This window comes from Saccoglossus kowalevskii, chromosome 13 (genome assembly GCF_978046115.1).
Source record: "Saccoglossus kowalevskii chromosome 13, keSacKowa6.1, whole genome shotgun sequence".
NCBI classification, from domain to species: Eukaryota; Metazoa; Hemichordata; class Enteropneusta; family Harrimaniidae; genus Saccoglossus; species Saccoglossus kowalevskii.
In genome coordinates, this window is record NC_140653.1 from 3,795,371 (window position 1) to 3,939,549 (window position 144,179).

A 144,179-nucleotide genomic window follows, 5' to 3' on the forward strand; every position below is an offset into this window, starting at 1 on the left:
ATTACAATAATTAGCATACTATAGCTTTTGCATACAGTTGGGTGAGTGGATATTATTCAATTACTCCCAAGACGTGATATTAAGAGGCCGGTATTACAATAATTAGCATACTATAGCTTTTGCATTCAGTTGGGTGAGTGAATATTATCCAGTTACTCGCAGGACGTGATATTAAGAGACCAGTATTACAATAATTAGCATACTATAGCTTTTGCATTCAGTTGGGTGCGTGAATATTATCCAGTTACTCCCATGACGTGATATTAAGAGGCCGGTATTACAATAATTAGCATACTATAGCTTTTGCATTCAGTTGGGTGAGTGGATATTATCCAGTTACTCACCAAGACGTGATATTAAGAGGCCAGTGTTACAAAAATTGGCATACTATAGCTTTTGAATTCTGTTGGGTGGGTGGATAATATTCAGTTACTTCCAAGACGTGATATTAAGAGGCCAGTGTTACAAAAATTGGCATACTACAGGTTTTGCATTCAGTTGGGTGAGTGGATAATATCCAGTTACTCCCATAACGTAATATTAAGAGGACAGTATTACAAAAATTGGCATACTATAGCTTTTGCATTCAGTTGGGTGAGTGGATATTATCCAGTTACTCCCATAACATAATATTAAGAGGCCAGTATTACAAAAATTGGCATACTATAGCTTTTGCATTCAGTTGGGTTCGTGGATATTATCAAGTTACTCCCAAAACGTGATATTAAGAGACCAGTGTTACAATAATTAGCATACTATAGCTTTTGTATTCAGTTGGGTGAGTGGATATTATCCAGTTACTCCCAAGACGAGATATTAAGTGGCCAGTATTACAAAAATTGGCATACTATAGCTTTTGCATTCAGTTGGGATCGTGGATATTATCCAGTTACTCCCAAGACGTGATATTAAGAGGCCAATATTACGAAAATTAGCATACTATAGCTTTTGCATTCTGTTGGGTGAGTGGATATTATCCAGTTACTCCCAAGACGTGATATTAAGAGAACTGTATTACAAAAATTGGCATACAATAGATTTTGCATTCAGTTGGGTTCGTGGATAGTATCCAGTTACTCCCAAGACCTGATATTAAGAGACCAGTGTTACAATAATTAGCATACTATAGCTTTTGCATTCAGTTGGGTGAGTGGATATTATCCAGTTACTCCCAAGACGCGATATTAAGAGGCCAGTATTACAGAAATTTGCATACTATAGCTTTTGCATTCAGTTGGGTGAGTGGATATTATCCAGTTACTCCCAAGACGTGATATTAAGAGGCCAGTATTACAATAATTGGCATACTATAGCTTTTGCATTCAGTTGGATGAGTGGATATTATCAAGTTACTCCCAAGACGTGATATTAAGAGGCTAGTATTACAATAATTGGCATACTATAGCTTTTGCATTCAGTTGGGTGCGTGGATATTATTCAGTTACTCCCAAGACGTGATATTAAGAGAGCAGTATTACAATAATTAGCATACTATAGCTTTTGTATTCAGTTGGGTGAGTGGATATTATCCAGTTATTCCCAAGACGAGATATTTAGACGCCAGTATTACAAAAATTGGCATACTATAGCTTTTGCATTCAGTTGGGTTCGTGGATATTATCCAGTTACTCCCAAGACGTGATATTAAGAGGCCAATATTACGAAAATTAGCATACTATAGCTTTTGCATTCTGTTGGGTGAGTGGATATTATCCAGTTACTCCCATAACGTAATATTAAGAGGCCAGTATTACAAAAATTGGCATACTATAGCTTTTGCATTCAGTTGGGTTCGTGGATATTATCAAGTTACTCCCAAAACGTGATATTAAGAGACCAGTGTTACAATAATTAGCATACTATAGCTTTTGCATTCAGTTGGGTGCGTGAATATTATCCAATTACTCCCAAGACGTGATATTAAGAGGCCGGTATTACAATAATTAGCATACTATAGCTTTTGCATTCAGTTGGGTGCGTGAATATTATCCAGTTACTCCCAAGACGTGATATTAAGAGGCCGGTATTACAATAATTAGCATACTATAGCTTTTGCATACAGTTGGGTGAGTGGATATTATTCAATTACTCCCAAGACGTGATATCAAGAGGCCGGTATTACAATAATTAGCATACTATAGCTTTTGCATTCAGTTGGGTGAGTGAATATTATCCAGTTACTCGCAGGACGTGATATTAAGAGACCAGTATTACAATAATTAGCATACTATAGCTTTTGCATTCAGTTGGGTGCGTGAATATTATCCAGTTACTCCCATGACGTGATATTAAGAGGCCGGTATTACAATAATTAGCATACTATAGCTTTTGCATTCAGTTGGGTGAGTGGATATTATCAAGTTACTCACCAAGACGTGATATTAAAAGGCCAGTGTTACAAAAATTGGCATACTACAGCTTTTGCATTCTGTTGGGTGGGTGGATATTATTCAGTTACTTCCAAGACGTGATATTAAGAGGCCGGTATTACAATAATTAGCATACTATAGCTTTTGCATTCAGTTGGGTGAGTGGATATTATCCAGTTACTCACCAAGACGTGATATTAAGAGGCCAGTGTTACAAAAATTGGCATACTATAGCTTTTGAATTCTGTTGGGTGGGTGGATAATATTCAGTTACTTCCAAGACGTGATATTAAGAGGCCAGTGTTACAAAAATTGGCATACTACAGGTTTTGCATTCAGTTGGGTGAGTGGATAATATCCAGTTACTCCCATAACGTAATATTAAGAGGACAGTATTACAAAAAATTGGCATACTATAGCTTTTGCATTCAGTTGGGTTCGTGGATATTATCAAGTTACTCCCAAGACGTGATATTAAGAGACCAGTGTTACAATAATTATCATACTATAGCTTTTGCATTCAGTTGGGTGAGTGGATATTATCCAGTTACTCCCAAGACGTGATATTAAGAGGCCAATATTACAATAATTAGCATACTATAGATTTTGCATTCCGTTGGGTGAGTGGATATTATCCAGTTACTCCCAAGACGTGATATCAAGTGGCCAGTGTTACAAAAATTGGCATACTATAGCTTTTGCATTCAGTTGGGTGCGTGGATATTATTCAGTTACTCCCAAGACGTGATATTAAGAGAGCAGTATTACAATAATTAGCATACTATAGCTTTTGTATTCAGTTGGGTGAGTGGATATAATCCAGTTATTCCCAAGACGAGATATTTAGACGCCAGTATTACAAAAATTGGCATACTATAGCTTTTGCATTCAGTTGGGTTCGTGGATATTATCCAGTTACTCCCAAGACGTGATATTAAGAGGCCAATATTACGAAAATTAGCATACTATAGCTTTTGCATTCTGTTGGGTGAGTGGATATTATCCAGTTACTCCCATAACATAATATTAAGAGGCCAGTATTACAAAAATTGGCATACTATAGCTTTTGCATTCAGTTGGGTTCGTGGATATTATCAAGTTACTCCCAAAACGTGATATTAAGAGACCAGTGTTACAATAATTAGCATACTATAGCTTTTGTATTCAGTTGGGTGAGTGGATATTATCCAGTTACTCCCAAGACGAGATATTAAGTGGCCAGTATTACAAAAATTGGCATACTATAGCTTTTGCATTCAGTTGGGATCGTGGATATTATCCAGTTACTCCCAAGACGTGATATTAAGAGGCCAATATTACGAAAATTAGCATACTATAGCTTTTGCATTCTGTTGGGTGAGTGGATATTATCCAGTTACTCCCATAACGTAATATTAAGAGGCCAGTATTACAAAAATTGGCATACTATAGCTTTTGCATTCAGTTGGGTTCGTGGATATTATCAAGTTACTCCCAAAACGTGATATTAAGAGACCAGTGTTACAATAATTAGCATACTATAGCTTTTGCATTCAGTTGGGTGCGTGAATATTATCCAATTACTCCCAAGACGTGATATTAAGAGGCCGGTATTACAATAATTAGCATACTATAGCTTTTGCATTCAGTTGGGTGCGTGAATATTATCCAGTTACTCCCAAGACGTGATATTAAGAGGCCGGTATTACAATAATTAGCATACTATAGCTTTTGCATACAGTTGGGTGAGTGGATATTATTCAATTACTCCCAAGACGTGATATCAAGAGGCCGGTATTACAATAATTAGCATACTATAGCTTTTGCATTCAGTTGGGTGAGTGAATATTATCCAGTTACTCGCAGGACGTGATATTAAGAGACCAGTATTACAATAATTAGCATACTATAGCTTTTGCATTCAGTTGGGTGCGTGAATATTATCCAGTTACTCCCATGACGTGATATTAAGAGGCCGGTATTACAATAATTAGCATACTATAGCTTTTGCATTCAGTTGGGTGAGTGGATATTATCAAGTTACTCACCAAGACGTGATATTAAAAGGCCAGTGTTACAAAAATTGGCATACTACAGCTTTTGCATTCTGTTGGGTGGGTGGATATTATTCAGTTACTTCCAAGACGTGATATTAAGAGGCCGGTATTACAATAATTAGCATACTATAGCTTTTGCATTCAGTTGGGTGAGTGGATATTATCCAGTTACTCACCAAGACGTGATATTAAGAGGCCAGTGTTACAAAAATTGGCATACTATAGCTTTTGAATTCTGTTGGGTGGGTGGATAATATTCAGTTACTTCCAAGACGTGATATTAAGAGGCCAGTGTTACAAAAATTGGCATACTACAGGTTTTGCATTCAGTTGGGTGAGTGGATAATATCCAGTTACTCCCATAACGTAATATTAAGAGGACAGTATTACAAAAAATTGGCATACTATAGCTTTTGCATTCAGTTGGGTTCGTGGATATTATCAAGTTACTCCCAAGACGTGATATTAAGAGACCAGTGTTACAATAATTATCATACTATAGCTTTTGCATTCAGTTGGGTGAGTGGATATTATCCAGTTACTCCCAAGACGTGATATTAAGAGGCCAATATTACAATAATTAGCATACTATAGATTTTGCATTCCGTTGGGTGAGTGGATATTATCCAGTTACTCCCAAGACGTGATATCAAGTGGCCAGTGTTACAAAAATTGGCATACTATAGCTTTTGCATTCAGTTGGGTGCGTGGATATTATTCAGTTACTCCCAAGACGTGATATTAAGAGAGCAGTATTACAATAATTAGCATACTACAGCTTTTGTATTCAGTTGGGTGAGTGGATATAATCCAGTTATTCCCAAGACGAGATATTTAGACGCCAGTATTACAAAAATTGGCATACTATAGCTTTTGCATTCAGTTGGGTTCGTGGATATTATCCAGTTACTCCCAAGACGTGATATTAAGAGGCCAATATTACGAAAATTAGCATACTATAGCTTTTGCATTCTGTTGGGTGAGTGGATATTATCCAGTTACTCCCATAACATAATATTAAGAGGCCAGTATTACAAAAATTGGCATACTATAGCTTTTGCATTCAGTTGGGTTCGTGGATATTATCAAGTTACTCCCAAAACGTGATATTAAGAGACCAGTGTTACAATAATTAGCATACTATAGCTTTTGTATTCAGTTGGGTGAGTGGATATTATCCAGTTACTCCCAAGACGAGATATTAAGTGGCCAGTATTACAAAAATTGGCATACTATAGCTTTTGCATTCAGTTGGGATCGTGGATATTATCCAGTTACTCCCAAGACGTGATATTAAGAGGCCAATATTACGAAAATTAGCATACTATAGCTTTTGCATTCTGTTGGGTGAGTGGATATTATCCAGTTACTCCCAAGACGTGATATTAAGAGAACTGTATTACAAAAATTGGCATACAATAGATTTTGCATTCAGTTGGGTTCGTGGATAGTATCCAGTTACTCCCAAGACCTGATATTAAGAGACCAGTGTTACAATAATTAGCATACTATAGCTTTTGCATTCAGTTGGGTGAGTGGATATTATCCAGTTACTCCCAAGACGCGATATTAAGAGGCCAGTATTACAGAAATTTGCATACTATAGCTTTTGCATTCAGTTGGGTGAGTGGATATTATCCAGTTACTCCCAAGACGTGATATTAAGAGGCCAGTATTACAATAATTGGCATACTATAGCTTTTGCATTCAGTTGGATGAGTGGATATTATCAAGTTGCTCCCAAGACGTGATATTAAGAGGCTAGTATTACAATAATTGGCATACTATAGCTTTTGCATTCAGTTGGGTGCGTGGATATTATTCAGTTACTCCCAAGACGTGATATTAAGAGAGCAGTATTACAATAATTAGCATACTATAGCTTTTGTATTCAGTTGGGTGAGTGGATATTATCCAGTTATTCCCAAGACGAGATATTTAGACGCCAGTATTACAAAAATTGACATACTATAGCTTTTGCATTCAGTTGGGTTCGTGGATATTATCCAGTTACTCCCAAGACGTGATATTAAGAGGCCAATATTACGAAAATTAGCATACTATAGCTTTTGCATTCTGTTGGGTGAGTGGATATTATCCAGTTACTCCCATAACGTAATATTAAGAGGCCAGTATTACAAAAATTGGCATACTATAGCTTTTGCATTCAGTTGGGTTCGTGGATATTATCAAGTTACTCCCAAAACGTGATATTAAGAGACCAGTGTTACAATAATTAGCATACTATAGCTTTTGCATTCAGTTGGGTGCGTGAATATTATCCAATTACTCCCAAGACGTGATATTAAGAAGGCCGGTATTACAATAATTAGCATACTATAGCTTTTGCATTCAGTTGGGTGCGTGAATATTATCCAGTTACTCCCATGACGTGATATTAAGAGGCCGGTATTACAATAATTAGCATACTATAGCTTTTGCATTCAGTTGGGTGAGTGGATATTATCCAATTACTCACCAAGACGTGATATTAAGAGGCCAGTGTTACAAAAATTGGCATACTACAGCTTTTGCATTCTGTTGGGTGGGTGGATATTATTCAGTTACTTCCAAGACGTGATATTAAGAGGCCAGTGTTACAAAAATTGGCATACTACAGGTTTTGCATTCAGTTGGGTGAGTGGATAATATCCAGTTACTCCCATAACGTAATATTAAGAGGACAGTATTACAAAAATTGGCATACTATAGCTTTTGCATTCAGTTGGGTTCGTGGATATTATCAAGTTACTCCCAAGACGTGATATTAAGAGACCAGTGTTACAATAATTATCATACTATAGCTTTTGCAGTCAGTTGGATGAGTGGATATTGTCCAGTTACTCCCAAGACGTGATATCAAGTGGCCAGTGTTACAAAAATTGGCATACTATAGCTTTTGCATTCAGTTGGGTGCGTGGATATTATTCAGTTACTCCCAAGACGTGATATTAAGAGAGCAGTATTACAATAATTAGCATACTATAGCTTTTGTATTCAGTTGGGTGAGTGGATATTATCCAGTTACTCCCAAGACGTGATATTAAGAGGCCAGTGTTACAATAATTAGCATACTATAACTTTTGCATTCAGTTGGGTGAGTGAATATTATCCAGTTATTCCCATAACGTAATATTAAGAGGACAGTATTACAAAAATTGGCATACTATAGCTTTTGCATTCAGTTGGGTTCGTGGATATTATCAAGTTACTCCCAAAACGTGATATTAAGAGACCAGTGTTACAATAATTAGCATACTATAGCTTTTGCATTCAGTTGGGTGCGTGAATATTATCCAATTACTCCCAAGACGTGATATTAAGAGGCCGGTATTACAATAATTAGCATACTATAGCTTTTGCATTCAGTTGGGTGCGTGAATATTATCCAGTTACTCCCAAGACGTGATATTAAGAGGCCGGTATTACAATAATTAGCATACTATAGCTTTTGCATACAGTTGGGTGAGTGGATATTATTCAATTACTCCCAAGACGTGATATCAAGAGGCCGGTATTACAATAATTAGCATACTATAGCTTTTGCATTCAGTTGGGTGAGTGAATATTATCCAGTTACTCGCAGGACGTGATATTAAGAGACCAGTATTACAATAATTAGCATACTATAGCTTTTGCATTCAGTTGGGTGCGTGAATATTATCCAGTTACTCCCATGACGTGATATTAAGAGGCCGGTATTACAATAATTAGCATACTATAGCTTTTGCATTCAGTTGGGTGAGTGGATATTATCCAGTTACTCACCAAGACGTGATATTAAAAGGCCAGTGTTACAAAAATTGGCATACTACAGCTTTTGCATTCTGTTGGGTGGGTGGATATTATTCAGTTACTTCCAAGACGTGATATTAAGAGGCCGGTATTACAATAATTAGCATACTATAGCTTTTGCATTCAGTTGGGTGAGTGGATATTATCCAGTTACTCACCAAGACGTGATATTAAGAGGCCAGTGTTACAAAAATTGGCATACTATAGCTTTTGAATTCTGTTGGGTGGGTGGATAATATTCAGTTACTTCCAAGACGTGATATTAAGAGGCCAGTGTTACAAAAATTGGCATACTACAGGTTTTGCATTCAGTTGGGTGAGTGGATAATATCCAGTTACTCCCATAACGTAATATTAAGAGGACAGTATTACAAAAAATTGGCATACTATAGCTTTTGCATTCAGTTGGGTTCGTGGATATTATCAAGTTACTCCCAAGACGTGATATTAAGAGACCAGTGTTACAATAATTATCATACTATAGCTTTTGCATTCAGTTGGGTGAGTGGATATTATCCAGTTACTCCCAAGACGTGATATTAAGAGGCCAATATTACAATAATTAGCATACTATAGATTTTGCATTCCGTTGGGTGAGTGGATATTATCCAGTTACTCCCAAGACGTGATATCAAGTGGCCAGTGTTACAAAAATTGGCATACTATAGCTTTTGCATTCAGTTGGGTGCGTGGATATTATTCAGTTACTCCCAAGACGTGATATTAAGAGAGCAGTATTACAATAATTAGCATACTATAGCTTTTGTATTCAGTTGGGTGAGTGGATATAATCCAGTTATTCCCAAGACGAGATATTTAGACGCCAGTATTACAAAAATTGGCATACTATAGCTTTTGCATTCAGTTGGGTTCGTGGATATTATCCAGTTACTCCCAAGACGTGATATTAAGAGGCCAATATTACGAAAATTAGCATACTATAGCTTTTGCATTCTGTTGGGTGAGTGGATATTATCCAGTTACTCCCATAACATAATATTAAGAGGCCAGTATTACAAAAATTGGCATACTATAGCTTTTGCATTCAGTTGGGTTCGTGGATATTATCAAGTTACTCCCAAAACGTGATATTAAGAGACCAGTGTTACAATAATTAGCATACTATAGCTTTTGTATTCAGTTGGGTGAGTGGATATTATCCAGTTACTCCCAAGACGAGATATTAAGTGGCCAGTATTACAAAAATTGGCATACTATAGCTTTTGCATTCAGTTGGGATCGTGGATATTATCCAGTTACTCCCAAGACGTGATATTAAGAGGCCAATATTACGAAAATTAGCATACTATAGCTTTTGCATTCTGTTGGGTGAGTGGATATTATCCAGTTACTCCCAAGACGTGATATTAAGAGAACTGTATTACAAAAATTGGCATACAATAGATTTTGCATTCAGTTGGGTTCGTGGATAGTATCCAGTTACTCCCAAGACCTGATATTAAGAGACCAGTGTTACAATAATTAGCATACTATAGCTTTTGCATTCAGTTGGGTGAGTGGATATTATCCAGTTACTCCCAAGACGCGATATTAAGAGGCCAGTATTACAGAAATTTGCATACTATAGCTTTTTGCATTCAGTTGGGTGAGTGGATATTATCCAGTTACTCCCAAGACGTGATATTAAGAGGCCAGTATTACAATAATTGGCATACTATAGCTTTTGCATTCAGTTGGATGAGTGGATATTATCAAGTTACTCCCAAGACGTGATATTAAGAGGCTAGTATTACAATAATTGGCATACTATAGCTTTTGCATTCAGTTGGGTGCGTGGATATTATTCAGTTACTCCCAAGACGTGATATTAAGAGAGCAGTATTACAATAATTAGCATACTATAGCTTTTGTATTCAGTTGGGTGAGTGGATATTATCCAGTTATTCCCAAGACGAGATATTTAGACGCCAGTATTACAAAAATTGACATACTATAGCTTTTGCATTCAGTTGGGTTCGTGGATATTATCCAGTTACTCCCAAGACGTGATATTAAGAGGCCAATATTACGAAAATTAGCATACTATAGCTTTTGCATTCTGTTGGGTGAGTGGATATTATCCAGTTACTCCCATAACGTAATATTAAGAGGCCAGTATTACAAAAATTGGCATACTATAGCTTTTGCATTCAGTTGGGTTCGTGGATATTATCAAGTTACTCCCAAAACGTGATATTAAGAGACCAGTGTTACAATAATTAGCATACTATAGCTTTTGCATTCAGTTGGGTGCGTGAATATTATCCAATTACTCCCAAGACGTGATATTAAGAGGCCGGTATTACAATAATTAGCATACTATAGCTTTTGCATTCAGTTGGGTGCGTGAATATTATCCAGTTACTCCCAAGACGTGATATTAAGAGGCCGGTATTACAATAATTAGCATACTATAGCTTTTGCATACAGTTGGGTGAGTGGATATTATTCAATTACTCCCAAGACGTGATATCAAGAGGCCGGTATTACAATAATTAGCATACTATAGCTTTTGCATTCAGTTGGGTGAGTGAATATTATCCAGTTACTCGCAGGACGTGATATTAAGAGACCAGTATTACAATAATTAGCATACTATAGCTTTTGCATTCAGTTGGGTGCGTGAATATTATCCAGTTACTCCCATGACGTGATATTAAGAGGCCGGTATTACAATAATTAGCATACTATAGCTTTTGCATTCAGTTGGGTGAGTGGATATTATCCAATTACTCACCAAGACGTGATATTAAGAGGCCAGTGTTACAAAAATTGGCATACTACAGCTTTTGCATTCTGTTGGGTGGGTGGATATTATTCAGTTACTTCCAAGACGTGATATTAAGAGGCCAGTGTTACAAAAATTGGCATACTACAGGTTTTGCATTCAGTTGGGTGAGTGGATAATATCCAGTTACTCCCATAACGTAATATTAAGAGGACAGTATTACAAAAATTGGCATACTATAGCTTTTGCATTCAGTTGGGTTCGTGGATATTATCAAGTTACTCCCAAGACGTGATATTAAGAGACCAGTGTTACAATAATTATCATACTATAGCTTTTGCAGTCAGTTGGATGAGTGGATATTGTCCAGTTACTCCCAAGACGTGATATCAAGTGGCCAGTGTTACAAAAATTGGCATACTATAGCTTTTGCATTCAGTTGGGTGCGTGGATATTATTCAGTTACTCCCAAGACGTGATATTAAGAGGCCAGTGTTACAAAAATTGGCATACTACAGGTTTTGCATTCAGTTGGGTGAGTGAATATTATCCAGTTATTCCCATAACGTAATATTAAGAGGACAGTATTACAAAAATTGGCATACTATAGCTTTTGCCTTCAGTTGGGTTCGTGGATATTATCAAGTTACTCCCAAGACGTGATATTAAGAGACCAGTGTTACAATAATTAGCATACTATAGCTTTTGCATTCAGTTGGGTGAGTGGATATTATCCAGTTACTCCCAAGACGTGATATTAAGAGAGCAGTATTACAATAATTAGCATACTATAGCGTTTGCATTCAGTTGGGTGAGTGGATATTATCCAGTTACTCCTAAGACGTGATATTAAGAGGCCAATATTACAATAATTAGCATACTATAGATTTTGCATTCAGTTGGGTGCGTGGATATTATCCAGTTACTCGTGATATTAAGAGAGCAGTATTACAATAATTAGCATACTATAGCTTTTGCATTCAGTTGGGTGAGTGGATATTATCCAGTTACTCCCAAGACGTGATATTAAGAGGCCAGTATTACAGAAATTTGCATACTATAGCGTTTGCATTCAGTTGGGTTCGTGGATATTATCCAGTTACTCCCAAGACGTGATATTAAGAGGCCAGTATTACAATAATTGGCATACTATAGCTTTTGCATTCAGTTGGATGAGTGGATATTATCAAGTTACTCCCAAGACGTGATATTAAGAGGCTAGTATTACAATAATTGGCATACTATAGCTTTTGCATTCAGTTGGGTGCGTGGATATTATTCAGTTACTCCCAAGACGTGATATTAAGAGAGCAGTATTACAATAATTAGCATACTATAGCTTTTGTATTCAGTTGGGTGAGTGGATATTATCCAGTTATTCCCAAGACGAGATATTTAGACGCCAGTATTACAAAAATTGGCATACTATAGCTTTTGCATTCAGTTGGGTTCGTGGATATTATCCAGTTACTCCCAAGACGTGATATTAAGAGGCCAATATTACGAAAATTAGCATACTATAGCTTTTGCATTCTGTTGGGTGAGTGGATATTATCCAGTTACTCCCATAACGTAATACTAAGAGGCCAGTATTACAAAAATTGGCATACTATAGCTTTTGCATTCAGTTGGGTTCGTGGATATTATCAAGTTACTCCCAAAACGTGATATTAAGAGACCAGTGTTACAATAATTAGCATACTATAGCTTTTGCATTCAGTTGGGTGCGTGAATATTATCCAATTACTCCCAAGACGTGATATTAAGAGGCCGGTATTACAATAATTAGCATACTATAGCTTTTGCATACAGTTGGGTGAGTGGATATTATTCAATTACTCCCAAGACGTGATATCAAGAGGCCGGTATTACAATAATTAGCATACTATAGCTTTTGCATTCAGTTGGGTGAGTGAATATTATCCAGTTACTCGCAGGACGTGATATTAAGAGACCAGTATTACAATAATTAGCATACTATAGCTTTTGCATTCAGTTGGGTGCGTGAATATTATCCAGTTACTCCCATGACGTGATATTAAGAGGCCGGTATTACAATAATTAGCATACTATAGCTTTTGCATTCAGTTGGGTGAGTGGATATTATCCAGTTACTCACCAAGACGTGATATTAAGAGGCCAGTGTTACAAAAATTGGCATACGACAGCTTTTGCATTCTGTTGGGTGGGTGGATATTATTCAGTTACTTCCAAGACGTGATATTAAGAGGCCAGTGTTACAAAAATTGGCATACTACAGGTTTTGCATTCAGTTGGGTGAGTGGATAATATCCAGTTACTCCCATAACGTAATATTAAGAGGACAGTATTACAAAAATTGGCATACTATAGCTTTTGCATTCAGTTGGGTTCGTGGATATTATCAAGTTACTCCCAAGACGTGATATTAAGAGACCAGTGTTACAATAATTATCATACTATAGCTTTTGCAGTCAGTTGGATGAGTGGATATTATCCAGTTACTCCCAAGACGTGATATCAAGTGGCCAGTGTTACAAAAATTGGCATACTATAGCTTTTGCATTCAGTTGGGTGCGTGGATATTATTCAGTTACTCCCAAGACGTGATATTAAGAGAGCAGTATTACAATAATTAGCATACTATAGCTTTTGTATTCAGTTGGGTGAGTGGATATTATCCAGTTACTCCCAAGACGTGATATTAAGAGGCCAGTATTACAATAATTAGCATACTATAGCTTTTGCATTCAGTTGGGTGAGTGAATATTATCCAGTTATTCCCATAACGTAATATTAAGAGGACAGTATTACAAAAATTGGCATACTATAGCTTTTGCATTCAGTTGGGTTCGTGGATATTATCAAGTTACTCCCAAGACGTGATATTAAGAGACCAGTGTTACAATAATTAGCATACTATAGCTTTTGCATTCAGTTGGGTGAGTGGATATTATCCAGTTACTCCCAAGACGTGATATTAAGAGAGCAGTATTACAATAATTAGCATACTATAGCGTTTGCATTCAGTTGGGTGAGTGGATATTATCCAGTTACTCCGAAGACGTGATATTAAGAGGCCAATATTACAATAATTAGCATACTATAGATTTTGCATTCAGTTGGGTGAGTGGATATTATCCAGTTACTCCCAAGACGTGATATTAAGAGGCCAGTATTACAAAAAGTGGCATACTATAGCTTTTGCATTCAGTTGGGTGCGTGGATATTATCCAGTTACTCCCAAGACGTGATATTAAGAGAGCAGTATTACAATAATTAGCATACTATAGCTTTTGTATTCAGTTGGGTGAGTGGATATTATCCAGTTACTCCCAAGACGAGATATTAAGTGGCCAGTATTACAAAAATTGGCATACTATAGCGTTTGCATTCAGTTGGGTTCGTGGATATTAACCAGTTACTCCCAAGACGTGATATTAAGAGGCCAATATTACGAAAATTAACATACTATAGCTTTTGCATTCTGTTGGGTGAGTGGATATTATCCAGTTACTCCCAAGACGTGATATTAAGAGACCAGTGTTACAATAATTAGCATACTATAGCTTTTGCATTCAGTTGGGTGAGTGGATATTATCCAGTTACTCCCAAGACGTGATATTAAGAGGCCAGTATTACAGAAATTTGCATACTATAGCTTTTGCATTCAGTTGGGTGAGTGGATATTATCCAGTTACTCCCAAGACGTGATATTAAGAGGCCAGTATTACAATAATTGGCATACTATAGCTTTTGCATTCAGTTGGATGAGTGGATATTATCAAGTTACTCCCAAGACGTGATATTAAGAGACCAGTGTTACAATAATTAGTATACTATAGCTTTTGCATTCAGCTGGGTGAGTGGATATTATCCAGTTACTCCCAAGACGTGATATTAAGAGGCCAGTATTACAATAATTAGCACACTATAGCTTTTGCATTCAGCTGGGTGAGTGGATATTATCCAGTTACTCCCAAGACGTGATATTAAGAGGCTAGTATTACAACACTATTAATAGCCATACCATAGCTCTCACGTAGACTTTCAGTGTAAACTGGTGCAATTGAAAACAATTGCCTCTGCAAACAATTGTTATTTCCGAACTGTTTTACTTTGCAATCGGCTTTGTGTCACATTTAGAGTGACAATAGTGCATTTATTTTTAATTCGGTAATCCGTATGTCATTGTTTTTTGTTGACTGCAATGGATATATGCACAATCAATCTCCATATACTACTTTTGATTTACAACACACAATGACCCGATTGATACACGCCTCTTGTGACGCAGAAATATCGTTTAAAAGAATCAGTATTTTACAACATCGCAATGGCTATGAAAGGGATTCTGGATCGACTAGCCACGTTGGTTAAAGAAAACCAAACGAGTTTACAAAATATCGCGATGATACTGGCAATATTTGGCGGTGAGGCGGTTTTTGAGATAGCTATATTTCGCTGTCCATGTATTCAAATATATCGGCGTTTTTACTCATGGATGTTTATAATTGGGCCATCTGTTTCATTGTTTACCATAGGTAAGTAGTCAACTCATTTGTTCATTGGACAAAAATACCATGGATATTGAGTTGATGGTCAGTGTACACTGCCCGCATAAATGTGCGTTAATTATTACCAACAGTTTATAACAACAAAAAGCGCTCAACTGTAGCAACAAAACTATTCCAAGGTCACGTGATAGTTTGTATTCATCGAAGTGTCGTACAGCTATATATCTAATTATGGAAATCGTCAGGAAAGTTTTTCGTTGTAATTAATATCGAAATAAATTTCTTTAGATACGCTCTTGATCATATGTTTATAAACAATTATTATGAATATTTAAACAATAGTGACGTCAAATAAAACTAACTTGATTATAGGGGTAGCTATCTCAAATAAAACATGGAAACTTGTTTCTGGATGTTGCCGTGCACCAGGAGGGATTCTGGATTTTTGCAGACCACGTTATACTTGCTACGGAGGATGTTGCGGTCTAGTCCAAGTCACTGCACAAGCCACTGTAGCTGCATTAGTATGGATATTCATTGCATTAATGAACGGCAGGTAATAAACTATTTATTTAATATATTAGTTTATTGTAATGGAATAACAATACGATCTGAATTGTTTTATATTTGTGTGTGTATTTTTAATCCTCAGTTACTTTGCGTGTGGAATATCAACTATAGAATGCAAAAACAATGAAACAACTCCGGTGTTGAACGACAACGACAGGGCAATGTCACAGACCATTGGATTGGCCATGCTGTCAGTCACCAGTGGTTTAATTCTTATTTTGATGTTTATTTGGAGGATGTGTTCGACGTTCACATTCGAACATAAACGATATGCTAATATTTACAATGACATAGAAAAAGAAGAGTTTGTCAAGAAATCAAAGGTAATATATTGTTACGATAGCTATTTCACGATCGCATATTCGGTTCACAAGACGTTAGACTATAGTTTAGAATCAACAACTTGCATGTTTAGGGTGGAGATTATAAAAATATACGACAGGAATTTTATAAATAGATTGTTTACTTATTGTATTTAGTAGTGCCAACTTTGCAAGGCTTTAACCGTGAGACACATTCCTGGTAATCACGTGATTGTGCCAACGACTGCAGCGATTGGCCAATCGCATGTTTACTCTGCCGCGCCTTAGTGTTTTGACTTTTAATATAGCGAGTTTGTAACCTTTGTAAGAGGAGGAGAACGAGAGAACGGTGCAGCGAGGGGTTACATCAGCTGACTGCTTGGGGTATTAAAGCTGGACTACCCTAAGGAACCAATGTGTATTCATTTGGGTCGAATCTGGTACCTCGTCGGCTAAGTGACATCAGCCAAGCGAGACGAGTACATTTTGTATTATTATACAGAATAAATCTTAAAACAGAAATTGTGGCACTGAATCATGGCAAACTTAAGTTTACGCTTGTAGATCTGAATGCATGTATGAACACAAATTATGCAAATTGAAAGAGTTCAAGAGCAGTGAGTTTTATCATAGACGCCTTTTCACTTTCATGGTTGTTTTGATAAACTTAATTTCAACAGCTTCAGCCTGACGAAGAATAGATTTTTTGAACAACATCCGGCGCCATCCTGTGCGCAGCTATGCGCTATATTGGGTTCCAGTTCGCATTACATGTAGAACACTGAAACGAGCTGCACACGGAGCTGCAAACTGCTTGAATCGCAGATCGAATGTCTCAAAGCGCGTAGCTGAGCGCGCTGGCGAACACACGACAAGCTTGACTAAAAATCCTAGTTTATCTCTCCAATAAATTAGTCAAATAGTGAACGTAAACCAGGCAAACCAATCAGTTCACGAATATTGCCGCGTATCGTGTTCCCCTGACAAGTTACCGGCGTCAATAAATTGAGGAGAAAGGTACCCGGATGGAGGTTGACATACAATTTTGGCAAGAGGTAGACATACAAAAAAGTTAACCTCTAATACGGTAATCTGATTGGCTGTCATGGTCATGCGGTATAATAAAATGTGGTTTTGTGATTTGTAAACCGATTTTACAAATGTTCAAAATACATAGCTTAAGATTATATATTTGTTTAGTTTAATTTATTGAAACTATCATATTAACTTGTTTGATATTCATTGTTGACACTATCTATATTACGAACTATTTCTTCTCTTAGGAAATTGCTAGGGTGAATATACAGAAAACTCTCGATAAATTTTTCGGCCAAGAGAAACTGAAATGTAACGATGCAAGGTCATGGGGCCAGGTGCAGAACGCGTGGTCCAAAATATCATTTGTTGGTTCAGAATATGCAGCTGATTATGGATATACGCCCCTACATGAATGGGCTATCGACGAGCAAGAGAACAATAATACGGAAAATCAAGAAGAACCGGCGCAATTTAATTTAGGTTATGGCAATTCAACAATGGATACCACAGAGAATAAAGAGGAGACTTTTGAGATGAGAGTCGTTCCTAATGTGTCAACCTAATGAATGAAATAGTAACAACTAACAACAAACAAGAGGCAAACGGACAAACCAATAAATGAATAAATAAATTCACATCTGGAACTTTTAAAAAAGGGATCCTGTTGAATAAACTAACACCGATAAAATGAAATTATAATTCCACGTTTGGAGGCACCTACTGATATTTTTCGCAGAAAACGCCTTGGACATACACTCATGATCGGTTGAAGCACTCATGAAAAAAAATCTCATTCAATCCAAAATGGCGGCCTGATTATGTGACTGACCCGATTTGTTTGTTTGCCGTCCGAGGTATAATTATGCCTGTAGCGCCTGTAAAAAATACTTCCTGTTTTGCAGAAATCAAAGATGACAGCCAAATCCCATCAAGCTTCGCAAACATTGTATTTTACAAACGTTGCATACATTGCTATGCGTCGAACAGGACGCGGTGCGACGACCATCGCCCTGTATATATGCTAAGAAACCCATTTGAGATCAATGTGTTCAGTGGTTCTGAAGAAAATTTTCAAATCATGTGACCACTTGCTAACGTGAAACAGGAAGCACATATATCGAAAATACGACTACGAACAATCAGAAGGTCGATACCCTCAGATACCCTCAGGTCGATGCCCAAAATGTTCACTTCCGATTTAGCTTAAATCCAGAACTGCCAAAAAACAGTTCTTACAATCCTCAAAGTGCTTGAGAAGAACCCTAATCACAGACACATCACATTTATATAGAAATATAAATTTGCAACCATCCATATTGGAAATCACGACCACGCAAAATGATTCTGGCCATTGTAAGCAGACTCGCATTCCGTGACATTCCCCAAACCAAGTTTAGAGATAGCTTTGAATCTAGAACAGAAGTGAAATTAATATTTAATGTTGTTGTGGTCTTGTTTTGGAGAGTTCGAATGTTCCCCGTTTTCAAATGCGTAATTTGCCGTGAAAATGCCGATAGTTATTACAGTGACAAATCTTATTATTACATACACTTACATAATATTATGTAATATTAAATAAGTTCGTTATACTGTTTTTTAATTACAAAAATTGTGAACGCAACGCCGTCCAATGTAATTTATTCTTGCTATTGTATAGTACATATTTTGACATACAACACCACTTCATATTAAAAGTTGTATATGTCTGTATCTTCACACAATTGTGTTCTTTCTTACTGTGTGGGTGGGAATGGTTGGTGCGTGGATCTGGTTGGTTGGTGTTCCAAACACCACACAAAACAACAGCGCATTTTAAGTACTGACTTAGATGAATCATCGCGTCATCAATGCAATAAACATTATATTTATTACCCTGAGTGTTATAACTCAATACTAGTTTTCACATTGAAGAATTCAAACTATCAAACAGTACCATGGACGTTACACGACTTCTCAACCATATGTCACACGTGCTAAAATACCATCAGACGACGTTACAAAACGTTGCTATTATGCTTAGCATAATCGCCGGTGAAATTGTTTTTGAGATTGCTGTCTTCAAATGTCCATGTGAGCAAACCGATCGCTGTTTCTACTCCTGGATGTTTATTATTGGCCCAGCAATAATCATGTTTATATTTGGTTAGTATTAAATGTTTTTATTAAGATTATTGATTTTGAAACGCAGCAGAATGGGGAGTTTTTTGGAGCAGTAATTGTGTTTTCTTTTTAAATCAATACCATAGCTGTGTAATATTCAATTGGTTAAATAACACTGACCCTCAGGAAATGTAGGCCACTACGAACAATGCTTTTAAGCGTAGACTATTTTATGGCTTTAGCAAACACATAGGGCGGTGGTCATAGCGACGTATACAACGCGTGTTAAATACATGTTTTGTTTACATGAAATTCGAACACGCGCGACGACCACCTCCCTTTAAAAATGTAAATACTTAAGAGGTTATTTGCGTATGCTAACTAATTGATCTCTAAGCCTTGTATGAAGTTTTAAATTTTATTGCGAAAAACGTCGAAGTGCGCTGATTCTGTTCTAAACTTTTTGTATTTTGGCATTCCCATGATGTATCCTTGGAAGGAAAAGATGTTTAATAATAAGTTTATTACGATGATACCTCAAAGTATGGACTCAGAGAGTACAGCGGGAGTATCGACCGACGCGCAGCGTAGAGAAAAAATATTTCGTAATTTTGTCAGTATTAATGAAATTGTGTTTATGTACGTGACGTTGACAGCAGTTGACATGGTTTCTACAAATGAAATTCAGTAATATGATTTTTGTTTCAAATTTCAAATGAATAATAATATTCGTTCTTAGGAGTGACTATCTCCAGCACAACCTGGCGGATAGTGAGCGGACGATGTCGTACACCAGGTGGTACTGTGGCATTGTGTGTGTCATGTGATACATGTGTAAAAAGCCTTTACGCTCTTATAAATACGATCATTCAAGCTATGGTGGCAGCTCTAGTGTGGCTATTCATTGCTTTCATGGACGGCAGGTTAGAACCTTTTTTTTCCTAAATATCTCTGAGGTCAATTTGAAGTCAACTAACAAACCATTGTTCAAATGTTAAACATACACGGAATGTTATCTAGAAGGTCACGTGAGTTATGATAGACTGGTATCATATCTACATGTAGCAACGAAGGTCACTTGGTAATACCCATGGTTTATTGACAGAAAAAATATGTCAGAATCCCCTTCTTAGCAAAAACATATTGTCAGGCTATTTCTAATTTTCCCTTAAAGACTTGGGATTTCTTTGACTTTGCCTCCACTAACTGGTGTATTCCTTGTCTGTGTCTTAATAAATATTACTATTATTGGTTTATTGGGCCCCGTGTGGTGAATGATTAGGAGAGAAAGAAATAAACTACATTCAGGAGCAAGCTATTTACAAAAAAAGTAGCATATTCATTGACACACAACTACATTAAACAGCAAAACAAATTATTATTCCGTTTCACTTTACTGACATCCTTTGTACACACTAGTAACAGGTAATTTTCTGAGTATTACTTTGGCTAGAAAGTTCTTTATTTATTTGCTTTTTCTACACACCTAGAGTATATATATATGCATTGTGTCCTATATTGTACAACAACCCTGATATTTGTTTTATATATAATTTAGTTTGTTGTTTGATTAAAAGGGGTTTTACATCTCCCCGAAACGTCATGAAATAAACCATTGTTTGAAGTTAGAGACGTTTTGAGCTTCGTGTGTTAGATGCAACTACTTTAATTGACCTTAAATGTTATCTGGCTCTCTATGAGATATTTATGAATTTATTTATGAATTTATGACACAGTCAAAATATTTCCCGTGTCACATGACGATACGGACGATACCTTGATAACACGAATAACAAAATACTAATATTAATTACCATATGCCCACATTCTGCGAGGCCTAATTTATACCTAGTTGCTATGGATACTCATGTCATTTAAGAAGCTCGGTATCATAAACGAATATCCATACTGATTTACGACTGTCGTAAATTATTTATATTTAGGGGCCATATTTTAAAAGGCATGATGTTTATTTATTTTAAACTGCCTTTCATATGATATGATCCAATCACTTCGCTGGTTCCGGCGTCCTTTGCGAATGGCAAGTAGGACGCAAGTAACTAGGTAGATAAGTATTATTATCTCTACACTTAGTAATAATTTCATAAAATTGTTTGTTTGCTTCACAGAATCAGCATGAAACCACTATTATTGTTAATGAATTAGGCCAGAGCTTGAACTAATTATTGTGAAATCAGACTTATTGATGCCCCGACATCAAGGGACAACGTCGTTTGCATTTGTCATAGTAGACTAGTCAGCACTATGTTGATATATTATGTAGCCAGATATGAGTGTTTTTGCTGACTGACCGTTTCGTTGGCTGACGTACTAGCCTTAGAAAAAAAAAATCAAATTATGCTTTCTTTTTCCGGGAACAGCCACAGATGGCGCAGTATAGTTTTAAAATCTGTAGTGGATCGCAAAGATAAACTTATAATGCAAGACGCAGCAACACTAAACCTGGTGACTAGTTAAGTATGCATATGGTAGAAAGTGTGTACAGTCTTCTAAGAATCACAATAGATAGGGTGGAGGCGGCATTTCATAATATAATTTTTTATTAGTAATTAAACCTTAAAATAAGATTAATGAAATGTTTGTGTATACGTTATTAGCATATTCTGTACGCAGTGCACATGCTTTAGGCCCGTTCTTAAGTTTTTTACAACGCATGCGTGGCAGAGCAGTGGTATAGTTGGTACAACGTATTTGGTGATCTGGGAACGGTGATGTCAAATGTCCAGTGTGAACGGTGATGTCAAATGTCCAGTGTGAACTGTGATGTCAAATGTCCAGTGTGGACGGTGATGTCAAATGTCCAGTGTGAACGGTGATGTCAAATGTCCAGTGTGAACGGTGATGTCAAATGTCCAGTGTGAACGGTGATGTCAAATGTCCAGTGTGAACGGTGATGTCAAATGTCCAGTGTGAACGGTGATGTCAAATGTCCAGTGCGAACGGTGATGTCAAATGTCCAGTGTGAACGGTGATGTCAAATGTCCAGTGTGAACGGTGATGTCAAATGTCCAGTGTGAACGGTGATGTCAAATGTCCAGTGCGAACGGTGATGTCAAATGTCCAGTGTGAACGGTGATGTCAAATGTCCAGTGTGAACTGTGAGCCACTTTCCCAGTGAGATCTGTTGAAATTAACAAGTCAAGTTTGGCCATGTTTTAGGCCCTACATCTACATCTACAAACACTTCCACATATTGAGAGTATTCTTTGAATGTCCAACCTCCTACATCTGTCTTTAACACCAAGGCACAAACATTTTCCACTTCAAAACAATGAAAATATATTATATAATGCATGTGAATTTTTCTAGTTTTGGTTGCCTTACCTCTAATTTCTATGATCATTTTCAAACAAACAATGTGTGATCAAAGTTCTGCTTCATGCGCTTCTTTCAAAAATAAATATAAGAATATTGTTATGCCCTCAAATAATGAGATTTGTGCAATGCTCCCAAAAATATGGCTCTGATATTTGTGCTGTTCTTAAGTCAAAGAGTATGTTATCTGTGAGCTGCTCTCAAGCCAAAGAGTATGAGATCTGTGAGCTGCTCTCAAGCCAAAGAGTATGTGATCTATGAGCTGCTCTCAGGCCAAAGAGTATGTGATATGTCAGGTGCTCTCAGGCCAAAGAGTATGTGATATGTGAGCTGCTCTCTAGCTAAAGAGTATGTGACATGTGATCTCCGCTCAAGCCAAAGAGTATGTGATCTGTGAGCTGCTCACAAACCAAAGAGTATGTGATCTGTAAGCTTCTCTCAAGCCAAAGAGTATGTGATCTGTGAGCTGCTCTCAAGCTAAAGGGTATGTGATCTGTGAGCTGCTCTCAAGCTTAAGAGTATGTGATATGTGAGCTGCACTCAAGCTAACGAGTATGTGATCTGTGAGCTGCTCTCAAGCTAAAGAGTATGTGATATGTGAGCTGCACTCAAGCTAAAGAGTATGTGACATGTGAGCTGCACTCAAGCTAAAAGGTATGTAATATGTGAGCTGCTCTCAAGCTAAAGAGTATGTGATATGTGAGCTGCTCTCAAGCTAAAGAGTATGTGATATGTGAGCTGCTCTCTAGCTAAAGAGTATGTGATATGTGAGCTGCTCTCAAGCTAAAGAGGATGTGATATGTGAGGTGCTCTCAAGCTAAAGAGTATGTGATATGTGAGCTCCTCTCAAACCAAAGAGTATGTGATCTGTGAGCTGCACTCAAGCTTAAGAGTATGTGATATGTGAGCTGCACTCAAGCTAACGAGAATGTGATATGTGAGCTGCACTCAAGCTTAAGAGTATGTGATATGTGAGCTGCACTCAACGCAAAAGAGTATGTGACATGTGAGCTGCTCTCAAGCTTAAGAGTATGTGATATGTGAGCTGCTCTCAAGCTTAAGAGTATGTGATATGTGAGCTGCTCTCAAGCTTAAGAGTATGTGATATGTGAGCTGCACTCGACGCAAAAGAGTATGTGACATGTGAGCTGCTCTCAAGCTAAAGAGTATGTGACATGTGAGCTGCTCTCAAGCTTAAGAGTATGTGATATGTGAGCTGCTCTCAAGCTTAAGAGTATGTGATATGTGAGCTGCTCTCAAGCTAAAGAGTATGTGATATGTGAGCTGCACTCAAGCTAAAAAGTATGTGATATGTGAGCTGCTCTCTAGCTAAAGAGTATGTGATATGTGAGCTGCTCTCAAGCTTAAGAGTATGTGATATGTGAGCTGCTCTCTAGCTAAAGAGTATGTGATATGTGAGCTGCACTCAAGCTAAAGAGTATGTGATATGTGAGCTGCTCTCTAGCTAAAGAGTATGTGATATGTGAGCTGCTCTCAAGCTTAAGAGTATGTGATATGTGAGCTGCTCTCTAGCTAAAGAGTATGTGATATATGAGCTGCTCTCAAGCTTAAGAATATGTGATATGTGAGCTGCTCCCAGGCCAAAGAGTATGTGATATGTGAGCTCCTCTCAAACCAAAGAGTATGTGACATGTGAGCTGCACTCAAGCTTAAGAGTATGTGATATGTGAGCTGCTCTTAAGCTAAAGAGTATGTGATATGTGAGCTGCTCTCAAGCTTAAGAGTATGTGACATGTGAGCTGCACTCAAGCTAAAGGGTATATGATATGTGAGCTGCTCTCAAGCTTAAGAGTATGTGATATGTGAGCTGCTCTCAGGCCAAAGAGTATGTGATATGTGAGCTGGTCTCAAGCTAAAGAGTATGTGATATGTGAGCTGCTCTCTAGCTAAAGAGTATGTGATATATGAGCTGCACTCAAGCTTAAGAGTATGTGATATGTGAGCTGCACTCAACGCAAAAGAGTATGTGACATGTGAGCTCCTCTCAAGCTTAAGAGTATGTGATATGTGAGCTGCTCTCAAGCTTAAGAGTATGTGATATGTGAGCTGCTCTCAAGCTTAAGAGTATGTGATATGTGAGCTGCACTCGACGCAAAAGAGTATGTGACATGTGAGCTGCTCTCAAGCTAAAGAGTATGTGACATGTGAGCTGCTCTCAAGCTTAAGAGTATGTGATATGTGAGCTGCTCTCAAGCTTAAGAGTATGTGATATGTGAGCTGCTCTCAAGCTAAAGAGTATGTGATATGTGAGCTGCACTCAAGCTAAAAAGTATGTGATATGTGAGCTGCTCTCTAGCTAAAGAGTATGTGATATGTGAGCTGCTCTCAAGCTTAAGAGTATGTGATATGTGAGCTGCTCTCTAGCTAAAGAGTATGTGATATGTGAGCTGCACTCAAGCTAAAGAGTATGTGATATGTGAGCTGCTGTCTAGCTAAAGAGTATGTGATATGTGAGCTGCTCTCAAGCTTAAGAGTATGTGATATGTGAGCTGCTCTCTAGCTAAAGAGTATGTGATATATGAGCTGCTCTCAAGCTTAAGAATATGTGATATGTGAGCTGCTCCCAGGCCAAAGAGTATGTGATATGTGAGCTCCTCTCAAACCAAAGAGTATGTGACATGTGAGCTGCACTCAAGCTTAAGAGTATGTGATATGTGAGCTGCTCTTAAGCTAAAGAGTATGTGATATGTGAGCTGCTCTCAAGCTTAAGAGTATGTGACATGTGAGCTGCACTCAAGCTAAAGGGTATATGATATGTGAGCTGCTCTCAAGCTTAAGAGTATGTGATATGTGAGCTGCTCTCAGGCCAAAGAGTATGTGATATGTGAGCTGGTCTCAAGCTAAAGAGTATGTGATATGTGAGCTGCTCTCTAGCTAAAGAGTATGTGACATGTGAGCTGCACTCAAGCTAAAGGGTATATGATATGTGAGCTGCTCTCAAGCTTAAGAGTATGTGATATGTGAGCTGCTCCCAGGCCAAAGAGTATGTGATATGTGAGCTGCTCTCAAGCTAAAGGGTATGTGATATGTGAGCTGCTCTCTAGCTAAAGAGTATGTGATATGTGAGCTGCACTCAAGCTAAAGAGTATATGATCTGTGAGCTGCACTCAAGCTAAAGAGTATGTGATATGTGAGCTGCACTCAAGCTAAAGAGTATGTGATATGTGAGCTGCTCTCAAGCTTAAGAGTATATGATCTGTGAGCTGCACTCAAGCTTAAGAGTATGTGATATGTGAGCTGCTCTCTAGCTAAAGAGTATGTGATATGTGAGCTGCTCTCAAGCTAAAGGGTATGTGATATGTGAGCTGCTCTCTAGCTAAAGAGTATGTGATATGTGAGCTGCTCTCAAGCTAAAGAGTATGTGATATGTGAGCTGCTCTCAAGCTAAAGAGTATGTGATATGTGAGCTGCTCTCTAGCTAAAGAGTATGTGATATGTGAGCTGCTCTCAAGCTAAAGGGTATGTGATATGTGAGCTGCTCTCTAGCTAAAGAGTATGTGATATGTGAGCTGCTCTCACGCTAAAGGGTATGTGATATGTGAGCTGCTCTCTAGCTAAAGAGTATGTGATATGTGAGCTGCTCTCAAGCTAAAGGGTATGTGATATGTGAGCTGCTCTCTAGCTAAAGAGTATGTGATATGTGAGCTGCTCTCACGCTAAAGGGTATGTGATATGTGAGCTGCTCTCTAGCTAAAGAGTATGTGATATGTGAGCTGCTCTCAAGCTAAAGGGTATGTGATATGTGAGCTGCTCTCTAGCTAAAGAGTATGTGATATGTGAGCTGCTCTCAAGCTAAAGGGTATGTGATATGTGAGCTGCTTACTAGCTAAAGAGTATGTGATATGTGAGCTGCTCTCAAGCTAAAGAGTATGTGATATGTGAGCTGCTCTCTAGCTAAAGAGTATGTGATATGTGAGCTGCTCTCAAGCTAAAGGGTATGTGATATGTGAGCTGCTCTCAAGCTTAAGAGTATGTGATCTGTGAGCTGCTCTCAAGCTTAAGAGTATGTGATCTGTGAGCTGCTCTCGAGCTTAAGTGTATGTGATATGTGAGCTGCTCCCGAGCTTAAGAGTATGTGATCTGTGAGCTCCACTCAAGCTAAAGGGTATGTAATATGTGAGCTCCTCTCAAGCTAAAGGGTATGTGACATGTGATCTCCGCTCAAGCCAAAGAGTATGTGATCTGTGAGCTGCTCACAAACCAAAGAGTATGTGATCTGTAAGCTTCTCTCAAGCCAAAGAGTATGTGATCTGTGAGCTGCTCTCAAGCTAAAGGGTATGTGATATGTGAGCTGCTCTCAAGCTTAAGAGTATGTGATATGTGAGCTGCTCCCAGGCTAAAGGGTATGTGATATGCGAGCTGCACTCAAGCCAAAGAGTATGCGATCTGTGAGCTGCTCTCAAACCAAAGACTATGTGATCTGTGAGCTGCTCTCAAGCTAAAGGGTATGTGACATGTGATCTCCGCTCAAGCCAAAGAGTATGTGATCTGTGAGCTGCTCTCAGGCCAAAGAGTATGTGATCTGTGAGCTGCTCTCAAACCAAAGAGTATGTGATCTGTGAGCTGCTCTCAAGCCAAAGAGTAAGTGATCTGTGAGCTGCTCTCAAGCCAAAGAGTATGTGATATGTGTGTTGCTCTTAGGCCAAAAGGTATGTGATATGCGAGCTGCTCTCAAGCCAAAGAGTATGCGATCTGTGAGCTGCTCTCAAACCAAAGAGTATGTGTTCTGTGAGCTTCTCTCAAGCTAAAGAGTATGTGATATGTGAGCTGCTCTCAAGTTAAAGTGTATGTGATATGTGAGCTGCTCTCAAGTTAAAGTGTATGTGATATGTGAGCTGCACTCAAGCTTAAGAGTATGTGATCTGTGCGCTCCTCTCAGGCCAAAGAGTATGCGATCTGGTGGTTACTCTCAGTCAAAATTGTTATAGAAACACAAATTTGCAAAAACACAAAAACAGAACACGACAAACATAATACATATAATGACACTATTGAATACTTTATTTCCAGTTATTTGGCATGTTGTATGTCTATCACTGAGTGTAAAGTTAATGACTCTAGTCTTGCTTTGAATAACAACCACAAAGCAATATCACAGATTATTGGGTTGGCTCTGTTGATAGTAGTCAGTCTTTCACTGCTTGCAATTATGTTCATCCGGAGAATGTCTAACAAATATACCTATGAACATATACAGTACTACCATATTTATCGTGACATGGAAGAGAAAGAATTTGGCAAACAATCTAAGGTAAACAACTTAAAATCATGTACAGATTTGATTTCTCAATATTGTTCCAATTGTTACCCTCATAACGCAACTTAAACCCTACAGCTAGTCAAAAGTTTCAATTTATTATTAATCGTAGATTTGCACTCAATACATTATGCTGACTATGCTGTTTACCACAATTTTGTGGTGATTGTTTAGCATGTCCAATATTACATATCAGTATAGACATCTACACCGTCACGTACTAGATCATCTTATCATGCATAATATATATGTATAAAAGTATTGAAGACATCACATATTCTATCTTCAAACGTTCTCCAAATGTTCTTTATCATCATCCCAATTTTCAGTACATGTTGTGCAATGAAATTAACATTATAAACATTAGTATAATTTGTTTCAGCAAATCGCAAGGCAACATGCAAAGGAAAATATAAACAAGTTTTTCAGCCAAGATGAACTAAAGAACAATTATATTCTCAAATCTTGGAACAAGATTGTTGACGTATGGCGGAAATTACCTTCTGTTGGTTTGTGGTATGGTTCGGATCATACTTATTTAGATGACTGTGTTATCAATGAAGAGTTGTGTGTGACGTCAGAAGATACATACCTCTAAACACAGGACAGTTTATATGATGGATTTCATAACGGTTCAACATTATACAAATGTTCACCCCTATAAAGGTGAACATACAGTTGTAGCGACCCGAACAGCTCTGAGGTCTCTAAAACTGTATGTTGGGGTAAGCATTTGTATTATTATACCGAATAAATCTAATACCCATATGTAGGTAGACATGCAAATATGTCTACCTGTAATGCGCAAATCTGTTTGGCTGTCATGGTCATGAGGTATAATAATATACCAGACGCTCGCTTGTTTTCAAAACAAATACATCATTTAAGCATCATTATGTTACATTTACACCTTTCTTTTACTTCTTTGATGCATATTGATAAATAGTGACCCCAACCTGGGTCGATATACTGTTTGTTGTCGCGACTATGGGTAAACCGATGCCAACATGTATGACGACCGCGACTGATGTTATATATTGCTTTAGTTTCCATGACAACATCCCGAATGATCTCCATTTACACATCGTAAAAATTCTAGTGGTTCGTATGTATTTATATGTCAAAATCCTTTTCAAAGTTACTGTCACTGTCACAAATTACAGACGTAAAATAAAAAGCTACAATTGTAGGTGTGATATCAAAAAAAGATGGTGCACATTATGTATTACAATACAAGAACATATACGATCGCAAGGAATCAAGGTCACGTGACTAAGTTCTCCCTACTTGAACATTGCTATAACAATTGAGCCAGTCTATCGATACAATATCCGCAAAATAGGTATATGTGGGTCATTACCATACCCCTCTGTGTCAGTGTATGAATTGTAATCAAGCAGAAACAGGTGAATACAAAAATCAAAAAAACACTATAGAAAATGCATATGCGTAGTCACGACTAAACCACGTGCTGAATAGTTTCCATAATTCGATACATTTTAAACACTATTCGGTAATGGCGCTTTAGAATATTCAGGTATATATACACTATTGTTGGATATAAAAAAAGTTTAGTATAGGTAACTGTACGGGGTCGAGTAGGTTTACCCTACGAAAACCCGTTCAATTACCGACTTATACCACGAAATAAGAGGAAATGGGAATACAAATAAAAATATCCACGGTTTTGCGATGTTACTCGGTGGTCGACCAATACGGATCTGCTTATGAATTAACCAACGCCCTACATCTGAGTATGCATTAATTTCTTCTGATTGGTAATGCGTGATGTAATACAATGATCTGATTGGTCGACATCATGACTACACATACCCAGGTAGATCAGTCTGTAATTTGTGTGGCAAAACACGAGCGTGTCATTCATTCCCACTCTGGCCTTACTTCAGCATGGAAACCAAATTGGACGTCTTCGAGTCTGAGTATAATCCCAAAATTGAAAGTTTCTGTTCTCAGTTTGATATCGAAACGCCCCTGGACGATAAAGAAGATTTCACGCTGACGAAGAAACAATAGCGTGATAGATTTGCACTTCCGGTTGGTAACGAACAATTGACTGCATTATAAGAATCGCGCATTCCTGCAAACACACACAAGTCAACCAACTGGAGCGTCTCTGTTTGGGATGCATGGGGACGTGGCAGAAATGAGCGTGTTGAAAAGTATGGCGTTTCCAGTAGCGAATCATTTATTACCGTACCAAGCTTGTGCCACGAGACACATGCAAAAGAGCTAATCTGTTGGTTGTGTCGTTTCGTCGTAAAGGTGCGCAGACAAGACGGCACCGAATACCCGTCCAGTAGTCTCCGCGTGCTGTGTAGTGCTATACAGCGATATTTACACGATGAATGTTAGACTGGCACAGTCTGGGAAATTTATTTCTTTTTAAATTTAAAATTAAATAAAAAAAATAGCGAAATAAAGGTGTTAACGCGAAATCCCCTGTAACCGCGAAATCACCCAGACTGGACGTTTTTGCCGCGCCCTCTGTAGTGAAAGCAGGAACTAGTGCAGAATGGCAGGCAAGAACGTCATCCAATCAGAGTAATTTAACCTTTAAACTCTATCTAGTTAACCTTTCTGCCTGAAAACTTCACTTTTCTGCAAGTTTCTCGATCGTCAATCATAACAAACGAGTTACTATTTATAGATGATGATATTTTATTGAAAATTACTATTTATTGATTTTCAGCCCCCAAGTGACTGTGCCTGGGTTACAGTGAAGTGCCATCTGCACAGAAGACCCACAATGTTACCTCATTATGCAGCGCACACGCCCCCACTCCATTTTTGTATCCGTTCAGTGATGTCACTGCATATCATGAATAACAGGTTCGCTGCAAATAAGTCCAGACTGTGGTGGTTTTTTTTTTAACTGAAAAAAATCACCACAGCTGGGCAAGTCTAGATGAATGTCCTGATCTACGTTTCATGGTTACACGATGTTTAGAATTCATCGAATTCCATAAAACGCTCGATGACGTTTTGAAGAAAATCGACGAACGCGGGATAGGCTCGCAGAAGCGACAGGCAGCATCATACACTGACGATGATGAAGATAAGTTGTGGCAGAAGATATTTTCCCCGGATACAACAACTAGTTTGCGCTATGCTGCATATTTCTATGTGTGTAAAATATTTGCACTAAGAGCAGTCGATGAACATTCGAATCACGCAGTTGAACAGTTTGTTAAAGGGACGGACAAGGATGGGGAATATATTGAGTTTCGTGGCCGGCCATGTAAGAACAATCAAGGTGGGCTGTACAATGCAAGAAAAATGCCATACAAAGACGTTCGTCAGTATAGTAATCCAAAAAATCCGCGTTGTGTGATAAAATTTGTAAACCAAGTACTTGAATTGTCTACCCCATCTGGTCCAAAACCTACGCCACTGGGTCAGCAAGGGTGGGACATTGAAATATTCTAAGCAAACGATCGGGATTAATACTCTACGCCAATATTCGTTGCGAATGTGTGATCTGGTCATTCTGGCAAGGTTAGTATGTGTTACAATTGCAATCACGTTCATTAGTAAGTTAATACACAATCCCTCTATCCCCGGTCTGGAAACGACTAGCGTTCTTTTGTCTCGAACCGCGGTGCGGATAAACAAACCGTTCACACCCGGGCCGAGGGAGTCAGAAAGTCAGACAGATTACAATACCGTCAAAATATTTATTAAAATCGGAAAATTTACCGTCATGCAAAGCGATACCTCATTGTATGACTTCACTTTGACTTCAAATTCGGGCAACCACAACGTAAACAAACATGTAAACAAAATTATCACTATGAAATTTGGGTTTTTTGAATCCTGATACGCACCACAACCAGCCTACCAACTCATAAACATCCAGTTCCTGCAATGCAAAGATTAATATTGGGAATTATGTTCATTTTCTAGTTTTAATAGGGAAAAAACTTCGCGTGCCAACATGCTGACATCGCTAAACAAATCTTGTCAAAATGGCGTCGTAGTCGATCGAAAAACCTGTGATATTTCTGATTCTTGGGAGGTTCATAACAGATTCAAGTCGACTATACAACAACTAATGACTTTATTATATGCAAACGTATATAACAATGCTTCAATATTTGTATATAAATGATTTTTTTAGCACAGAATTGAGTACATTTGCATTTACGATCTAAAATAAAAGCATCCATAAAAGTCGCTCAATTTAACATTAATAAAATGCGGTGTGACAAATAACAAATCAGCCTACCAATTTTTAATGATGTTTCGGTCATAAAATGTCAAAATCGAAGACAAATATTGAGTTCATTTCAATCACCCCAAAATCAAAAACGACAAATATCTGACTAAAGGTATGAAAAATTGTTGCGAAAATGTGTCGCTGCTGGTGAAATAGATGAATTAAAGATCTACTCGCCGGCTAAAATATGACCTTATACATTTATCCTGATTAAAATATTATGTGAAAAAGCACGAATTTTGGAATGCTTTGCCCCCGCAATGCGCCTTTGCCAGGGAAGGAGGCCAATTCACACCTAATACAATGACCGTTCCCAGACCGGGGATAGAAGGACTATGGTTAATAATACACGCTTAATTGTCTTTTTTGTTGTACGAGGCAATAGAATATTAAGTTTTGGTAATTATGCACGTGGATTGCGAGCTTGAAATGCGGACTTCTTTATTATTTGTTAATGTATAACTGAGTCAGATTAAATGTTATTATTTCGAGTTTACAGCAGTGAGAACGGCTTCGATGAGCAACTTATCAAAGAACGCACCGGGCACCGCTCTGATGATGGTCTACAAGCAAACCAGCACTTCACTGCAGAAAACAGTGTCTGATGCTCTGCAACCGCCAAATCCAGTGGTTGAACTTGGCATCAAGGACCAAAAAAAACGCGTGTCATCACCTCATCGTACGCAACCAATAGCGACCACCATTCAAAGTGAATCTAGAGGTTCCTTTCAAGGCATTTCTATTCAAATTCAAATATTGTGTTATAATGTTGTACTGATGAATTCATTGAAAGCAGGTGCTTTAAAGCGCCTTCCATCTGTCTTGAATATTTCATTGAGTGACGTGGTGTTACGTATCATATGTAAATTAGTGAACTTCACAGTTTTATTCATATGTTAATTAAGTCTATTCATAAATTTAAGGTTTACTAATTTGAATATCAATGTAACCGTGAAGAACAATAGGTGTTACAGTAATAAATGTACGCTTAGAACAATGTTACACGTGACCTAGAGTGGTATTAATTTATTTACATGCTGTAGATGGCGCCTCTATATCCACTATATATTACTTTAACTATTTTAAATGTACAAATATAGATATCCAATTGTTGGATATAAACAACGTTAATTAGTTACGCGGCCATAGATGGCAACTTTAGACCCACTACATATTAGGATTTTACGTTTACGTATAAATGAGCAATTGTTAATTGCTTTCAATGCCATAGATGGTTACTATAGACCCGCGAATGATAACTATGGTTTACCTTTTCCCCCTGCGAACTTTATCTATGGGACGTCCCTTATTTCCGGAGCTTTCCGAAGACGTTCGGGTCGGACTCGAGTCGTTATGTTAGTATGTGGCGCCATATTTGTTTTTGGTGAGTTGCGTTATATTTCCGTGTTCTCGGTATTAATGACTTATTAAATGGTAGCAGAGCATAAGCATGGCAAATAATTACAAGAATCCACCCGTGTTTGCTTCCGATGCGGTTTACGAAACATGGAAAAATGAAGTTAAAATATGGAGACTGATGACCGACATCGAGAAAAAGAAACAGGCGTTAGCGGTAACTCTGTCACTCACTGGCCTAGCCCTGCGTACAGTGCTGTGTGTACGGAGACGCGTTCGATTGATAGATGTCCCCACCACAGCCCTGCGTACCTCCATAGACAAAATCCGGGAGCGCACCGTAATTGGTGCGCAAGTTAAAAATAAGTAGTTTCTCAGCCGAAATCGGTTGAAATTACGATAGTTATCCGTAACAACCATTACAGAGTTATCTGAAACTGAAATGTCTTAAAAAAACGACTAGCAAAGACGGACAAATTGTAAACGCGCAGGTACGGGAGGAATTATCCACCAAACGCCGCCATTTTTAATTTCATTCACGCGAGAGAATGCGTTTGTTTTTAGGGCAAAGTAGCCGATTTCATCCACAATTGGACTCCGAACTGGGAGTTCTGGATATATCTGGCATGTTATTTCATTAAAAAAGTTATATTTTTCAAAGTCCCGGACTTCGTCTATGGAAGTTCGCAGGGCTGTGGTGGGGACATCTATCAACCGAACGCGTCCCCGTACACACAGAGCTGTACGCAGGGCTATCACTGGCCAAGCCAAAGCGAAGGCGCTTGATATAGAAGTAAGTGAGCTTAATAAGGAAGATGGTTTGGATATTTTGCTTAGAGAACTGGATTCTTTATTTATGAAAGAAACAGTCGATCTTGCGTACGATGCCTATTCAAAATGTGAGTCTTACTGAAGAAAGGAAAACATGCCGATGGCGGAATTTATTGTTGAGTACGAACGACTGTATACCCAATGTCAAAAGTACCAAATGACCCTTCCCGATGCTGTTCTTGCCTTCAAGCTGTTGGATAAAGCCCAATTAGATAAGACCGAGAGGCAAATGGTGTTAACAGCGGCGTCTGATTTAAAGTTTGCATCAATGAAATCGGCCTTGAAGAGAATTTTTTCCGGGGATCACGTGACTGGGGAAAGTGATTTGAGCGGGAATTGCGCCTCTGGCATCACGATAAAACAGGAATCGGCATATGTCACTGAAAGATTTAATAATTCCAAGTTCTCAGGTGGCAAAAAGGCCTTTCCATCATATAAGCAACCCAAAAAGTACAGAAATTCGGATAACTCTGAAACCCCTAGAGGTACAAATCCATTGGATAGATATGGGAAGAGAACCAGATGCATGGTCTGCCAGTCAGTATTCCACTGGGCTAAGAATTGCCCAGACAAAGATGAACAAAAGGCATGCATGGTTCAAGAGAATGATCCGATTAATGAGACATGTAATATAACTTTACTTACTAAAGAACAGCCTGATAATGAGATTTTAATGACTGAGTAATTTGGGTGTGCTATAATTGCCACTGCATGTACACACACTGTGTGTGGAAGAAAATGGCTGGAAAATTATGTGGATGATCTCGACACCATACAGAAAAAGGCGGTTATCAGGAAATGCAGTAATAAAGCCTTCAAATTTGGTGATGGTAAGAAGATGATTTCAAAGGAAAATGTCATACTACCGGCAAAGATAGGAAACAATATTTGCAAGATTGATACAGAAGTGGTAGATGTAGATATACCTCTGTTGCTGAGTAAAACATCATTAAAGAGAGCTGAGACAAAATTAGATATTTGCAACGACAAAGCAGAAATGTTCAAAGAGCCTGTTAAACTAGAATTCACATCTAGCGGACATTATTGTGTTGACATCAGGAAATTCCAAGAGAACAAAATTACTGATCAACAAGCTATGGCCTTGATGGCTGATGATACAGAGCCTGAGGTGACTGAAAGTGAAATGATACTGATTGGTGAGAATATAAACAGAGTGGATCAAAAGAAAATCCTGGTAAAACTGCACCGCCAATTTGGGCATGCCTCGGCAGAACGATTAAGAAAATTATTGGAGAATGCTGGCACAAAAGATAAAAATGTCTTTCAGAATCTGGTGGAAGTGGTTGACAACTGTGAAGTGTGCTTCAAATGTAAAAAACAATCTCCCAAACCTGCAGTTGGTTTTCCATTACCATCTGATTTTAACGAGACTGTAGCTGTCGATTTGCAAGAGTTGGAAAGTAACCTATGGCATTTACACATCATAGATGAGTTTTTTAGATTTAGTGCTGGATCCATAATTACCAGTAAGAAACCGTCTGTTTTTGTACAGAACTTTATCCAGCATTGAATTAGCATTCATGGGGCACCAAGGAGATTGTTCAGCGACAATGGTGGTGAGTTTAACAATAAGGAGGTAATGGACATGTGTGAGAATTTTAACATTGAGTTCAAAACTACTGCAGCTTACAGTCCATGGAGCAATGGGCTTCTGGAGAGACACAACCAATCGTTAACAGAAATTCTGAGAAAAGTTAAGTCAGAAAAAAGTTTGGACTGGGAGACGGCGCTTAGCTGGGCTTTGTCAGCAAAGAATAGTTTGTGTAATGTACACGGATATATTTCATATCAACTTGTTTATGGAAAATACCTCCCAGATGGTGGCAGTCAAGCGGGGTATCTTATTTTCTTACGGGGACAATCAGGAAAGTTCTCACCAATATGTTGGAACTCTCGTAAAATCCGCCGGGTTGTCCGAAGCACATTAGCAGGAGAGATGTTGGCAATGGCTGATGCCATTGATGCAGGCGTATTCATTGCCACTCTGTATGCTGAACTGACTACAGGAGTACCTGATCCAGAAACTTTATAACTTACCTGCATAACAGATTGCAAATCTCTATATGAGGCAATTAGGTCTACCAAATTAGTCAGTGAGAAAAGACTAAGAATTGAGATAAGTGGTATAAAAGAATTGGTAGAAAGTAAACAGGTGAAAGAAGTGATCTGGTCAGACACTACTAAACAGTTGGCAGACTGTTTAACTAAGAAATGAGCATCTCCTCTACAATTGATGAAGACGCTGGAAGAAGGAGTTTTGGACATTTAAGAAACTATAATTTCAACTATGTTCCTGTGTTGTGTTGTGTTACTGTTCAAGTTTCGGGTTAACGATTTTCTATTGAACATTTGAAGACTTTGTGTTATTCAATTTATAAACTGTTACCTCGCTTTATAAAAGAAACAGATAGAGTGGAGTTTGATAACTATGGTTTACCTTTTCCCCCTGCGAACTTTATCTATGGGACGTCCCTTATTTCCGGAGCTTTCCGAAGACGTTCGGGTCGGACTCGAGTCGTTATGTTAGTGTGTGGCGCCATATTTGTTTTTGGTGAGTTGCGTTATATTTCCGTGTTGTTCTCGGTATTAATGACTTATTACGAAAACCATTATTTATATGTTAAATGTTGAACCAGAGTTTAAATTCAAGAACTGAAGGCTAGTGCGCAATTAAATTCAAGTTACTCCCCGTGAAAGAGGAACGCTTTACTTAAGTTTCTGGTGAAAACTGCTAAAACTGTTACATATATAACATTGAGCAGTAGGTAATCAGCGTCACTGGTAATTCAAGTTATTCAATATTTTGGTTGGTCAAGTTGCTCACGGTGATCTCACCCATGTTTTATATTAGAATTTCAGTAACATTTTGTAAAATCGACATTCAGCGCCTATTCAGCAGAAAAATAAAAAAAACACTACTACACAAATACGTTTGTCAAGATTAGTAAGCGCATGGTGGCGCTCTTTGATAAAGAAAATGACATGCCAGTATTGACGATTACAGATTTAAGAGATATTCACGATACGCACTAATGTTGTTGTAAACAATATGAGACAACACATTTTAGCAGCTATTGGATATTCAAAAATAGAAACATCAATTGTATCTAATCGTTTAAGATACAAACAAATATGTGGCTGTTATTGGTAGCTTAAGGCTGCTAAAAAATTGTATATGGGATTTAATTAGAGGGTGGTTGTCGTCGCACCGAGCATGTGCGATATTTGTGTTGATAAACATTGATTTTCCAACAATCCAGTGCGTTCTTATTAGGAAAATGCGAATACGAGTTTTGACCTGGGAGCAACTTGCACTAATTACCGCCGTTGAATCCTTCGATACTTTCAATCACCTACAAACATACTTAATTAAAGTTTGATAACGTCTCAGTTTGTACTCGCCGGTCTTCGCAACAGTCACAGTCGCCATCTTTGTTTATATGAGACCAATATCCCGCACCACCCTTTAAATATCGGGCCTTCTATTTTTATTATTCTTCATTAGTATTTATTAGGCAGATAAACAGACTAAGTACAAACGTAAGCACCAGACTTCCCGAGGTATTGTGCTGCTTGTTACCGTAAATTTGGTGTAGTTTTTGGCGTGCGTTGATGACAGGAACAGCGCACCGGTCGACAATTTTACAGCCAGAATGTATTTATCATGACAGTTCATCATGAGCAGCGTGCAGCATTTTGTTTTTGGTGCTTTTAATAAAGGGTATAGAGCTGTGGTAGTTTTAAACGTTTTTGTAAATATATATTTTAGAAATCAAAATGGATGTTAAAATTCAAATTAAGCAATCCGGAAATGGTTTTGAAACATCAGCGTTAATGCTAGTTATTATTAATGAGATACTTCAACATCATGCAATCAGCCAACGCCAATTTGCGGGCGGAAGCAGTTGTCATGTCACGTGAAGGCATGTGCGCGCATTGTAGGCGTAGACAATCTTGAGCCAATCTCATTTTTTGTTGGGAATTCGTTTGTAAGTAAAGCATTAGCTTAATGGCATTCACTGTACTCATGAACAAATAATTGGGTGACGCGTGTTTATCAACATGCATGAATTATATTTTGGGTTTTGTGCATTCATTCATAGTTTAAAAGCTTCCCAGTCCAATAAATATGGCTGGAAAATGTTATTAATGAAAATAATTCTTTGTTGTTATGGCTTTCTAAATTCAACAAGACAATAATTAACAAAGCACATCACCAAAAATAAATGCACAAATGTTTAGATAAATACAAACTGTGTCACTATCCAATTGTCGAACTACGCTGATTTGCACTGTACGATCCCCTCGACAGGATGTCCAATTTCTCCACCCTTAATGCTTAGTGGGCAGTACTGTTTTAACTGCCGAATGAACAGCTAACCACATGTGTAAAATCAGTATTTCTCTTGATGCTTAACTGTCACTCTAACCATTAAAAACTGATGTGTTTATATTTACATTTCTAAACAATCATGAATTCTAAAATATATAAATTATATATAATTATATAACACATAACTGATACACGGTAGTGTTAGATAATGAAAACGATTACAATATGAAGAAATTTATTTCCCTTTATTAGTCGGAAATATACAAAAAATAGCATATCCATTATATTAAGTTGTACCTAAATGGTTTCAAAACCATTTACTTCGACTAATCAATGTAAGAGAAACAAATCAAATACAATGTACTGTCTATAGTTGTCACATTCAGATCCAACCTGTGCGTCTGGCACACTAATATTTTGTTTACATAACTTAACTTGACGAAATTTAGAACTTTCGAGAATATCATTTTTACATGAAAAAACTGTATACCCCATTGTAATTGTTGGCACAAGCGTGGCCATACAGCCTTGCACTAAACAGCAGAACATTCAGCCTGAAAAAATATCTGAATTCATTAGTAAGTTCTAGACATGGCGTAAAAGCCGATGAACGCCGTGACGCACATGCGCGTGATATTATTTTACATATTCATAAAAATATCGACTTTGATTATGGGTAAATCAACGCGTACACAAATGAGTTTCTACCAAAGCATCAGGTGATGAGGTGTCAAAATCGGTAATTGGTTTGGATGCTTAAAACGCACCGAATGAATCTAAAGAAGTAAAAGTTGATATTCAGTGAACATTGCGGCCAGATCAAAACAACTCGCTTTCATGATTGTCACTGGGAGAGAGCTGGATCACGGACAAGTAGCTGTTTATCAAGAAAATTCTTGCACACTGTGGCACGACAAGCACCACCTTCTAATCTTGTTGCAAGGAGACAGCGTCCACTAACGCTGGAATCAATGTATTCGACAAGGACATCCTACAACCACCATTATGAATTTAAGATAATCAATAGGCTGTCGTCTCTGGCTTTTGTTCGTTTTTTAATTGCTAAATTTCATGAAACTTTCGTCAAATCAATCTCTGCCCTCCAAAATCTAGTTGAAAAAACCCTAAGATGATTCCAGCAGTTATTCACAATTCGCTAACCTACCAATCCAACTCAACAGTACAATACAAATTACTAGAAACTCCAGATATCCCAAATGTCGCATTTCTTTTAAGTGTTGATGTCACAACACAAAACAAAAGAACACCTTTTTGACTACATATACACGGCTATAACACTATTTAACTAATATAACTATAGGTTCAATACATTTTGCGTTTGTTTGTTTCCAACCGTGACATCAAAGAGCGATAGTCAAGATCAACTATCGCTTACGCACCCATTGTAACGTTAACGATTATAATTAGGTAACTTTTATCACTTATACATATAGATATATTGTCCACAAAACAGTCACTACACCAACTTGGTCCATTACAATAACTCGATTTTGAAGATTGTAATTTTATAACAACAATAACTGTTTTACAGAAACGGTTCACAATAATCAAATCACTGCATTGTACTAATCTACTACAGAACACCTGGCAACGAGATCCACACACAGTGCCACAGTATTCTACTGCTATATATTTAATTATTTCTTGTTTTGCCTAGCTTATAATTACTAAATATGCTGGCAGTTATTGTTAACATCAGTATTTATTACACAATTTTAATCTATTAGTTCATGTTTAAAACGCCAGAATGATTTTCAAAATATATACAGTAATAATATATTGAAATGACTATGCTATATTAAGTCAATAGGAACTGTATGTTGAATTTGTTAACAGAAGAGTCTGAAGCATTTTGAAGCGACATATAAGCCCATAACCAGCATAAAATATTGCCGACAAAGAATATTTTAACTTTAGAGAACGAATTGAAAAAATAACACAATTAAGATTCTGACTGAGTTCTCTGATGACGCCGAGGAGTAAGCTGACCTTCACAGGTATCCATTGAGCTGAGTTCAAAAGTGTTTGCCAAGTCCGGCCTACGCAGGTTTGATGGGGAATACAAGTGTCCATTAGAGTTATACAGATATTCTTGAAAAGTAGGTGTTCTCTTTCGCCGTAGTATAGCGTATAATCGCGTACGATAATTTCTCCCTGCAAAGGCATACACAAAGGGATTGAAGCAGGAGTTAGCATAGGCAAGACACAGACAAAATGTACGGATATAAACCGTAACTTTGGTTGTATCGTCGGAACGTATTCCTACCCATAGGTTCATAGCGTGTAAGGGTGCCCAGCAAATGGCAAACAGACTGACCATAATCAATACCATTCGTATCAGTTTCCTTCGCTGTTGACGCTTCCGTTTAGCTTTAAAATCCTGGGCCTGCGTGGCGCACTGAGGCTCGTTGCTTGTATTGTTCCACATTTTATGTAGTATCCGGCAGTAGCAGGTACTGATGATGGCCAGTGGTATTACGTAAGTTACGATGACAACGTACATGTAATTGAAGACGTAAGCTGTCTTTGTCGGTGAATCGAAGGCACAATACTTTCCAGGTAACTTGAAAAAGGTTTTACCGTCGACTACTCTGTAGTATATTATAGCCGGTATATGGAGCAATAGAGACACTGTGGGATAAACAAAAGTAAAACGTACAAAAATTACCACCTGTTAGACCAACAAGACAAAAAAAAATATGTTCTGGTCCAAAGTATGCAGGATTGTTTCTCTTATATAAAAAAGTAAATAAAATCACTCTGCGCATGCGTGAACAATATCTACAACACAACTACTGTTGCGACATATCAACTAATTTGGCCAATCTAAACTACTGTTGTGACATATCAACTAACATTGCCAATTTAAACTACTGTTGTGACATGTCAACTAACATTGTCAATCTAAACTACTGCTGTGACATGTCAACTAACATTGCCAATCTAAACTACTATTGTGACATGTCAACTAACATTGTCAATCTAAACTCTTGTTGCGACATATCAACTAATTTGGCCAATCTAAACTACTATTGTGACATATCAACTAACAATGCCAATCTAAACTAATGTTGTGACATATCAACTAACATTGCCAATCTAAACTACTGTTGTGACATGTCAACTAACATTGTCAATCTAAACTACTGCTGTGACATGTCAACTAACATTGCCAATCTAAACTACTGTTGTGACATGTCAACTAACATTGTCAATCTAAACTATTGTTGCGACATATCAACTAATTTGGCCAATCTAAACTACTATTGTGACATATCAACTAACATTGCCAATCTAAACTAATGTTGTGACATATCAACTAACATTGCCAGTATAAACTACTGTTGTGACATATCAACTAATTTGGCCAATCTAAACTACTGTTGTGACATATCAACTAATTTGGCCAATCTAAATTACTGCTGTGACATATCAACTAACATTGTTAATCTAAACTACTGTTGTGACATGTCAACTAACATTGCCAATCCAAACTACCGTAGTGACATGTCAACTAACACTGCCAATCTAAACCACTGTTGTGGCATGTCATCTAACATTGCTAATCTAAACTACTGTTGTGACATTGCAAATAACATTGCCAATTTAAACTATCGTAGTGACATATTAACTAACATTGTCAATCTAAACTACCTTAGTGACATATCAACTAACATTGCCAATCTAAACAACTGTTGTGACATGTCAACTAACATTGCCATTCTAAACTACTGTTGTGAAATATCAACTAATTTGGCCAATCTAAACTACTGCTGTGAAATGTCAACTAACATTGCCAATCTAAACTACTGTTGTGATATGTCAACTAACATTGTCAATCTAAACTACTGTTGTGACATATCAACTAATTTGGCCAATCTAAACTACTATTGTGACATATCAACTAACAATGCCAATCTAAACTACTAATGTGACATATCAACTGACATTGCCAATCTAAACTACTGTTGTGACATATCAACTAATTTGGACAATCTGAACTACTGTTGTGACATGTCAACTAATTTGGTCAATCTAAACTACTGTTGTGACATATCGACTAATTTTGCCAATCTAAACTACTGTCGTTACATGTCAACTACGTTGCCAATCTAAACAACTGTTGTGACATATCAACTAACATTGTCAATCTCAACTACTGTTGTGACATATCAACTAATTTGGTCAATCTAAACTACTGCTGTGAAATGTCAACTAACATTGCCAATCTAAACTACTGTTGTGACATGTCAACTAACATTGTCAATCTAAACTACTGTTGTGACATATCAACTAATTTGGCCAATCAAAACTACTATTGTGACATATCAACTGACATTGCCAATCTAAACAACTGTTGTGACATATCAACTAATTTGGACAATCTAAACTACTGTTGTGACATATCAACTAACATTGCAAATCTGAACTACTGTTGTGACATGTCAACTAATTTGGCCAATCTAAACTATTGTTGTTACATATCAACTAATTTGGCCAATCTAAACAACTGTTGTGACATGTCAACTAACATTGCCATTCTAAACAACTGTTGTGACATATCAACTAATTTGGACAATCTGAACTACTGTTGTGACATATCAACTAATTTGGACAATCTAAACTACTGTTGTGACATATCAACTAACATTGCAAATCTGAACTACTGTTGTGACATGTAAACTAATTTGGCCAATCTAAACTATTGTTGTTACATATCAACTAATTTGGCCAATCTAAACAACTGTTGTGACATGTCAACTAACATTGCCATTCTAAACAACTGTTGTGACATATCAACTAATGCAACCCAATATCCCATAACGAATATTGCATTACAAAGTGACATGAAATTGAAGACGATAATGGGAATATGTGGTGAACTGACATACCTAACCATATACTGCAATTGACAATAACAACTCTCCATTTTGTCCTGGATACAATTGAGCGTATGGGATTCATCAACACATAGCACCTGTCCACTGTTAACGCTGTTAATGTACCACTTGTCGCTTGCATAGAAACCTGATAGAAACATAAAGAGCAAACATTAGAAATGTCGGATTTGTTTTTAATTACGTTATACGTTGCCTTGAGTCTAGGCTCTGAATTGGTCTATCGTGGATAGCAATCGTCATGGGAACGGCCAATCACGCATTTGTTATTGACTGGCTCTGTTTAAGGATATGCTATTGGGTTACGTGAATGTAATAAAGCTACATAGTACGACAAGCAGCATTATTAAGTTTCAATCTTTGCCTTTAGCTTTTATAGTGCTTGTAGTTTGTACTTATAATATTCCCTCAGTTCATAGAAATTAAAGTTCTGGTTATTGAAGACTGAGACTATCGACTTGATTTGATTTCCATATTTAACACGTGCATCCTGTCATATTTTCTTCATTATTTCTCAATTATATTATATTATTTAGATGAATTGAGAATGTCTGATAAATGAGCGAATCCCCACTGCAACAGATTGATAACAATCCGTGTTGTTGTCATAGTAACCATTTTCAAATGTACGATCTCGCCATCACTATTATCACTGCATTGAAAGTGGTTCTTCTGATGTATTTTCAATATAACAGAATAATGTAACAATCTTTTCATTCTCCTTCAATTTACTGACTTATATTACTTTTAGGTCTTTACATGGGGCGCGTCGCTATAGGATACTGCAACATTATAACACCAGTGACCGTGTTGTCGTGTTCTTATTAAAATCCATCTGTATCGAAAACTGCTTTAGGACAAATGTCTATAAAACAGTTAGTTTTGAAGATGTTCTTGGAATAATGTAAGGGAAATCATGCTCTATATAACTCATAAAGAATATATTATACAAGTTCATTTTTACTTTAATTTTAACCATCTGAACACAACGGATTATTATTTACTTGGCGTCATGCCCCTGTTACCAGTGTTAAGTAGCATTAATGTTAGAATTGCACGTAACAAAACAATGTATTTCACACGCGTTGTATACGTCGCCATGAGTCCCATGTCGAACAGGACGCAATGCGACGACCATTGCGCTTTAGAAATATAACATGCTATTATACACTCAAATCAAAACAACTGTTTTCGCTCATTCAAATTCAAACGAGGCAACGTACGCAGATGTATGATTGGTCGACACTTTCCCACATTCTACAGTACTAATCTACCGACAAATTTGTGACGTCACTGCAGGAGCTCATATAACTTTTATAGTCAGTTTGAGTTCACAAATCTGCATGTTTCTAAATAATACCGTACATGGCTTTGATGGCCACCTGTTTCCATTCTCATTAATATATATTCACGTACATTGTATTAGAGGTCAAACAGTCACAGTTATCAATGACATGAAATCGGTAAACACATTGTTTAACTGACTCTGACTTATTCTGTCGATTCATTATTGCTTCATTCTCCCGTAATTCTGACAGCTGCATGTAAATCACATGTGACACGTAAAATTGAATGATATTAATCCAAATTAGATACACTACATAACCTGGTATAGTTTACATTGACCACATAACATGATTCGACGGATGAGATGGGGTTGCAGCTACCACGGAATTCTACGCGTTAAGAACAAATGCGACAGATTTTGAAACACAAATCTGCGTGTAATAATATTACTGAGTCCTTTGATCGACCGTAGCGATATATATATATTGCCGATTCCCGTAACCAATGCACTGCCGATTCCGTAACCGACGCACTGCCGCTTCCGTAACCAATACACTGCCGATTCCGTAACCGACGCACTGCCGCTTCCGTAACCAATGCACTGCCGATTCCCGTAACCGATGCACTGCCGCTTCCCGTAACCAATGCACTGCCGATTCCGTAACCGATGCACTGCCTCTTCCGTAACCAATGCACTGCCGATTCCCGGAACCAAATGCACTGCCAATTCCGTAACCGACGCACTGCCGCTTCCGTAACAATACACTGCCGATTCCGTAACCGATGCACTGCCGCTTCCGTAACCAATACACTGCCGATTCCGTAACCGATGCACTGCCGCTTCCCGTAACCATTGCACTGCCGATTCCCGTAACAATGCACTGCCGATTCCGTAACCGACGCACTGCCGCTTCCGTAACCAATACACTGCCGATTCCGTAACCGATGCACTGCCGCTTCCGTAACCACTACACTGCCGATTCCGTAACCGATGCACTGCCGCTTCCCGTAACCAATACACTGCCGATTCCGTAACCGATGCACTGCCGCTTCTCGTAACCAATGCACTGCCGATTCCCGTAATTAATTTGTTCACTGTAGTTGATTTAAAACATCAAAAGTATTTACAATTTCGTTTAAGTGAAAAATTTGACATTTTCATCAATTAGATGCAGTCTGCTGTTTACTGAGTGCACAACCTCATCTTAAACTGGTGTTTCAAACATATTCGACCTTTTTGACAGATTGTAAAGGTCGTGAAATCTGCATAAAATTACTTTTAATCTAGTGTAGATTTAGTCATAGAATTGCTATTCATTGTGTAACGCACGCATGCAAAATTACCGAGGCAACTGCACATTGCATTCCCACCATCGTTCCCACATTTCAATTCATTGTCTGATTATTTTGTGAAAAAATAGATTAAATATATGATAATATTTGTTTCCACCAAATTTCAAATTTAAGATCTCAGTTAAATAACACACAATTTTCCCTTCAGTCACCCATTGCAATGTAAATGTTTGCCTTTTTAAATTATAATAGCCCCAAACAATATGCAAAAGTGTTCTAGGTGGCAGGATGCACCATGCTTTAAACAGTCTGCCCATTGAAGCGGAGTCGCCGAGTAGACGGGTTCTACAGTTGCTGGGTTATCGTGCGCGCGACAGTGTCAATCACGCAGAGCTTTCAGTGTTGCAGATTAAGTTGCAATGCGGAACATGCTGTGTTTGTACAGTAGCCACACTCGTTGTTACAAAATATGGTAAACGTATGTTGTCATATATTGGTCTGCATTGTAATGCAAGGCCTGTGGTCCAAACATATACATTACATTAACAAATATTTTTTTAGAGTAATTAGAAGAACAAAGACAGATTTGTTCACTTCTTTCAATATTATTTGTTCGTGTTAGTTCTATTCTCCGTCGGACACTGAGGTGAGCAACGAAAATGCAATAACGCACACATTTGAGTAGAGACAAGAAGAAGTTTGAATTTTACCCATAGTAGAGATAACACAATGACAATCCAACATTTAATATTTAAACATTAACACACGTAGACCAGTTAGTTTTGTCTTGTTCTTGACTGAGAATTGTCTAAGTGGTATAGTATAAAATAATAATTACAAGGTCTTGAAATCTTTACGTAGACTACAAGACATCTTTGGTGATTGCGGAATCAGCGAAACCCTTAAATGAACAGCAAGCAAATGAATAATGAAATTTAAATACGTATTTTAAAAACAATGACAAAAAATAAATAATGTCTAGAACTAGGATCTTATTTTAACTGATACGAATTATTTTGCCTGTGATTTTTCAAATGCATATGAATGTATGAAAATTGCGTATACTAACATTTCAGGCTTCGGAGCAATTATATCCCAGCTTCTCAAATATCTATACGTAATTTCGGTTTTTTTAAGTCCGAGATCAAAAAAATACACATCGCATTTTGAAATAATTTTAATACAAATTCTACACCTCTCTGACTGTTTGACTGATTTTCTCAAATGGTGTTTACTACCAATGTTTAACCTATATTAAACTCAATGCGCTCGGTAGGAGATTAAACCCATTTCTATGGTGGTCGATATTACTCGTATAATGATTATATATTTTGTATCTGAAACATTCTCTTTTAAGATGTCAGTTTGGTTTGTTTTTGTTCTATGTAACAAACATACATGTGGTATCCCTGTTTAGAACATATCACACCCTCAAGGTAGTGAAAGCAGTTGTTTTATGACGTCAGCTCTCCCAGTGATGGTACTTGTATCAATGTGATTCAGTGGTGAATATCGTGTTTATCTTAGGGTACATGTGTTGAGATATTTACTTTTCGTTAATTTCAATAATTAAAACAATACGTGTTGTATTAAAGTTGCTTAGTAGACAAAATTGAATGAAACCACAGTCCCTCTATCTATCGAGGCGTTTCAACATAGGGATAGAGGGAATGTGGGAAACCCTAGTAAAAATTCAAATATTGTCTTCATCACGATAATGCCCGTCATGCATTGCTGTATTCTAACTGCTTCTTATGAGCGCTAAATATAACTAAGCTAGGGAGTACGTAACGTTGAATGTTTACTCGGACGCACTGGTAACATGAAAAAATAGTCGCACTATAAATTCAAAAGAGGTGAACCTAATGGATATACGGAAACCTGACATTTCAAAAGCTCAAACAGAATTTTGCCGACAACTTCAATTCTGTGACATGATTAGACTCGATAGTTTGAACCAGGGTAATAATGTTTTGTACAATTTAATGTAACCATGTTACAATAATCATGATGGTGTTGCCATAGTAATGATCTATATGTGTTATAATAACACTAAAAATTAACTAATTAATTTTTTTTGTAATACATGTTGAGTTACAACGCACTGCAACGCTGGGTCGTAACCGTTGAAGGGGGAATGACAATGATTGAGTCTTGCACAGCATGTACCGACGTTGAAATGTCAAAAAATATCTAACTTTTTATCATATTTTATCGTAGTAGTCGTCAATCCAACCGAGAACAAATCACGTGGTAGACCTTTTTTTTTAGGATTAGTAGTGTGGGTAATTCATATTTATACATGTGATTCTTTATTTAAATTGAAGTACATTTTTGCAATTGAGAATTTCTCTGTCTGTAATAAAACAATCCACTCAAAGGTTTTCCTGTAACTGTTATTAGCTCATAAACATTTACTTCCGGAATTTTTGGTACCATTAATTAGTTTGATTTGCTTCCACGTTTTAGAACAAACTAATATACAGTGACACATACAATTTCTTGCAGGATCATTACTATAATATTATAGGAATGATAATGCATTAGTTAACTGTAAGTGATGTGTTACAAACAAGATACAAGAATTGTGCACATTTATATTTTATATATGTTTCATTTGAAAACTAAACAAAAACAATATGGAACAAATGACCGTCCTTTAGTAATTGTGTTCAATGTTGCATCGTGATAAAATATACTGAATTTGAATTGTCATAACATATACAAAATGTCCGTTAAAAAATAAAAGGTTTTCATTCATTAAAATAAAAAAAAATGAATGCGCGTGCCATCACTCTGCGCACAGGTAGTTTTATAAAACAAGTTATCATTTTATCTAACACAAATTTTCATGTGTACGTCAAAAACATTTTTAACATAATGATGTTTTTATAAAATGATTATCAGACAAACGTTTTAAAAATATAATTTATTCTAATAGTTCTAATTATTAAGTAATAGTTCTCGTGGTATGATACACTTCTATATATTACTGCTTGTCAAAGTATGCATTTCATTGGAATGTTTATCGTGAGAAATGTGTGAATACAACTAACAATATAATTCTATACAAACGATCAGACTAAAGTACAAATGCCGAAGAGGGACATTTCTTGTTTGAATTCATAATGATTCATTTGTCCCTCCAGTGTCTTTGAGTAGCACTGCGGTCGTTCAAGCGTTCACATTTTTTCGCGCGAGTTAAGAATACACAACTAATTGAATATTCAAATCTATCTGTGACAGAGAAGCTTTGGGAACGTGTGTTTTATTCATTACAGGGAATATACGAACCGTGACGTCATTATATAACAAACGCTGATTGGTAATCTGCGTTCACAACGTTTACTCATGAATATTCAAATCACAGTTCTCTCAAACACAGGTCTTGTCGGTGTATTTTTGTCGGAGAATGTTTGTAGTAAATCTGCCAGACAATCACGTACTACTTGATGTCTTACTGTTAACCACGGTGCTTTAGTTTCTATTCAAGAAACGTTCCTCAGATACTTACACGAAATAATAATAAAAAAAAAAACAGAATGTAGCGGTCATTTTGTTGCTTGGTAACAAGGGGACAAAGAGTAAAAGCATTATATGTACAGCTATTGTTTAAACACTACTTACAGGTTTTGTATAGTAGCGTGTTTTGTAGTCACAAATTCATTTGAAACATCATCACTACACTACAATAACCTATGCTACGTTACGCCACGCCACGCTACGCAATGTCACAATATGCTATGGTACTCACTGCAATATGCTACACTACTATACATTAAGCTGTGATTCTCTACGCAATGCGTAGCGACATAACGCTAAACTCCGCCATGTTACATCACTCTACATTATGTAACGCTCCGTTAAACTACACGATGCTCCGCAGCGCACCACACCGCACCGCACCGCACTACACTACACTACACTACACTACACTACACTACACTACACTACACTACACTACACTACACTACACTACACTACACTACACTACACTACACTACACTACACTACACTACACCATTGCATTAGGTATTGTTATCAAAACTATCCCAGTATACACATCTTTAGAGTCTATATGTAAAAAAAAACTTAATACAACCACGCATTCCTATTATAGAATACAGGCAAGTAGTCTGATAACGTCGGATTCTGATATTTCATTAAACCGTTCTCTGAAAATGTACACACATTTATGTATTATGACGTAAACAGAATCTCTATTATTAAAAACAAAGTTGTCTCGAGGCACTGATGTGTTTCGTGTAGTATATTATTATTCTAATGGTGTACACCATACATACACGAACTGCCACAATAACTAAGAAAAATGCATGTCACGACATTAGAAAGACTATGAAGACTTTTGAATCACTTTTAATCTCTGTGTCATTACAAACTAACATATTATAATCAAATACACATCTCTAAAAACGTCAACAGTTAATGTTCCACTACGCAAATGTTCTGATGCAACTATAACGTTTTAAATGTAGGAGAAAAAATAATCCATAAATGTCTATTTTAGACAATGTTGCGATTATTTGCTTTCTTCCTACAATAATTTTGATTGATAACTTAGTGTTCTAACCTCTATGAAATAAAACTAAATTGTCAGCATACAAGGTGAATAAGGGTCATGACCTTTTTTCATCGCAGGACTTAAATCATCCACGTACACTACACACTGTTTTGATGACAGCACACTACTATGTCTAACTCCATTAGTTAACGTGAAGCAATCATACTTAACACTTCCTCTTCTAACACAAATTGTCTTATGTTTGTCCCACAAAACAACGTAACAGCAGCGGTTTACACTATCACAATCTTCATCGTTATTATATAATTATTCAAGCAATCTATACTCCAAAACTATCGGTTTCTATACGCTTAATATCAGCAGTCATGTTGTCTTATCTGTCGTTCCGTAAATTTTGGAGTAAGTTCTAGTTCTATTTCAATTGGGACATTAGTTGTTAGCGTTGTTTAAGCGGGGGGTGGGGGGGTGGGGTGGTAGCGTATAGTTCTTTTACAGGAAACGTACTGCAATTATATCCGATTTTTGCTATTATCCGTTTTATATATCTTCAAACCCTTAAATTTGATAACTGAATTGTTAATGCGCAAATGCAATCGAATGAAAAACACACTGAATATACACGTGGAAATCGTTATATTTTAGATTACGACTTAGGTTTTAAGAATTGCAACACTATGTTTTATAAATACGGTTTTTCATCACATATTGCGACGCTGTTACAATACCGAGAAAGACGTTGAAATAATGAATTATGCTCAGTGATTAATATATATACCAAATACGCTAATAATCTACTTCTATTACCATCTTTGTTTTAATTACCACGTGTGATATTTACATATTCATAATTAGACACATTTTCCGGTATACGTACGATTTTATGCGAATATTTTAAACGAGTAAAAATTTGTATAGTTTCGGCGAAGTCGACAAAGCAAAATCAGTGGTAATGTTTTACACCTCGCAATTGTTATTGTCAGATTTAACTCGATCGAAGTTTTTTGTCGTTACCTGCAATGTCAAATTTCTAAACGGAATACAATAACATTAAACATTTACATGATTATAACATAAATATGAATAAACAACATTATTGATATTATTGCGTAGTCAACCTTACTTTTACTACTAAAGAGACTACCACAATTTATTACCAAGCTACGTGCAGACGTCCAGATTGCGTCCCCTATTCACCGACATCGGTGTATTCATTAATAATTTGCCCGGAACCGGAAGTGCATCAGTGAGGGTTGAACATATCAGGTGTTGAAATATGCATGATTTGTACTGACTCGCAGATTGTAGTGAACGTGTTCATTCACACATATCACAACTACCGTAATTGAGGTTGGTGTTTATCCAACACACACTCACTAACTACCCCACACTGATACAAGAACACCAGTTTTTCTTAGTAGCAAGCAATTATAAAAGATTGATAATTTAGGTGATGATTTATATTAATCAACAATCGTATTCATGGCACAATTTTTCTGGCAGGAGTAATCAGGTGTGGTCCGAAGGGAGTTATTTCGCCGTTATAAAAAGGGTACGGTCTCTTTACGTCATGATGAAACGATGTCATTAATATTTAGTAGCCGTAGACAGTTACTAGCGACCGATATCAGACTGTTGATCTACTATATCGTGCATATCTCGTTCATATATTGCCTAGACTGATTCCATCATTAGTGAACTGTTGCCAATGCGATTACTTTTACAACGAGCATTGGATTCGATAGTCACGACTCGCAAAGACGATCGACATGATGGATAAGCTAATTTACAGTATTAGGTGTACCGTATCGAAAGGGGCAAATTATCGGATCTTTTTACAATTTAAATTCTCTGCCTGTGGCAGGCATGTCTCTCGACGTACGTCATATGTGAAGTTGTTAAAGTTTTGGGGTAATTTAAATGCACTTATCTTAGAATGGAGCTTGAATGAATCGATATTTGTGTCAATCACAAAACCCAGTTACTGAATTCAGCTCTAATATGGAACTACTTTTGAAAGCTGTTTAACAGTCGATGATTTTTTTATTGTTATGCGGAATCAGATGTGCATTACTTGTATCAAGGTATGTCCCGAACTGACCAAATTAGCTTTCAGTGGAGTGTTTAGCGACCACTTTACTCTTGAATGACTGAATCAACACACAACCTAACCATCTCACATTATCCGCTAGTCTATGGGAAGATAAACTATCCGCTGGTCTCACACAGTGATATGTATCTGTCAGGTATACTTTTGAAAGATTAAAAACAAACAAACAAAAAAACAAGGAAGCACTATGCTGTGATCCTTACACGAATCTTCATTGTACTGTTTATTTTTGAGCTCGGTACTCATGCAATAGAAATAAACCACGGTACGAGCTTAACTCGTTCGAATTGAGAATTCTTTCAATTTCGAATATATTCCACTTATCCTAAAATTCTACATGGCTTGTAAATATGCAATACTGGTGTAAGAAGATTAACGACAGTATGCATTTGAAAATATGTATTCTTCGAAAGTGTGTTTTCATTTTGCGCTTGGTTGATGAAATGTTTACTACTTTTAGAATTAGTACTTGAGTGTTCAGTAAGTTGTAAGTAAGTGAAAGTTACATTGACAGGCGCTGACAAAATTGAAGAGATCTACGAATAAATATCCCCCTTCTGGAACAACTGCCATTCCCATGTAAAAAGAGTCAAACATTGCTTGAGACCTATTGACCTATATAAATTTATAAAGCAAGGAAAAGGCTTCAGGTCTTTCCAAAAAAAAAAAACAATTCAAGGGAGTACCATAGCAACTTCTATGGTTAGCAGCAGTAGGCCAGTTATGTCTTTTCTGTAAGAGGGTTGGACATTCATTCACAAACTTGCACTGTGAAACGCACACCGGGTTCAAGCATAACAACTTATTAACGACCATCTCAAGAATCATTCGTTGTTGATCTCTTTTTGAAAAACATTTTGGTATATGCATTACACCACATACAGTCTGACACTACATTTCATGGTCGATATAACCACAGTGCAGCTACACACAATTTCTGATCCAATTCACCTTCCATTAACCACAGTGACTTCAAGTGACCAAATAAGTGTCCATCAAATACATTCTAGTCTTATAGTCAAGGGCTATGACACCTTGTTTGTTGCTTCAGGAAGAAGATACTCTTAGAGTGCGAGTGACAACATATATAGACTATTCATGATGATGGCGGATATGTCTATGTACATATACTTCAATTAGTGATAGATGAACTAAACTTATCGGAACAAGGTGGGAGAATAATAAGAAACGGTATTATAGGTATGATATATTCAGATACATATTCTTCTTTTGATAATGTTACTCTATAATAATAAATAAAAATATTTTTTTTAGCCATTTTTAATAGTTATTTAGGACTACGATTACCAAATATTATCTTCTATAATAATATCCTACTTGCTGACCACACACTGTATTACACTATCCACTGGTTAACTGCTGCTATTAAACTACCTACTGGTTTACTCACTCTATAATACTAACTGCTGGAATGACACTTTATTACACTACCCACTGGTTTTATAAACTCTATAATAATATCTGCTGATAGCACACTGTATTACACTACCCACTGGTTTTACACACTATATGATTATATCTGCTGATAGCACACTGTATTACATTACACAATGGTTTTACACACTATATTATTATATCTGCTGATAGCACACTGTATTACATTACTCACTGGTTTTACACACTGTTTGATTATATATGCTGATAGCACACTGTATTACATTACTCGCTGGTTTTACACACTATATGATTATATCTGCTGATAGCACACTGTATTACATTACACAATGGTTTTACACACTATATGATTATATCTGCTGATAGCACACTGTATTACATTACACAATGGTTTTACAAACTCTGTGAATATATCTGCTGATTGCACACTATAGTACATTACTCACTGGTTTTACACACTCTATGATTATATCTGCTGATAGCACACTGTATTACACTACCCACTGGTTTTACACACTATATGATTATATCTGCTGATAGCACACTGTATTACATTACACAATGGTTTTACACACTATATGATTATATCTGCTGATAGCACACTGTATTACATTACACAATGGTTTTACACACTATATGATTATATCTGCTGATAGCACAATGTATTATATTACACAATGGTTTTACAAACTCTGTGAATATATCTGCTGATTGCACACTATAGTACATTACTCAGTGGTTTTACACACTATATGATTATATCTGCTGATCGCACATTGTACTACATTACTCACTGGTTTTACACACTATATGATTATATCTGCTGATCGCACGCTGTATTACAATTCTCACTGTTTTTACACACTATATGATTATATCTGCTGATCGCACATTGTACTACATTCTATATGATTATATCTGCTGATCGCACACTGTACTACATTACTCACTGGTTTTACACACTATATGAATATATCTGCTGATCGCACACTATATTACATTACTCACTGGTTTTACACACTCTATGATTATATCTGCTGATCGCACACTGCATTACATTACTCACTGGTTTTACACACACCATGATTATATCTGCTTGTATTACACTGTATTACATTACTCACTGGTTTTACAAACTCTATGATTATATCTGCTGATCGCACACTGTACTACATTACTCACTGGTTTTACACACACCATGATTATATCTGCTTGTATTACACTGTATTACATTACTCACTGGTTTTACACACTCTATGATTATAACTGCCGATCGCACACTGTATTACATCACCCACTGGTTTCACACACTCTATATTACTAACTGATGGTATTACACTGTATTGCATTACCCACTTGTTTATACACTCTATAATACTATCTGTTGGTATTACACTAACCACTGGTTTACTCACTCTATAGTACTATCTGCTGGTATTACACTGTATTAAATTACTCACTTGTTTACTAATTCTTTAATATCACCTGCTAGTAGTAAATTGTATTACACTGACCACTGGTTGTAAACACTCCTATACTAATATCTGCTAGCATACACTTTATTACACTACCCACTAGTTTTATAAACTCTATAATACCATCTGCTGGTATTACACTGTGTTACATTACTTACTGGTTTACACACTCATATACTAATATCTGCTAGTATTACACTGTATTACACTACCCACTAGTTTTACACACTCTATAATACCATCTGCTGGTATTACACTGTGTTACATTACTTACTGGTTTACACACTCATATACTAATATCTGCTAGTATTACACTGTATTACACTACCCACTGGTTTTATAAACTCTATAATACTATCTTACCTGCTGATCGCGAACTGTATTACACTACCCACTAGTTTACTTACTATATAATACTATATGCTGGTATTACACTGTATTACATTACCCACTGTTTTTACACACTCTAAAACAATATCTGCTAGTATTATACTGTATTATGCTACTCACTGGTTTACAAACTCAATAATATTATCTGCTGGTATAACACTGTATTACACTACCCAGTGGTTGTAAAAACTGATTAATACTAACTGCTGAAATTACACTGTATTACACTACCCACTGGTTTACACACTCTATATTACTAACTGCTGGTATTACACTGTATTGCATTACCCACTTGTTTATACACTCTATAATACTATCTGTTGGTATTACACTAACCACTGGTTTACTCACTCTATAGTACTATCTGCTGGTATTACACTGTATTAAATTACCCACTTGTTTACTAATTTTTTAATATCACCTGCTAGTAGTAAATTGTATTACACTGACCACTGGTTGTAAACACTCCTATACTAATATCTGCTAGCATACACTTTATTACACTACCCACTAGTTTTATAAACTCTATAATACCATCTGCTGGTATTACACTGTGTTACATTACTTACTGGTTTACACACTCATATACTAATATCTGCTAGTATTACACTGTAATACACTGCCCACTGGTTTTATAAACTCTATAATACTATCCTACCTGCCGACCACACACTTTATTACACTATCCACTGGTTTACACACTCCTATAATAATATCTGCTTATATTACACTGTATTACACTACCCACTGGTTTTATAAACTCTATAATAATATCCTACCTGGTGATCGCACACTGGTTAACTGCTGCTATTAAACTACCTACTGGTTTACTCACTCTATAATACTAACTGCTGGTAGTACATTGTATTACACTACCCACTGGTTGTATGAACTCTATAATGCTAAGTGCAGCTATAATACTATCTTATGGTATTACACTAACCACTGGTTTAAACACTCTATAATACTATTTGCTGGTATTACACTGTATTGCACTACCCACTTGTTTACACACTCTATAATTATATCTTCTGGTATTACACTTTATTACACTTACCATTGGTTCACCCACTCTATAATACTATCTGATGGTATTACATTAACCACTGGTTTACTCACTCTATAGTAATATCTGCTGGTATTACACTGTATTCCACTTACCATTGGTTCACCCACTCTATAATACTATCTGATGGTATTACACTGTATTACATTATCCACTGGTTTTTCACACATTATATTACTATCTGCCGATCCCACAACGTTCATCTGTCACTGTGTTACACTACACTCTCGTCTGATGTGGTATTAATGCATGTTCGCCTGACATTATAACGTCTGACGCTGTTTTCTACATTACACGTTTGTTAGGCGTCGCATCATTAACTCGATGTCACTAACTCAATATAAGTACAATCTTTCGCAAAGCAGTGTAACTAGAAACTTTAAGGGCAAAGTAACTCGAGTGTAGATGAGCGTATCAATTGCCATGTAATAAAGAATCTCCTAGTGTTTAATAATTAGATTAAACGAGTTTTAAATGAGCAATGCATTTTCGCATTCATGCATGCGTTCGACAATGGTTTATACGTATATCATGTACAAATTAAACAGTCTTTTCCCTATTATAATGAGTTTGCAAACATGTCGCGGTCTTAAGGATTTTGCTTTAATAAGGTAATGATCTATCCGAGTGTAACATGACTTAGATTTTAATGAAATATAGCAATTTTGTTTTTTAAATTTAACTATTTCTCGAGATATATTTTGTTTTGATTTGTATGTATTTGTTGATGCACGCACGCTGAATGAATCGAATCGTAGGTGACTCACTGTAAATTGAAACACTTAATATTCTGCAGTACATCTCATGAATACTGCTTCTTCCTACGCTAGAGTGCAGACCGGAAGTCTCTAATTGACCTCTTCACAATACATGCATGACTAAAATATATGGTCACTTATGTCAATAGAAATAAATGAAATGCGTGTTCATACATTATTCAATGCAACAAAAGTAATGTTATTGATAAATTATTTGCATAATTCATTATTAATGTGACAACTGTGTTTTCTGGATGTAAGCTTTAGGTGAAATCAGAATATGATATGTTAATTGCTATTTCATAATTTAAATATATAGGGTAATACAGAATCACAAATCACGTGGCTGACAACACTCGCCCGTTTGATCATTTCCGGCTCACATGAGATGTACGACAATAACAATATTGATAAACAGTAAGTTGTATTTCCTGCAAACCAATTCTCATATCGCTACTTATTAATGGGTGCAAGAACAACATCATGTCAGTGACCCGGACTTCTAACAAAAGGAGTGAAATCATGCTGAGTAGTTATGTCCCCAAGTAACACTTTGTTAAAAAGATGACATGTACCGTCCATTAACGTCCATTATGCGTCATGTAGCCGGTAGAAGTGTTATTCGAGTTCAGAATTACGATAGTTAAAACGTACTCCTCTCGACGCACTAAAATGTTTCTGTCCTTAGTTTGTTCCACAAATGTGTTGACAATCGATTTTTATTCTCGGAAATTAACAAAAACTGTACCCAGCTCAAACGTGCCTTATAATGTTGTTTCCAGTTAAAATTGTCACTATAGCATATATGCATCCTCAAATGAGTTGAGTATGACATTGATCAAATTTAATGAAATCAAAGGTTGGATTATCGAACCAGGATATGCTAACCAATTTTGAAGCACCTGTCACCTACTTTTGCTTGTCTAGCTCGGGGTTCATGCATCATTCTTTCATTGAAATGTCTATGTTTTGTAATGTATTGTCTATGTATTTATTGTTATTGTCTATGTATTTATTGTAGATCTGTTAATTGATCTACGATTTGATATGTTTTTTCCATCATAAGCGGTGCCTACTGTGATTGAATATATTGCATAATGTAGAAATAATATCACCTCCAATCAAGATCTAGATTTATATTTAATTCACGAACACATACATATAGACATCACTGTATGGCCAAATCAATGAGAAAAATACATAAACACAAGTTAAATATTCAAAACACAATCAATATTAGTGATACCTATGTTAATCAACACTGCTGGCCTAAAAAAGGTAAAGCGAACTTCGTTATTTTTAACATGTCGTACTTGGCATTGTAGCCCACTCTGATGGAGAAGTAGAGTTGATTAAACAGTGCTTCTGAGATAAGAACTTCGTGTAGGTTGACAACAGAATGTTTGGATGTTAGTATAAGTTCCATCGCCTGTAACTCAATGTGAGTGTTCTTTTAGGGCTTGTTCGATGTTGTTAAATAATCGCTCAGGAAACAATAACATTGCAAAGCGATTTGACCTGTGCTGTTGTAGCCAAAAATAATCAGTTATAGCGAGGTGTGATTCGACGCAATAAATATATTTAGGTATGTAAGTATCCTTAATATCAATAGACGTATGCACAAAGTGTATGAAGAACAAAAAAAGTAAAATATCGATACCTTGTCATTGATATCGCGCATTTTATTCTAAATAGGTTAGAGTTGTCGATATATGGATACAAACATCATTGATCGAGACAGAGTTTCATATCTTGAACTACGTCAAATGAACTTATATTGTAATTTCACAAGTAACCAATGACGCACATGCCCGCCCGCTAAATATCATCTATATCGTCGGTTATTTTTAACGTTACCGAGCGTCGGAAATGGAAATCCATATGAGGTAAAGATTAAACTGGCGTCATACGCATGCGCTTATGACCCTATCACTGAACACATAAAATAGTTACAACGAACGTAACGCAACATATTTATGTGTCTTCACCGTAATCATTCAATAACAATATCACACAATCGACACCGCAATATGGATAACAACAAATTGTCAATAACCGATGTGAAGAAGTATTAGTTACATTTAATTCACTTAGTATTGTCACAATGAGTTCAAAATCTCATGTATTCTTATACTGATACAATGGGAGAATTGGACAAGACGCAAATGTGTACATGTGCTCTATGTGATTCTCGGCATTATAGCTTTTGAATATCAATAAAACCATAAACTGAGAATACGGAAGAGTTGGACGCTAACCATAGATCACCTTTAGAATTTCCCATTGCCAAGAGTACAATACACAGTTTGATATTCGTAGGATATATAGTCTGTGCTATACTCTGATTTCACGAGCGCAACTTGATAGCGTCTCACAGACAACATATCATGATTGGATATTGTAGTCAGTAAGTATTAAATGCAATACCCTGAGTCAATTGTGTTCACGTTATCATGTCTCTTTTATATGGTAATAATTAATAATAATAAAATCGAATCTTATACGCAAAATTTAAAATTTAAACCATACAGTCATTATTTCGGTACGTAAATATATCAAGTCTAGACAAGAATGAAAATTTTGGATTTATTAAAGTTATGAAAACGCCAATTTCGCTCAATCTTTTATTGACTGACAGTAAGAGTTTTCCACACATACATATTCATCCGTGTTAATTACTAACTATATGCGATGAATGTGTCGTCTAGTTAGCGTGACGCCAATTACTTTAGATGGTCACAGAGATCTGTAATGTTAGTGCATGCATTAGCATATATTTACTGACACACTTTGTACTCGAGTTGGAATTATTCCTATGCATTGTGTCGTGGTTATCAGTTACTCCATGAGAACAGAAACAGGGATATATCATGTAATGATCATGTATTACGTGAAACGAAACACGGACTTGTCTCATGTTGCGATTATATAACACACACAGTTAATTTGAGTAAAATATCACCGATCTACTGGTTCAATATGATTCTCTTACGATATTTAAGGGTAATTATCTGACTGATATATATATTCAATATTTTAACGATATGTCTGGTAAATTATATATGATAAATTATCTCACGATATATTTGCTTAATTATTTAACAAGTGGTAAATTATCTCACAATATATATGCCAAATTATCTAACGATATATATGGTCAATTATCTCACGAAATATGTGGTACATTATCTAACGATATATGTGGTAAATTATATCACGATATATATGGTAAATTATCTCGTGATATATTTGATTAATTACCCGACGTTATGTATGTTTAATTATCTAACGATATGTATTGTTATTTTTTAATATATATGATTAATCATCTAACAAAATATGTGGTAAATTATCTCAAGATTTATATGGCAAATTATCCAGTGGTATAAATGGCATATTATCTAACGATATATATGGTAACGTATCTGACGATATAAATGATAAATTATCTCACGATATAAATGATAAGTTATCTCACGATATAAATGATAAGTTATCTCACGATATAAACGATATGTTATCTCACGATATAAATGATATGTTATCTCACGATATAAATGATATGTTATCTCACGATATAAATGATATGTTATCTCACGATATAAATGATATGTTATCTCACGATATAAATGATAAATTATCTCACGATATAAATGATAAATTTTCTCACAATATAAATGATAAATTTTCTCATGATATAAATGATAAATTACCTCACGATATAAATGATAAATTATCTCACGATATAAATGATAAATTATCTCACGATATAAATGATACATTATTTCACGATATACATGATAAATTATCTCACGATATAAATGGTAAATTATCTCACGATATAAATGATTCATTATCTCACGATATAAATGATACATTATCTCACGATATAAATGATAAATTATCTCACGATATAAATGATACATTATTTCACGATATACATGATAAATTATCTCACGATATAAATGGTAAATTATCTCACGATATAAATGATACATTATCTCACGATATAAATGATAAATTATCTCACGATATACATGATAAATTATCTCACGATATAAATTAACGATATGTATGGTTGATCATTTAGCGATAATAATCTAAACCAATAAGAGTGCAAATGAGTAATAATTTGCAATATAATAAGTTAACTTAAAAATTGATAATCGGTTAATTTAAGGAAACATTTGATCTTTTGTTCACAGGATATCCGTACAGTCTAATCCAACTGTGCTCACTCGCCATGTGCCGTCATAATAGAAGTAGAATAACAACTGTTCAAGTGGTTAATTATTAACTTAAACATTAAACTACTAACATATGAATTTAGATGATCTAATATGATCTCTTCGGTTAATAGTGCCCGCTATCTCACTGCTAGTATATAATCTATGATCTGCGATACAAAACAAGAATTAAACATTACGAATCATCATCTAATTTAATGTTACATTTCTCGAATGTTTTGCCAAACCAGACAGTATGAGATTTGTTCATCATCGCTAGCATACAGACGAATATACTAAATTCTTAAACAAATCATATCTCACACCTCGTGAGTTGAAAGAGCATTTGTGCTGCTGTAATGAAAACCATATAGTATTTAATGAATAGCGAGGGGAACATAATGTCCCAGTTGATTACGTTGATGCGAAGGCGAACGTTGGTTAAGGTCAGTTGGATGACTAAGCGATCCGCCCACAACACTTAGTATCACGTAATATACTTATTCATACCACGGAGATCCTAGTAAAAATTCTGGACAAGTTTGCTGGGAAAAACACGTTATTTTGAAAAGTAACCAAGACACTAATATAATATCCGTGTGTTCAAATGTATTACTTCATGATATAACTGTGTGTTTAAAGAGCCTGTCGTTTTAATAAACAAGTCAATCATAATAAATTCACTATTCAGCTACATCTTATCTTATCGCCATAGAGATGAACTTGATAATTTGCGTTGATAATAACGTTGTCACTCAATTGTGTTGTTTAAATGATCCCTTTATTCTGTTTTGTTAGTGGCTATGTGATATAGACTGCGGCTATGCTATTATATCCATATATATCTTTTATTTGAATACGATTAATACAAGATCATTCAAATTACCTATCTCATTTATTTTATATAGCGTATACACACATTGTACCACTACAACATTCAACATAAAGAGGATTTGGTATTCAACGGAACCTTGATTTATTTTTAACTGGGACTAGAAAGTAGATACATTGAATGTAGTTGCTAAATCTCTATAACATAGCAATATTTTAAACATACAGGAAGTACTGAATATAAATTAGAATTCTTCAAGGTGTATTGTACACAATTGTCTATGCGGCACCAGAGTTTGCAATGAAGGTGGCGAATCAATACGCCACTTTACATTGAGATATATTTGAATCAGAATTTATAGTTTCTATAAATCTGCTATATCTCTCCACGTATTCGCTACATTTTTGTTATTTCAATGCCACTCTTGATATGTAGAAACGAAAATATCATCAATCTCAATATGCAATGATGTGACTATACTACTAACGTTAATATTACATTTGTTGGCGTCATATTAAACAACAAGTCGTGCAGGCAAAGCTATACGTTTGTATCAAAACTTGAAATATACACATACGCAAATCAATTAATGGGCGAACGTGAAAGCGTCAATGGTAATTATAGATTTATAATTAATGAAAGCAAATACTTACATACTGCATGTATACAAACAACTTGCAAAAAAACTCGTTGATCTGCCACCAGGGTAGGATATGAGTCTTTGCGGTTACAGGAGCACATATTATCAGAAATATTAGATCCGCTATGGCGTAGTTCAGAATGTACAGGTTTGTAGCTGATCGCATGTCTCGATGAGAAACGATGACGGCGACAACGGCTAAGTTGCCCATGATTCCAACAAAAGCCATTACACAGAACACTACCGCCACAACTATTTGATCCGTGTTGGGAGGTGGTAACCCAAAAACATAGTCCTCGTTCGTGTAGTTATATGTCATGTTGGTTAAATTATCATCCACCCAATAGTAATAGTAATACGAGTAATACGAGTAGTCGGTGTTCATTGGTATCTACAGCCTAGCTCGATGGTTACTTAACTCCGTTACCTTGCACTGCACCCAGCTCGATGGTCATCATTGGTTTAAACAATCCAAGTGTTTTAAAAGCTCTTGCGATGAGATAAAGCACGCAACCATTTGACAGCGAAGCTAGTTGCGAATACAATGAAAAGACAGGCAGTAGGTAAAATAGATCCTTCTACTGATACCCAACGACACCGACAGAGGACGCGATTTCATCCATGTAAACGCCTTTAAACGAAGATGAAGTTGGGTATCTTATAGTTCAGAATACGTAGTACAAGAAACGCATAAAGCGGAGGAAACATACAATTCAACACGAGGTATAAATATAAGCAAAAATAACACTGGCTCGTGATAGATTCGTCATAAGTAATACTAATACATTCACGTGAATGCTACACCGAGCACAATATGAGATAATATCAATTGAAGGCAAGACGTGGTTCAACGACGCCTGGCGACCGTTACAGTCTAGTGAAAAAGCTGACATGAACTGAGTGCACAGAAATAGCAAATTAGAGCATGTGTCTACTGTATCACACAAAAACGAGTCCCTAAGTTAGTCCAGATTAGACAGAGTCATTAGGCCTATATAACATATACTCCGACAGTTTGGTCATCTGTAGCACGAATCACGCCTGCATACAGGTTGATTAATTCAAATCGATATCCCTGCAATTGAAAACGATTACAGTAATTTTCAATTGTTCGGGATGATTTATCAAAACTAAACACGCAGCTATAACTTGAGACTGAAAGAGAAGATTTTTACAAATACGAATTGAAACTGCGATTAGACTTTTATACACGTAGACTTATATCGATAATGTATTCAATTTATTTAAATCAAGTGGATGTGTCGTATAATATCACACCTGCATGCAACATATCAGTTCTCTCAGCGGTGTTCTATCAATTAATCACGAACCGTCATATCGTTAGTTGAATAGACTGGATAAACATTCATGCTGTCAAGTCAGGCATAACATATTTATGATATAATGCTTGGATTTAATATCCATAATTATTAGCGGAGCGTTAGACACATTTCCTTGTAGTTTGGATTGTTCAGGACGTTGTTAATCGCATGGTGTCATTGGGTTGATGATTCAGAACTGTTACACCAGGAGGTAGTTTGCAGCTCAGTGAAGCTTACAATGCCTTGTATACCTTGTTTCCATGCGCCATTTTTTTCTCCAAAATGGCGCACTGATAGTGTTTCCCGTAACACGTAATACTGACTGGAGGAGCAAACACTGCACGTAAATTGAGGAGCAGTTATACCAATGTCATAAGGAAAATATTTACTCGAAATAAGAATTCCCTACAAAAGACATTTGTATGTATCTTACATGCTTAAACCTAACTGTATACTGCTTTTATATTTTGCCTTAATTGTAAGCAAAATACAAATGTATTGAATAGGTTGTTGTTACATGCATATTACATTTCACCATTTAGACTGAAGTCAACAAGCTATCATGAAGCTAGTAAAACCCTAATAAACCTTAATCTTTGTAAACGTAAATTGCAGTTTTACATTGCATGAGCTCGTCGTCACAGATATGGTTGATAAGATTGGCAGACCTAATGTATGCATACACCATCCATAGAATACAGGTGGAACTGGGCGAGCCCAGTCAAATTTGTGCGTGTATTAAAAAATATATACGTCTGCGATGGTGAATTGTTTCACCCATGACAGATGTCCGTTTCACAAGAATTGTGTAAATGCCACGGATTGAATGTAAATTTCCTAATCGCATGAAAATAAAGCGACAGGAAATAGGTGTTCACGAACGGCGATTATTCATGTAAAAGAACCAGAATGCTATAGCGTGTTTTGAATACGACCTTGTAAATTTATGTTACTATTTTAAGGTTATGTCTGCAAAGGTTACAAAACGGATACAAGGGATAACAGTTAAATACGTGACTCTACAATGTCAGATTTTTCAGTTGTTTCTAGCTCAAAATAGCTACAATAAAAATACACACTCATTTAGTAAATCTGGTGTTGTAAATATTCTCAACATTTTGCAACAATCAGTATCTCAATGCAACTTGTAAATACACCACAATTACTAAAAGTGAAAAATTTCTTCAAGAAAGAATCAGATATATAAATGACTTAAATTTCATGAAAATCAAAGGTAATTTGTTCCATTCCTTTATTGTTAGTACCATTCAATCTAAGTATGTCACAACGTCAAAATAGAAAAGTCGTAATTCAGTCTTAGGTACGTATACTTTTCTAGAATTGGTAACAATTGCTTCCACTCTTTCCAGTTTCAACATTCAGAATAAAACGGTAAACCGTAGGTTTAACTTAATTTTTCACAATACTCATTTATACATGTTTTATACGGCAGCGATTTAACTATTTTTTACATAATGTAATTTTGTCAGGGTGAATTGGGCGACTTTCTTCAATGGGCACAAAGTAATGTATTAAAGAAGAAATCATATTCTCAAATTAGGCAACAATTTATTGATAAGTGATCAGATTCGTGATTTGTAATCTGTTTTGTGTTATGTATAATGTCGAAAGAGTAGTAGTAGGCGTGATGGAATACGGTCTATGGGTTATGTTTTGTGGTAGATTATTTGTAATTTCATGCAAGAATATAAGTATACTTCTATAATAGTTTGTGAAGACTTTGTTCCTCTATATATTTAGTTTATAATATAATTCTACCCACGCTTTGGAATAGTAATAATTGGTTTCTTATCGGATTAAAAAGCAATGTAATAAAACATTCTTTGCGTGATATCTGTAGGAGTAATTTTTAATAATGTACTCTAAAAGAGTGTGGTTTAAAAACACATATGCATAAACTGGATATGTATCACGTTTATTGCACAGTTGATGATTATAGTGAGTAACAAACAGGAACATATTCAGTTGTAAATCATAACTAAGTAAAGCGATAAATATTATATGTAGACGCATTTAGTGTGTTTTATTCAAATAGCATGCGTGCCTCAGGGTCTATTCATTTCATGTTGCCTTCATAGCCATGACTGCATGCTAAACACGATAAAATTGATGAAGATGTTAGGTTTGCATATACTGTGCTGTTAATCATTGTTCTATCAAAATGCATCTAAAATCTTTGAAGAACCAGGAGTGCTTTTATCACCTTTTCAATTCTAGTTCATCGACTTTTAAGGCATTTTTATGTCCTGCAAGCGATAACCATCGTCGATGTTTACAGAAAGACATTAATGTCATTTACTGCAACGCGATTTTAAATTAGCAGAAAGCTGATGACTCAATGACCTGATGATAGAGAACCGAGCTAAGTATCGTTCATTGAAAGCGTGGTTTCGTGAGTACGCAAAATCCTTAACATTAAGTATTGATAGTTATATAGTGTGGGCTAAACACGGTTACATTTCCGGATCTATGTTCTCTGAGGGAGTTTCTAACTGTTTTGTCTGTTTGAGCGGGTTATGGTTTGCCCATCCAGAGAAGAGCGTTTTTATTTTTGTTCTCATATTAAGATACCAGAAGAGCTAACCACTTGAGCAGGGTTATTTATGTAGCATATTGGAACAACTGAACAAAACACACTTAAAACAATACCAGACAATTATTGTTAATTAGCAAAACACCAATACAACGTAATATTTTCACCAAAAACACAAAACAAAAACATTGCATGGCGATCCAGGTTTCGTCTTTTGAGTTCAAATTAAAATTGCTATTATTTATTCACATCCATTCCACACTTTACAGAACGCAGTGTCCCCGCAGTTATTTGAGTAGGTTTCAATTTTATTAGAGATTGTTACCAGTGTTAACAGTATGGAGCCAAGACTATCTGAATATAACACTTTTTTCAGTTCTTTGAATGCCATCGAAAACGTGTCTATACATTATAAGTATTTTGTTATATACAAGGCACGTTCTCTGAAAGACTGTCCTTTATAGTTGTCCATTCGATTGTAATTTATGACGATTTTTACACATGTAGTTTCTTATTGGAAATACGCACGTGCTTAACACGGACAGGAACTCGCTATTCAGTGTTAACAAAATAATATGCACAGGTGTGTCCTGAAAATAGAGAAATCTAAAAATAGCGTTCAGGCGACGAATACACATAACGTCAGGACACCATATGTACGATCAAGTATGTGTCATTGTTTGTCTTCGACCGTAATAATAAATTATAATAAATATAAATATAAAATGGTACGCAGAATGTCTGGTGAAAATTGCGAACTAACAAGTCAAGATTACAAAGTAAATAATCATGTAAATTGTTATTACACTACGTATTGCGACGCCAACTATCCAACTTATATTGGCAAACAAGTGACGTCAGCGATCTAAAACGTAACTATTAATTCGATATTGATCAAATAAAAAAATGTTATTGCCCCAAGGTAGGAATTATTGTGCACATATGGCAATTTGTATCAAAATCAGTTCATATAAGTCACTCTTAGTGTCGCAAATTGCATATTCAAGCTAACAAAACCCAGAACACACACAATACTATACAATACAAATGGCTAAATGCAATACATACAATATTGAAAGACAATATTAAACTTCATAACAAAACATTCACTATGAACATAAAATTCAAATTTATAAGATTTAAAAAACTTTCCTTGAAAATAAATATGCCAGTTTCTTGCAAAAAAATATTTCCAATGAAAAATAGCAAACTGAGAACATATGCTACATTTAAAACAGAATACATCTTTGAGCCATATTTGAATAAACATGGCACTTATAAGAGATATAAGAGAAAAATGTTAACACAATTTAGCATTAGTAACCACAACTTAGCAATAGAGGAAGGCAGATATTCATTTCCTAAGAAACCTATATAAAAGAATATGCAATAACTGTGACTCAATTTTAATTGAAGATTAAGAACACTGTTGAATTGCCCAAAATATAACACATTCAGGCAAAACAACATCCAAAAAATTATAATACCACTTTCAACTCCAACAAAATACACAATTGACATATATACCCTCAAGCAAAGACCCTAGCATAATTAAATAACTTGCTGATTATATTTACACAATACAAAGATTTATTTTACATTTTATAATACGTTACGTATTTTTTATAATATTTTTGCATATGTCTTTTAATATTATTTTAAAACTATTTTTGCTGTACTTATCCTATGTAAATATTTTTACACGGAGGCAATAAAGTTATTATTATTATTGCATTGAAATATCCATATGTCCATGGAGGGCTGCTAACAAAATGGCAATTGTCTTATTCTTTCCGTAAATAAATTAGTAATTACCAAACAAATAAAAAAATACCGTCGTTCAAATTCCCCATGATATTATATATTATGATATATGTAGTAATTTATTAATCGCCACACATTTCCACACCATAATTAATGCTTAACATCAATATGATTCCTTTTACTTAATATTTGATATATGTACAAATTGTATTTCTATCAATCAGTGTAGTATTACTTCTATATATGTAATGAAATACTTTAAACTTGATTAGCTTTAGCCGCCACAAGACAAACATTTTATATTATTTAACATTATTCATTATATTTATTTCTTCTATATTTTTTTAATGTTTTGTTATATTCTGATAAAATGTATTCAATAATACAAATCTAATTTCGAAACTATTCACTTAGACATTTGCACCGTTATATTAACGCTCAGACAAGTCAGCTATTAAATAGTTACTTAGCTGAAGATGTTTAACGCAACTTGTTGCCCACATAAAGTATAACGAGTTGGGTATATTCATTCTCGTGCGTTTTTTATTCATCTCAAATATTACATATAATAGTTTAACATTTTACATTATAACAGCAAAATTGAATACAAGACTTTATAACGATTGTTTTTTCATTTTTATTTTTGACAATTCATCTTGAGTACATCTACATTATGGAGTTCACAGAGGTTGTTGATTGTGCGATGCATGTATGTACATGATGAAGGATAAGTACAAAATGTTAGATTCGTGATCCCATGGAGATGTACACCTACTATCCATCAATAGTAATTACGATCCCAAAAGAAGAACACAGTGTCAGTGGAAATGCACCTATGTTTTTTACATGATAACTAGAATCTGCACACCCGATCATATCGCGCAACCTCATTATAAACACACTCGTATCAATATACGGCCTATTCACAACACATAATACACATAGTCATAGCAACCGACACCTGGCTTAGGAATTTGTTACACGGGCACAGTTTGTGAAGCTCTGCAAAATACTTGTTGATACTTGTGGTCCACTATTTTCTAGCATTGTTGATATAGGAATTTATAAACTTAAAAATACGAGAGACAGTCATTGTTTATTTAGGGGGTCCACACTAATAGTTACGTTACAAAACCTGAATTTGTGCAATCAAAGTTATAGCTGAGTTGACCGTTAGGAACCATTCAGTACTGCATCATATAAGAAACTAAACTCACCTACTCACGGGCTAAACAATTTGTTTTATTGTCATTTTATGACTTATTTGTTTACTTCTTTGTGCATACTGGTATCACTGGACAAAAATATGCTGAATTTTGATTTGAGGTAGTATGTGAGTCTACTTGTTCTTATGAAAATCTATGTGAATTGGTTATTTTAGTCATTCCCAAAATAGTCTAAATGCAGAACTGCAAATTGAAATAAAGATTAGAGGCGACAATGTATGTATAGCTGAAAATTCAGTATTAATATTTACCGCGTTATCGAACATGGGAACGAGTGAGTTGTTGGCGAGGATTAAGCTTAGTTATCTTAAATGAAACAGATCATATAAGCGCACTTAAACTATTCAAACAGCCAACCTCGCATGACTCTCCGACTTGAATGTTCTGGCGTGCAGATATTTTTACTTCTATAATAATAGAAATCAGTGGATAACACACTTATATGTATGACAGTATTAGGTTATTACGAGGATAACGCAAAGTATGCACGAAGACAGTATAGCAAAAGTCTCGTCCGACGCACAGCGGAGGACGATGCGATCGCGTATTGCCCGAGTGCATACTTTGCGGTATTTTAGTAATAACCTTATTATTATACATATTTCCGTCATACAGCATTTCTGCTCTAAAATAGTCAAAACAGACAATAGTTCATATTTACTATTATCAACATTATTATGTCCCCTTGTTCAACTGCAAGTGATCTCGCAATTTATGAATGACTTTCCATTAGTTTTATACAATTTAGAAATATTTCTGTTTCGTCGACTTGTTTCTTCCATGTCTGAGATGTTAATTTAATGCCATGATCTGTGAGAAGCATATGTTATGAAATTGGATCAGTTGCTTTGCTAAGATAGAATGACAGAAAATTTACAATTTACAGTTAATTTTATGATCTGAAATCATAATCAAAATTGTAATCTGTTTTACATTAGTTGCTTGGGAACACCTTTGACATTTTATTCAGTATATGTACACATTGTTTTGTGTACATAATGAAAGATGGATGGCATATACATATGTAGACGTTTTCTATAGCTAAATAGTAAAACAATCAACCATACTCAAACTTGTTACCATTCTTTCTTGTTTTAGGAAAATGTTTCATATGTATTCCAGATCATTAATATTACAAGGGTGTAAAGCAAAAATTGCCAAAAAATAGGATGTGGACGTTCATATCAAATAAGCTGAAAAACATGTTTACAACATGGTATAACTACTATGTCAACCGATCACGGGTATTATATGACTGAAAGTACAATCTTAATTCAACGAACTAAGACGTCTGTCTTTTTTAGGATCAGTCGATCTTTATCAACAGAAGGCAATCTATTATTCTGATTCCCGTGGGATAAAGAGAGTCGAAATATAAACACAGTGTAACTAAACCTCTCTGTTAATGCTGCATTAATCAAAAATGTGACCAAGGGAAATTAAACTCATGTCTTCAACTAATCAGGCAAACACGCAGGTGCAGCGGTTTTACACACGTCTGCATTCGCATCACTGCAGAACACACTTAACCTTCGTCGGGCGATTATATAGATCATCTTCTAACAGATTGTGCACACACTTAATAAATTCAAATTAGAATGGTGTATTTGCACAGCATACTAGCACCATCATTCGATGGTCTTCAAATAACTGTTATTGTAAACATCCGTCTACAGACGTACAATTCAGTCAAGGATTAATGCCATGGAAAAGAATTACTTGTGAAAACATGAAGTTTTGTTTTGAATGAGTGACTCGTATTAATTAAAAAAAAATAAACACAAAATAAGAAAATAACATCAATATTTGTATTGGAAATAGGAATCTAACAAGAAACTATTATGAACAGTCACATAATCGAGACAACGAAATGTAAATTAAAACATAGATCTACGAATAATTTAACACTTTTTTTTTTATAAATCAACTGATATGTTAAAATTGTTTTTTTTTTCAATTGTTTGATTTTACGTAGTGATTTCTGTTGGATTGTCATATTTTCGAATAAGGTTACTCTCTTTTAGCATAACATAGACATTGATAATTTCCCATTTATAATATCAAGGTACAGATACGTCTGTTTTTTTTTATATAACAGTCATATACTGAGCGTGTGTTTTGGTCTAGAATATCATGCCGTATTACATGCCTTCATGTCCATGTACGGACAGTCGTCAATAGCAACAGATAGGTCCAATTACTACTTTTTTGCTTGGAGAAAATTTATAAAAAATAAAAAGGACAATCGTGATTATGTTAATATTCAATATTTTAATGAATGTTTGCGACCACACACAAATTCAATTTTACAACAATGCATGTAAAAACCACTCACATCGGATACATGAGCTTGTCAACCAAAAATGAAATTTAAACAATAGATAACTCGCAAAAGTTCAACAACTTGTCACAACAGTGCATACTAATTTAAAATCGACAAGTTCTAATCAACTTCCTGGCTAGATTCTGAGCTAGTATCAATAACCCGTATACGACTAAATTTGCGTGATTTAACATAAGTGGGTGACACATTCTTCCGTGTTCCCGGAACAGGGGCATTCATTGTGATGGTTCAATTGTGCATAATGGCACCAGCGAACATATTCTGAAATTTTCCGTTACCTTTGGTGAGACAGGGTCAAGGTTATTTATACCCTGATCGCGAGGTATTCGTCTTCGTCCTTCTTCTTTGTGCTCATTCAACTCAACCGGTGGCATGTCTTCGAGGCGCCGCAATTCTTCAGTGTTCTGAGTTAGCCACTCGGTACGGCGATGGACATCACGTTCGGTGGTTTTAACGGTACTTTGCATCTGGTGTACTTTTATAAAACCGTCCACTTCGTCTGGTACTTCATTTTCTGGTGCTGGTCCAAGAATTTCATCAAGTTGGCCCTGTCCCATCGACCACAACCACTGCATAAAATCTATTTCGTCTGCTGCAGCCATTATCGTCTGCAGGTTGTCAAGGTAGCCGGTTAACAGGATGCGTAAACATATCCATTTACAATGCCATACCTTTTTACCAATAAGATATAAACCCTGTATTCTTTATGTTATTAAAGGCATGTATAAAAATATTACAGCCCGAATATGGACGTTAGTGCCCTCGCGCAAGGAGATCATTTTCCCGACGTTAGGACGTTACCTGCGCTCGGGTACAAACGCCCATATTCGGGCGGTAGTATGTAATATACGCGTAGAAAGAACAGTGCAATTTTATTTTGCATAGTTGTTAGGGCAGAAGTTTTGGAAAATAGTCGTTGAAGGTCATGTTATAATATCATTTTCGGTTAGAAAGGTTGTTTATATCACCCACACTGGTTGTTAAAAAAATACATAATTTTAGGGTTATACAATCATCATTCAACCGAATAAGCACGATAAAATAATCGATTCACATCTTAATTATTACTAGTTTTTTGCTGTGGCAATGACATTTGTTTTATTAGTCTTCAAATTTAGAAATGAACGTACATTTGTATGTAACGTTAATTACCGATTCCCGAATTATCGTCAGACGATATGTAATTCTTTTTGCACACGCATAACCTACCTAGCAGCGGCCGAGGATAGGACAAAAATATAAAACGTCATCGGTAGACATGCAACCTTGAAAAAGTCATCATATTTTAAACACTTTTTTTTTAAAGATAGCGGAGTGTGGGTACCCACAAAAGAAGGCAGCTAGAAGGACTATTAAGACAGGTGAAAAAAAACGTGAATAATTTTTCAACTCCCAAAATACCCACAAAAACGCCATCAATTAGGGAACCCACAATTGTTATAGCTATGGTTGTTGCTGATAATAAAAACATTACCACCACACGCATAGCTATTTGAGCCAGAGTCACTTTGCATACTATGACGTCATCATTAACCCCTTCACCGCAAAGTTTGTCATTACGTTCGTTAAATTCAGATTTTACTTTCTGTCATATAGTAAACGTAGTCGGCTATCGTTTGACATAGTGAGTATACCATGGCGTAAACATATTTGTATTTCCCAGCTTAAAACCCCCGATTTGTGTTTTTTTTTGATTTTGTGGTTTTGTGGAAATATTATTAGCATAGCTGATATTACTGCCCATATATTCTACAACTTACAAACTACACAGTACCTTAAACGGAAAGATATTAAAATATAACTTTTTGTGTATGTGCATAAACACTGCAGTGTAACCAATCATGTAATAACACACTCACCACATATGAAGTATGTTTATTAAAATATACCCTCTACATCGCCATAATAAATTAATGCACATAATTGATTGAGATGTCATTATTGCGTCAATCTCATATTTTCTTATCATACTGGTTTAAAATGATGTCATGTCTAATTTTAGATTGCCTATTTATGCTATCTGTGTGCACTTGAATATCCCAAATTCAAGCGTCAATCTACACAGCGCGGGTCAACACGATTGTCTACTTCCCACAGCACCTAGCTGCTTGCTCAATAATCTACGTTTTCAATTACCAATTTGATTGGATTTTTCCATGATTCTGAACCTCAATTGTCTTAATAAAGAAATTAGTTTTTGTTTGAAAAGACAACTACTAAGTGTGATGTTTTATTTTTTTTATTTATCAATGGAGATTGGTTAGATTTGTTGACGGAAGAGTAAAACTACGTATTCTTCCCCGTGTTCAAGAACTTGAACGATTTGTTTTCATGTTTATATAATTATGTTTATTAATTTAGGATGCTAGTTGTATGAAAAATCTCGCTCCAAATTATGTTGGTATGCATATTCTATCTACTGTTGGCAGATTTGATGGAGCATTTCCTTCACCAAACAGCATGTACTTGCGTATGTTTGTATGGCATATATTGTAACGCATAATTGTATCAGTGTTTTTAGAATGTACTGTCATTTTCTTATATACCCGCAAAATACATATGACACATATACACTTAACTAGACGTAACAACGAAATAAAACGTAAAACAAGGTTCACACAGCAAAGTGAAGTCAGAGATTGTATAAAGTTCATATTGTCATAGACAGAACCACTACGTGAAATATTTCAATACTGTGTGAAATCAGAAAATTTATTTAAGGTTCATATTGCTGAGATTTCATTTTGTCGTAGATAATAGAAAGTGAATAACGACCCTTTTTAGTGACTGCCGAGGAAAGCTAACTACAGTGAATAAATAAATCATTGTTCAGAGGCGGCGGCACAAACTTCTGCATGGGCTTTAGATCTGCTCACCACTCCTCCTTATTAGGGGGGTCCAGAGCATGCTTCTCCGGAAAAAATTTAAAATTTTAAAATCTACACCCTCTGAAACGCTATTTCCTGTGTTTTGATGGGCAAATGTTTTTTTCATCGACACAAATACACACAGTTTCAGCTTGCCCCCCGGTGCCGCCTCTACTGTGGTTACAACATAAACTTATGAATTACACTACATCGACACATAAATCATATCACAGAGAGTAAATCAAGATAATCCCTTATTTGTATAAGATAATCCTGGATCATCTGAAATTACGTTGCTCTATGACCTAGGATTCAACCATTACTAGACGGCTCACGACTTCCTTATTGACTTTCCATTTATCATCATAGTTACATGGTCCCTTTGGCAGCTCCTAATTGGTGAACTGTAGCCTGCAGAACACAACTGAGTAAATCATGCAAATATGAGTATACAACTATACGTCTTCATCAGCAGCCTACATGGTTTAAAAAATGTGAATGACGCGACGTCTGAAACGATTTTATTGTTGTATAATTAAGGCCCAAACCATTTCATCAAGGGACCCAGTAAATCACGACCTTTCCCAGAAAATTTACCTTTCATAATAACATGAAGGCCTCTTTTTAGGGATATTATTTACGCAAAACAAATTGCAGAGCTACTTTTTCAGGAAACAGTAGGAAATAACGAAACAGCTGGTACTCTCCCGGGGCTAGTTATTTCGACTGCTTGCACAACATGCTATATGAGCGTATTGTTCTTGACTCGACATGACAACAACATAACAGTCATGCACCAATATCTACTATATCTTTCGAGTACAGTTAATGATTTCCTTCTAGAATTGTATCTAGTACATGTCGCTGATGCAGTTGTATCAGATACATAGAAAATAATGAGGCATATCATTTGGAAATGAACAATTTTATTCGTCTTAGCGCCTCATAAGTACAAATAATATCATGTAAGGTCATGTATATGTAATACTGGTATACACGGCTGACAACACATTGAATGTACACCATCATGTAAGGCCATGTATACGTAATACTGGTATACACGGCTGACAACACATTGAATGTACACCATCATGTAAGGCCATGTATATGTAATACTGGTATGCACAGCTGACAACACATTGAATGTACACCATCATGTAAGGCCATGCATATGTAATACTGGTATACACGGCTGACAACACATTGAATGTACACAATCATGTAATGCCATGTATATGTAATACTGGTATGCACAGCTGACAACACATTGAATGTACACCATCATGTAAGGCCATGCATATGTAATACTGGTATACACGGCTGACAACACATTGAATGTACACCATCATGTAAGGCCATGCATATGTAATACTGGTATACACGGCTGACAACACATTGAATGTACACCATCATGTAAGGCCATGCATATGTAATACTGGTATACACGGCTGACAACACATTGAATGTACACCATCATGTAATGCCATGTATATGTAATACTGGTATGCACGGCTGACAACACATTGAATGTGCACCATCATGTACGGCCATGTATATGTAATACTGGTATACATGGCTGACAACACATTGAATGTACACCACCATGTAATACCATGCATATGTAATACTGGTATACACGACTGACAACACATTGAATGTGCACCATCATGTAATGCCATGTATATGTAATACTGGTATGCACGGCTGACAACACATTGAATGTGCACCATCATGTAATGCCATGTATATGTAATACTGGTATGCACGGCTGACAACACATTGAATGTACACCATCATGTAATACCATGTATATGTAATACTGGTATGCACGGCTGACAACACATTGAATGTGCACCATCATGTAATGCCATGTATATGTAATACTGGTATGCACGGCTGACAACACATTGAATGTGCACCATCATGTAATGCCATGTATATGTAATACTGGTATACACGACTGACAACACATTGAATGTGCACCATCATGTAATGCCATGTATATGTAATACTGGTATGCACGGCTGACAACACATTGAATGTACACCATCATGTAATACCATGTATATGTAATGCTGGTATGCATGGCTGACAACACATTGAATGTACACCATCATGTAATGCCATGTATATGTAATACTGGTATGCACGGCTGACAACACATTGAATGTACACCATCATGTAATACCATGTATATGTAATACTGGTATGCACGGCTGACAACACATTGAATGTGCACCATCATGTACGGCCATGTATATGTAATACTGGTATACATGGCTGACAACACATTGAATGTACACCACCATGTAATACCATGCATATGTAATACTGGTATACACGACTGACAACACATTGAATGTGCACCATCATGTAATGCCATGTATATGTAATACTGGTATGCACGGCTGACAACACATTGAATGTACACCATCATGTAATACCATGCATATGTAATACTGGTATACACGACTGACAACACATTGAATGTGCACCATCATGTAATGCCATGTATATGTAATACTGGTATACATGGCTGACAACACATTGAATGTACACCATCATGTAATGCCATGTATATGTAATACTGGTATACACGGCTGACAACACATTGAATGTACACCATCATGTAATGCCATGTATATGTAATACTGGTATACATGGCTGACAACACATTGAATGTGCACCATCATGTAATGCCATGTATATGTAATACTGGTATACATGGCTGACAACACATTGAATGTACACCATCATGTAATGCCATGTATATGTAATACTGTTATACATGGCTGACAACACATTGAATGTACACCATCATGTACGGCCATGTATATGTAATACTGGTATGCATGGCTGACAACACATTGAATGTACACCATCATGTAAGGCCATGTATATGTAATACTGGTATACACGAATGACAACACATTGAATGCGCACCACCATGTACGGCCATGTATATGTAATACTGTTATACATTGCTGACAACACATTGAATGTACACCATCATGTAAGGCCATGTATATGTAATACTGTTATACATGGCTGACAACACATTGAATGTACACCATCATGTACGGCCATGTATATGTAATACTGGTATGCACGGCTGACAACACATTGAATGCGCACCACAATGTACGGCCATGTATATGTAATACTGTTATACATGGCTGACAACACATTGAATGTACACCATCATGTACGGCCATGTATATGTAATACTGTTATACATGGCTGACAATACATTGAATGTACACCATCATGTACGGCCATGTATATGTAATACTGGTATGCATGGCTGACAACACATTGAATGTACACCATCATGTAAGGCCATGTATATGTAATACTGTTATACATGGCTGACAACACATTGAATGTACACCATCATGTAAGGCCATGTATATGTAATACTGGTATGCATGGCTGACAACACATTGAATGCGCACCACCATGTACGGCCATGTATATGTAATACTGGTATGCATGGCTGACAACACATTGAATGCGCACCACCATGTACGGCCATGTATATGTAATACTGGTATACACGGCTGACAACACATTGAATGTACACCATCATGTAATGCCATGTATATGTAATACTGGTATACACGGATGACAACACATTGAATGTGCACCATCATGTACGGCCATGTATATGTAATACTGGTATACATGGCTGACAACACATTGAATGTACACCATCATGTAAGGCCATGCATATGTAATACTGGTATACATGGCTGACAACACATTGAATGTGCACCATCATGTAAGGTCATGTATATGTAATACTGGTATACATGGCTGACAACACATTGAATGTACACCATCATGTAAGGCCATGCATATGTAATACTGGTATACACGGATGACAACACATTGAATGTGCACCATCATGTACGGCCATGTATATGTAATACTGGTATACATGGCTGACAACACATTGAATTTACACCATCATGTAAGGCCATGCATATGTAATACTGGTATACATGGCTGACAGCACATTGAATGTACACCATCATGTAAGGTCATGTATATGTAATACTGGCATACATGGCTGACAACACATTGACTGTACACCATCATGTAATACCATGCATATGTAATACTGGTATACACGGATGACAACACATTGAATGTGCACCATCATGTACGGCCATGTATATGTAATACTGGTATACATGGCTGACAGCACATTGAATGTACACCATCATGTAAGGTCATGTATATGTAATACTGGCATACATGGCTGACAACACATTGACTGTACACCATCATGTAATACCATGCATATGTAATACTGGTATACATGGCTGACACCACATTGAATGTACACCATCATGTAAGGCCATGCATATGTAATAATGGCATACATGGCTGACAACACATTGAATGTACACCATCATGTAAGGCCATGCATATGTAATACTGGTATACATGGCTGACACCACATTGAATGTACACCATCATGTAAGGCCATGCATATGTAATAATGGCATACATGGCTGACACCACATTGAATGTACACCACCATGTACGGCCATGTATATGTAATACTGGTATGCACGGCTGACAACACATTGAATGTACACCATCTTGTAATGCCATATATATGTAATACTGGTATGCACGGCTGACAACACATTGAATGTACACCATCATGTAATGCCATGTATATGTAATACTGGCATACATGGCTGACAACACATTGAATGTACACCATCATGTAAGGCCATGTATATGTAATACTGGTATGCACGGCTGACAACACATTGAATGTACACCATCTTGTAATGCCATATATATGTAATACTGGTATGCACGGCTGACAACACATTGAATGTACACCATCATGTAATGCCATGTATATGTAATACTGTTATACATGGCTGACAACACATTGAATGTACACCATCATGTAAGGCCATGTATATGTAATACTGTTATACATGGCTGACAATACATTGAATGTACACCATCATGTACGGCCATGTATATGTAATACTGGTATGCATGGCTGACAACACATTGAATGTACACCATCATGTAAGGCCATGTATATGTAATACTGTTATACATGGCTGACAACTCATTGAATGTACACCATCATGTAAGGCCATGTATATGTAATACTGGTATGCATGGCTGACAACACATTGAATGCGCACCACCATGTACGGCCATGTATATGTAATACTGGTATGCATGGCTGACAACACATTGAATGCGCACCACCATGTACAGCCATGTAAATGTAATACTGGTATACACGGCTGACAACACATTGAATGTACACCATCATGTAATGCCATGTATATGTAATACTGGTATACACGGATGACAACACATTGAATGTGCACCATCATGTACGGCCATGTATATGTAATACTGGTATACATGGCTGACAACACATTGAATGTACACCATCATGTAAGGCCATGCATATGTAATACTGGTATACATGGCTGACAACACATTGAATGTGCACCATCATGTAAGGTCATGTATATGTAATACTGGTATACATGGCTGACAACACATTGAATGTACACCATCATGTAAGGCCATGCATATGTAATACTGGTATACACGGATGACAACACATTGAATGTGCACCATCATGTACGGCCATGTATATGTAATACTGGTATACATGGCTGACAACACATTGAATTTACACCATCATGTAAGGCCATGCATATGTAATACTGGTATACATGGCTGACAGCACATTGAATGTACACCATCATGTAAGGTCATGTATATGTAATACTGGCATACATGGCTGACAACACATTGACTGTACACCATCATGTAATACCATGCATATGTAATACTGGTATACACGGATGACAACACATTGAATGTGCACCATCATGTACGGCCATGTATATGTAATACTGGTATACATGGCTGACAGCACATTGAATGTACACCATCATGTAAGGTCATGTATATGTAATACTGGCATACATGGCTGACAACACATTGACTGTACACCATCATGTAATACCATGCATATGTAATACTGGTATACATGGCTGACACCACATTGAATGTACACCATCATGTAAGGCCATGCATATGTAATAATGGCATACATGGCTGACAACACATTGAATGTACACCATCATGTAAGGCCATGCATATGTAATACTGGTATACATGGCTGACACCACATTGAATGTACACCATCATGTAAGGCCATGCATATGTAATAATGGCATACATGGCTGACACCACATTGAATGTACACCACCATGTACGGCCATGTATATGTAATACTGGTATGCACGGCTGACAACACATTGAATGTACACCATCTTGTAATGCCATATATATGTAATACTGGTATGCACGGCTGACAACACATTGAATGTACACCATCATGTAATGCCATGTATATGTAATACTGGCATACATGGCTGACAACACATTGAATGTACACCATCATGTAAGGCCATGTATATGTAATACTGGTATGCACGGCTGACAACACATTGAATGTACACCATCTTGTAATGCCATATATATGTAATACTGGTATGCACGGCTGACAACACATTGAATGTACACCATCATGTAATGCCATGTATTTGTAATACTGTTATACATGGCTGACAACACATTGAATGTACACCATCATGTAAGGCCATGTATATGTAATACTGGTATGCACGGCTGACAACACATTGAATGTACACCATCTTGTAATGCCATATATATGTAATACTGGTATGCACGGCTGACAACACATTGAATGTACACCATCATGTAATGCCATGTATATGTAATACTGGTATACACGGCTGACAACACATTGAATGTGCACCATCATGTTATGCCATGTATATGTAATACTGGTATACATGGCTGACAATACATTGAATGTGCACCATCATGTTATGCCATGTATATGTAATACTGGTATGCACGGCTGACAACACATTGAATGTACACCATCATGTAATGCCATGTATATGTAATACTGGTATGCACGGCTGACAACACATTGAATGTACACCATCATGTACGGCCATGCATATGTAATACTGGTATACACGGCTGACAACACATTGAATGTACACCATCATGTAATGCCATGTATATGTAATACTGGTATACACGGCTGACAACACATTGAATGTACACCATCATGTAATGCCATGTATATGTAATACTGGTATACGCGGCTGACAACACATTGAATGTACACCATCATGTAATGTCATGTATATATGTAATACGGAAAATACAACGTATTTTGAACAATATTTTCTATCTAATTAATAATAATAATAATAATTTATTTACTTATATTGCGCTATTTACAGTAATAACTGATCAACAGCGCATGACATTACACTACAAACTATACCAAAGAAAGATAAATTACAAACTATATGCTTTCTTGAACAAATAAGTTTTCAAATTTACCTTAAAATCATTAATATTGTTCCATTTTTTTACATGTCTTGGTAAAGTGTTCCACAAACGTGGTCCACATACAGCAAATGTCCTATCACCACATGTTACTAAACGTGAAAATGGTACAGTAAGTAAGTTTGAAGATGACCTGAGTGTGTACAAATGTGTCACATGTGAATGAAACATTTCACTAATATATTTAGGGGACTGGTCGTTGAGGGCTTTGTATACTAACAGCATTAATTTATATACAATACGATCCTTTACTGGAAGCCACTGTAGAGAAATTAAAGCAGGTGTAATACGGTCATATTTTCTTTTCTTCAAAACAATCCTAGCTGCTGCATTCTGTACCCTCTGCAATTTAGATAATTGCACATTCGTTATACCATATAATAAACTATTGCAGTAATCAAGCCTTGGTCCCACAAGAGCATGAACAATAATCTCGGTAGTTTTTGTTGAAAGATATTTTCTGATCTGGGAAATCCTATACAGATGATAAAATGATGATTTTGTTACCTGACTAACATGACTTGCCATATTCAAATGTTTATCAAACATCACACCCAGATTACGTACATCATTCCTGACAGAAATTGCAGTACATCCAATCTTTCAGTTTACTGACACAATTCTTAAGATTAGTCATAGCTATGTCACGATCATATACTGAGTTCGGTTGAAATGATATGTATAACTGGGTATCATCAGCATAGAGGTGATATGATAAGCCATGATTTTCTATAATACTACCAAGTGGGAACGTATACATGCTAAACAAAAGCGGCCCGAGCACCGACTCCTGAGGAACACCATATATTTATCTAAACCAAGCCAAGACCCTCCCCAAAATACCGAACACTGTTCAAGTCGTTCTAATAAAATCTGACTATCAACAGTGTCAAATGCTGCACTCAAATCTAAAAGTACTAAAACACAAACATTTTGGCTGTCCATGGACATTAATATATCATTTTGTACTTTGAGTAAGACAGTCTCTGTACTGTCAAACTGTTTATATGCTGACTGGAATGTTTCCTCCAGTGAGTTCTTCTTAATATGCGACAGTATTTGAATAGAAACAGCTTTTTTCAATTATTTTTGAGACAAATGAAACCTTTGATGCGGTCGATAGTTACTGTATGCCAAGTCAAGGCCCTGTTTTTTTAACAATGGTAACACTATAGCTTCTTTTAACTTTGATGGGAAAACACCATTAGATAGTGAGGAATTAACAATACATTTTATATAACCATTAATCTCACCAATACACTGTTTTAACACTCGTGTGGGAAGAGGGTCTAAGTCACATGACTTGCTGGGCGATGCCTTAATCAGATTTAAAACATCATCTTCCGATAGTAATTCAAATTCCTTTAAAACATGGTCAACATGACGAATCGAATTGGTAGGAACAGTAGTGTCACTAAAACTGGACCTTATGACATTAATCTTGTTAATGAAATAGTCGTTGAAATGACATGCCAATTCCAAAGGTGGACAAGAGTCGGGATAAGGTATTTCTTTCTTTGTGTGCAATAATCTGTCAATCATGCGAAACAATTGTTTTTGATCACCTTCATATTCGCTAATGAGACCCGCAAAATACTCACGCTTACATTTCCACATAAAACAATTCATGTCCGACCTCATAGCTTTGAAATTATCATAATCCAACTGCGCATGCGCACCTGTGCGTCGCCATTTCCTCTCTAACTTACGTTTTTCAATTTTCATATCCTTGATAGTTGAATTGAACCATGGTTGCCGCACACTAGTAATTAGAGGAGCAAATTCATCAATTATTTTACCCATTGTTTCATTATATGTGCACACCATATTATTGACATCCATATCAATGGAAACAATAAGTAACTCGGACACCTCCCTTCTAAACATTTCCATATTGATGCTATTGAGTTTTCTATATTTTATTTCTTGCCGTATTGAAAGTGTTTTTTCAACTTTATGTATGAAATTACTGCCGCATGGTCTGAAATGAATGACCCAATAGTTGGCTTGCCAGTCATAATATTTTCAGAAACCCTAATGATAACCAAATCAAGTGTGTGGCCCAACCTATGTGTTGCACCCTGCACATGTTGTTTTAAATCCAAGTCATTTAATAAACCAGAAAACCTTATAGCATCAGTATTATTACAATCATCAACATGGACATTGAAATCACCTGTAATAAACAAATTCAGATAAAAAGGTACTAAATGTTATTTTGTGCACAGTGGAGTAAGGGCTTCTGTACACCACTAACATTCTAACGGATAGTGATCCATTGGGAACAAATACTTCAATGAAATCATAAGACGATTTGATACCGCACTCAACCTTTAGTTTTAAAGACCCCTTGTGCAGCACAGCCAAACCCCCACCACTACGATCAGTTCTATGATGGACATCCAATTTGTACCCCTTAGGAGTGATTTCATCCATTAACACAATATCATCAGGTTTTAACCACGTTTCAGTGATTGCACAAATATCAATGTGCTCTGTGTGAATAAAATCAACAAAAGAATGAGCATTAAGAGTACACAATGTTACCTTATTATCAGGACAATGCTCAGAGTGTGACTTATCATTAATACTGACAGGAATTAGACGGGATGTGGAGAATGGGGTTCTTGGTCTAATTAACACCGTAACAATTTATTCAGTTTTTTAGAAGGGTAGAATTTGTTACCAAACCACATAGCGACAACTAATAGTGATTCGCCACAATATCTTTCGAAATATTTCTTTTCCCCAATCCAAAGCAAATTTTTTCACCAAACTGAGCATGTAAGTAAAATATGCTATTTTTAAATATACATGCACCACACGTTTAGTGGTTTATAAAACGTGTAGATATTATAATATATTCAACAGCTGAGAAGTATTTCATGTAGCATGACCTCTCTCGAGTATAACATTAAATATTTACTATGTCTATAGCAAGAGCGTAGAAAGTCTGGCTGCATATTATAGTGGAACACGTATAACATGTATTACCACTTCATTATTATTTGTTTCAGGTTTTTCATTGCATAATCTTGTCAATCAATATTACAGTTTAGAGGTTCTCATTTCGAGGTGAGTTCTTTAACTACACATCCGGAATATGAACGTAATGCATAAATTAGCCAACACTGAGTTTAACGCTCTGTGTGCAGTTATGCCATGAATGTGTAATTAAGTCTGCTCGTAGCAATAGATATCTAGGTGGATGGACCTAACCTTCGTATCATAATAAAAAAGTGGGGAATTTGTGCTCCAAAATAAATTTTACAAAACATACAAATTACAGTGAATGTCAGTGAGAAAGCAACAATCTTGGCATTATATAACTATACCAATACTAATATAAGAACTGCATAGTAATTATGAATGCTGAACGGAAAGCAGCTAAGTTAACAGAGATAGAGATGAACACATCAACATGTAACTGTCCGATGAACTTATCTAAATAATCTACCGATGGAAAAGTGGGTTTATTCAACAAACGTTTGAGTACAACATCCTACTCCGCATGACTTACCATGCACGGAGATTTGCAGATCGACATGGCATGACATTCGATTATACTGTGATTATATTCGAATAAGTACAACAATGATTTTTCATCATATTTGAAGGTAGAAAGCTTTGAATATAGTTAGTTAGGCATTGTGTTATTCTTTGAAATATTACAATAAACTAGCTGCATGCAACCAATAATCCTTGTGAGTGACGTTTATTGAAATTACGGCTATGTGAAACAGAAACGAAATTTGATACGCATCAGAACCACAGTTCTGGGATATAAAAACGCCCACATGCGGATGAAATTGACATGTTTACTAGAACTGAAGGTAATGTATTACGAAATGTCACAAGGTCCAGGCCTGAAGATAAGTCGAATAATTAGAGTAGCGACGACATTAGGTTTCTAAAGAAAATAAAGAAACTGAGCCAGGTGTGTATGCTATATTTGTATGATGAGAACATTGGGATTGAGACTATTGAGCAAGTTTCCTTGTAAAACTAGAAAACACTTCTCGAGCGCAGAACAAGCAGCCAATTTTACTGCATAATGTGACTTCTTAACCTTAAAACATACACTTAGCATTTTGAATTATGCTTATATTACTATTAAATTAATTGATGTTTCCATGCCATCTACATTTAAATGATTGCAATAAAATTTATTCAAAATTGTTTGTATAAATGAAAATAACTACTGAAATTGTTGTTTCTATGAAAACTATAGCTGAATCTACCACAATCTAGTCAATACATTTAATGGGTCGTGTATGTATTCAACCACTGCTAAACAAATTATAATTCACCTAGTACTTTTTGAGTTATCGTGCACCAAACCAACGCTACCGAAAGAACATAACCTCTTTGGCAGAAGTGGTAAGTTGATGAGTTAAACAGTAATTATATCAATAATAAGTCAAGAGATTGATACGCCTAGAGAGAATACGAATTAAGTATAAATTTATAAGCGTAAGGAGTAAGCGTGGAAGTTTATATTTTTCTACGTATAGTAATGTGAATTGATACAGTGACTGAAATGGACATAATGAAAACATGCCGATAGATCTAGGTATCACGTATGCTTGATTATACCAGTGTCCAGTTACTAATTGATGTACATCATATACATCTTCAAACAATTGAGAGTTAGGAACGGCAGAGTATATTGTATCAATGATTGGAGACCGTGAACATGGTGAAAAATGATGAGAAAAATTGGAACTACAAATGCCATAAAGGGTCAATTACCAGAATGGAATCTAAAGAGCTCGCCGTTATCTGACGAAAACTAATATATTTTGCAGGCATGTACTTTGAAAAAAGTTGATTCACTCAACCACGTTTACAAAAATAATTACCAGAACGCAAAGAGGAAGCATATATACTAGGAGTAATGTACTAGGGGGAATAAATAATTGTTTAGTGTTTAAGCAGGAGACGACTTCACGGATTATTAACTAGAGATTGTATTGTATAGTAATTATAAAATCGAAATGGCAACGCTGTAGTCTGAAGTTAGGAAAACATTCGTATTTGTCACAAACACGTTCCTGTTACAGAACTGGAGTGGGGCAATCTCAATTCATATAATAAGAAATAATTTAACGTGTACGCCGTATATAAGGTGAATACAAGACATGTACATATGCCGTATGTATGGTTAATATATGGCAAATGAATGGAGCGTATATGATGTATATACGGTGTATATGCGATTTGAAAAGTTAAATAGAATGTTAAATAGAAAAGTAAAATCACATACTGTGAAGCAATAACAGTATAATGCGTTCAAGGGCAATAATTCTCTGTGAGAAATCAATATGGCAGGGGGGAATTTTTGTAATTCTGAATAATGAGAATCAGGTCAAAATATTTTCTGCATATACATTAGGATGCTTGAGTATATAATAATGTATTGTACATTTTATTAAATATATAGCAGTTTTCGAATGCGATTTGTATTATGTTTATCCGAATACATTATCGCTGTCTAAATATATCTAATTAACTAACGAGCGTCACGGAAAACATGTCATGAATACTGTAAAGGTTTAATTGATTATTGCTCGCTATGACTGCCCCGGGAAGATGATCACACCCACTGCAGGGCTTCATACAATTTCATTTATTGTAAGCATTTACCATTTAGTAAGGTTAAATCTAGCAGAAGATCAATTGCATAGAGGCGCCTAGTTGTGTCTCGTACAGCGACAACAATGTCTAGTGACCTACTGAGCTTGCACACATAAGATTAGTTATACTTCATTTTTAGAAGAATTGGCTAGATTAGATTTATTTACGCAAGAACAGTAAATGGTGGTCAATAGCCGTTATTACTGTCCAAGTAATTCCACTCTGGTTAACAATACTGAATAATTACACTCCGACACTGCAGCTATTATATTCCGTATCTACAGCTTACCATTAAATTTAATTAATTAATTATTGCAATCTGTTTAATTGCCGACGTCGTCGACTGGCAATTTTCTAAAACCTCTCACCTCATGGATCCCTTACTGAAGGCATAAATGTCACAATTTCCTAGGATATTAGCGAACATGTTACCAATGAGAAAGCCCATAAAATATTGATGACAGTACAATTAGCATATCCACTGAGTGTTAATGTATATTTTATGATGGTACAGTTGGCAGTATACAATATACCCTTGCCAGTAACCGTGTATGGAAAGAGTCATCAAATTAAAATATTGGCTGCTAAGGCGCTATGGAATTATGAATATTCACAATCTAAATTAGCGATATGAAGTGTCAGGTAGATAACTTCCGTTCATTTTCTTTCAGTCTGAGTTCGAATCCAGCTATGACAGTTCTGTTTAGTACTGATAAGCTTTGATAGCGTATGTACCATCCATCATATTGTGATCTTATATGAAAGCCCTTTGGGCTTGATATCATTTAAAATATTCAACTGTGATCATGCAAAAGACTCGGATCCAAATAGAAAATTGGCCATTAAGTGTACATAAATCCCAACCATAAATCAGTTTGATTATTAGAGAAGCTCTAGTTAGGTTTTTAGTTATTTTTACCGCATAATAAAGATATATAAATAAATATTATTCAAGCATTTCATTCTTATGCATTTTGACAATTACCATGACAACCTAAAATTCCCATCGCGTAAGTCTGACCAATTAACCAAATTGAGTACGTTAGACATGTACGCATCTGACAGGATATCATAGGTTAATTTGATGTGTTACATGTTAATAATTGTGCTGATTTATATGATATCGCATGTCATAGTGTAAGGCCTGCTGGACAGAGGGTTTTGTCATTGCTAAAATGAGGTAGACAAGACAATAGTACTGGACATGAAAAACACATACACCAACATATCGAGGTAATACCTCTCAAAATAATTACAAGAAATAACGCACAGAAAAATACAATGAGTATAGTAACTAAAATAGGGATTGCTTCGGGAAGTGTGCATTGGTGATAACTCGCAGTTCCAGGATGTAATTATGAACGACAGTCAATGGCTTCTGCAACACAACGCCGAAGACATACACGAGCCTTGCTTGCAGAGAAACGCTGGTATTCTGGAGGGCACCGTTGAAAGCAGGAGATTGCAGTGCAGTTCATACAAGTCTCGCAGAATGATGGTTGTAGCCTGTATCACACAATATCGTAGCAGCACACACAGGATACCAAGTTGAAATGATGGACGACAGCTGTCTTCAGTCTGTCTAATTTATAGGTACAAGTTAGTGACACCACCTGGGTTTCCACATGAGCCAATCAGAATGTGATCTTGCTAGCAGCTATGTCACGTGGGTAACTTAGTAGATCATAAACATCCTTTGTTATTCAAATAACAGCACACCTGGTGGATTCCAATTCTCCTTCCAAAGTTGTAAACACCTTTTGTTATGTAAATCACAAGCACGCCCGGTAGATTCCAACTGTCCTTCCAGAGTTGAAAACAAGTATGACCTGTCAATCACCTTTACGACAGTTATCACACGGCAATGCACATCGTTTCTTCCCATGATTCCATGCACACTTCCATTTGCAGGGTTTGAGGTAATAATAATTCGGTACTAGAATTTGTTCATTGGACAAGAAAGTAAGCAAGGTAAATTTACATAATTACAGAGGATTTACTTTACGTGTAACAAGTATTTTTGTTAGATACAGGCTTGTATGTGCTCGAATTAATAACATTATTTTTTTTCTCGTTTTTTTAAAAATTAAAACAGTGTTGACTACACAGTACTACAATTTCAATATCACAGTTAGAACTTGTTGAAAAAAGTAATTTAAAAATATCAAAACATTAATATATACATGGTTGTTTATGTTTTTGGAAATTATATACGTAGTGTTTCTTCAGCCAAAATTTTCATATATACAGTACTTGGAATTACAATAAAGCATCTTTGCCCTTGTCTTCAATATCAGGGAATAACATGACATCTTTTAATATGTGCCTTGTCCTATTGAATTTCAAGATGGCCGTATTGGTTACACCTCTCTTCAATACCTTATATCTATGGTGAGATATTAAAGAATTTCCAAATTTCAGCCATTCTAAATTTCAATATGACAGTCTGGGTTTATTTTATATGTTGTACCTCAGGTAGGAATAAATTACCACTGATAATGAATTAATACTTCAGTAAATACGACGAATAGCAAATGTAAGCATATTCTCTTTATTCTTTAATGCGAGGCAAAGACTATATATGCCACTGACCTATTGATTGATTCAGAGTGAAAGCAAAACAGCTAATCATATGAGTAGCAAGTAGCTCAATAAATTACGAATAGATGGATGGATACATGTATCATTTTTTTCCCCACCTCGTTATATTATATGGAAGGGAAAATAACAGAAGAACAGAATAATTACCCTTTTTTTATCTTGTTTAGGTTACCAAGATAAAATACATTAGTCACAAATGAACAGTTAGAACTAGAACAACCTGGTGATTCAGTTATGGTTCGCCATTTGATTAGACGTTTTGTCAGAAAGAAACAACTGAGTCTATTCCACAATCATGAAAAGGTAGGTGATGTCACAGTGATAACTCTGTTGAAATGGGTCATGTGATGTAAACAAAAATCAATTAACTTGGCAAATTGTTCTGAGCTATTTAATGATTCATGTAGCTTTGTGGATTGTTAATATATCATAACGAAGCTGACCACTCATAACTTTACGTAGTTGCTATGATCGAATTGGAAAATCTAACTAAATATGTGCCACGTCATATAAAAATACAGAACTGCTGGCCAAACCCCGTAATTCCACATCCTCATCCTTATTTGATAGCTTATCAGTTGCAGAGTTGATATCCTTGGTGGATACAATGAGGCTGACAGTGCTTGCTGGTCTATTACATGCGTACAGTGCACGTTTGCACTAAATGTGTATACAAAAAATAAACCATTTCAATATGCACGCATAAAAAACCGTCTTCTCCTACACTGTTAATATATCTGAAAGCCATAGTACAAAGTACGGATGTGCCTCACAAGACTGCAGTGGGAATTCAATAATCAATGTTTGCTTTGTCAAATATTCGGAAGCATTGCAAGGGCAAGGGTTTGGTTCCGGAGAAGATGTTTGGTCATGGAACTCATTAAATTGGTCATTGTGAGGAAACATTTGGTCCACGATACGTTGCTTGCTTTAGTAAATATGAGATTTCACAGTCCATCATCACGTCTATTATTACAAACACATTCAAGTCTCAGACATATCACCAACCAGCAATGCAACAATATCCATTTAGTTATTCACGTTTATTAAACAAAGACTATCAGTTACAAGGCACAACAGTAAGTATGTTTCCGTGCCATCTGCTTTTTTTTGGGGGGGGGAGTCCATATAGACACACATAACGAATAAATTATAACAGTCTCCACAAACATGGATTGTCTGTATCACATGACTGAGTATTATGCATATCACCATCAACCACTTTAAAAAATGTGTTCTCATCAGTTGAAAGGTCGTCTTCTCACGACTGACCAGGAAACAACATAGAAAATTACCCCAGTGCTATCACGGTATTTGGCATATTTCATTGAACATCCCACTCTATATGCCTGCATACCACTGTTGACAATTCGAGATTTGACAACCACCTTTCCGAATAGCTGAAGATCGGAGTTTAAATGGCTTGTAAATCAAATGTTCTTGATAGTTTGAAAAACATTAGATCTAGTGGACTTGGTAATGAGCAGCTTAACAAGTGTCTCTGCAGGCTCAAATGGGTAAACCACCAACAGCAAAGTGTTCCGAGACGCATCACATTTGTTTGCCATGATATTGCATTGCATCGAGAATCTGCGGAAGATGATGGATCTTTGCCGCACTAGTACTTTATAGATTGCATGAAAAAAGGTCCATTGCCGGTACTGAGCATGGGTTGACAATGCTTGCATTCCTGCAGGTCCTTTCAACATCTTATTTTGAATTTAATGTGTGTAGTATTTGATAAGCTGATACCTTGGTTATTTGCATTTGGGCATGTTAATTATGCGTGATGCCTCTGTACACCAATAATAAGAGTCATGAAAACACTAAGATAGAGATAAAGTCCATAAACATTTCATGGCAGGGTCTATCCCCACAAAACTAAATATGCCTTATCCCCAATCGAACGTGATCTCACTTACGACAAACATGAATACTAGTGTGAAGGACGATGGCGGCATTGGACAGTTGTCGGTGGTCATTTCTGAATATGAAGACCAAGCGGACCTTAATAATGATTAGAATGATACACATGTACCAGTACACAGATTGCATTCAAAGATGAGGTGCGTTCATTTGTGTCAGTAATGGAAATAATAGGAACACATTTTCTAGGGTAAAGTGTAGACTTGTCCACGTGAAATCATGATAGATGGTGTTATTAAGAGCATAAGTTAAATATAGACTTATAAAAAGGAAAATGCACTCATAGAGTAAAGACTTTTGAAACATGAGAAACCACGACATTTTCTCCCTCTATTCAGTAGGCTAATGTTGCACCGTCAAAATATATGATGTGTATCTCCAGTAAATTTGCATGAGAATTAACAAAACTCAGGCTATGAATTGTTCAACTGTCCCATTTGCACCAATCATTGCAATAAACATTGTTGGTAGTGCAGCAGTGGTAAATCAGTGCTAGAATGCAAGACATTCAGACGATATGCCCGTAAATATTCATGCCATATTTGTCATCGCAGCTTATGAGAATACAAAGGGTTGATCTGGTTTGAGACAACTAGAAAAAGAATGATAAACTTCGATTTTTAGGATTAGATCAGTGTTGCGCAAGACAGACGCACTGCTTAAAATTGGGTCAAAACACAGAGAGATTACCGTACTTATTCGAGAAGGCGGACGCTAGAGAATGTGATTGTATTTTGGATGGTATGAATTGAAGGTTTAAAGGTTGTTTTTTTGGATTGACGATACAGAAGAACTTAGATGAATTATGGATTGCCTTATCATATTTTGCCAACTATGGCCTTACTTGCTTTCTCCAAGGTTTACACCACCCGTCAGTCATGCCTTCTTGTCTTCATCATATCCACTATTCCCTCTTGAGAATGTCATACTATACCTAGAGCGATTCGGTGTTCATGTAGATACTGCACAAATGTTATCGATCTCTAAAATGTCAAGGGGTATTGATGATATCCCACCAATAAACACTTATTGGGAAACGCTTAATAAGAGCGACTTACCAAGCGAGACATATATGGGTTATAACTTTGTTTTAACAGAAAGGAAGAGTAATGAACCTAAACTTCATTAGATCACATTCTATTGACAAGACGGCATATCAAAAACATTTTTTTAAACTGCAGCAAGCCGATTCAATAATTTGTAACTTCCAATTAATAAGAAATACAAACATAGGAACTGTAACTGTAATAATGGCAGTTATTATACACATATTTACAGAAATATTTTTTTTGTCAGAAACTAAATATAAAGAGTGTTTTTCTAACTTTGTTGTAACGTTTTGGCAATTCACACTTAACTACATGGTTAATAATGTATAGTGTGCATTTGAGTGTAACAACAAAGTACATTGTCAACAACAACATTACCTAATGATACATCAACCTTCAATACAAATGTTAAAACCTGAAGTAAAAGCTGGCAATCCAGGGAATCATAAAACAAAATTTGTTACAATTGTATTGTATCTTAGGTCATCGTTAATTTGCTTCTGACGATTATATTTAGGCTTTGTGTACGATCCCATTTCATTCAGACAGTTCGCGTCGAATTCAAATTTCACAATACTGGGCATGTAATAGAAGAAAACGCACCATTATTTATCATGGAAACGATAAATCAACTAAATTATATGTCATTTAAAACAAATTTGAAGATTCATTGTAATAATAATAAATTACTATTTTTTGTCGTGATGACGAAATATTTCATTATGTGCAAAAATTACTATTTCCCACACTTCAGATATTTTTTGAAGATGCTCTGCAACACATTTTTTTCTCACTTTCAGTTGCTAAAGCAGCAATACAATGACGGATAAAATAGAATATCATCTTCAATGCGGCCAAAACCTCCTTATTGCTAATTCTTGGTAATATTTTAAAGAATAAAATCTGCACAAACGTTTAGCAAACAGAATATATATCTTCAGTGACAATGCAAATACAGTTTTTATAGATGTGCAAAGAAAATAAATTTGACAATTGAATATGCAATTTTACACCCATGTTCATCACACAAAGCCGCCAATATTCACTACACAAAGCCGCTTACATTCATTATACAAAGTTCCATACATTCATTATATAAAGTCGCTCACATTCATTATACAAAGTCGCTTTACAGTCGTTTTACAAAGTCGCTGATATTAATTATACAAAGTCGCTGATATTAATTATACAAAGTCGCTCACATTCATTATACAAAGTCGCTCACATTCATTATACAAAGTCGCTCACATTCATTATACATAGCCGCTCACATTTATTATACAAAGTCGCTTACATTCATTATATAAAGTCGCTCACATTCATTTACGAAGTCGCTTACATTCATTATACAAAGTCGCTTACATTCATTATACAAAGTCGCTTACATTCATTATACAAAGTCGCTCACATTAATTATACAAAGTCGCTTACAGTCGTTTTACAAAGTCGCTTACAGTCGTTTTACAAAGTCGCTGATATTAATTATACAAAGTCGCTGATATTAATTATACAAAGTCGCTGATATTAATTATACAAAGTCGCTTACATTCATTATACAAAGTCGCTTACATTCATTATACAAAGTCGCTCACATTCATTATACAAAGTCGCTTACAGTCGTTTTACAAAGTCGCGTACAGTCGTTTTACAAAGTCGCTGATATTAATTATACAAAGTCGCTGATATTAATTATACAAAGTCGCTGATATTAATTATACAAAGTCGCTTACATTCATTATACAAAGTCGCTTACATTCATTATACAAAGTCGCTCACATTCATTATACAAAGTCGCTTACAGTCGTTTTACAAAGTCGCTTACAGTCGTTTTACAAAGTCGCTGATATTAATTATACAAAGTCGCTGATATTAATTATACAAAGTCGCTGATATTAATTATACAAAGTCGCTTACATTTATTATACAAAGTCGCTTACATTTATTATACAAAGTCGCTTACATTTATTATACAAAGTCGCTTACATTTATTATACAAAGTCGCTTACATTCATTATACAAAGTCGCTTACATTCATTATACACAGTCGCTTACATTCATTATACAAAGTCGCTTACATTCATTATACAAAGTCGCTTACATTCATTATACACAGTCGCTTATATTCATTATACACAGTCGCTTATATTCATTATACACAGTCGCTTATATTCATTATACACAGTTGCTTACATTAATTCTACAAAGTCGATTGAGGTTGTTTAAATTTAATAAACAATGTTGCCAGTTAATTAATATGTTCATAAATATAGAAACACAAATTTTGATTTGTTGCTCAGCAACGAATGGAGAACAAACAAAGACTAATCGTAGCAGAGGCACTTCATGATGGTGTTTTAATTTTTTTCATGAATTTGAGTTATTAGTTTTCCGAGCTCTCGTTTCGAATTTCCTGTCACAATGCTTAGAGTTTCTTCACAAACACGTGACTAATGTGCATAGTTATTTTGTGGCGCTCGATACTCTTTTTTGTATATAAATAACACTCTAGAAGTCTTATTCGAATCACACAATAAAATCATAACAATCAACAATAAGTATGGGTACCAAAATATACCTGACAGTTTAAGTTGTGTTAAAAAAAATTCCACAGTAACTAAAGGAAGCTATTTCATCTCATTTGCATATCAGTTAAACACTATACCAATATTACTAATTATTATTAATTATTAATTAGTAAGTATGTGCTGTATATCGACACAGCGAGGTATACACATGTTCTGTACGTCAACACAGTAAGTATGTGCTGTATACCGACACAGCGAGGTACATACATGTTCTGTACGTCAACACAGTAAGTATGTGCTGTATATTGACACAGCGAGGTACATATATGTACTGTGCGTCAACACAGTAAGTATGTGCTAAGTCGACACAGCGAGGTACATACATGTATTTCACGTTAACACAGTAAGTATGTGCTGTATGTCGATGCAGCGAGGTATACATATGTTCTGTACGTCAACACAGTAAGTATGTGCTATGTCGACACAGCGAGGTACATAAATGTATTTCATGTTAACACAGTAAGTATGTGATGTATGTCGATGCAGCGAGGTATACATATGTTCTGTACGTCAACACAGTAAGTATGTGCTATGTCAACACAACGAGGTACATATATGTATTGCACGTCAACACAGTTGGTATGTGCTGTATATCGAGACAGCGAGGTACATTTATGTACTGTACGTCAACACAGTGAGTAAGTGCTATGTCGACACAGCGAGGTACATACATGTATTTCACGAAAACTAACAAATAACCTGACATTACATGGTTTCGCTTAAGGTCTCATTCAAAACATGTCATAGGTTCCTGATTACTAACAAATGATACGTGATCATGTTTTATTTAGTGAAAAATTATATAGGTACCTGTAGTGTACCGATCACAAGCATCGATGACTGGAATGAACTCGTAATGACAACGAATGTGCATATTGCGAAAGCACTACAGTCAATCTAGTTCCACGTCTAATTTAATTTATCTATGCTGTTTACGTTAAATACGAATTACGGAGAAATCACACACGACCTTCACACAAGTAAACACGCCGTGCTCAAAATAATTAGATCAGAGTTCTATTTGGCCATACCTTTCTTTCTGTATCTCATTCTTTCGTGTTCTCAAAATCCGATTTAAACAGACGTACGTATCCATGACGACCAATTCATCGTTCGATCTTGATGAACAAAATAATTGTTAAGGTAGCGAGAAGGGGTTTGTGACGTTTTTAAATAAAACATTCTCTGTCTGTTGTCTCGTTCAGAACAGTAATTTAGGTTATATATATCAAAAGACTAAGTATAGAGGTACAAGTTCGCACAAACTGGACAGTCATTGTTTACATAATTATCACGTGACATCAAAAATGGCGAACCTTGTACAAATGACTAAGTACGCGATTGCGAGAGCACACTGCGGAATTTCCTCGTGAAATTTACGTCATGCATTGTCCGTAATCAAGCCCATTGAAATGCGTCTCCGATAATCAAAAGAGCTATTATTCCGATTTCTATGCAGGTTTGTTTTTTTGTCCTTAAATTATTTCATACTTGGTACCTTTAACAGACTATTATTCTGTGACAAAGCATTTTCTTTAAAAACCCAGACATATTTCGCACCATCATTATCTTTTGAACGATAACTGCGAGTTTGAATGTCCTAGTCCGAACGCACTTGATTTGGCGGCGGTCCCAATGAGTCGTACTCGATCAAAACTTCAACTCGAGAAAAACGCGAAAAACAGTTTTGGTTAATAAAACACTGTAGATTTGCTGCATTATTATAAATATACACTAAAAATGGCCAAACATATTAACCACTGATATCATAGAACTCATAAAGAGTGTCAGATAATGAATAATTTCAAGCTCGAGCGTGAAAAATGAAGAAAACTGCTGGCATTTGAGTCCGTACTCAGGAACGTTCGGGTTTTCCATTGTTATGCAAACGACAACGAAGGATAATCCTCTGACAAACATTACTGTTCCACTGTACACGCTGACAGTTTACAAACAAGCTAATCCTTCAAGTGTCTCTGATAAGACATCTAATAAAACGGTTTTCATGGTGAAACAAAATGGCCGATGTTTGAAAAAAATTGCTGTGTCAGAGTGCGACACTGAGTGGCAGATTTTTCTTTGCCTCGTCTGTCAACGCTTTCTTTCTTTTCTTCGCTATTGCGTTAGAAAAAAAAATGTATTAGTAAAATAGAATATTGACTTGGAAAATAAAACGATTTAAAAGAAAGTTGTGTAAAGTTACAGTACTCCTTTCGCACAACCTCCTGCCCGCTTCCGCTTTCCAATCACCTTTTTCTCTCGCTTTTGCGACCGCTTGTTGAATTCGACCGGATAATTTCCGCTTTAATTTCGACCGCGCAAACCCTGAAATATCACCGCCCACCTGCTCGCTCGCGCGCATTTAAAACTCGGACTAACAGAATAATTTCCGAGGTTCACATTGTCTTATAATTGTCTTTCTGTTTTTTATAGATGTTGAACAGCTGACAAAAGTTCAAATACTTTTTGTTTTAACTATCTATAATTATATGCACGCAACCTGACCCTTTGACCTCGATTTGGCCTGGACTGAATATTTTATTTTAAACAATATTCTGACGTGAAATACAAAATGTATTTCAACACAAGTACGACATGGTTGTCTGAGGTTTCTTTCCTGATTGTTGAGTCTTCGCAATGTGTTTTGTATAACTATTGTTGTTTCCCCCCGATGCTGAAGGACCGTAAATCTAAATGGCAGTTACATGCATGGGCTGAGTGAAAGAAAATATTTCTAAGCCTAAAATAAAACCTAATATTACACCTCTTTGTGTATGTGTTAATTTTACATATGTTTGTCATAACAGTATGTTTGTAAATATCTAGAAAAATCTCGTCTTTCGTTGATAATTTCGATTGTTTGTTTGGAATGTCGATCCCCGTTGGTTTCTCCATACTCAGGCTGAGTTTAAGAAGAGCGTCGATAAACACCGTGACAATCAGCCGAGAGAAGACAAACATTGACCGTAATTCATGGAGATCATGTCCGTAATTTGTGGGCTGAAACCCCAAGTAATTAAACAAGTATTATTATTTTAATATATATTTTATTTTACATCGCAAAACTAAACCATGCCCAAAACAGAGCTAGAGTTGTTCGCGGTGAAACAACCGCATTGAAGACAATGCAACTTCAACTAGCCATTTCTTACCTTGAAATAAAAAAAATTAAAATTCGAAGAGCATCGGGGAAAATATTAATAATCATCCTTATCAATCGCTTGCTTTATTTTATTCGAATCTATGAAATTCACGATTTTTTTTTACATTTGTTGGCAACTTCCGCGCTAAAAAAGTTATGGCTATAACTAAATTTGACACGTTTTTCTTTTAAGCCCAATAAATTATTTTGTATTCATACATGTCAAGCTCTGTTCGATTCTTTCAGGGCATATGGCCGTTTTTAGTCGAAAATATTTGTTGTGGGAACACTTTTATGGTACGTATACGGTATAGACCGAACTCGTTCAATGATCGTGACTTAATTTTAAAAATTCAATGTCAAATTTTACCAGACGTGGACCGATGTGGATTCGGTATCGTTATTTTTGGAATTAATCACTAACATTTCCTCGTTTCTCTGCTCTCTCAAAAGGAGTTACCTAGGCTTTTTTCACGTAACTGTCTCATTAAAAAAAATATTACATCTAGAACAAGCACCCAAAACACGTAACAAGAGGTCCCAGTTCAGTTGCTTTCACGATACAAGTGTAATACAACTATTAGATTTGAAGTGTCGTTCAGAATGTAATAATAGTTAATACTAGTTGTATGTTCACACTTTACTATCAAAACCACAATTTCGACCACCCATGTGCCAGTGATCAGTGTTTGGGCGAGCGGTCAATGTTTTCAATGAGCGAGCGAGCGAGCGAAAAAAAAAACGCGATTAAAATGCGGTCGGTTTCCGGTCGGACAAGACCGCGTGGTCGGAAATTAAGCGATAAGCGGTCGATGTAAAAGCGGAAGGTTGGGCGAAATGAGTACTGTATGACCATGTTTCTCGGTCGAAGTCTCGACTGACAATAATGCTGACAATGGAGTTTAGATAAACACGCATTGTTTGCAACTGGAAGCTTCTCACCCGTTATATCAGAATCGTCAACAACAGAGTATACAGATAAGATGTTATCATTTAAACCCTTTCAAAGATAAACATTATGCAAATATCCACGAAACGCCAGTTGTAGTTTTTTCTGCTAGTGTTTTAAAACACTAATTTGAGCAACGTTATTTCGCAATTTCGATCTTTTGTAAACCTGGGGTGATGTATCAAGGTCTAAAGTAACCGTTTTATCAATTTGTGAAAAATCAAGAAAAAAGTGAAAATTTCCCTTCTCGCTACCTTAATACACTGATATACACCGATATCATACTTCAACATTTTCCAAATTATTTATGTAAAGTGCAGCGTTTTCGCATATTGAATAACACATCACATTAAAATCAGCCATGCAGTCGAGATATTATTTTGCTTCCAAACGCACATATGCATGCAATTTAATACCGATCGCGGTGAAAGTTTGAACAATCAAAGTATCTAATTCTGTTGGTGTTTACAAAATCGAATAATTCAGGACACTGGATCCACCATCAGTGTCCGCAACAGAATCTATAAGAGGTTGTACGAGTCTCAAAAGGTATCGGTTTCATGTCGTCCTAATCCACTCTAAAGCAAACACATTCTTAGGATTAACCTGTTTCTATTTTATCGTCCTAATTTGGGGAATTTATTGACGGCAAATGCTGAGTTCTATATTTTACTCGAATATTGGCACTGTACTGTATTATCTCATCGTCCAGGCATTATTATTAAACACTAGAATGCGTGATGCTCACATCAATGGTACACAAGGTTATTGCATTGCCAAGAGACTACAGATTACGCTCACTTCAGATCACAGAAAGTCACTTGAAAGTTGTACTTGACACTTTCTATTTTAACTAGTTTTACAAATACGTACGTCACTGAGTATATATTACATTAAATACATAACTGAATTTCTATAACATAAATACGTCAAGGAATGTGTATTACATGAATACGTCACGGAATGTGTATTACATAAATACGACACTTGATTTATATAACATAAATACGTCAAGGAATGTGTATTACATGAATACGTCACGGAATGTGTATTACATAAATACGACACTTGATTTATATAATATGAATACGTCACGGAATGTGTATTACATGAATACGTCACGGAATGTGTATTACGTAAATACGACACTTGATTTATATAACATGAATACGTCACGGAATGTGTATTACATGAATACGTCACGGAATGTGTATTACATGAATACGACACTTGATTTATATAACATGAATACGTCACGGAAAGTGTATTACATAAATACGACATGTAATTTATAGAACATGAATACGTCACGGAAAGTGTATTACATAAATACGACACGTAATTTATATAACATGAATACGTCACGGAATGTGTATTACATAAATACGACACGTAATTTATATAACATGAATAAATCACGGAAAGTGTATTACATAAATAAAGACACGTAATTTATATAACATGAATACGTCACGGAATGTGTATTACATAAATACGACACTTAATTTATATAACATGAATAAATCACGGAAAGTGCATTACATAAATACGACACTTAATTTATATAACATGAATACGTCACGGAATGTGTATTACATAAATACGACACGTAATTTATATAACATGAATACGTCACGGAAAGTGTATTACATAAATACGACATGTAATTTATATAACATGAATACGTCACGGAATGTGTATTACATAAATACGACACGTAATTTATATAACATGAATACGTCACGGAAAGTGTATTACATAAATACGACATGTAATTTATATGACATGAATACGTCACGGAATGTGTATTACATAAATACGACACGTAATTTATATAACATGAATACGTCACGGAAAGTATTACATAAATACGACATGTAATTTATATAACATGAATACGTCACGGAATGTGTATTACATAAATACGACACTTAATTTATATAACATGAATACGTCACGGAATGTGTATTACATGAATACGTCACTGAACAAGTAATATATAAATATGTTACTGAATTTGTTTTACATGAATAATTCACTGTATTTGTATTAATATTGACTGCAACCTATCATATGATCAATTAAAATTCAATTAATTAAAGTAAATCAACTTAATAAACCATATACCTCGCAAGGATCGGCATATTCCACCCAGAGTAAATAACATGCTACATCGCCTAGATTGGGAACTTGTAACCTATCCTGTCATCCGGTCAAATTCATCCTGACCGCAATCAAGATTCCGGTCAACATCCTATGGTTACCTAGCCCCAAATCGGCATTCTTTTTTTAGCCCGAAACCTACTCTTGGTACCAAAAACGAAGGGGTGCTGCTCAATTTCATATAGATTTTGATGTGAACACTTTTTTAAAACTTATTATAGCTTTTGTTTTTTTTGTTTTTTTGTTTCAAAATGCAATGTGTTGCAACGACTAGCTTCACTCAAAAGTATTCAAGAGTAAGACATTTGCTGAATGAAATTAATGCTCGTCGCAGAGGGCAATAAGGTCGCCAAGAATGAAGCGTTCATTTCATGGCGACATACTTTATTACACACTGCACACGCGCAGAGTAATTGGAACGCGTGTTGTAAATTTATCATAGATCATATTAGTACAGTATCATGAATATTATATTATAGCGTTGTCATGAATGTTATGACGTCACCAGTGTCGATTAATGGCAATAATGGATCTCAATGGGTTATTGAACACTATTCAAGAATGTTTATTTTAACTGGAATGGAAATTATGGGAGTTCTCTAATAAATCTAAGACGATATCTTTGTTAACTCTTGTACGATTTACGCTATTGACATTAACGTTCAATTCAGTATGATGAAAAATTGTGTTAACCAGGGTACTGACTTGGAGATGTAAACATGAAGTGAGCCATGGTGTACTTTTGGATGAATAGTACTGTGATGCAATCAGTTTCTGGTAATGCACTCTTGTATGCTGTACATAAAGGCGTGCCCCTGTAACGCAGTTTGTATAATCGATGTTCATTTCAGAGGAACAGTTCTAGGCGCGATTACAGGCTGCGATTTTTAGATTTTCGACAAAATGTCCGTCAATTTGCTCAAATCACAAAATAACACATCCAACAATATCAGCGAAAAATATTGTTATTGTTGATATTGTTGTTATTGTCTAATTTCAGAATAAGAAACAAATATATATCCCATAACACACAATATATTATTTTACAAACAACTCAGTTCTGAAAATGTTGCAATTTTCTAAGAAGTAAACACGTCACATCAAAGGAATGATCCCAGAGTTCATACGGGCATATAGACAATTAAACGAAGAATAACGCATCATATCCAGGAACGGAATGAGTTATTGTCACGAGGTCAAATATTAACCCAAAATACCAAATAGTATGCAAATACTTTTACTACCTCGTGTGCGGGTTCTTAACCAATATAAAATTACACAATTCGTGTAACACAAGTATAATTTAGACTGATGGGCTACAGCAGAGTTCAATATAACTATATGCACATATAAGCAGCAATAATGCACACCGGCCAATCTTACACATACGACATTACACATGAATTACGTGTAACCATTATTTATTAGGTACACAAAATATACTTGCTACAGTTCTCTCCGTCGGTATCGCCCGCCTCTGCAGAGGTTCAGCACTACATGCGGCCCTCACCACGCACCAACGCAAATATGTTATTGGTAAGAGGTGGGGGTTACGACAGTTCGCACCACAGCAAGGTGGGTAACGACCCTGTGACCAGGGGAGGAACGGCGTACCCTACTAGTCACGTATATCAGTGCCATGCATAAATAAACTGGCCAGGAAAATAATTCTAGAAATTAACAAGGTAATATAATAACTCAAAGCCCAAGACTAACTAGTGTGTGTGTAGGAATGTTCGGTGCCTGACGTTTCCCGACGTGCGTCGAACAGTGTCATTCGGCAGCGTCGCCCGGTGACGGTAATTGACCATTTTCCGTTCACTGCGAGAATCACGCGTTATGTGTGAAATCGAACGTAAAAACTGGACAAACAAAGGTCATAGCGTTGTTGTGTCGTCAAACATCGCGTGGGATTCGACAAACGCGAAAATATTTTGGGGGCATTTCCATGCTTAATAATGTGCTGTGCACATTTGATGATAGACAATTTCGAGTAAGGGTATTCGAAAGCAATATTCCTCTGTCGAAGATCGGCTGGTGGATGTGAGCTACGAAATAAAGAAACTCGAATTTCAAAATCAAATCGTTCGATTTTTGCGGCAGACGTTCGACGCGCGTCTTACATGCATCTCGCGAGATCTCGCAATTGTACGGAAAATCATCCAAGTGCGACTTCGAGGTCACATAATAGGTACTTTCTGTACGTGTAGTGACAAACATTCCACTCACGCTGCAATCTCGCCCAAACCCAATTAATATGCGACATCCACTCTTCATGTAGCAAAACATTATTATAACATTAGTACTACAATTATTATAGTATCTAAGGTGTATGCTTTCATGTGAAAACTTTTAATCTGATGCTTAATATCAAGGTCACACACGAACCAGCTAAAATACAACCAAAGTTAGTATGAAGAGTAACTTTTTTACTACCAAGGTAAACTGCTGGCAAATTGCCAATTTTAGGAGAGCTTTGACAGAGCAATGTGTACATGCACTCCGATTTTAGTTTTATCAGAGTCATGCATTAGTGATCTTAAACAACGAATTGAAGGACTCATAAATAAACACCATATAATCCGCATACATATTCCGCCTAACATTATCTGAGTATAGAGCTGATCCAAATAACATTAAAAGTAACATAAATAAAACACTCCCTTGAAACACACACCGTTGTTAACAGTAAAATTAGTAGACATATCGCTACTGTGTGCGATACAAAACAATTAGAATATTAATAATATTACCAGGTAAGCCCCAACGCTTTACTCTGGTAAAATACCCTTACATTCAATTTTTATCATTATACCTAAATCGCTAAAATGAAAGTAAGGTGTTCCTGAAAAGTAAAAAAGCAAATAGCGCTGTTCTTTGCTGGTATTTAATTAGATTTTTATCTTCGGTGTTTTTTTCTCTTATTTTATTCTATCGTTCTTTACATTGCACATCCTTGCATACGGATGTTTACCAGTGATGTATTGTTTTGTTGTTATTTACAGTTCCTGGGATCCCTATAGGGAAACCGGTAACGTAATTAATGAACGTCTGGTAGCAATACAATCCACATCAAAATGCCAGATAGATAGTAAGAGATTTACTATAAGAAGTCTTTTAATATCTGATTTATTTAACGAGTAGTAATTTTCTTTTGTTATTCGTCAAAGGCTCACCAAAGTCAGAACAAATGAACAGTTTCAATGAATATTGTATTATATGGTCGCGGATTTCATATCATATTTAGCAGTGATCGCAGTTTGTGAGCCGGCATCTAAGACTACAAGAAATATTATATAATAATAATAATAATAATAATAATAATAATAATAATAATAATAATAATAATAATAATAATAATAATAATTAAAGAAATATTGGCGTATTTTTCTTTTTTTTTTTCAAATAAAATTTTATTTTCTAATAATGTTCACATAACAGTAAAAACGTCACAGACACGACATACAAAACATTACAAAAAAGTTTAGTACAGGGGATGATCATTTCAACCACAATGCCAACGCACCCCATTTTAAAACGTACTTTGTTTCGTTCAAGACATTTTTTTCAATAGATTTTTTTTCTTTGACAATCTTATAAAATATTCAAGAGAAGGCGTCATGTTTGTAAAGCGGCAGATATATAAAACATATTTACCTATTAAAATAAGATGGTTTAATAGTATACATTTTTGGGGAAATCCAAAGAGAATACGTTCACAACTTAGAACTATATCATCAATTCCTGGTATAGCCCCCCAATAGTTTTGAAATAATTTCCAAAACGAAATTGTGGTTGTACATTCCTAGAAGAGATGTTCAATTGTTTCTTTTTGTTTACAATATTTACAACAATTGTCCAATCGGATTTTATTTTGGAAAAGATAATTGGTTGCCAAAATTCGATGCAATATTTTGAAATGAAAAATGCGCAGTTTTTCTTCCATTGTGGTAACGTACGCCAATTTCCAGATACATCTCCAATCAATTGCATCACTCACATATACAGTTGCTTCATATTTAGACATGGATGTTGGCGTTTCAAAACGTTTTTCAACTAATAACTTATAAAAATCTCGTGTTTTACCACCAACAACTGTATCATTTATTTTTTTAGTTAAATCCACATTGATATTTCCAGCAACTAATTTGGACTTCCAATAAACTGGAATTGCGTGCAGAATACCATTAAAAATTACAAAATCTGTCTTAATTGTGTATTTCTCTATAAATTGTTCATATGACATAAAATTACCATCTGTATTTAATAAATGTTGTATGTACTTTACCCCATTATTTAGCCAGTATAAATAGCACACTGTTTGTCCACCAATTAAAATGTATCTATTATTCCACAGTATTTCTGATTTGACCTCATTTGAATTAATGGGTGGGCCATGACAGAATAGTTCATACCAACAACTTAAAATGTCAGAATAAAAAGCTGGTAAAGAAAAATGCATTTTGTTAGGATCATAATTACAGCTCAATAAAAATTTCAAGCCCCCATATCTACTAAAATAGCTCCTTGGAATAACTCCCCATGATGCATATGTTTCCATAATTGTTGCTACCGTCGTACGGTAAATCTAGGAATTCCTCTACAGCGCCCTCTATTACAATTGTTTGTTTGTTATGCACTGGAGTAGAAATGCCGTCAACGTAAATATGGCAGCCATTTAAAGACTGGGCTCCATCAGTTTGCCCCGAAATCTAGGTGAATACTTAATTTAAATGTATTTTCTAGTAGCGATAGAAATAATCAATATCTATTGGTGCTGACATTACAATTGTGTTTGATTCTTTGTATTTTATGGATTTGTATTTGATGATTCAAAATGTGCATGTTCATTACGACGTTGCTCAAGTTTTATATGTACTTTTGTACTGTAGTTTACCTGGATGGTATAGACTGCAAAAATAAAGTTCGTGAAGACTACGAAATTACAGCTATTATCATTCTGAGTAAAGAATTAAGGGTAGCGCCCGCAACAGTAAACTAGAAATGTCCGAGGACACAGAAGTTCAGCTTGAAGGTCAATCTCCAGTCGATGAAGACAGAGATCAAGCAGCAAGTGTCAATGGGACGCGAACGCGGACTTTAACACTAAAAGGTAAGGAGCTCAGATTCAACATTCTTAGAAGAGATTTGAAAGCAAAGAAATCTGAACTTAGTAAAGCCAAAAGAAATGCTATTATGCAAAAGGAATTTGAAGATACCCGAGCACTTAAACAAAAGCTGTTGGTTGCACAGATAGCATGGCAAGACATAAGTGAACTTTATGATGAACTTGCTGAATTGTTGGAAAAGCAGGAAGAAATTGCTGCATTCACAAAACAGAAACAACAAGACTTTTTGGAATGGCATAAATTTGAGGATGACATCAAAGTAGAAATTCAACATCGTATTGAAATGGAAATGCTAAACCCTGAATCACTCAAATCAAGTTCACAGAAAACTAAAATTAGTAGCCATAGCAACCGTACAACTCCCAGTGTCAGGTCAATGAAACTGGAACTTAAGAAACAGGAAGCTGCATTGAGAGTACAGCTAGCGTTTGCACAAAAGGAAAAACAGCTAGAAAGAGAGGAGCTAGAACATAGAAGGAGGATTGAAGAATTAAAGTTACATAAGAAACTTGCTGAAAATCAGGCACAGCAAGAAGTGATATATGAAGTAGACAGATCTGATGAAGGAAGTCAGAATTTGAGTGGCATACTGCCAGCCAATAAGAATGAAGATATGTACAGATTTTTAAATTCACAACCAGAGATGGATGAACAACACTCAAAATCAAATAATACAGAAGCGCAAAGGGCTATGCAAACTACTAGTTGTACAGCCAGCAGTGTTGATTACAGCCATGTTCCTTCAGTACACGATCAGAACTGTGCATTAATTTTGTCACCAAAAATGGAAGCAAAGGTAAACAAGAAAGTAGAAAACAAGGATGCCAGGGCCAAGGTGAGCAGTGGTCCAAACCCACTTGCGAATGAAGTCACTGATGCTATGAAACAGTTGGTGGACTCATTTAGGCTTCCTCAAGTCAAATTAGAAATTTTCAGTGGAAACCCACTCCAGTTTCCCTCATGGGAGTCCTCTTTCAAGTCTCTGATTGAGTCAAAGGCTCCCTCAGTGGTTGAAAGATTAAATTTGTTGAGCCAACATCTGTCTGGTGAGCCCAAAGCAATGGTTATTAGCTACCTCTTGCTCCAAACTGAAGAGGCATTTGTACAAGCCAAAGCAGAGTTGAAGGACAGGTATGGTAACAATACAGTGATTGCCAAGGCATTCATAGATAAGCTTGCATCATCACCAAGGATCCAACCACGTGACTCCATTGGACTCCGAAGATTTTCTGATATGTTAAATGAAGTTGTTGCAGCAAAGCGAACAATACATGATCTTGGTGTCTTGGATTACCCACAAGAAAATGCAAAGCTGGTAGCTAAAATTCCAACTTATATAGAAAACCAATGGAGACGTATTACACATGCCAGTGTTAGCAGTGGATGTTTTCCAACCTTTGAGCGGTTTGCATTATTTGTGAAAGAAAAGGCAAAAGAAGCAAACATACCTGCTTTTGAACCTGAAGTGAAAGACTGGAAGGAATCTTCTGTTTTCAATAGAGAAAGCAAAAACACCAGCAGGGGAGGGAACCAAGTGAAAGCTAGAACATTTACCACAAATGTAATCAGTGGTAATGAAGATCTGAAGTGCCCTTTTTGCAAAGAACAGCACCATATTGATGACTGTGACAAACTGATGAATCTTCACAGAAGAGAACGAAAGCAATTCTTCAAGACAGAAGGTCTGTGCTATGCTTGTGGGATGACTAAAGAACACAACGGGAGAGCATGTACATCCAGAGTTGATTGTAAGAAATGTTCAAAAAAACATTTGACAGCTCTCCACTATGATGAAAACCGTACTACCAGTGTAAGTCATTGCATTTCTGTATGTAACAGAGAAGGACAGACAACTGACAACTCCATGATTGTACCTGTATGGGTACGAAGCAAAGTTAATCCCAACAGAGAAATTTTACAATATTGTGTTCTAGATCCACAGAGCAATACCTGTTTCATCTCAAAAGAACTTCAGAAACAACTTAGAATCATAGGGCATGATACTGAACTGACACAATGCAAATGAATGGTACAGTTGTTTCAGCTAAGAGGATAAGGGATTTAGAGATTCTTAGTTACGACAGAAAGGTTGTAATACCAGTGCCAACATCCTACACCAGAGACCATGTTCCAGCAGAGAGACACCAAATCCCAAGTTCAGAGGTGGCAATGAAGTGGAACCATCTACAAAGAATTGCTGATAAGATACCTCCAATCATGCCTCAAGTTAAGGTTGGAATATTAATAGGTAACAATGTTCCATCGGCTGTAAGACCTAGAGATATCATAGCTGGCGATGAAGATCATCCATATGGCCAAAGGTCTCTACTAGGATGGGGAATAGTTGGAACAATTTGTTCAAATTCAGAAAACAATGTTGTGTCAAACTGCATTGTGACCACAGAGACAAATGCAGCGAGTCAGCTTACAGCCATGCCTGCAAATAAGCCGAAATTAGTTAACAGATTGGTAGTTCAGTCAACCTCAAAGGAAATAGTGAGTACACAACAGGTTCAACAGATGTTTGAACGGGACTTTATTGAACATAAACACAAACAAGAATCTCTGTCAGTTAATGATCATAAGTTCATCAGGTGCCTCTCTGACAATATCATCAAGAGAGAGGATGGTCACTATGAGATGCCCCTTCCACTGAAGTACAATAATCTTCGACTTCCAAACAACAAACCATTAGCTGTAAAAAGAACATTACAACTCAAAAGACGATTGCAAGGAAATCAGAAATACAAGAAAGATTACTTCACATTTATGGAAGATATCCTAACCAACTGTGCTGAAGTTCCTGAAGATCAACAGAATGTAGATGGCAGGGTGAATTATGTACCACATACAGGTGTGTATCACCCCCAAAAACCTGATAAGATCCGTGTGGTTTTTGATTGCTCTGCAAGATATGAGGGCATATCTCTTAATGACTGTCTCCTCCAAGGACCTGATCTTACCAATGGTCTAGTTGGGGTCTTAAGTCGCTTCAGAAAAGAAGAGGTGGCAGTGATGGCAGACATCCAGGGTATGTTCCACCAGTTCCATGTCACTCCAAATGATAGGGATCTGTTACGCTTCTTATGGTGGAAAGGTGACTTGGACAAGGAATTGTCTGAGTACAGAATGACTGTACACTTATTTGGTGCAGCCAGTTCACCAGGATGTGCCAACTTTGGTCTGAAGAGAGCAGCAGATGATGGAGAGGAGGAATTTGGTTGAAGAAGCAGCTAGCTTTATCAGAGATGACTTTTATGTAGACGATGGGTTAAAGTCAGTTTCAGATGTAAGCAAATCCATCACCCTTGTTAACAATAGTATTGATATTTGTGCTAAAGCTGGGTTGAAACTGCACAAGTGGATCTCAAACAAGAGAGAAGTGCTGGATGCGATACCTCCTGAAGCTCTTGCGTCAAGTTTGATGGAAGTAAACCTTCAAACAGACCTCTTACCTGTAGAAAGAGCATTAGGAGTGACATGGGTCGTGGAGGGTGACTTTTTCCAATTTAGAATATTATTGCGCGACTTACCACTTACTCGCAGAGGTATTCTTGCTACCATCTGCTCAGTGTATGATCCTTTAGGTTTTGCAGCCCCAGTAATCCTAACTGGAAAGATCATCTTGCAAGAATTATGTAGAAATAATGTTGATTGGGATGATCCCATCACTGAAGACCTCAGAATGAAATGGATACAGTGGAGAACTGACATTCTTGAGTTACAGAGTTTGAAGGTAAACTGTTGCTATAAACCTAACAACTTTGGTGAAGTCAAGAGAATAGAGCTTCATTACTTCTCTGATGCCAGTGAAACAGGTTATGGATAGAGCACATATTTGAGACAAATCAACCAGGATGACGAAGTATACTGTTTTTTTGTCATAGGAAAGGCCAGAGTCACACCACTCAACAAACAAATCACCATCCCTCGCCTTGAGCTGACAGCAGCAGTTTTATCTGCAAGAATGAGTCACTACATCACCACAGCACTACAGTTTAAAGATGTGAAAGAGTATTTTGGGTAGATAGTAAAGTTGTTCTTGGATACATAAATAATGAATCCAAACGTTTTCACACCTATGTCGCCAACAGGGTCCAGCAGATACGAGAGTTGACTTCTCCAGATGCATGGAAGTATGTTAACACTGCCTCAAACCCAAGTGATGACGCTAGCAGAGGGATAACTGCCAGGCAACTTATCGAAGATTTTAACTGGTTAACTGGACCAGATTTTCTATGGAATGATAAGTCCCTATCTGCAACAGAATTTCGATATGAGTGTACCAGTGACACAGAAGAAGAGATGAGGAGAGAAATGAAGAGAACTTCCACGGTATTGAAGACTAATTCACTCACAGCCTGTTCAGATGGTCAATTGATCAACCGCTTTGATCAGTACTCATCATGGGACGCATCTAAACGAGCAGCTGCTAATTGTCTACGTCTTAAGGCAAAAATGTTGAGAGCCACCAAAACCATAAATAGAAAGTTAGATCTCACAGATGTCATGTCAGAAACTAATACACCCTTAACTGTACAGGATCTCGCAGAAGGTGAGAAAGCCATAATACGAGAGGTCCAAAGTAGAGCCTTTCAGAAAGAAATACAGATACTGAAGGAATTGAAGTTAGTGGGTAACCCACAATCTAGAAACCAACGAAATATACAGTTCAGAAAATCCAGCACTATATATAAACTGAATCCATTCATAGATGACCAGGGTTTGCTGAGAGTTGGAGGTAGAATACAGAAATCCTGCCAGCCCTTTGAAATTAAACATCCAGTCATCTTACCCAAGAATATTCACATAATAACACTAATAGTGCGACACTTCCATGAACAAATCAATCATATGGGAAGAGGCTGTACCCACAACTACATCCGACAGCATGGATATTGGATCATCAGTGGCTCATATACAGTGTCTAAATTGATCAATCAGTGTGTCACATGTAGGATGTTCAGAAGAGCACCCCAAACTCAGAAAATGGGAGACCTTCCAAGTGACCGCATAAAGGAAGCCCCACCATTCACATATTCAGGTGTAGATCTTTTTGGACCATTCTTAATCAAGGAGAGGAGGAGCCAGTTGAAGAGATATGGTGTAGTTTTTGTGTGCATGGCATCCAAGGCAATTCATCTGGAGACTGTCAACTCTCTAGATACCAATTCTGTCATCAATGCGATGAGAAGATTTGTTAGCATCCGTGGACCTATTAGGCAGCTGAGAGCAGATTGTGGCAGTAACATCGTTGGAACACACAATGAAATGATTAAGAGCCTGAAAGAGATTGATCAGAAGAAAATGGCTGATTTCTTGCTAGGTCAGAGGTGTGATTGGATTGAGTTTAAATTCAATGTTCCCAGCAGTAGTCACATGGGAGGAATTTGGGAGAGACAAATAAAGACTGTTCGAAGTGTTCTGGAACCCCTCATCTATCAGGCAGGTCCACAGCTGGATGATGAATCCTTTCGCACATTTATGGCCGAAGTGCAGAACATCGTAAATTCAAGACCAATTACTCTCAATCAGCTGAGTGAATCCGATTCTCCAGAACCTCTGACACCAAACCATTTGTTAACGATGAAGACCAGAATACTTCTTCCCCCACCAGGCAACTTCCAGAAGGCTGATATGTACTCAACACGTAGATGGAGAAGAGTACAGCACTTAACCAATGAATTTTGGAACCGATGGAGAAAAGAATTTCTGCATACGCTACAGCAAAGGCCAAAGTGGACCACATCACAGTACAATCTGAAATTGGGTGACATAGTCATTATCAAGGAAGATAATGTACCACGTAACTTCTGGCGTCTTGGCAGAGTGACAGCAGTGTATCCTGGGAAAGATGGTTTGGTACGCAAAGTACAGCTTACTACTGCCAGTTCCATAGTGGACAGACCAATCCACAAGCTTGTACTGCTCCTTGCTGTTGATGAAGACTAATTGGGACTATGAATAACATTGAGTACAGTTAAATTGTTACCTTTATTGTTGATGTTATTTTGTGAACTCTTACTTGAATTTCAAGAGCAATTATTATTATAGACATAGTTTGATATAGATATTATAAAGTTTGGCATGAGTGCAAATGTACGATAAATTACCCATTTGCAGAGAGGAGTGTTGCTACCGTCGTACGGTAAATCTAGGAATTCCTCTACAGCGCCCTCTATTACAATTGTTTGTTTGTTATGCACTGGAGTAGAAATGCCGTCAACGTAAATATGGCAGCCATTTAAAGACCGGGCTCCAACAGTTTGCCCCGAAATCTAGGTGAATACTTAATTTAAATGTATTTTCTAGTAGCGATAGAAATGATTAATATCTATTGGTGCTGACATTACAATTGTGTTTGATTCTTTGTATTTTATGGATTTGTATTTGATGATTCAAAATGTGCATGTTCATTACGACGTTGCTCAAGTTTTATATGTACTTTTGTACTGTAGTTTACCTGGATGGTATAGACTGCAAAAATAAAGTTCGTGAAGACTACGAAATTACAGCTATTATCATTCTGAGTAAAGAATTAAGGGTAGCGCCCGCAACAATTATCCTTATAGCCCAAGCTAATTTGAATGCTTTGTTTAACAACTCTAAATCAGTCATGCGCAAACCACCATATTCAATATCCCCAATTAAAGTGTTGTTTTTTATATGGTGTCTTTTCCCGTTCCACAGAAAATCAAATAACCTAGCCCGGGCTTCGGACACATATTTTGGCGGAATAGAAATGGAGTTCATTACAAAGAGCAGATTAGTAGCCCCAAAAACCTTTGCAAGTGTAACTCTGCCACCAATAGTCAAGTCACGTGACTTCCATATGCCAAGTTTTATATTCATTTTTTGGTGGAAGTTAAGCTCTAAATTTTTCTTAACATCGTGACCTATATAAATTCCCAAGTAACGGATTGGTTTTGGGTGGGGGCTATTACATCCATCTTTTGCCAATTATGTGTAAGTTTACCCAATACAAGTAGTTCTGTTTTACCCATATTAATTTCAAGACCAGACAAATCATGAAACTGTTTTAGAATGGATAGAGCAGTGCGAACAGAATGTTGGTTTCTCATGCAAAGGGTTGTATCATCTGCATAGCCAGATATTTTTTGTTCATGCTCATATGGAAAAATAATACCATCTATTTGGTCGCATGATCGAATGACAATAGCCAACAACTCTATGGCAATTACAAAGAGAGCTGTGGACAACGAACAACCCTGTCGGATGTCCCGATATAACTTGAACCAACCTGATGAATGCCCATTATTAAGTACGCAGCTTTCAATGTTGTTATAAAATACAGAAACCCATTTCTTAAAAGAATCGCCCAAATTGAACAAGTCGAGAGCTTTATGCAAGAAATCCCATTCTAGGGTATCAAAAGCTTTTGTAAAGTCAACAAACAAAAGTGCTCCCGGTTGACCACTATTTTCACAGTAATCATTAATATCTGTAATAAGTCTGATATTGTCAACAATTTTTCTACCTGGTATAAATGCAGACTGGTTTTCATGAATGATGGAGGGTAAAATATTTTCAAGCCGTTTAGCCATGCATCTACTTGCAATTTTGTAATCTGCATTGAGCAGCGATACTGGTCTCCAATTATGCAAATCAGTCAATGCTTTATCAGGTTTTGGCAATAAAGTTATAACAGCTTGTTTTTGTGTGGTAGACATGACACCATGATTGAAACTGTAATTTAGTGAGGCCACCAATGAATCCCCAATTTTTTCCCAGAAAAATAAATAAAATTCAGGGGGGATTTTTTTAAGGCAGAAAATACTTCTTCTTTAGTCAGAATACCTTCACATTTGTTTATTTTTTGTGGGTCAACATGTTGGATATTATTATTATTAAAGAACCCATATTTATCATTTGAATTCAAATTTGGAGAGGTCGATGCATATAACGCAGTATAATAATTTCTGATTTGCATAAGAATGTCCCGTTCACCGGTATTTTCGTTATGATCGACCATCAATTTGGTTACAGTTTTCTTTTTAAAATTACGTTTTTTCTAAGTTAAAAAAATATTTGGTAGATTTTTCACCCTCCTGATACCATTGTATGCGTGAACGTATAGCATAGCCCTGAATCTTGTGATCAATAATTCTATCAAGTTCTTTTTTTAAAGCTTGAGTTCATACTGCATCAAAACATCCTCATCCACATTGTCATCCATTTCTTTTTCTAAATTATACAACTCTTTTTCCAATTCAATTTCTCTATCCCTTCTTCCTTTTGCTTGTCACTTTGAGAATTCAACAATAGCCTGACGAATCTTGTACTTCAAGTATTCAAAACGAGTTTGGTGATCAAGGTATAAAGTATCACGCAGAATATCATTAATGGTTTTATTAATACTTTCCGTATAAGTATTGTCCTCTAACAGGCTACAGTTGAATTTCCAAAAAACCAGGGCCTCTGCGGGAACCACCTCCAACAGAAATCAAAATCACAATTGCATCATGGTCTGGTTTTGTACAAGGACGAATATCACAAAGTTTTACCTGATTATTCAGATGTTTAGAAATCAAAAAGTAATCCAAACGCGTTGCAGCATTTCCCCCTTCTCCATGTAAACCTATATGAATTAGGATTGAGTTCTCTATAAATATCAATAAGATTATAACATTTCATAAAAGATAACATTTCCTTTCTGAAAGTTGATCTTGGATCAATATTTTCACCTCGTTTATCCATTACTGGATTTATTGGTATATTAATTAAAACCGCCTCCCATAATCAATATACTGTAAGGAAAATTACAATTAATTGATGTCTTAACAACTTTTAAAAAACGAATCTGTTCTTCTTCTCTATTCGGAACATATATATTTGCAATCACAGCCTTGACGCTATCAATATTTCCAGAAAAATAAATCTACCAGATGCATCTTTGACAATTTTAGTGTGTTTATAGTTGTATTTTTGTGTAATAAAATTGCTGTCCCACAGCTTGCCCGAGTTCCATGCGAAATGAACATGTCCCGTCCCCAGTCAACCTTCCATTTGTGTTCATCCTTTGAACTACTATGGATTTCTTGCAGTAAAATTATATCTGCTTTCTGCCTCCTACTAAAAATGAAAAATATCCTTACGCTTTTGTGCATCTCTTAATCCTCTTACATTTAAACTAATAACATTTAATGAATACATGTACTACAAACACAAAACGTATAAACCACGCATACGCTCAAGTTCAAAAAAAGAAAAAAAATACCTGGATAACAGTAAACAAAAGCTGCTGCTCCAAAAAATCCCCCCAAAAAAGTAAATATTTACGATTCACAATGTGCTATTTTAAAGGTAACAAACAGTTAATAAATGCCATGTTTATCAGAAAAAAGAATAAGTTGCACCCCAACGTAATTAAACAAAGTGCACGTGCACAGGAAATTTCAATACCACACACAGCACCCTTTCACTCTGATGTAACCTAAATAATACATGGTGACAATGGTTGATAATGTACACCTACTAACGGATGCGGAACATGAGTGGTAAAGGCCGCGATGGAATTTGCCTTTTTTTTTATATAAATTTAAAAAAAACAAAACAAAAAAATAAATAAAAAAAACCCACGTTTCACACGTGCAGCTTTTTTCTTCTTTTTTCTTTTCCTCTTCCAATAATTAAACTTCAGGTCTCACATGTACAACTTTTTTGTTTTTGTTTTTTTAAATAAAAATTTCACGGCTCACCTTTAAACATACTATAACCTAAAGCAAAGTAACATGCACAAAACTACCCACACTGAGAAGTGGTGCAAGACAAAAGCCTAATAAATATATAATGTCAATGGGTTTATAAAGCGATCCATCTATATACATGTATAATTTACCTTCATGGAAGGACGGCTTCTTCCCTTCTTCATACGCGGTTTTCATTACGTTTTTGAACGATTGTTTTGCTTTGGCGTATTTTGTAAGTATATTATGCTTGAATTTAACTTGATTTTTAGTACATGGTATGGATATATAATGAATTATTACATTAAACTGTCATGATAAAGTTGAATAAATTGGTATATTATTTTGTATCCTGGCTTAATGTTCCTTTAAACATTGATATTGCTGGTTTAATCCTGAAACGACGAATGCGACAGTCTGCATATACAAATATATATATTTATCACGTGGCTATGGTGAATATAATTCACAATTGTGACGTTTACTGTCAAATTATCACTGTTGTTTCATTAACAGTAAACGTCATGATCATATTAACCATCATCATAATACGGGTGTTTTAATTTTACAACAGTTCGCCGTAACGTTCAATGCAACTCGTGTATTTTAGCGCATAAAGTGGTGAATATATTTCAAAATCTTTCTACGTATTTTTATTAAATGTAACAACCACAATTTCGCGAAATTTAGATATATCATGGAACAATGGTAAATGGCCATAAAAACATTTTCAGTTCATCGTTGTCCATGGACAGAGGACGATGAACCTATATTTGTATTCGATTTCTCCTACCTTGTAGCGTAAAATTTGTAACAATATGTATCTCGTATACAAATGAAGGAAAGGACATTATTTTTATTATTGAATAGCATGACATCGTTTAACGACGTTTAGTAGTTCTATTTATTCACATATGATTTCAAGTGTATTGCACATTGACGTGAGTGAAAATGTTAAAAGTCATGTTCATTTCCCCTCGCGGGTCATATGTTAACATAAGAAATGTGACAGTAATTATAGAAAGAATGGTGGAATATAAAATTACAAAAGATCCCCTAAAAGTGCGAAGAAATAAATATTTGTGAACGAAAAACAAAGTAATTGTTTTATTCGGTAAAATACAAATATTAACACAAGCCGAAGCCGATGCAGATTTGTGATATTGATCGAGACGAAAAAAAATCATTGTATCATCCTTGATTGTGGTAAACAATAATAGAATAGAATAGAATAGAATAGAATAGAATAGAATAGAATAGAATAGAATAGAATAGAATAGAATAGAATGTTGGTTTAATTACTGATAACAAATCTAATGATGAATAGCTACCAAGACTATGAGGTTATTAGGAGAATACTGCAGAATATGCACGAAGACAGTACTGCGGCAGTACCGACCCAGGTGCATATTATTATATTATCTTTTCCTCCCAGGGATACATCATGGGAATGCCGAAATGCAAAACGTTTAGAACAGATTTAGCGAACTTCTTTGTGTGGGTTCCTGTCAAATCCTGGGGTAGCCATGTTTGATTTTATTATTAGAGAAGGCTTACACGCGTAGTCGTCCCATATTTGGAATTCGCGTTTCCCAATATGGTAGAATAAAAAAAACAGTACAATACCGCAAAATTACTTAATTAAAATACATTAAAATTAATTAATGTATAATAATAAGTGTTATCAGCTGATAGCACCATTCCAACACTTAAGTTATAATCCAAAACACTAAACCATGTTGCACAAATTCTAATAGACTAGGTACAGAGTAGCATGTAGCTACTATGTGACATATTACACTATCACGGCTTGATATCAACTGGTAAAGACAAGCTATAGGATCCATCTATATTCAAAATGAATGCAGCAGTCTTATCTAGAAGTGGATTCGTTTGACAACACCTGTATTTCACCTCAGTGGAAAGGCGTTTTACTAATGACCTCGTACATTGATCTATTTAACTACGTCCTTAATAGTCCCCAATAAATCTACAATCGTAACTCCTGACTTATTAAGAATCTTCTTTCGGAACAATCCAGCATACCTAGTCTTATAGTTCTGCCCAAGAATGAGATGTACTTCATCACCAACTTATTTATTTTCAGACATCATTTTGATATAATTTCAGGTATTAGATGATTTGATGGATTGAAAACTAATGTTGTATTCTGATGTTTTTAATTATACCTGCGTGATTTGTTGAAAATCCATTCCATTCACACAAACAGATATTGAGAAAAAACAAACAAAATATTTTGGATAAAATTAAACTGAAATCATTTAGTATGACATAAAACTATTTCAAAGCATAAATAAATCTAATAACCTAGACATACAACGGTATTAAATACAGCTAATAGTTAATGTGATATAGAATGACCTTTTCGGGAAAAATTTGAATATTTGCCGGGAATTAATTCTAGTTAACATTAAATGTCCGCTACCAAATACCCGAGCGTACTGTGAAGTGAAGTATGCCCCAAAATATATTGCTTAAATTATTTTTCTGAATGATAATTTTCAAATATTCTAGAGTTTTCCCTTGGATTGTATTACAATCACAAGGATAGCGGTTAAGAAAAAGTTCAATGTGGATTCAGAGTTGTACCGTATATATTAAACCAGCATTATAATACATTTTCAATGGTCCGAATTTACTTGTTGTGCTTCTTCTACTATATTAATATTAATATGTAAGCTATTTTATATTCAGTTCCGGAGCATAAATGCATGTCTTTAAGTGCCAGAAATATCTTCAGCCAACCTGATGATTAGAGTCACTCTAAGCATGTGATAATGTTCATCCTATAAATTACAAAGTGACAGATAAAACAGGTATTGAATTTAGGCTTTTAGTTGCATATGTTCACATGGATTTGTTTGTGTGTCTCCCTCTCGCACATGCGCAGTACAACTAATAAAATTATCACAGCATGACATACACAGAACCAATTGAACTGTTACATAGTGAATATATTGTAGGCCAAAAAAGCAAGGATATTTCGACATTTGAATAATTGCCGAGAACTATGATTACATTATATAGTGCAGTTCGCCAAAGAAGGAAGCCAAGTACAATCCAGCAACATATGTAGTCTTTTTAGCAGATGTCGCGATTTTCTATCTCTTAATTAATCAGCCATATCTGATCGCATTTTGAAGAACGTGATCACATTACAGGGTTGATTTGGTCATCGGTATAAGACATAATCTCTTCTGACGAATAACCTTTGATACACAGCTGGAGTATAAGTCATACATATAACTACAAAAACAATGTAATTAATAGTGTGTCAAGGATTCACCATATTAACATATAAGGGTGTATAGGTATATAATGTGATTTGGGAAGCCCGATCTTTGAAAATGAAGAAATCAAATTATTCAATTTGCGACGAAACTACGTTCACTCTACCCTGATTTATCACGATTGTTGACATAAGTGGACACAACATGAGCTGACATAACATGAATTGTCATAACATGAATTGACATAACATGAATTGACATAACATGAATTGACATAACATGAATTGACATAACATACGTTGGCATAACATAAGTTGACATAACATAAGTTGACATAAAATGAATTGACATAACATAGGTTGACATAAAATGAGTTCACATAACATGAATTTACATAACATAAGTTGACATAAAATGAATTGACATTACAAGAGTTGACATAACATATGTTGACATAAAATCAGTTCACATAACATGAATTTACATAACATAGGTTGACATAACATAAGCTGACATTACATGAATTGACATTACATGAATTGACATTACATGAGTTGACATAACATAGGTTGACATAATATGAATTGACATCACATGAATTGACATAACATAGGTTGACATAATATGAATTGACATAACATGAATTGACATTAGAGGAATTGACATTACATGAGTTGACATAACATAGGTTGACATAACATAAGTTGACATAACATAAGTTGACATAAAATGAATTGACATTACATGAATTGACATTACATGAGTTGACATAACATAGGTTGACATAAAATGAGTTCACATAACATGAATTTACATAACATAGGTTGACATAACATAAGCTGACATAACATGAATTGACATTACTTGAGTTGACATAACATAGTTTGACATAATATGAATTGACATAACATGAATTGACATAACTTAGGTTGACATAATATTAATTGACATAACATGAATTGAAATAACATAGGTTGACATGAAATGAGTTCACATAACATGAATTTACATAACATAGGTTGACATAACATAAGTTGACATAAAATGGATTGACATTAGAGGAATTGACATTACATGAGTTGACATAACATAGGTTGACATAACATAAGTCGACATAAAATGAAATGACATAACATAGGTTAACATAACATGAATTGACATAACATAAGTTGGCATAACATAAGTTGGCATAACATAAGTTGGCATAACATAAGTTGACATAACATAATTTGACATAACTTAAGTTGACACAAAATGAAATGACATAACATATGCTGACATAACATTAATTGACATAACATAAGTTGGCATAACATAATTTGACATAACTTAAGTTGACACAAAATGAAATGACATAACATATGCTGACATAACATTAATTGACATAACATAAGTTGGCATAACATAATTTGACATAACTTAAGTTGACACAAAACGAAAAAACATAACATGAGTTGACATAACATGAATTTACATTACATGATTTTATATAACATGAATTTGCATAACATAATTTGACATAACATAAGTTGACATAAAATGAATTGACATAACATAAGTTGACATAACATAAGTTGACACAACATAATCTGACATAACATGAATTGACATAACATAATTTGGCATAACATACATTGACATAACATAAGTTGGCATAACATAAATTGACATAACATAAGTTGACACAACATAAGTTGACACAACATAAGCTGACATAAAATGAATCGACATAACGTAAGTTGACATAAGATATGTTTACATAAAATGAATTGACATAACATGATTTTACATAACATAAGTTTACATAACATAAGTTGACACAACATAAGTTTACATAAAATGACTTGACATAACATAGGTTGCATGACATGAATTGACATTACATGAGTTGACATAACATAAGCTGACATAACATAAGTTGACACAACATAAGCTGACATAACATGAATTGACATAGCATACGTTGGCATAACACAAGTTGACACAACATAAGTTGACATAACATGAATTGACATAGCATAAGCTGACATAACATGAGTTGACATAACATGAATTGACATAACATAAGTTGGCATAATATAAGTTGACACAACATATGCTGACATAACATAAGTTGATATTGTATAAGTTGACATAGGAATTCAACATGAGTTGACTTTGTATGAGTGAACGATGGAAATCGTTCACCTCGTGTACGACACGAATAGTCAAACAAAGAGGGCGTTCTTCTAATAACATGTAATAAGTTGGTTAAATTGTGCATGTAGGGGAGTTAACTGAACGTATTCGAATAAGCAGAGGATAGCAGAATTATAAATTGTTCCAAACTGTAATCTTACTGTATATCTGCAGTGACCGCAATTCGGTGTTTTGTAAAGTCATTAAAATCAATATGTCGTCATAGTACATGTATATCAATATATGTCACACCACTGAACAGGATTCAACGGAACTGATGCTGGCAAAGCATGTCCAAATTGAAACAGCGCTGTTTGCGTTAAAGAGATGATTCTGAACAGAAAGATTCACTCATCCTGACTGTATTGGCGCACCACCAACACATGAGTTTTAACTATGAACGTTTGCGACATTGTAAAAAATATATGAAATAATATTATTGATTTATAATAGGGAGGAACATGTCAAAACAATGGGTGTTAATTATTAGTTCAGTACTATACCCGTTGTATTATGCTGATCTAAATTCTTGGGATGAATAAATTGAGCATTGATAAACATGTTCTAAATGCAGTGCACGAGGTTACTGGTTATTTGATAAGAACGGCGTCCGTGTGGTGGTCAAGAGGTGGGCAATGTGCTGTAAAATAAAATCGTTTTCAATTTAATTAAACAATGTTGAATGCCAGGCTATAAATGCTCAGGTTGACATAAGTAAAAAGCCTTTATGTTCTAGGTAATGTTATAGTTCGGTCGAACGTGTCATATTAATGATGAATAAATAAACGCTGCTCGGACTGATAAATATGATATATAGAAGATAATATTTGGTAATCGTAGTCCTAAATAACTAAATAACTATTAAAAATAGCATAGATGCTATCTATAAAGAGCCATTGCTCGAAACGTCTAGCTATTTTTAATAGTTATTTAGGACTACGATTACCAAATATTATCTTCTATATATCATATTAATGATGAGGAGGGTGTTAAGACTAAAATCAGTTAAATAATGAGCGGAAAACTCCCACTCGAGATAAGTCACCGACTTTCTTCTGATTTCCATAAGTTATCTGAAATCTATGATTGAAAACATCTTCGTCAATTCTTACTGCTCGGGACTTTGTTGGTTGGTTCGTGATTAACCCTTCCAATACTGAACAGAGACCAGTTTAAGTATATGGCTATGTGTTGTCGAATATAAATTACCATTTTGAATTAAATTTGATATACAACTTGTAATTGACGCCGCTCTTGCCCGATTTCCGAGTACTGATCATTAGATATAAACACAGTAGATTTTAAGTTGAATGGGGTTGACTATTGCCAAGTGAAAATTGCCTTTGAAGTTCCACCCAATTTATTTATTGAATACATGCAATAACAACAATGACACAAAGGTATTAAGTATGCATACACTGAAACTATGTAACCATGGTATATTCATAAGCAATAACATTCTGTACTATGTCTTTCCGTCGTATCATGTTCAAGTATTCAAGCGAAATAATTGGAAATTATCTTTGTTTCGAGTAAACGCAGCCGTGCGATAAGTATTTATTCACTTATGGTTTCTATAGAAGATAAACTTCCAGAGGATGTTGAAAGTACATTTTTAAAAGGAACGGAAGGAAATAAACGTCCGCCACAGAGGGCAGTACTTACACAAATCTGTAGTTTGACTGATGTTTGATACTGTGATGTTCGCTACCCGTTATGGTGAGGCTTGAAATATAAATATTATGTAATGTAGTAACATAGCTCTTTCGAAGTTATTTAATTCACTAAGGCTAGTTATACCCATGGAGGGATGGATGGGTCGTCACCTGCGCACGCGCGGGAATTGAGTCTCGAGCGACGATTACAATGCACACTAAAAACCTGCTAAAAACGGTTCATGGGTGGACGCGTTTTTGTAAACAACGATACGCTATGGCTGTCTGTCGCCTGCGCTGGTGGAGACTCCCTGATTTAAAACTTGTTCATTAATGTTACCAGATGTTGTAATATAAAATCAATTGATTTGTATATTCCACTATTTGACCGGTGACAAACGTAAAACAATCTCAAACAGCGTTTCTGACTGGCAGGGTAATTGTCGGTTTGATACAGTCGTGCCATGGTCAGTAGTTATTCGGACGCTGATTCACTGTTTGCGGCTGTTATGACAACAACCTAAATAAGCTTGTTTCACAACATTTAACACAATTTATTGAGATACACCAATGACGTTCATGAAAGAGCAACTCGAATGGTTGATGAAGTAAATTTATATATATTCAAAAGTTCAACCGGTCAAATAACGTTTGCACATAGAACGATCTTAGAAATAATACATGTAGCGTTAAGAAAAAACATCCTAAATATCAACCATGGATGTTTCTATTCTGTCCTCCATTTTTAAACAATTCAATCCCGAGTTAACACCAGGGGTTCAATTGCGAATTCCACTATAATACATCGTTGTACATCAGACTACCATTTTAAATAAGACATAATTGGATAAAATAGACGTGAATCAATGTCAAATAAAGCCAGCGCATGATAATCTCTATATTATGCGTATATGACTGCCCAAATACATCTAATTGTCGGTTTAGTTTTCATAGTCGTATACATTAGACGCAAGAGTACATAGTTATTTGGACCTATTGTATGCATACCATGGCTATCGTACCCTATGGGAGTAAACATTTATTCAATGAATTTAATTAAGTATTAATAACCATAGCAACAAGCGTGCCCAGCTGGGTGTTTCAATGTAAATTGTTGTGTCTGTAACGATAGTTTTGAATTTAATTAAACGCTGCTGAATGTCAGGTTACACCTGCTCAGGTTGACACAAGTTGTCATGGTCGTGACGTGCATTAGCCTTCCTGAATATGGAAGAAGAAGGGGACTAGTCATTGTATATACACCAGTATCAAAATTTAATCCACAAGTCATTAGAGTTACCTGACAAGTTAAAATAAGTAAGATGATACAGTAAACAATGACCAGGGGATATCGTCCAGCGACATTTTTTTCAGGAAGTATACGCTTGTAAATCAAATACCACTCCAATAATTAATCATTAATGATTATTGCGATATTTCGTCGAATATCTATTGCAATTGTTTTACCCAATCTGTTACGAAGCCTGAGGAGACCGCTCGTGTCCGATTGTCGTGACCTTTAGGTGTAAGTACAGCGCAGACAGACACCCACAGCGACCACTTTAGGGATATTGTTCGACAATACTGAACCATTTACAGAGTAAATGGGGTTGATTATTGAAAATTTAAATGCATCCCAATAGATCAAATAATGTATTGAATACATGCAACAACAACGATAATAATTCGAAAATAATATGAAAATATGTTACCAAGGTATATTCATCAGCAATACCAAACTGTACTCTGTCTTTCATTGTTATACTCAGGAAGTCGTGTCCTATTTAACGAACGAATAATTGGAAACTACATTCATTCTCAGCCGTGCATTAATTGGCCCTATAACAGAGGCACACGTAGTTTTCCATTAATAACAATTTGACCCGTGATTAAGAATAAAAAGCAACATCTAACCGTAAGCTGGCAAATTTGACCCATTATTAAAAATGAAATGCAAGCTTACATTCACACATTTAAAGAGGCAAAGAAAGTACAGTACATTCATCGACAACGAGGTCAACGTGCATATGACCCGGATTATAACATCTACGTACGTCATCAAGCTTCAAATATCCCTGTTCGTGATGTGATTTCACTAGACTCATGCAAATTCGTTTTCCCGTTTACAAGTTTTTATACGTCCCATTGCCATATTTTTTGTCACTGCCACGTCATTTACAACAATTTTTTTGTATGCTTCTGATTTTATGTGCGTATTAGAAAAAACAAAGTGTTTAGAGTTCATAATCAAAAACAGCTAATCCGAAATATGCTTCAAGTTATCGGGAAAATTTGCCTGTAAATTGATTTTTGATGCACATATACTACTATGAAATGTCATTGCCAATACACTAGAATAAGAAAACAAATACACGGGCATAATATATGTGTTCACGAACATGCTATAAAAATAGATGTTAGGGCAAAAAGTCTTAGGTAATGATTTATACCTGTTACACATAAATGAAGTACATACCTTACATTTATAAAAATAAATAAAAACAAACATGCAGTATTCCGAGCACATGTGGCTGCGACAGGGCGCCATCTGCTTATAGTTTGAAGTGGACGGGCAGCGGACATAACAAGTTGTCCAAGCCATAATCTTGTAATGGTCGCCTAAAAATACCATACCAAAAAAACACAGCCTCCAAAACTCCTTGGCCGTCTGAGGTATGAATTGCTTTCCATAAACTGTTATTCTTGCTCTAGTGTGTTTACTCATATAATCTTTGAGACGTCCTTATCTCTGTGATACTCACAATTTTGGTTTATATTGTTTTCATTCCATGCTTCGATAATATTAATGGATGTAATATAATTATAGTACTTATTAAAAGAATTAAAAGAATAATTTACTTTTGTCATAATAATTCTTTTTTTTTCTATCAAGGTTTGCGAGAATGCGACAATCAAGATGTTTTTCTTCAACCTTGATTTTTTTTCACAAAACTATTTATGGCAAACCGTTTGATTAAACAAAACTGCGTTCTAGAAAAGTATTTTTTGTCACTCCCGCCTTTCTGAGCGAGATACATTGGGGCCCAAAACGACCGAAACTTCTATGAATTTTTAATGACAAAATGAATTCAGTCGAGCTGTTTATTTAGACATTTCTAGGGTGCACGGTACGAACGGCATAATTCTTTCATTGTTTTTTGAGTGTCTATTTATGTGAAAACAACTTGGAAGATGTACAGACAGTGTTTGAACTATCGGTAATTATACTGAGTACATCTGCGAAGTTCAGAAATGACTTAAAAATCCATGCAACACTGTTTAAAGCAGTACCAGTAAACGGCTAATCCTGTCAGACAAATAAATTCATTCACTATTATGTTATGTAATCCGAGTATTGAATGTAAATATGTTTTTACTGGCAAATGACGAATTAAACATACGACACATTTACTTACAATAAGCTTTTTTTAGAAAAAATAGTTAACATTATTGTTGTTGAAATATTAGTATTATTAAGAGACAGAACTAAAAGAAAGGGATTTGTGTGATTTGGAATGAAAGAACATTCTTGGACCATTGTTTCCTGAGTCGACAGTGGAATTAAGTCAGTGAACATTATGTCATGACACACGTTCACCTGCAACACACAGTAATTGGTTACAGTGACGTCATGTAAAAAGGTTGAGGCGTAAAAGCATTTCATACATTTAATGCGCACATTTGACATGTCTGCTTGCAGCATGCTTGAACAAGGTCAACCCGTCTATTAAACCCAATGCGTGCTGCTGTCCTCGTACAGCGACCAGAAATCACCGCGATGAGCGGTAGGTACAACTGCGATACATAATTTATATCACGATGGTTGATTAGGTAATCAGACTGATACTTGTTGACTTGCCAAAATACTAAAGATAAACTACGATAAAATAAACCTATCGCATTATTCAGTCCTGAACGAGACGAGGTCTACAGCAAGTAACTGCTCATGCTGCTCTTGTCTGCCGTGATATATTGAATTCATCGTCTACTGTCTCTATCATGGGGCGCCCGTATGCATGATAATATTATCAAATCCTTTATCATCCCATGATTTACAATGCACAATAAGTTGTTAACATTGTACACAGTTGTTGCAAGTATTCAAAAGACTCGAATGTTAGCTGACATCACTCAAGAGAACGCTGGTAACATGCAGAAAGTCCCGGATGTCCGGTTTTACACTTACACATACAAGTACAACATGTCTCTGCACTCAGTTATCTTCCACCAGACACGTGTTTCATTATCTTCCACCAGACACGTGTTTCATTATCGTCCACCAGACACGTGTTTCATTACTCACAGAGGCGACTATCACACTGTAAATAGGCCAAGTATATGAAAGCAAGCACATTCAATAATAAGTCGTGTCTCAGTTATATGACACAATTTAATAGCGTCAGCTCGAAGCTGAAATAATTTCCATGTTTAAGCTTTGTCTGAAAAGGTTAATAAGCAAAAGTACAAGAAACATTGAACATTTTTATTATCTTCTAAATAAAAGGGCTTATACACAAGGCTTGTTGTACCATGGCGATCTTTTATTGCATTATATGCAAATCGTACGTCACACATCCGGGTACTAACGGCGTCCTACAATAATTTGCTATACTCAACGTGTTAAAGAAATTCAATATTGATTTCTTTTTCGGGAAATATGATTACAAATTAATTCAATTTAGGCGTAGCTCAGCTCGATTCAAAGCACATGGGAATTATAGTGATGTGAAACAGTTTAACTACTACTATATCTGTGTATCACTGTTGTTTTACTGTTCAATTCCTGGAAGCCATACTGCAGATATTGTCACGTGTGTATTGGTGACGGTAACTGTAATAGTAGAAATAGTTTCAAAATATATTCTTGTACGCCAAGCAGATTGAAAGTCGGTGCTCCAGAGTGCTTGTCACTTAAATCTGAGATGACAACATTTCGTGTATAGATGTCCCTCCCTGAAGAGAATTGTCATATCAGGGAGACACGTATTCATATACATCTCAGTTAAAGTTTATAAATGTAATTATGATTAATTGGGTGATGATTACAAATAATTGATTTAAAACACAATCATCACTCATCCCCGCATTTTAAACGAATGTAATTATATTTGATGTCATTGCAATCACGAAATGTACGAAACATTCACTAATTATCACTTAAATGTCACATAGTGTCTTTATCTCGCGTGATTTAATGCAAATACGCTTTTAATCTTAAAATCGTCAAAGTTCATTGCACCGACCTTGTTGACGTAATTTTTTAACACGTTTACAAGATATACGTGCGTAGCTCAACATATGCAATTCCCAAGTTACCCAATTTTGACGGTTATTGTTTATAATACTATTTGTCACACTAATGAAATCAGCTTATAATATATTATCGAATTACAAGAACTAAATTGGAATGTGTGATATTCTGCATATCATCTGTCAGTTGAGTTATCATTTCTGTCTTACTTGCTTTGTAAACTGAATTCATCAGCACGTAGCTACACGTTGATGTAGTCAGTATTTCTGAATTGATATTTTTTCATAATTTAACACCTGTTTTTTGGTTCGTCTAACGCAAAGAAGTGATACAATTAGTTATTATTAGATAGTTATTCAATTGTAGTATCGACTGCATATGGAAACTATTTACAACAATGGTGTCATCTAGACTTTTACAGCGCGCAGTGAAAGTTGTACTATGTATCGTAATTACACACAGGATTGATTTTGTGGGATTCCCCGAAACGCAATCAGTTTGTTGACTACTGGAGAGGTCGGTCGTCAAGAATATAAAAGAAATTGTATGCGACTGATGAATAACTTTATGTATCAACTACATTCCGTATTTTTGATGTGTAATTCCTGAATTTTGATTTTATTGAATTTTTACCAGCTACTCAATATTTTGTTGTACGCTAATTGTCTTCGCAATAGAGAATAAAGGTTTGTGTACTCCACTACAAGTTCTTGATTCTGATTAGTCAGCACTGAAGTGGAATTCGCTTTATTTCATTAACATTTTGCATAACCAGTTATGTCTACAAACTAGTGTCTACAGAAAAAAAAACATCGATTATTTTTATTTTATAAACATATAAACGTTTGTTGACAGAATAAAGATTTATTGCTTGGTCTCTCGGTGCTATGGCTACCGGCCATAATTGTGGGAATTAATCCGCACTAAAACTGAGCGCGCACCAAAACATGATAACTTTTCATAATACTCAAGTATTATCAGCAGCCGTAAATAACTCTTAAGCGACAAATAACATAACTTTTCCTATTCCTTAAATTAACTATTTTGTGCCTAGTTTAAAGCGGGAGGGTCGTCACCTGCGCACGCGCGGGAATTGAGTCCCAAGCGGCAATAACAATTGAAGCATTTGACGCATGCGTAGGTGACGACACCCCGCTTTAACATGATGATCCAGTATGCACGTTAACCGGTCACATTCAAACATATTAAAGGTTTAACGAATAGTAAATCAGGACAAGGACTTGTCTTCTTATAATTACTCTGAATCCTTTTCATATTTTTGTCATAGAAGTGTGCAAATAATTCAGAAATGAGTAATTACTTAAGCATTACTTATGCATTACATTTCTGTAAAAGAGTAAATCTTTACATTGATATTCGCTAAGGCAAAAGTGATGCGGAAGGCATCACTTGCTATAAAGCCAGGACGAATAGGTGTCCAATCACCTATGAAGAAAAAGAGACAAGTGATGGGTGGTAATACGATTGCTTGTTCTAAGACACACCAACCACATCGGGTATGCGATTGGGCGAAGTGAGGTGGCATAAAGTGGTCTTGGGGTTGGATGTAGTGGATAAGGGTGAAATGATGGTTAGGGCTGGGTATCCTTGGGTGAGTTGTGGTAAAGTGAGGCTTGGGGTTGTGTAGCAGAATGAGATGTTGTAAAGTGGGAGTTGAGATTGTGTAGGGAGATATTGTGAAATATGGGTTAAAGTTGTTTTGGGGTGTAGTGGGTTAGGTGATGTGGGAATTCGGGCTGGGAGTAGTGGGGTGGGAAGTGAGTTTGGGCAAGAGTGAGATAGCTGTGTTACATCAATGATAATGTTTGAATTGTTTTGTTTTTTTCTGTAAAATTAATGAATTCTAAATTGTTGCATTGGATGAAGAGTGAATTATATGGAATGCCATTATTTTAAATTAAGAATTACCGATATCTATTTTCTATATGGCGTTGGAGATTGGTAGTGTTCATGTCAAATCAAAAAACTGAAAGTAGTATGATTTGAAAATGGTATATTGGAACATACAATAATATTGTACACTCATGACTTGAAGTTTTCGTTCATAGTAATATTCGATATATACTTACAATATCTATACGCGCACTAACTTGACGAAAGATTTGTTTTTAGTTCGACGTTTGATCCAAAATATCCCGATCTTAGGATGTCCATACGAACTGACCTTTGGAATCGAAATCAATTCGGCGCAAGCGTTTTAATCTGTGTTTTTTCCATTTACATCACGTAGAAAAGAGCCGTTTACACTCAGGAAGTCGACAACGACACAGCTATTTATGTGATACTTAACACAAAGCCCCTTTATTGAAAAACAAAATTTTGAAATTCAATTGATCAATTATGTATATAATGACGCATTAAACTATCTCTTTTACTGATTTTAATCACATCCCGTATCCGTGTCCTGAATTCGCCACTATAATATAGCACATGACACAACATTGTTCGTAGATTATTGAGCGTATAGTGCGCCATCTAACAACAAAAACAGGTCATTGTTTAATACCCATGGAGACGCAAATGCTCACAGTGAGTTATGATCATACAACAAAATTGAAAAAGGCAATGGTACTTTAACCTTTTCTCAAATGATTAATTACGTCATTGGAAGAAAAAACAGATAATTGTCATGAGATTATTAAATCACAAAATCGAATTATCCTCTCAACTCAGGTGAAAAGCCAACGTTCAGAAAAAAACTATTATTGACTTTAGTTCGATCGCACTAACTGCGGCAAATTGCAAGCTAACATGCCAAGCAGAGGCAAAGAGAAATTTAACAACAAGATAAAAAAGTTGATCATTTAATGAACCACGGGCTCTTCTATATGTATGAACCGCTACGAGAATTGTTTTCACCTTTCACTCTGTAAGACAAATCAATATATGATACAATCATGGTCAATAGTTGATGAATCACTCCCTATGTATTCAAAAGCAGCAATTTACATTCATATATTTATCATAGATATAATGTTGAGTTGTTGAAAACACGTTTACTAATAGCATAATAAATCATACACAGATAATAGGCATTAGGTAAAACGTTTCGAGATTTAATCGCACTTTTATGACTGTCATATACTTTACGATCAACACGCAGCTATAATATTAGGGAAACTGAAGAGTACACTTTGCAATCAACTTATTTCATTAATTGCAGCTGACAATTCTCAACAGTATAATACGTTGGGGAACCTAAATCAACAATATAATACGTCGGGGAATCAAAGGAAACAATATAATACGGTTGGACACAAGACAATAATGTAATACGTTGAGTAACATAAGGCAATAATATAATATGTTGAGTAACCTAAGGCAACAATATAATACGTTGGGGAACCTAAGGCAATAATATAAAATGTTGAGTAACCTAAGGCAACAATGTAATACGTTTGGACACAAGGCAACAATATAATACGTTGGGGAATCAAAGGAAACAATATAATACGGTTGGACACAAGACAATAATGTAATACGTTGAGTAACATAAGGCAATAATATAATATGTTGAGTAACCTAAGGCAACAATATAATACGTTGGGGAACCTAAGGCAATAATATAAAATGTTGAGTAACCTAAGGCAACAATGTAATACGTTTGGACACAAGGCAACAATATAATACGTTGGGGAACAAAAGACAACAATATAAATAGTGGGGTGGCAAAAACTGAAAAAGATGCTGGAAATAACTTCCGATGGCATTCTTTAGTACAATATGGCATCCATGCTAGAAATGTTGTCATGATATAGTAGAACAACACAAGGGTGGATGCCAACTCTGTATCTGCATATTAAGGGTATAAACCTGGCTAAAGTGGGGGGGGCTCAAAATCAGTAAGAAATAAGAAAACGCACATATTAATATAGGTTGCTAGTTTCTACAAATAATTTAATGGAACTGTTTAGTTACAAATGGTATTTATATTCTGGAAATGTGTTTTGCTAGTGCAGTGAGACAATTTTCGGAGTGTATACTACACATATAGCTGGATTTTAAGGGTTCATTGCTAGCTCAAGGGGGGGGGGGCTTCTCTACATTGTAGGAATTGGGAATACAGGCATACTAATAAAGTCTCTAGACATAAATAATAAATTATGCTTTGAGATTAGGATGCTTATCCAATGTAGAAATGCTCGGAATATTTATTAGAACCACCCATAATTAGAGGCATTTTCTATACTAGTATTGGAAAGACCAGTGGTTTGGCTCGAAATTTACAGGAGTAAAAACTAGGATTATACATCCAGGAAATTTGTTGTAATAGCACATTTTGTTGATATTATGCATGGAGGTAACTTTTGAGTCCAACACGGAGTGCTATAAATTCTGTCTTGATAAAACCAAACAATTTCAAGGTGATGTCATATTCTGGAGGGGGAGGGTCAAATCCTCTTAACACTTGGGCAACAAATGTGTACTTGCATGTTGCAGGGGGGTCAAGATGATAGCATGATACAAGAAATCACAATCAAATGCAGGTTCCTATAAATACATGTTGGCATTAACATTACTTATACTAAAAAAACATCTTAACATACATTGCTTGTTCAGAAATTGTTTATTATCCTTTAGCACTCAATATACTAATGAGGAAATATCACCGAATATAGTCACCTTGTATAACTAACTATGGAGCTCGCTAGATTGGGATGAGAAGATGAAATGATTTAGTGCAATACATCATTAATGTTCGACTTCTCGTAGTTAATCAACTACAAAATACTAAGAGTCCTAATTCGCCATCAGTATCATCAATAAACATGAAAAGCAACATTTCTGAATAAATAATCGTAGAAATAACAACGAACAGATGCATTTGCAAATCCTTGCCTATTATGACAAATGAATGGTTAGTCATATATGTCCTTGATCAATAATAATAAATTGTGCAAGATCTAGTATATATTTTTTACTATGCTACAAATAATTACACTATGAAACACTACATCAAATTAAGTACTTCGGGTGATACTCTGTATGCTCTTTTTCTTCTTATTCTGCAGTTGGGTTATTGCAATCTTCTGCCCCACATCCACACGCCCCTGTACAAATGAGTTTTTTAACATAACATTTACACCTTGAAGTAGAACACTTTGTTCGGCAGCCACAGGCGATAATTTCGAGACAAACTGCTGGTACAGGCTCCTTTGACATCAGAACAGGAAGAAGACATGACTGACTCTCATCCTTTCTCCACCCACCAGAGTCAACTGGATCAGGAACTTTCTGGGTAGTAGTTAATTCTTGCACCCACACAGTCGTCTGATGATGGACACGTTTCATATGATACTCAAGTGAATCATTAGTTGGAGGTAATCCTTCAGGAACTTTCTTTGCACGAAGAAACAGTGTGAGCCGGGCTTCATTCACCAGTGAGCAATCACATCCATACAAGAGACACACGAACCTTTCAACTCTTCCTGATATCTGTTGATCCAAATTACCATAGCCAAGACCATTTAGAAGTTGTGGATTCTTGATGAACATTTTCCATGCAGTTTTCTTACCAATTCCAGAGAAGCTTGAGGTTGTGTCGCAACCTGTTAATGCATGGAATGCAACAATATTCCCTCGTACCATTGGTGATATTACAATGTCATGTATAGGAATATATTTGTTACCCCTCTTGAACCATATTTCTTTTGTCAGGCTATCTTTGAAATGAATAAGAAGCACCATTACATCTGTATCAGAGCATTCAATTACTGTTCTTTCAAAATCTTGTGATCTAGCATCTTTAGCATGTAGAACCAATCTGGTATCTGCTTCTTCATGGTTGGCATTAAGGCTTGAAATATCACGTTCACTTGATGATACTGCAAGTGTTCCGTAAGACAATCCACCTGCTGTCAGAAGCTCACATTCTTCGGGAAGGTCATTCATTCGTTCAATTAGTTGTATAGTAAGGAAAGAAATCTGGCCAAATTTGCCTTATTCAGTGGCATGTCCATGAAATTCTTCCATACTTGGGGCAATGGTACTTCTCTGCTATCAATAACTTTCCTAATCGCATGACGGGATTTTCCACCTCTTTTAAATCTTGTAGCATTCTTTATAGAATATTCTTCATAACGATCAAAACAAACATCAACTCTTTTGTATATTGATCCTAGGTGTCTGATTACTCTGTCACAGAAAAGATCAGCCAAGTCACCAAAGTTCTTGGCACCAGATGGTTTCCCTATTGCCTGTATCAAGGCTTCTCCATCGATAAGTAAACATGTCTTCTTCTCATTCTCTGGGAGGGACATCCTAATATCAATATCAGCTTGAAGGATATCTGAGAGACTTGATTTTGTTGTTGAACGGAGATTTCCGCCTATATCTGCTAAGGAAAGAGGAACATGCGATAATTCGTGTTGGAAAACTGCTGATAGATCAACCTTTCTCCTGCATCTGTTGCTACTAGCAATCTATGAAATAAATTTCTGTCAGCTTTGACAACTTTGCTTTCATCTTTTCTTTGAACTGTTACTTTCAAGAGTTACCCAAATGTTTGAGAATTGTTGCGATGAAGTGGAGAATAAAGATACACCATCTTATTGGTTAATCTGTCTTCCACAAAACACTTGACCAGTCGTCTACCATGTTCTTCAGCTTGTAGTAAATCTTGACAAAATATACACAATTCCCAGTTTACTGATGGAAGAGAACTTCTTGACCGTGGTCGTTCTGTTGTTTTTTTCTCATCAATTGCAGTTGATGAGTTACTTTGACCTTCATGGTGTTGCTTTAATCTACCTATTTTATTAGATGATGTGAAAGACGAGTAACAATCTTTGTGCCAGACAAATGTTTGGTTCCAATCAGTTATGGTCTCTAAACGATCAAGTAAATCTATATTTGGGTCATCATATTTCCTTCTGGGAGTAATAATATCTTGAACTCTACAAACACTTTCACTTTTTCCACTCCTTAGCCCTAGCTTTTCAGAAGATTGGCAGAATAAACATCTTGAAATGACAGTACTTAAATCTGGCGTTTTTCTTTTTAAACTTGTTGTAGGTTCCATTGCAATTGGTTCAATTCCTGTAATGACCATGAAAAAAATCCTTGGTTATGAAGAAGGTTCACCTATCAAAAAATAACTATACTATTATATATATAATAGCTTATTCAAATATATATTTTAAGATGTAACTTTGATAACCCGTCTGTACAACCTTTATGTTCATATTTATTGTTTTTCTGTAAAATTGACGCCCACCTTCAAATGCTCATTTCAAACCATTATGATGTAGTATTCTGGGGGGGGGGTCCTAAAAAGGTATGATACACGTTCACTACACATTCAACATTGATTTTCGTTCGGAAAATACTCTGCTATGTGCTTATTCAAGTTCTGGTTTTAGAGACATAGTCTGATTTGTTACATATTTTGTTAATATTCCCAATATAGTTCAGGTATTAACCCCCTCCCCAAGTTACCTGGATTGACAAATATAGCAAAAATAGGTTAAATTAATTATACAGGAATTTTTAAAAATATTATAGCAAACACTGTATAATATTCATTACCATGGATGTGCAAAATAATAAATATAAAATATATTTGTTCACGAATCTAAGGATTTTTTTTTTGTCTTTTCGCCCCCCAAAGAAGCTTTGTACCTGCCCTTAACAGCTGTTACCAATGTGGCATCCACCATAAAAGTGTTCCCTACTATAATAGGGACAACTTCAGCATGGATGCCATATTGTACTAAAAAATGCCAACAGATTTTTTTTTATTTTGCCACCCCACTAAAAATGTTGACAAACCTAAGGCAACAATGTAATATGTTGGGTAACCTGAGGCAACAATGTAATACGTTGGGTAACCTAAGGCAACAATGTAATACGATGGGTAACATAAGGCAACAATGTAATACGTTGGGGAACCTAAGGCAATAATATAAAATGTTGAGTAACCTAAGGCAACAATGTAATACGTTGGGTAACCTAAGGCAACAATATAATACGTTGGGCAACCTAAAGCAACAATATAATACGTTGGGTAACATAAGGCAACAATATAATACGTTGGGGAACCTAAGGCAATAATATAAAATGTTGAGTAACCTAAGGCAATAATATAAAATGTTGAGTAACCTAAGGCAACAATGTAATACGTTGGGTAACATAAGGCAACAATGTAATACGTTGGGGAACCTAAGGCAATAATATAAAATTTTGAGTAACCTAAGGCAACAATATAATACGTTGGGGAACCTAAGGCAATAATATAAAATGTTGAGTAACCTAAGGCAACAATGTAATACGTTTGGACACAAGGCAACAATATAATACGTTGGGGAATCAAAGGAAACAATATAATACGGTTGGACACAAGACAATAATGTAATACGTTGAGTAACATAAGGCAATAATATAATATGTTGAGTAACCTAAGGCAACAATATAATACGTTGGGGAACCTAAGGCAATAATATAAAATGTTGAGTAACCTAAGGCAACAATGTAATACGTTTGGACACAAGGCAACAATATAATACGTTGGGGAACAAAAGACAACAATATAAATAGTGGGGTGGCAAAAACTGAAAAAGATGCTGGAAATAACTTCCGATGGCATTCTTTAGTACAATATGGCATCCATGCTAGAAATGTTGTCATGATATAGTAGAACAACACAAGGGTGGATGCCAACTCTGTATCTGCATATTAAGGGTATAAACCTGGCTAAAGTGGGGGGGGGGGCTCAAAATCAGTAAGAAATAAGAAAACGCACATATTAATATAGGTTGCTAGTTTCTACAAATAATTTAATGGAACTGTTTAGTTACAAATGGTATTTATATTCTGGAAATGTGTTTTGCTAGTGCAGTGAGACAATTTTCGGAGTGTATACTACACATATAGCTGGATTTTAAGGGTTCATTGCTAGCTCAAGGGGGGGGGGCTTCTCTACATTGTAGGAATTGGGAATACAGGCATACTAATAAAGTCTCTAGACATAAATAATAAATTATGCTTTGAGATTAGGATGCTTATCCAATGTAGAAATGCTCGGAATATTTATTAGAACCACCCATAATTAGAGGCATTTTCTATACTAGTATTGGAAAGACCAGTGGTTTGGCTCGAAATTTACAGGAGTAAAAACTAGGATTATACATCCAGGAAATTTGTTGTAATAGCACATTTTGTTGATATTATGCATGGAGGTAACTTTTGAGTCCAACACGGAGTGCTATAAATTCTGTCTTGATAAAACCAAACAATTTCAAGGTGATGTCATATTCTGGAGGGGGAGGGTCAAATCCTCTTAACACTTGGGCAACAAATGTGTACTTGCATGTTGCAGGGGGGTCAAGATGATAGCATGATACAAGAAATCACAATCAAATGCAGGTTCCTATAAATACATGTTGGCATTAACATTACTTATACTAAAAAAACATCTTAACATACATTGCTTGTTCAGAAATTGTTTATTATCCTTTAGCACTCAATATACTAATGAGGAAATATCACCGAATATAGTCACCTTGTATAACTAACTATGGAGCTCGCTAGATTGGGATGAGAAGATGAAATGATTTAGTGCAATACATCATTAATGTTCGACTTCTCGTAGTTAATCAACTACAAAATACTAAGAGTCCTAATTCGCCATCAGTATCATCAATAAACATGAAAAGCAACATTTCTGAATAAATAATCGTAGAAATAACAACGAACAGATGCATTTGCAAATCCTTGCCTATTATGACAAATGAATGGTTAGTCATATATGTCCTTGATCAATAATAATAAATTGTGCAAGATCTAGTATATATTTTTTACTATGCTACAAATAATTACACTATGAAACACTACATCAAATTAAGTACTTCGGGTGATACTCTGTATGCTCTTTTTCTTCTTATTCTGCAGTTGGGTTATTGCAATCTTCTGCCCCACATCCACACGCCCCTGTACAAATGAGTTTTTTAACATAACATTTACACCTTGAAGTAGAACACTTTGTTCGGCAGCCACAGGCGATAATTTCGAGACAAACTGCTGGTACAGGCTCCTTTGACATCAGAACAGGAAGAAGACATGACTGACTCTCATCCTTTCTCCACCCACCAGAGTCAACTGGATCAGGAACTTTCTGGGTAGTAGTTAATTCTTGCACCCACACAGTCGTCTGATGATGGACACGTTTCATATGATACTCAAGTGAATCATTAGTTGGAGGTAATCCTTCAGGAACTTTCTTTGCACGAAGAAACAGTGTGAGCCGGGCTTCATTCACCAGTGAGCAATCACATCCATACAAGAGACACACGAACCTTTCAACTCTTCCTGATATCTGTTGATCCAAATTACCATAGCCAAGACCATTTAGAAGTTGTGGATTCTTGATGAACATTTTCCATGCAGTTTTCTTACCAATTCCAGAGAAGCTTGAGGTTGTGTCGCAACCTGTTAATGCATGGAATGCAACAATATTCCCTCGTACCATTGGTGATATTACAATGTCATGTATAGGAATATATTTGTTACCCCTCTTGAACCATATTTCTTTTGTCAGGCTATCTTTGAAATGAATAAGAAGCACCATTACATCTGTATCAGAGCATTCAATTACTGTTCTTTCAAAATCTTGTGATCTAGCATCTTTAGCATGTAGAACCAATCTGGTATCTGCTTCTTCATGGTTGGCATTAAGGCTTGAAATATCACGTTCACTTGATGATACTGCAAGTGTTCCGTAAGACAATCCACCTGCTGTCAGAAGCTCACATTCTTCGGGAAGGTCATTCATTCGTTCAATTAGTTGTATAGTAAGGAAAGAAATCTGGCCAAATTTGCCTTATTCAGTGGCATGTCCATGAAATTCTTCCATACTTGGGGCAATGGTACTTCTCTGCTATCAATAACTTTCCTAATCGCATGACGGGATTTTCCACCTCTTTTAAATCTTGTAGCATTCTTTATAGAATATTCTTCATAACGATCAAAACAAACATCAACTCTTTTGTATATTGATCCTAGGTGTCTGATTACTCTGTCACAGAAAAGATCAGCCAAGTCACCAAAGTTCTTGGCACCAGATGGTTTCCCTATTGCCTGTATCAAGGCTTCTCCATCGATAAGTAAACATGTCTTCTTCTCATTCTCTGGGAGGGACATCCTAATATCAATATCAGCTTGAAGGATATCTGAGAGACTTGATTTTGTTGTTGAACGGAGATTTCCGCCTATATCTGCTAAGGAAAGAGGAACATGCGATAATTCGTGTTGGAAAACTGCTGATAGATCAACCTTTCTCCTGCATCTGTTGCTACTAGCAATCTATGAAATAAATTTCTGTCAGCTTTGACAACTTTGCTTTCATCTTTTCTTTGAACTGTTACTTTCAAGAGTTACCCAAATGTTTGAGAATTGTTGCGATGAAGTGGAGAATAAAGATACACCATCTTATTGGTTAATCTGTCTTCCACAAAACGCTTGACCAGTCGTCTACCATGTTCTTCAGCTTGTAGTAAATATTGACAAAATATACACAATTCCCAGTTTACTGATGGAAGAGAACTTCTTGACCGTGGTCGTTCTGTTGTTTTTTTCTCATCAATTGCAGTTGATGAGTTACTTTGACCTTCATGGTGTTGCTTTAATCTACCTATTTTATTAGATGATGTGAAAGACGAGTAACAATCTTTGTGCCAGACAAATGTTTGGTTCCAATCAGTTATGGTCTCTAAACGATCAAGTAAATCTATATTTGGGTCATCATATTTCCTTCTGGGAGTAATAATATCTTGAACTCTACAAACACTTTCACTTTTTCCACTCCTTAGCCCTAGCTTTTCAGAAGATTGGCAGAATAAACATCTTGAAATGACAGTACTTAAATCTGGCGTTTTTCTTTTTAAACTTGTTGTAGGTTCCATTGCAATTGGTTCAATTCCTGTAATGACCATGAAAAAAATCCTTGGTTATGAAGAAGGTTCACCTATCAAAAAATAACTATACTATTATATATATAATAGCTTATTCAAATATATATTTTAAGATGTAACTTTGATAACCCGTCTGTACAACCTTTATGTTCATATTTATTGTTTTTCTGTAAAATTGACGCCCACCTTCAAATGCTCATTTCAAACCATTATGATGTAGTATTCTGGGGGGGGGGTCCTAAAAAGGTATGATACACGTTCACTACACATTCAACATTGATTTTCGTTCGGAAAATACTCTGCTATGTGCTTATTCAAGTTCTGGTTTTAGAGACATAGTCTGATTTGTTACATATTTTGTTAATATTCCCAATATAGTTCAGGTATTAACCCCCTCCCCAAGTTACCTGGATTGACAAATATAGCAAAAATAGGTTAAATTAATTATACAGGAATTTTTAAAAATATTATAGCAAACACTGTATAATATTCATTACCATGGATGTGCAAAATAATAAATATAAAATATATTTGTTCACGAATCTAAGGATTTTTTTTTTGTCTTTTCGCCCCCCAAAGAAGCTTTGTACCTGCCCTTAACAGCTGTTACCAATGTGGCATCCACCATAAAAGTGTTCCCTACTATAATAGGGACAACTTCAGCATGGATGCCATATTGTACTAAAAAATGCCAACAGATTTTTTTTTTATTTTGCCACCCCACTAAAAATGTTGACAAACCTAAGGCAACAATGTAATATGTTGGGTAACCTGAGGCAACAATGTAATACGTTGGGTAACCTAAGGCAACAATGTAATACGATGGGTAACATAAGGCAACAATGTAATACGTTGGGGAACCTAAGGCAATAATATAAAATGTTGAGTAACCTAAGGCAACAATGTAATACGTTGGGTAACCTAAGGCAACAATATAATACGTTGGGCAACCTAAAGCAACAATATAATACGTTGGGTAACATAAGGCAACAATATAATACGTTGGGGAACCTAAGGCAATAATATAAAATGTTGAGTAACCTAAGGCAATAATATAAAATGTTGAGTAACCTAAGGCAACAATGTAATACGTTGGGTAACATAAGGCAACAATGTAATACGTTGGGGAACCTAAGGCAATAATATAAAATGTTGAGTAACCTAAGGCAACAATGTAATACGTTGGGGAACCTAAGGAAATAATATAAAATGTTGAGTAACCTAAGGCAACAATGTAATACGTTGGGTAACATAAGGCAACAATGTAATACGTTGGGCAACCTAAGGCAACAATATAATACGTTGGGGAACCTAAGGCAATAATATAAAATGTTGAGTAACCTAAGGCAACAATGTAATACGTTGGGTAACCTAAGGCAACAATATAAAATGTTGAGTAACCTAAGGCAACAATGTAATACGTTGGGTAACATAAAGCAACAATATAATACGCTGGGGAACCTAAAGCAACAATATAATACGTTTGGACACAAGATAATAATATAATACGTTGAGTAACCAAAAGTAACAATATAATACGTTGAGTAACCTAAGGCAACAATACAATACAATGAGTAAACTAAGACAACAATGTAATACGTTGATAACCTAAGGCAACAATACAATACGTTGGGTAACCTAAAGCAACATAATAATACGTTGGGTAACCTAAAGCAACAATATAATACGTTTGGGCATAATACAATACTATAATAC

General features: G+C 35.8%; 6 protein-coding genes across 6 annotated transcripts; 5 read left to right on the forward strand and 1 right to left on the reverse strand.

Moving 5' to 3' along the window:
- The first annotated feature begins 15,243 nt into the window (after positions 1-15,243).
- Positions 15,244-17,950, forward strand: LOC102806909 (calcium homeostasis modulator protein 6-like). The gene is made up of 4 exons (XM_078010914.1): positions 15,244-15,451; positions 15,797-15,980; positions 16,077-16,317; positions 17,580-17,950. The coding sequence occupies exons 1-4, from the start codon at positions 15,244-15,246 to the stop codon at positions 17,895-17,897; spliced, it is 951 nt and encodes a 316-aa protein (XP_077867040.1). The 3' UTR covers positions 17,898-17,950.
- Positions 17,951-19,268: 1,318 nt separating this feature from the next.
- LOC144355891 (calcium homeostasis modulator protein-like) lies at positions 19,269-28,646 on the forward strand. The gene is made up of 4 exons (XM_078010915.1): positions 19,269-19,476; positions 20,174-20,357; positions 27,802-28,042; positions 28,431-28,646. Exons 1-4 carry the CDS (start codon positions 19,269-19,271, stop codon positions 28,644-28,646), a joined length of 849 nt encoding a protein of 282 aa, XP_077867041.1.
- Positions 28,647-30,997: 2,351 nt separating this feature from the next.
- On the forward strand, positions 30,998-31,495 carry LOC102807032 (uncharacterized). Its single transcript, XM_085506829.1, has one exon. It carries the CDS (start codon positions 30,998-31,000, stop codon positions 31,493-31,495), a length of 498 nt encoding a protein of 165 aa, XP_085362955.1.
- A 9,294-nt stretch (positions 31,496-40,789) lies between these two features.
- On the reverse strand, positions 40,790-64,097 carry LOC144355892 (G protein-coupled receptor 54-like). Its single transcript, XM_078010916.1, has 3 exons — positions 63,792-64,097; positions 43,740-43,875; positions 40,790-41,478 (listed from the first exon to the last, which is right to left on the reverse strand). Exons 1-3 carry the CDS (start codon positions 64,095-64,097, stop codon positions 40,790-40,792), a joined length of 1,131 nt encoding a protein of 376 aa, XP_077867042.1.
- Positions 64,098-111,918: 47,821 nt separating this feature from the next.
- Positions 111,919-112,323, forward strand: LOC146734928 (uncharacterized). Its single transcript, XM_085506830.1, has one exon. The coding sequence runs from the start codon at positions 111,919-111,921 to the stop codon at positions 112,321-112,323; it is 405 nt and encodes a 134-aa protein (XP_085362956.1).
- A 28-nt stretch (positions 112,324-112,351) lies between these two features.
- On the forward strand, positions 112,352-114,446 carry LOC146734929 (uncharacterized). Its single transcript, XM_085506831.1, has 2 exons — positions 112,352-112,359; positions 112,589-114,446. The coding sequence occupies exons 1-2, from the start codon at positions 112,352-112,354 to the stop codon at positions 114,444-114,446; spliced, it is 1,866 nt and encodes a 621-aa protein (XP_085362957.1).
- The last annotated feature ends 29,733 nt before the right edge of the window (positions 114,447-144,179 follow it).

Coding starts and splice junctions, on each gene's coding strand:
- LOC102806909 (XM_078010914.1), top strand. CDS start 15,244: ATGGCTATGAAAGGGATTCTGGATCGACTAGCCACGTTGGTTAAAGAA. Junction 15,981..16,076: donor ATTGCATTAATGAACGGCAG/GTAATAAACTAT, acceptor TTTAATCCTCAG/TTACTTTGCGTGTGGAATAT. Junction 16,318..17,579: donor AGTTTGTCAAGAAATCAAAG/GTAATATATTGT, acceptor TTCTTCTCTTAG/GAAATTGCTAGGGTGAATAT.
- LOC144355891 (XM_078010915.1), top strand. CDS start 19,269: ATGGACGTTACACGACTTCTCAACCATATGTCACACGTGCTAAAATAC. Junction 20,358..27,801: donor ATTGCTTTCATGGACGGCAG/GTTAGAACCTTT, acceptor CTTTATTTCCAG/TTATTTGGCATGTTGTATGT. Junction 28,043..28,430: donor AATTTGGCAAACAATCTAAG/GTAAACAACTTA, acceptor AATTTGTTTCAG/CAAATCGCAAGGCAACATGC.
- LOC102807032 (XM_085506829.1), top strand. CDS start 30,998: ATGGTTACACGATGTTTAGAATTCATCGAATTCCATAAAACGCTCGAT.
- LOC144355892 (XM_078010916.1), bottom strand. CDS start 64,097: ATGACATATAACTACACGAACGAGGACTATGTTTTTGGGTTACCACCT. Junction 43,876..63,791: donor TGTTTGTATACATGCAGTAT/GTAAGTATTTGC, acceptor TGTTTCTATCAG/GTTTCTATGCAAGCGACAAG. Junction 41,479..43,739: donor CAATTGCAGTATATGGTTAG/GTATGTCAGTTC, acceptor TTTATCCCACAG/TGTCTCTATTGCTCCATATA.
- LOC146734928 (XM_085506830.1), top strand. CDS start 111,919: ATGGAAGTAAACCTTCAAACAGACCTCTTACCTGTAGAAAGAGCATTA.